Source organism: Stegodyphus dumicola, chromosome 7, assembly GCF_044657685.1.
Source record: "Stegodyphus dumicola isolate Sdum_Otavi_A_Nest chromosome 7, ASM4465768v1".
Classification (NCBI taxonomy): domain Eukaryota; kingdom Metazoa; phylum Arthropoda; class Arachnida; order Araneae; family Eresidae; genus Stegodyphus; species Stegodyphus dumicola.
The window spans coordinates 174215630-174337525 of NC_140774.1; the positions used below are offsets into that span (position 1 = coordinate 174215630).

At 33.1% G+C, this 121896-nt stretch overlaps 1 protein-coding gene across 1 annotated transcript; it reads left to right on the forward strand.

Annotated features, from left to right (window-relative positions):
* Positions 1 to 29905: 29905 nt before the first annotated feature.
* Positions 29906 to 121415, forward strand: LOC118200298 (homeobox protein Nkx-6.2-like). Its single transcript, XM_035372250.2, has 3 exons — positions 29906 to 30587; positions 110882 to 111051; positions 118454 to 121415. The coding sequence occupies exons 1-3, from the start codon at positions 30146 to 30148 to the stop codon at positions 118673 to 118675; spliced, it is 834 nt and encodes a 277-aa protein (XP_035228141.1). The 5' UTR covers positions 29906 to 30145; the 3' UTR covers positions 118676 to 121415.
* Positions 121416 to 121896: the final 481 nt, after the last annotated feature.

The following is a 121896-nucleotide window of genomic DNA, read 5'->3' on the forward strand; positions in this document are numbered from 1 at the left end:
ATGCCAAGCTCCATGTGCAATATGTATTTTCTTGAAGTTGGAAGCAATAAATGCAGTGACTTGTCAGCTGTGCAAGCAAGATATCCACCGTTGCTTCTCTTAGAAGGCAAGTACACTCCGAATAGAATTAATTGCCAGCAATATCAGTGCTAGATTATCCAACACATTCAGAAATGATTTGAAAGTAGACAATATAGAAAAGATATTCCGGTCCTGATTTAACGGATTCCCCCTATTGGATTAAGAAGAACAGTTGGTGCATATTTGTTTCTAATAGGATGACAGAAATCAGAAGTTTGACATCAACCGATCAGTGGAACTATGTACCTGGAGTACAAAATCCGGGATATCTTCCATTTCGAGGATCTTCGGCGAAAAAAACTAGCTAAGGAAAATGATGGGTGGATCCTATTTGGTTAAAATATTCAAGAGATGAATGGCCGAATTTTGAACTGATGCTAAATGAAAAAACTGTAAATTCAGAAAGGAAGAAGATTGTAGTATCTAAATTCCTCAAGAACAATAGACGACCTATCGAGAAAAGTCAAGGGCCAATAACGGCGGGGAAAATTGAAAAAGCAGAAAAGGTTATTTTGAGGTAAGTCCAAGAAGACTTTTCCCGCGGAGCAGAAGACAAACGACTTCGGTCTTTATCAACAATTACCAATTTAAAAGGATTATCAAGAAAGAAGACAAGGGTTTGTATGCGAAGAGACGAAAAAAACCTTAGACTTCTTCTAGTATTACATTTCGAGCCGTTGTTAAAACCTTAACTACGTGGAAACACCGAGAACTGGGACATGCCGGTGTACAGTATTTAATAATCAACGTTGCGAGCATATTATTGGATGTTGGAGAGTGGGAAAACAGTCAAGAAAATCATAAAGACCTGCTCTGTTTTTAGTAAAGTCATTGTCTATGGATAATTTCGTTCCAGCATTAAAAAGGTTTAGTGCGTCTATTCCCTAGAGTTGTCTATTCCGACAATGGAGCAGATTTAGCGCATACGACTAAAGAACTGAAATCAATTTACTGGTCCGGATTGAAGGATTTTCCATCGTAAGAGAATTACCTGGAAATTCAGTCCACCATCAACCCCCTGGTGGGACTTTTGGGAGCGTCTAACAGGCAGGTTGAAAACCATACTTAGGCTTTTTTTAGGAAACGCTCGTCTAGATTATAAGGACCTATGCACAATACTTTGTGACGCTGGAAACATCATTGAATAGACTTTGACATACATGTCTGAAGATGGCGATGATCTTATAGCTCAATTCTTATAATGTTCGTGCAAGGAACAAAAGAAGCAGGAGTTAAAACTAATCGATTTAAGCAAAGCTAATGAGCGTCATGGTTATAGACAAAGAATTAGAGAAAGCTCAAAAAATTATTTAGAACTGAAGATTTGAGAGAATGTGACAAGTCCACAAAGGAATACAATTTGGAAAAAGGGGATGTTATCCTTCTTGGAAACGACAACGTGGAAAGAAGCAGTTGGTGCTCAGCCAAAGTGGTTAAAAGTGTATCCTGGTAAAGACGTAAAAGTACGTGTGGCAGAAATAAACACCAAACAAGGGACCTATTTGAGACCTGTCTAGAAATTATATCCGTTAGAAGTCAATGGAAAACTGTTAAAAAAGAACGATCCCGATGTAGTGGCCAGCGACTGTAGTTCAACTCCTAATGCGAATGCTCCAAGTGACCCTGAACAGCTTGACTGATGGCTTAATTATTCAAAAATCACTATTTGAACATCCCTTGAAAAGAGACAATGAATGAACCTGTGACTTTGAAAATTGTTGAGCTTCAGTTATAAATCTCTGAATCTCGAAAGGGGCAGACTATCACAAATTTTCTCCTACCTCTGTAACTGTGACTATAACTTGAACCGACGTTTTGATTTCGATTTGTAGCCGAGTAGAAATTTTGAGAGCATGTATAGTTTGTAAAATGTCGAAAATGTGTGCTTGTAACTATAACGCTTTAAGAGTTTTCAAACTATTAGATCACTGTTGTGAATTACAATGAATTTTAGATTTAAGCAAAGAAGATATTCGCTATCTGCTAACTCGTTTACAGGAACGGACGTGTCGGCCGAAAACATCGCGGAGAAAACAACGCAAGGCAAAAAACGTCGTGGCACAAAACATCGTAGGAGAAAATAAAGCAAAGAAAAAACATCGCAGTTCTGAAACATTGTGGTACAAAATATCGTCGTCGAAAATAAAGCGGTTCAAAAACTTCGCAGTTTAAAAACATCATCGGCCAAAATATCGCGGTAAAGTGGTCCGGTCCTTGCTAGGTGTTCAAACTGACCCTCTTTCCAATGTCGTGGTAAAAAATAAAGCACCTGCAAATCATCGCATGACGATAACATCGCAGACATGCGTTCTTCAGGCTTTGATAATTGTGAAAGATACTCGCATCTGTGAGCGCAAGATTGAAAGAAGGATAATTTTTACTATCATAATTTTTTATTAACTAATAAATATTTGCCGAAAATGTAAAATGGAAACTTAGACATAGAAAATTAATGCAACTTATAGCACTTAATAGGATTTTAAACTGATGCAGTTAACTAACAAAGGTCATTAATAAATTATTTTTTAATGAAGTTTTACTGGTAATTTTTCATGAAAAGTATAATGTAAAAAAGATTCGAAAAAGGAAGATAAGTAACTACGTGCCCTTATGTATAAAAAGTTGCTAAGTTAATTATGAGATTATTTTCTTCACTTTGATTAATCTGATACTCTTATAGTGACACTTATTTCTTTTTTGTTTAAATTTCTTGTTTTGTTTTTTATTAGTTAATAAAAATTATGAAAGTAAAAATTATCCTTTTTTCCATCTTGCGATCGGAAATCATTATAAGAATATCAATTTAAAAATATTAAAGCCTGAAAAACGCATGTCTGCGATGTTATCGTTATGCGATGATTTGTAAGTATTTTATTTTTTACCACGATATTTTCGACGAGGATGTTTTTAAACTTCGAAGTTTTGAACCGCTGTATTTTTTACAACGATATTTTGTACCATGATGTTTTAGAACTGCGATGTTTTCTCTTTGCTTTATTTTCTCCCACGGTGTTTTGTGCCACGACGTTTTCGCCTTGCGTTGTTTTCTTCGCGACGTTTTCGTCTGCGATGTTTTCGGCTGTAACCGGAACGGAAGAAGAATCCTCAAGATGAGCATTCACCGTTCCATTATTGAATATTTTGGAAACAGCACCAATGTGTCTTGGTATTTATTTACTGAAATATTATTGCATGATATTAATAAGATAAATCTTTTTATATATGTGTAAGGAAACAACCAAAGTTCAGGCGACACAACAGCGGGATGATCGTAATTGCCACAGATGAAAGGAATGAGGCATCGATAATATTTTCGTCTTGTGTAACATAAATACGAGATAATTTCCTTAAAAAATATTATGCAAGGACATCTCGAAACGAAAAGACTTCTTGAACTTAGCAAAAATTAATTTCTTTTTACGAGTGTATAAATGCTTTAATCAGTTTTATTATTTTTAATGTCTGTCCTTGTCCTTTTCACTTACAGAGAGAGGCCTTACTATAGAATGTAAAATAAAATAGCTGGATTACTGTAAGCAGCATTGCCAGCAGACGTAAAGATAGCTGCTAAGCTGTAGCTTAGCATCAGAATTAATCCAGCGTAACTGAGTGCTATCAAGAATCCAGCGATTCCAAATATTTTGCATGCCCGAAATCAAAATTCCTAGGAAGATATCTGAATAAAAATCTGATGTGTACACCACATGACTTCCTTGTACGGAATATTAAATTATACGCATTTTTTCGTGCATTTTATTTAAACTTATTGGATTGAATTAAACCTACTTCGCCGACAGCGCATAAACCACAAGAGAATAAATGCATTCTTTAAAATTCACTTTATTTACCATAGCGACACTCTGGCGCTAGGTTTACTTAACAGTATTATGTTTCATTCATATGATAACTCAGAATGCACAAAATGTATATCATTTAAAGAATTATCTAATCGTTGCCACATGTTCTATTCAAATACTATAATAAAACTAGAACTATGTATAAAAGAAATTAAGCAAACAAAACAAAAAAGAAACAGTTTTTCACAGACGATTGAGTATTTCTCATTGAATTAATTCAGTTATGACTTCGCGAGAAGGCAAAAATACAAAAAAACTCAAAATATCTATATTAAAAATTACGAAGTAAATCTAAAACGCTTATTTCCTCGAAAAAATTAAAGAAAGAATTAAGCATGATTTAATTGGTAATGATAAATGAATGCGTTATCTTTGTTGTTGCGAAGCTAAGTTTCTCTAGATTGGCAACAAATCCACTAGTCTCCTGTTTCAAATGTAAACATCAATGGCCACCCTTAAAAACAGGCTTAGCGGCAATTAAACAACTTTAAAATTGCTGATAATTCTAAAAATATTGCACACATATTTACTGAAGGCATAAAATCCTTAACCGGAAGAAAAAACAACATAATTCAATCATTTTTAAAGCAAAAAATGTACAATTTACAAACATATAAGAGTAAAGAAACTGAGATGACTGAGCCGGGTAATAGAGTGGATATATATATAAATATATTTATATACGTTTGGTGTGGCCGATTGCACCCAAAATACGAGGTGCACATCTACATGTTATAGCAGTCTTATATACAAAATTTCAACGTTCTGAGGCTACTCCTTCTTGAGTTATGCGAGATACGTAAGTACGCACGAACGTACTTACATACGTTCGTAGAGACGCCACGAAAAATTCTCTTCAGAATTAATTTTAAAGCAGTTTTATAATTTTTTTGAAGGAAAAGAGTATTTTCTTCTGTCCTTACGTACAGATATCACGCAAAAAACATCGTTAAATTGCATTCGATAGCGGTCAAAATGGATATTTTCGTTGAAATATGCTGCCTGAAACTTTTCGCGATTTCAATACTTCCTTTTTACTTCGCACAAGGAAGTAAAAAATGCATGATTGTATTTTGCAATGCGTATTAATAAGAAAATTATAGAACTTTACCTCGGCTGTAGTGATTTCAATTTATTGAATATTACCCGTTTCCATCAATCTAAATTCTATTCGTCTTCATTTAACCCAGAGCAATTCCATACATCGTTTTACCAGTTTATCAAATGTATAATTAGATGCGAAAGATTTATTAAACAAAAAATAAAAATATTCTTCTGTTTAGCAGTTAGCCTTTTGGGGCAAATTTTAGCATACTCAAAGTCACCATATGAACTAACATTAACTCACCATATGAACTAACATTAATGACAGAAATATGGAGATGCTATTTAAATATAAGGGCTTTTCTATTGTGCTTGAAGAACACGCATCCTGTGGGCACACAAGACATGTATCATCTTCATATTAGCCCTTGAAATTTCATGGGAAAAGCAGAAATAGTATTAATGATTGCAATGACAGCCAAAAAATTGCCTTTGAATATTTGTGTGGGGGGGAGGGAGAGAGATTTCTCCCTTTTTCACACTGTGGCTTCCCCGACTTCACAACTAATAGCACTTGAGGCTCATTTGTCACGAGCGGCCAGAATGGATAGCTCTCTAATCAGACGCGAGCTCTAAAAAGACTCTCACAAAATGTCTATTTGGGTGCTATTGTAGTCTGTCCCGGGACGTTTAAAAACTCGCGCCACACGCCGCACCCGGGGGATGGAAGAGGGAGGCCTATTTCCCCTGTTTTTCTCACGCCGTGCGAGCCGAACAAATTAATATCGTTCCCCAGCGATACGCACTGGAGAGGGCTCTGCCGTACCGGCAATTCGATTTTCCGCTTTAATTCACCCGAGCGCGCCCGCAGGGAGTTGAGGTGTTTCATCTCTGACTGGTTTTTAGACGATGGGGATCTGGGATATCAAAATGTACGTCTGCCATTTTGATGCCGAATGTCAGATGTATCCTCACTCGCGTCAGCCTTTCCACATCAAAATGGCTGATCTGTGGCCACGTCGCTGCTCACAGATAACATTCTGACGCAAAAATGAGTGTTAAACGCCATCTTTCTGTTTTCATTTCAGTTCTAATAGACATTTAGAAGCTTCTTTTCTTCTATGAAGTTTAAGTAACGTATTCTTAAAAAATTTTAAAAAGAAAAAAAAATGTAAGATGGTATAAAGAAAATTATTATTATGAATATTTTTTTTAAAAATTATAAAGATTGACTTTGTACAAACTTAATAACAAAAGAAGATGTAGGAAAAATAAAGAAATTGCTTAAAATATCTGCAAAGACAGAAGATAAAACGCCATTCCTAATTCTACAATAAAGAAGTACCTATACAAAAGCAAATTAAAGTTTTAAAGTATGTTATTTGAATATTAAGGTACATTTAGGAAGAGAAATGCTACATTAAGTAATATTTTTGTCAGCACTGTTTCTTCACTTCAATTTTCAAGCACAGTGAGGATCAAATTTCGTGTTCGATCTTTGTTGCATGATGTATAAAATTTCTTATATTATTTATATTTTGTATTTTATGGATTATTTTATTATACTAAATCCATCATTTTTAGTTTACGTAAATTAGCTTGAAAAAGTTGTTTTAAATTTTCTGCGATTCTAAGCAGCTAAGCAAACAAAAATTTCTTCCAGTGTCTAGTGTTTAAACTGCTGAAACCAAAAAATCATTTAACAATAATTGCGTAAAATACTAAATCGGTATTTATATTTTCAAATACATTGATAAACGTAATAATTTTTAGTCTCTGCTAGCAAATATTATTTCTTCCAGCATGCGAAGAAATTTTAAAAAAAAATAAATAAATAAGAAACGTTTTCTTAAAATAGAGAAGAGTCGTAATATTTATAAGTAGGTGATCGATACTTTCACAATAGTTTTCAGTTGATTAATTTACTATTGTCTGTAGCTTTGGAATAGACACTTCAAGGTCATTTCTTTCCCTTCCCAGACCATGGCTCATAACCATGGCAACAACTGCTGAGGAAAAAGGTCGAATCCTCAAATTTGGCAAAATATCTTAATTCACCCTGTGCTATGATGATGAAGCGAATTACGAGCGTAAAAGAGGGGAGGGTCGTTACTACCTTGAAGCGCCTGTAACCCGAATATAGCATGAACAGTTGCCTACTCACGCAGCGTAATTTTCGATTTCAGTCTTTTAGTTTTAATTTATGTTATCACATCATTCGTGGCATGAATTTTCAATATTATTATTTCGAGAAAGCATGTGTAAGACTTGAAATTAATTCTGTTTCTAAACTCAGTTATGACATTTATACACTTATTCTTTTACTTAAATTTCAGAGAATATGCATATCATTCCTTTGGCTTAATGTAAAACATCGAAAATTAACTCAGAAAATGCGTATTTAAAGATAGAAAATGTGTTATGAAAACAATAGAAAAAGTGCTGAGTTGTGCATTTGACGTTGTATCGAAGATACAACTGTGCAAGTAAATGTTTCTCATCATTTAAAAAAAAGGGAGGGGAGGAGAAAAAAAAGCACTACAGACTTTTGATCACATGTTCTGTGCAGCTAAAGCACAAGTTTGTTGTATTACTTTCAAGATGTTAAGCTGAAAATTTAAAAATTAGATGTAAGTTTGTCTTCTTTACTTTTACTTTCCTCCTCATAATACTACTTTAAAATAAAATACACTTGCGAAAGAAAATATATAGTTAGTATATCTACTAATGAACTTCAAGTTAAAACCTGAACACTTCGCTTCACTGTAATAATCAATGTTATTATTAATTGAATTTTTTTAAATTCTTAAATCTTCTAGATTTTTTTTGTCTTCCTATAACGAATTCTTTTCTTTAATGAAGCGTATCTTGGCAAAGCAACCAAACTTAATTACGAAAATAATTATTTCATAAGAAGAATTCTTATTATGAAGTGAATATGAATTAAGTGGCGGGAATATGAATTAAAATGCCTTGTTAAAAAAACTCATTCAAATCGAGAAAAAGTATTAATGTTTTTCTTGAAGCAAGATACTAATTGTGTCTCTAAATTAATGCTTCAGAAAAAAGAACCGGCCTATTAATTTAATAATAATAATAAGATAAATAGATTCGAAATCAGCGAAATCTATTATTAAAATGCCCGTATAAATTTTAAAATGTACTTAGAAAATTCTTACTGTTAAAAACCAATTAAAGGTGATATAGAATCAAAAATGGCTGACGGTGTAGGTTTGACATTTCGATTCATCATGAGCAACGAACTTTTAAAAGCGCTTCTTTGTTCACTTAACATTTGACACCCAGGACCTCGTTCATTGGGGAGAGGGCCGCTTCTTTTCAATTACGTTTTCATTACTTCCAACTTTTGTTGATACCTTTTATACGAAGGAATCAATTGGAGAAGAATTACTTTTCTACAGTTCTCCAGCGCATGCTAGCAAAACCCGGAGGAATCCTTCTAGGAAAAAGAATCCTGAAATTTTTTAAATTGCATGACGGTTAATTCGTTAAAAAAAGTTCCATAATTATGTATTGTTATTTAAAACCTTATACACATAAATTTATCTTTAAATACATTCCGAGTCTTCACTACATTAAAATATGCAATTATTTTAGCTAGGATAAGATATCCTCAGTGTCTTTGTATATATTCAATGTATTTTAAATTGATAAGATTTAATATTTTCCAAGTTAAAAATTTAAAAACTTACAGCTACGAGTTTAATTAAAGTTATTTATTTAGATGATACTGCCAGGCCGGTAATATTTTCGGGCCATATTCAGAATTGAAAAAACTTAATTAAGAGAAAATCTGCAACTAAAATGGAAAAGATTCAAAGAATATTTTTGTCCGTCTTTCTCAAATAGTTTAAAATGCATTTTCAAACACTATGAAAGATAATGATGTGTTTTAAATTCATGTAAATTTTACATTACGTATTTTGTTTATTTGAAGATAATGTAAATTTTTATACCCTTACTTGAGGACTGTTAAGTTGATTTTTTTTTTTTTTTTTATTTTACTTTTATGTTCCAAGCATACACACAAAGTTTTTATTCACATGCATTCAAGTGTATTTTGCCACCAAACGGAATAGTGATTAGTGACTCTGACTGCCGTACCGAAGTGTCCGGGTTCGAATCCCGGAGAAGGCATGGATGTTTGTAAATGCACAGTGTCTGTGCGACATGGGAACACTTGGGGGAGGAACGAACTGAGCAAAGTCGTACTGTCACCTGTCCAGACGAGATAAGTCACAACAATAAAAAATAAATAAAAAAGAAATCTAAAATTTTTCAGATTTTAAATTACGGGCAAAAGAGCGTTTTTTTTTTTTTTTTTTTTTTTTTTTTTTTTTTTTTTTTACATTTACTGTGTTACATATATTTAGTAAAAATCACGTTCTTCGCTCTTAAATCATAAAATTCAGTTCAACAGCAATATCGCAAACTAGTTTTAAAATGAGCATATCTTTAGAATTCAGTACAGAGATTCACGCGCAATACACGCGCCAATACAGAGACTCACGCGCTGGAGATAAAAGTGTTTTTTCTGTACAACGTTGCCATTGATCGCTTTGAAATCCTTGAGTTTGTTAAGCAAAAATTCGTTAAAGTTCTACAGAATATGAAATCGATAATAAAATAAATTCCAAATTTCAGATTTGGGCTTCCAGATGCCCATATTCGCAATAGGACTACGTCATTCAAAATTCGATAGCTCTAGGTATCGTTGTTTTATCACAATGCTATGCAGATTCTTCATTATTTAATTTCTTCAAATATAATAGAGGACGATAATATTTTGTGGCAACAGTTGGAAAAGTGAAAAGGTCATTCAGAGTAATTCAAAGCAAAATCGCAAAATGAAAACAATAGTCACTCTGGGACAAAGTCCCTTTGGACTACCCACAAGTGTATTTTTTAGTATTCAACAAAGCATTCTTAATATCCACAATGTGATCACATCCTAAAACTTATACGAAATCGGTTTTTTTCCCAATATTTTTTTCCATGTTAGATTATTCGTTTACGACACAGCACGTAATAGCTATCTCTCTAAGAGAAGGGATGCCTTCGGATGGGAACCCTTCAGAGAAACTGTCTCGTTTTCACGTTATACATAAGAAAAACTACTGAATATGTGTGCAGCCAGTCCGTTCGTCTAGGTTCGAGCCCAGGTCGCGCTATTAGTATTTAGCGGTCGTAACCCTTTGGCCACTGGTAGGTCCAATTTTATTATTTTTACTTACTTTATATCCCTGTACACGTTTCCAAATGAATCAATACACTTTTGAAATAAATAAATCAACAAATTTACTTGGTATGGAACTTTAATGACGAAAGTGTTTTTATTTCATTTTCATCTTTATTAATTATTTTTTAATTTTTAATTAAGTTTATATTCTTCCAAAAGATGACGTAACATTTTTGCCCTTGGCGTAGTCTCGCCCACCTGGTGAATTTAATTCTCATCTTCTTCACTCTTTTCTGTCGTTACTTTCCACACCCTATTTCGGCCATTTTTGTATAACAGCTTCTAGCAGAAAGAAGTCATTCAGGTATGTTTTTCATTTCAACTTTCCGTAGTTATGAATTTCGGTCACAAACTCGCCCAATTTTAATCTTTTTTCTCTTTCTAAGACATTTTTACTATTACTCCTTTTTTAAAAGTTATAACTTTTCACACTAGAAGGTTCACCCATAAAGTTCGTGTATTTTTTGACTAATAGCAATTTCACTATTTATTTTATTACTGCCTTACCAGGCGGCCTATTTACTTTTACTGCATTAATTAAGTATTTCTCTTGTACTATTTAACAGCGGACGTATCAGGAAATGGAACAGGGAAATTGAGAATTTCAAAATTAATATTGGGACTTTTTATAATAAATAATTTTTTGGCTATCAGTCTCAATGCCTGTTCGACGAAACGAGTTCTGGAATTTAGCAGAGTTCGAATATCAATATGCATTTCCCTTGAAAAGACCATGATGATGTTCGAATTAGGCTAATTATTCCATTTACCGCTGCTTGTGGTTCTTATTATTTTTAATATGATATTTTGTTGTATTTTATCTAGTATGTAATGAGATAGCTTACACTTTATTTTACATACATATTTACTTTTAAATTCCAATCAAGTTAAGCATTCATGTTTAGCTTTTTCTTGTTTAATTTTTCATACTTTCTATGATTTTACATTTTATATTACAATTGAATCTTTACTATGTGTTTATACTTATTTGCATAGCAACGAAGTATCACTTTACTCGTAGGCTATAGCTTGAATAATTACTTTTTAATTTTATTTTCAAATTTTGCGGCTCAATGCGCAAAATTCTTGACCTCACAGATTCTTTTTGTTTAGTTCATAAGCTTTTCTTACCTTATACAAACTACTATATACTTATACAAACAAGCGAAAAAATAAACCTCAATTCAAATGGAAATAATATTGCTATATGCAGACATATATCTGTGATTTTTTATTTCAAAGAATTTTTGTCTAAAAGTATAATTTAAGTGCTTGTTAATATTTTCAAATCAGATATATCTTCAGATATTATATACATATATGTTTTAAAATATGAAAAGTGAGAAACAGAGATATCATTCGTTGTCTCTCAAATATTCTTTACACTCTCTAGAAAACTTTCTCAGAAGGGAGATGGCGCTAATGTATTACCGAAAAAAACAAGACACATTATTTCCCAAAAGGATTTTTGAAACCTTCTCTATTAAAAAAATACAGAACTTTCTATATTTATTTTTTTATTTGCATGCAATATTTATCTTTTTAATAATAAATTTTTTATAATAACAATTTTTTTAGTTCATTTTACTTTCAATTATTATTACAAAAACTAGTTCATAAAACTGTAATGATTTTACAGCAAACGTATTTGAAGTAAGAATTCAAAATGATTTCGCAGCAAAAAATTTGAACATTTACTACTAAAAGTCTTTTGCAGAACTTAATAGTCTTGTAGCGATACAGAGGGAAAAAAAAAATCCCGAAAGGATTTCTTTAATCATTCTCACTCCATTCATAAAATGTAGAAATTCTTCTATTTATTAATTTTACATGCAGCAAATATTTGTCTCAAGATTATTAAAATAATTTTTTTAGTTCATTAGTTCATTTTACTTTTAGTTATTATTATAAATGCTAATTCATGAAAATGTAATGATTTTAGAGCAAACTCATTTAAAGTAAAAAGTAAAAATGATTCGACAGCAAAAGCGTTTGAATGTTTATTTATTAAAGTCTTTTTCAGAACTTTATGTTCTTGTAGCGATATGGGAGGGGACTGAAAGTTTTCAGTTTCTATGGGTATCACTATTTCTAAAAAACAAGTATTCTTTCAGTATTTCTAAAAAACAAGTATTCTTTCAGTATTTCTAAAAAACAAGCTCAAATGGGCTTGTTTTTTACATTTACAGACACAGGAGTTTGGGCTAACGCCACATTGGACTAAAACTATTTAAGAACAACATATCTTTAAAATTTCCAATAGACAGTCTCTCGCGTTTGGGATAAAAATATTTTATTCCGTACAGTGTGCTGCCATTGCTCGCTTTGCAATCGTGGAGTTTTTTAATCGAAAACTCGTTAAAGTTAAAAAATAGGAAATAGATAATTAAACAAATTCGAATTCGAAATTCAAGATTCCGGTTTCCAGATGCTCATATTCGGATGGAGGAATACATTATTAGTCCAAAGGGATTTGAATCCCGAAGGACTATTAGTTTCGTTTTGGCATTTTGCGTCGGACTCATAAATGTCGGTTCACTTTTCAAACTGTTGCCACAAAATGTTAGAGTCCTGCATTATATTTGACGAAATTAAATAATGAAAAATCTGCATAAATGTATGTATATTTATCGTATTGTGATAAAACAACGGTACATAGAGTCATCGAATTTTGAATAACGTAATCCTCCAACGAATATGAGCATGTGGAAGACCAAATTTGAAATTTGAAATTTGTTTTATGATCGATTTCCTATTTTTTAAAACTTTGACGAATTTTTGATTAACAAACTCAAGGATTTCAAAGCGAGCAATGGCAACGTTGTGCAGAAAAAACATTTTTATCTCCAGCGCGTGAGTCTCTGTATCGGAAATTCTAAAGATATGCTCGTTTTAAAACTATTTTGCGATATTGCTGTTGCACTGGATCTTATGGTTTAAGTGCGAGGAACATGATATTTAATAAAGAAAGGTAACACACAAAATGTTAAAAAACGCCCCTTTGGACGTAATTTAAAATCTGAAACATTTCAGATTTTGTTTTTTTTAAACTTTGATGGCTCTAGGGGTCGTTGTTTTTTCACAATGCGAGAAACATTCATACATTTATGCAGATTCTTCATTATTCAATTTCTTTAAATATAATACAGGACGATAACATTTGGTGGCAACAATTTGAAAAGTGATTCGGACATTTAAAGTGATTCGACACAAAATGTCGTTTGGGCATTAATAGCTGTTCTGGCTAACGCCCATTAGAGCTAAAACAAAAAATTTCCCAAAACGTTTTACCATTCTCAGTCTATTCGGAAAATACAGAAATTTTACTTATCTGTATATTCTACATGCATACAATATTTATCTTATACTTGCGTAAAACGATTTTTTTAGTTCATTTTACTTTCAATTATTATTATAAATACTAATTCATGAAATTGTATTTATTTTACAGCACACGTATTTGAAGTAAGAATTAAAAAGGATTTGACAGCAAAAGTGTTTGAACATTCTTTTATTAAAGTCTTTTTCAGAATTTGATGTTCTTGTATCTATTAATACTAATGTAATTATAATGACAATATTTACATGTATAAATTTTTATGTAAGTATTGTCATCGAACTTGTGTCTAAAGGATCCTAAGGAAAATTTGCATTTTAGTAACTTGGTATTTTAGATTTCATAAATACTGATATAATTACATTTATGCTGTATCATCTGGATAAGTGTATCCTAAACGTAAAGAAGTTGTTGAATGAAAGTATTTGTTTCGGCCACTAGAGTCGTCTGCCTGTCTGTGAGATATTATTTCGCAATGCGCAGATCGTATGCGCAGCTCGCATTTTGTTTTTGCATTCCTGCAAACGCTAATTGTAACTCTCTCGCTTTGCTTTTTGCTGTGTTGTGTTCTAAAGCTGAAATCGCTAAAATAAAAGTTAAACTACAGTCCACTCACAAAGATGTATTCTTATGTTTATTAATTTAAATTTAAGATACCGCTACGCTGCAGTATCATTATTGGTATTTTCAATTCTAAACCGTGTCTTCAGTTTGGAATTAGTGTCAGATAGAGTTTATCAAGCAACGAAGATCACGTGAATATTTTCTCACTTCTCTCATCGATGCTCCAATCATTCTGAAAGTGTGGAATTTCAGATTTTTCTTTTTCTTTGGCCTTTTTAAACTTCATCTGAACTTATAACATATTCTTTTCTTTTAGTACCTTTTCAACTGTATATTTTAACTGTATACTGCGGGGGGGGGGGAATGGGACAGTTCTATATTTCCCGTTTTACTGTGCCGATTGACGAAATTCAACTTGCCTTTTTCATGTCTCGAAAGCGCGACTTAGGATATGTATTAGATTTATATATAGCATTGTTTTAATATGAGTATTTTGACACAAAAAATCCGACTTTTTCTGAAATAACATACCGAATTTTTTTTTTTTTTTTTTTTTTTTTTTTTTTTTTTTTTTTTCTATATTCCAATTCTACGACTCAAATTACGCCAAACTACCAAGTTTTGTAAAAATCGCACGTGTAGTTTTTTTAAAAAATTAGCTTTCAAAATTTTAGCTTTTCAATGTCAATTGAGTTTCGTATACATTTATTAATATCTCCCTTTTTTATTTGCTTCTTCCTTTCATATTTCGAAGTTCAAGTTTATTCCAAATAAAATTCATCCATTTTTATGATTTATTTTTTAAATTTGTATTTTTAAATAATTTTTATAAATTTTTCAAAAAAATTCAATTATAATCTATACAAATTTTACCACCATCTTAAAGTAGACGTATTTCTAAGTATGCCTGCAAAAAATTACAGTTTTTCAATTCAAAATTTCCGAAGATATACGTGAATTTATATATTGGCGCGTTTAGAAATTTAGCATATTTATTGAAAGCGATAAAACTTCAAATGTGGCGCAGATACTTTGCTAAAATTATTTGAAAGTAAGAATGAAGTGACTTTTTTTCCGGCCTTGCACAATGTAAAAAGGTAAGAACGAGGTGCCTTTTTTCCCACTCTCGCATAATGGAAGGGAAAAGAAAATTGGTTGTCATAATATTAAGAAGTGCGCCAAGTGAATTATTTCTGGCGCAAACCGAAAAATTTGCGCCAAGATAAATTTTTTAATTTCTCCTTAAATTTCGCACCAAATTTTACAAAATTTAATATCTAGGCATAATTTGAGTCGCAGACTCGAAATATGGAAAAAAAATTGGTATTTTATTTCAGAAAAGTCTGATTTTGTGTCAAAATCTTTGAGTAATGCTATATATAAATAAATCTAATATATATCCTAAGTCGCGCTTTGAACATATGAAAAACGCAATTTTAATTTTGTGAATCGGCCTAGTAGAACGAGAAATATAGAACTGTCCTTCCCCCGTCCACAGTGTACATATTTTAGTACTATTTTTATAGCTATTTTTGTTAAACTTTCAATACACTTATGTCTTTATCAAGAATATTGGTCGAAAAATTCTTAGTTTATTAGTCTAATATGCTATTCCTAAGTGCCGCAAGAGCCTGATAATTTTGTTGTGCTTTCGTTTCCTTAAAGCGAGATTAAGCATACATATGCTCTTAACATCTTTGCCTAAACTGCAACCTCTCTCCAAGTGTCTCTAAATTTTGAAAATTGGGTTGAATACTTAAACTTTACCCACTTATTCTGATTTCCTTGTTGCAGAAGAATACTTACATTTCTCACAATTCCCGAAATTTTATCCTCCCATTCTTGTTAATGACTAGCTTTTTATAACCATAGAGCAACCCTCAAAAATCCAAAATCTTAACACTTGGTGAATAAGTTTTAGAATGATTGTTGATACTTTCTAAGATGTTATGTGAAAATTTTATATTAATGCCAGCTTAATGGTAGCCAAAAATTAGGTTATATTCACGAAACAGGTATCTCGTAACTATTCTTTCGAGGAAAAGCCAAAAGTGCCTGTAACAGAACTGTTAAGAAGAAAAGATCTTCAATTACTACATAGCTTCTAACAATTTATTACATGTTATCAAGCATTTGATAAGTATCGATTATCATATGAAAAGGAAACATTTCAAATAAATCATATAATTTTTATCATGCTTGTGTAAATATTGCAATAGTATACAATAAATACTCTAAGACAGTAACAGCTTTAGACTGGGCAAAGTAGGACGATTGGAAAGGCGCCTACCGCAGAAAATTGCCTCTCCGAATAATTACTATTTTTTTTTTAAGAGCACCATATTTTGCGAAAAATTCTACTATGATTTTGCTATCTTTGGCTTTTACGGAAGGGGGCGGACAAACTTTCCTCCCAGAGCACCAAGTACAATAAGACTGACTCTGTTCTTATATTTGAAAATGCATTTGTTATTATTAGCATTCTGATTTTGGGAAACATCATTTATTGTGACTGGTTTAGCCCCGCCCAGCCGGTATACTGTAGTGACGCTGACTGCCGTACCGGTGGACCCAATTTCAAATCCCAGAAAAGGCGCGGATTTTTGTAAATCCTCTCGAGACGTTAGTGATAGGAAAAGAGGGGTGGCACACCCTTGAAACCCCCCCCCGGAATGTTCTCCCTCAAAACTCGAGCGGAAGCTTGACGTTTAGCTAGGTTCAGCAATACCTCAACTACCTGAGGAGGTACTACAGAGGTGCTAATCTAGCGTCTACCTGTACCTGGATGTGTCACTTACTTAGCTGCCTTAATCGGTGAAGCGGTTACAGACGCTGGCTTCTGTACCGATGGGCCTGGTCCAGAAGAAAGCAGGAATGTTTGTAAATGCATAATATCTGTGCGGTATGGGGGCACTAGTGAATCAAATCTGCCGTCGAGTTGCGCAGTTAGTGCTGTAGAATTATACCTGTACCATCCCCACTTGTACTTGTGACCTGCTTAGCTGCACTGATGGATGCAGTGGTTAACGAAGCTAACTTCCATATTGTTGGACCCGAATTCGAATCAAGGAATGGATATTTATAAGAGTGGGGCATGGTACACTTAAAATACTAGCGAAGCAGAAGCTCTCTCGAGTGCGGAAGAAAATGAAATAAATAAATTAGTTCTTTTGATCTTATAAATGCATATTTTTAGAGATGTTTTTTAAAAGTATGTGTATTCGACCGTCTGAAGCGCAACCCTGGTTGGCATTCTGCCAAAACACACAGACTCATCTAAAAGGGGCGGTATTACTTGCTGCGACGTGAAAGGTCTTCTCTTTTCCGGAAAGAGCTATGCTGGAGAGAGAGAAAGTCCCTATCTTTTCACCCTATTTTGAGAATAATTCGGTCCGAATGGCGCATGCGTGTTTACGCTCATGGTCGTGGATGAGGGGGTCGAACTATAAATGTTTTTAATTACTTAAGCTAATTGTTAAAATTTGCTTATTGGTACTACAGTGGTATATATTCATGCATTTGTGCATACATATTTTCTCTGCCGTCGTTCTTGTACAGACTATCATCCCTCAATGGATTTAATTTTCAGATGGTTTTATTTGCATTACTTTTTTATTATTATTACTCCAAATATTTCGAATAAATATGCTTCAAATCTGGGCAAAGGAACCATAAATAATCTACAGGAAATGGAAACTATATAAACAAACCATTAAGAAAAGGAGCGACAATACTATGTTTATTGCCAAAATACGCCCCAACATGTCTCGATGTTACTCAGTTACAAATCAAATATTTTCCCAAGAGTAGAAACCATGACCGAAATATAAAAACACAGAAGGAAGAAAGTTAATATTTGATGTGAAACTAACACATCCTAACTCTGCTCTCTCCTCTAAACGCACCATTTCATCTTTCTTCTTTTCGAAATGTCTGTAAAAGAAAAAAAAGAAGAAGAAAGATGCGGAGGCGGCGGGGTGATGAAAGAAAGAGTAGAAAAGTCGTTCTCCCCGTATGGGCCTATACAGCGTTCTCACAACCCCAAGTCCTATTGAAGCAATTGGAACAAATCTTCCACCCAATCGAGCCTGGATTCCATAGAAAAACAAACCCTCTCCAGAATCGAGCTGGGCCGTTAGGCTTAGGATCCAATCTCCGACATGTAATAAAGGTTGGACAAAACTTGTTACTCGGGGGAGAATTAAAAACAATAGCCCGGGTTCATCCACGCTAGCCTATCAGACCCTCGAGACCTTGACACCACCCATAAAGAAAGGCACCTCCTTTTTTTATATATATATTTCTTCTTTTTACGCCCTCTTGCACCTCATAGTAGCTGGGTGAAATTGCATTGGTCTGGGTCTTTTCATATCCTCCAGGGGGTATAGGGGCTCGATTGTTTCAAAAAGCCAGCCTGTTTCATTTTCCTTTTTTACTTCTATGCTCCTTTTTTTCCTCCTCTCTCCAGTTTTCCTGTTTTCTATTCGACCGACTTATCTCGGAAGAGCTATCGTAATAATCATATAGAGTCACGTTCGTTTATACTTCAAGCTGTGATTCTTGCCTGAAAAGAAAATGTCGTTTATGGACCAGTGAGCAGTCTTTTTTTATAGTTAAGATATACCTTGTACGGTGGTTATTAATTATTCCGGAAAGATTATCTATTCCGTGGAAATTAAAATTGAATTGAAATTTATCTGTAAGAAAAGCTTAAAATTATTTTCAAAAAAATATGTCTGAAAGCTTACAGATTTTATATTATGCACAAAGGGGCGTTTTCTAACGTTTTGTATGTTACCTTTGTTTATTAAATATCATGCTGTTCACACTTAAACCACAAAATTCAATTCAACAGCAATATCACAAAATAGTTTTAAAATGAGCATAGCTTTAGAATTTCCGATACACAATCTCGCGCCCTAGAGATAATCCCCCACCCCACCCTACTGTGTTGCCATTACTCGCTCTGAAATCGTTGAGTTTGCTAATCAAAAATTCCTTAAAGTGCTATAAAATATGAAATCGATTAATAAAACAAATTCAAAATTCGGGTTTCCAAGTGCCCATATTCGGTTGGAGGACTACGTTATTTAAAATTTGATGTGTCTAGGTGCGGTTGTTTTTTTACGTTGCGAGAAAAGTTCCGACATTCATGTAGATTCTTCATTGTTTAGTTTCTTTAAATGTAATACATGGCCATATTATTTGGTGGCAACCGTTCGAAAAGTGAACCAAAGCGGAAAGTGAAATGGCGCAAAATGGCGTTTTGAGACTAATAGCTCTTTGGGTCTAACGCCCCTTTGGGCTAGAACCTAGCAGACAAATTGCGTAATTTATATTAATTAAAAGCGGCAAGGCCGTATATATACGGCCTAGAATATTTATTGTGAAATCTGTAAAAACGTATATATACGTGATACGTGTATATTAAAATATGTCAACGAAATTAAGGCAATATATCAAAAGAAACAAATCCAGGTATGAAATACCAGGAGAGTTTTTACATTAAAATCAAAAAATGATTTGTTCTCATAGTAGTTTTGGGAAATTTGTGCTTTCTTAGCAAAAATCCTGGCCGCCCAGAGGGTTAAATATCAATCAAATACCAATTAAATATTAATCAAATAATAATTAAATATCAAAATGTTAAGAATATTATTAATACCTACTAGAATGCATGAATATTCATATCTGCTTTTACATCCACAACCATAAAATAAATCCAGATATATTAAATCTGTTAAAAATCTTTAATTTACTGATATATTAGCACAAGCAATGTACAGACTAGCAATGAGAACATCGCCTCATTAGCAGTGCGTGAAGTAACCGAACTTAAAATATAATCTAAAAATCTGAAGGGTTTCAGATTTTAAATTACGTCCACAGGGGCATTTTTTTAACGTTTTGTGTGTTACCTTTATTTATTAAATATCATACTACAATTTTCTACGTATTCAAACCATAAAATTTAGTTCAACAGCAATATCGCAAAATAATTTTAAAATGACCATATCTTTAGAATTTCCGATACACAGTCTCGCGCGCTGGAGATAAAAATGTTTTTTCTGTACAAAGTTGCCGTAAGTTTTAAAAAATATGAAATCGATAATAAAACAAATTCCAAATTTCGGCTTCCAGATGCCCATATTCGCAGGAGGATTACATTATTCAAATTTTGATGGCTCTAGGTGCCGTTGTTTTATCACAATGACAGAAACATACATAGATTCATGCAGATTCTTCATTATTTAATTTCTTTAAATATAAGACAGGCCGATAATATTTGGTAAGAACAATCTGAAAACTGAAACAATGCTTGTAGTGAATTGACGCAAAATGTGAAAACGAAATTAATAGTCTTTCTGGGTAAATTTCCCCTTTGGACTAACAAAAATTAACGGTTGTACCTATTTTGTTATTAAAATATTTTCACTGCCACCCCAACTACTACTATAGTCAGTTTCTTTAAAACAGATTCTTCAAGGCCTCCAAATTCGCGATCGTACCACGTGTCGTTATAACATTTCTCCACTTTATTTGAGTTCAAGTCAGCTTTCATTCACACGCTGTTCACGAAGCGAAACATGTTAAACGAAAAAGTAGTGAAGGGGAAATAATTTAAGCCATGCGAATCGACTACCACAGCTGTCGTTCCCATAGTTACGAGGCAAATCGGGTGGCAGAAAATGACCTTGAAGTTCCTATTTTAAAGTAGCAGACTACAATACTGGGGTTAATATGGTATTAAATTTTCTGTAAATTACAGTTAAATAAATCGTTTAACTGTAATTAAACGATCGACAACAGGCTATTAATTGTAACAATTTTTTTGTATTAAAACTTATACTCGGATTTATAATTGCGCGCCATGTTCGTTTTCCTAGCGTCCGTTTTCAAGGGTCAGCTATAAGAGTTTTGTAGAATTCCCGTGCTGAAAATGATTAAGTAATTGATTTCGTATACTAATTTTAGCTAATCAGATGTTGAAGAAAGAATTTTTCAAAAAAAAAAAAAAAATGTAAAAATATTTTCGTGACCAAAGAAGCCGTTATTTCTCATTATCGAATCATTAAATAGATCCGATTTTGTCCAGATCGACTTTTGCACACAATTCTTATGTTGATTTAGATGCATTTCATTGTTGATCAATTCTTTAACAACATGGCTGCACAACATTAAATAGAATTTCTCCCCTTTGTTAATAAATACATATATAGTGAGTTGCCAGATCTCAACACTGCTCATGCAATTGTCTCATTTGTTGAGTCTCTGTTTCCAGCCATTTTTCTATTCGTAAAGTAGAAGAGCTATAAATATAAACAGTTATTTGTTTCGAACTCCGTTTCTCGCGTAATAAAACGAAGGCCTTGCAGTGTTAACGAGTCCTTCCTCGTTATCTCTTTCACATAGGTGCTACCAGAGAATCTTTTGCGCTTAAAATCCAAATTGGGCATTCAAATGATACGGTTCAATTCGTTGATAATCGAGCTTAAGAGGAGAAGGAGGTAGTTATAATCCTTCCCTCCAAAATCTCCGCATCCCCCCTTCCATCCAATAGAACGAAAAGAAACGATTGTATAGAATATCACGACAAATAACCCAGGACATTTTCCTTTTTTTATCATTATTATTATTCTCGTTCTTTCTATTAACCGTCTCTTCACGGATAGGTGCAAATAAAAGCGCGCGGAAAAGATATGGATAAGAAAGAAAGAAGAGAGAAATAATAAAAAGGGCAAATCCACGCTTTTGGTAGCCTTTTCACTGCGATTCCTTTTTTGTGTGCTTGCGCGTCGACGCGAAAGCTAATCCCTTTTATACATGCGGCCGATGTGCCATGTATTTAAGACCTATTAAAGCCTGCTATCAGTCAAGGGTCGATGGGGATCGGACAAAAGCTTCCAAAAACTGCACCCCTGTTGGTATTTACGAGCACGTATCCTTCCATTGTGCCAACCCCCCCTCTCTGTCTTCCCTCCCTCCCGCCATGGTTGCCTTCTGTCACCCAGGGACCATTGCTAGTCAATGAATCGAAAGTTCACAAACATTGTACTTGGAGAAGATATATTGCCATGTTAGCGTTTATACACGAATGGTTATGAGGGCCCAGCGCATGAAAGGGCCCAGTCAAATGTTATTATCCGGGATTTTGATATCGGTGAGAGGTGGCCGCGGCGTTGATGTCGTTTAAATGACGTCATAATAGGTTACAAACTACCGAAGAGTGTTCCTTCAGGAAATACGTACTCTGTTCGCACTTTCATCGGATCCTTCCTATCCCCCTTTTTATTTCTATCTTCCACTGACACCCCTCGAAATTCTAAAAGATAAGTGTATATCAAAATTCACGAGCAACATATTTATTGAAAAGAAACGTTAATGAGGTCATTTTTATCGGTTTTATTAGGTTGCCATATGGCTCGCTTTTTTTTTTTTTTTTTTTGTATGGGCCAGCTCTGATCTATTTATGATTGTATGCTGTTTCAGGTAAACTCATGCGTTCTTGTATAAATGTAAATGAGCATTCATGATGTATTTTTTTTTTTTTTGAAGTGGTATTATTCTTGAAATATCAGTTGTAAAACTGATTCGGTAAGTGGGAAGGCTATGAATTTTGGCATTCAATAAGGAAACTTTGCTTTAGACAGGCTTTGATTCATTTTTAAAATTTTCAAACATGAGAAGTCAACGTAAAATTTAGCAAGAGATGAACAGAATCAATGCACTTAGTACTTTTACACTTCACTATTGTATTCACAATTCTGAAAAATTCTTGAAATAGTTTTCATGTACAATAAATCAAGCTACTGCTTCGTTCTTAAGATACTGAAAATACTTAAAATATCATTTATCAACTCAAATTAAATTAATAAATATGCGTTATGGTAATTTCAAGCGCTTTCAATAATTTCCTTGCTCTAATTGTATATTTTTATCCAGATTTGCTGCTCTTAGCAGCAACCTATGTTAACTTTCTCTGGTTAAATGTAGCTTTATATATTTTTTTCCTTCGCTAAATGAGAAAAACGCACCTTGGACGTAATATAATATCTAAAAGCTTTCAGATTGCTTTAAAAATTTTTAGTAAAAATTGAATAAAATCATCAAAAAAAAAATCTGAAACTTTCAGAGAGTAATATGCTCTGACGAGTCTTCTTTCACATTGTTTTCCACTTCTGGCCGAGTTTACGTCTGGAGAACGCCATCTCAAGCCTATAATACAGACTGCTTGTTGCCAAGAGTGAAACATGGCGAGGGTTCTTTTATGGTTTGGGCAGCCATATCGTGGTTCTCTGCTAGCCCCATGATAACTGTGTCAGGGCACATGACTGCAAAGACTTATGTGAACATTTTGGCCGATCAAGTTCATCCCATGGTACAAACTTTGTTCCCCGATGGTGATGGTGTCTTCCAAGATGACAAAGCCACTGTTCACATAGCTCACATTGTCCAGGACTGGTTTTCTGAGCATGAGGATGAGTTGTCCCATCTCCCTTGGCCACCACAGTCACCAGACCTGAATATTATCGAACCATTGGGGTCTACATTGGAACGGAAAGTGCGTTCTCGTTATCCACCGCCAACATCGTTATCTGAACTTTCCACCGTTTTGCAGGAAGAATGGTATAATATTCCCTTGGCAAACATACAGGAACTGTATTTATCCATTCCGAGAAGACTGCAAGCTGTTTTGGATGCCAACGGGTTTCCTACACCATATTAAGCAAAGAAACATGTTTTTTTAAAGGTGTTTCCATATTTTTGTCCAACCCCTGTAATTATTAACGAGTAAATTAACAAGTGCCAGTAAGATGCAAGTCAATGAACATTGAAATATCTCAATGTTAACATTTAGAAAGAATAAAGTTACTTTAAAAACCCTTTACTCATTTGTATTGTGAATTATACTCTATGTTTGTTTCAATTTAGTATATTTTATCAAGCATCATCCGTTGTAAAATATGTTGTTAAATATATCAAATGTGTCAAGTGTTCTAAAAAGTATCAAAGGTTCTAATATGTACCAAGTTTTGTAAAAGAGTCAAATTAACGAGTGTCAATCTCCATGTTAGCATGCAAAAAAATTACAGCTACTTTAAAGACAGGTAACACCTTTTACTCATTAGCATTGTGAATCATATCCTGTTTGATTCAATTAAGTATATATAATCAAGCATCATGTGTTGTAAAATGTATCAGATGTGTCATGTGCTGTAAAAAGTCTCCAATGTTCTAAAATTTACCAAGTGCTTCTGAAATATTAGCATGCAAAAGTATACAAGTTAGTCAGAAGTGTTATGCATGTCATGTCAAGAAGGATCATTATGACCAAAACAGAACAAAGTAACTCATAACTCTGTAAAGAAAAATGGCTCTGTATGCCTATGTAAAACTTTTTTATTATTATTATTTAGTACAAATAAATATCCGGAAGTCTGGGCTTAATCTGTGTAAGGCAGTCCCACGACTGTCAGGCTACGGAGCCCAATCACTTTGGCCTTCTGTTGGTTGGCTGTGAATTAGTGACCATTCTGACCATATGACCTTATACTGTAAAATGTACCTGCATACTGATGATATTCTGTAAAGCATATACGAAGGCGCTCAAATTTTGAGATACATATAAATGGTACAAGTTAAACTTCGCCGCCCAACCGGTATAGTGGTTAGCGTCACTGACTGCCGTGCCGAAGGCCCGAGTTCAAATCCCGGAGGAGGCATGGATGTTTGTAAATGTGCAGTGTTGGTGCAACATGGCGGCACTCTAAATATGAGGCCAAACGTCTTTCGAGTAGTTTGGTGGAAGCGTAGAGAAGTTGGGAGACCGTCGGACCCGTCTGTAAGCTGTAAGGTGCTCAAGGATGTTGCCAACGACAAGCGTATGTTGCACTCCTTACCATAAGGAATTTCGTGGGCTTGGGCTGATGCTATTGTCAGACAAGTGAGTGTAAGTAACAACAGTAACTTGCCCAAATCCTTAGCAGGTTTCAAAGCAGTCCCCTCCCACATCAACGCATTTTATCAGCGAATTTTCCAACGATTAAATGTTTCTGGGCATTTTTCTTTCTGGGCTTCTATTTGTTTCTGGGCATACGTTTAAAATATAGTTCTATTAATCTCATCCTTGGAGTGAAAACGATGGCCACCTAAATTTCTTTTGAGATTGAAAAATAGTCAAAAGTCATTCGTAGAAAGATCAGGAGAATAGGAAGATGTTTTGTCCTTTTGATGCGATTTTGTTCAAGAATTACGACTGTCAATCTTGACGAATGAAAAGGTGCGATATCATGATGAAGCATGAATCCGCTAATTTTCAGGTCTTGAAGAATTTCTGGAAGAGAGTTAGGGATGAATCAGTCAGCTGTAAACGTCTTCTGTCGCACTAACTTGATGGCTTTGACCCAATCCTCGCTTCAGCCAATCCTGTGTTTCTGAAGAACACGGCATGTATTATTTTTTTATTTCTCATTGTTTTATCACCATTGTAATTTTGGGCCATCTTCAAAGACTTTTATTTTCTTGGCGCGCTGGAACGTCAAGAAATGATATGTACGTTTCATTGCCAGTCATGATTTCAGAACTATTGCGGTGTCTACTAACATCAAGTAATTTTAGGACTTCTTTGCTGAATCTGACATGATGTGCGTTTTGGTGTTCTGTTAATTTACGGGGCAACAAACGACCAAACTAACTTTTTAGGTGAAGTTCGTGAATAATTTCATGTATAGCTGCGGATCCAATATTAAGCTCCTTCTGTATAATTTCATAGGTACAACAGTTATCACTGACAGCAGTTTTGACAGGTACAGCAGATATCCCCACTTATTGTTGAATGCAGTTATCACCACTTGGCATTTTTCATATGATCGACACGTTTTCTGGGACTACAACTGACAAAGATGTTCCACCCATCATCTGTGTGTTTTTCATCCAGGAGAGAATTTCGGCCTCTACGAATTTCTTTAAACCACCCAAATACATTGTTGCGAAAAGCAGCTTCAATTTCGTATGCGAACAGTAGACATTGAAGACATTCTTTATAGAAAATCATAGTGCGATAATGCTCTCGTGGCAGCTCCATTTTATTTGTTTCAAAATTTATTCTAGGACAGATAAATTGCAGTTGTTGCCATAAATTATCGTCTGTCAACACAAAATCATTCAGATTTGCATATCGAAGAAATAATTTGCTTTAAGTGCATATTGTCAGTCTCTATCTCAAAAATTTCATCGCTACCAACCTATTACCTTATGTTTATTAGTCCAAAGGGGCAATTTGCATAGGACTATTAATTTCGTTTCGCCATTTTGGATTGGTTCACTATAAGCCTTGTTTCACTTTTCAAATTGTTGCCACCAAATATTATCGCCCTGTTCCAATTTTAGTATATGTACTGCCGAAGCAAGAATGAAGTTGATACACCGCAGACTTCATTCGCTATATTAGTAAGTAAAACTTCTGCACTGATAGTAGTTGAGTTAAAATAACAAATTACATAATGATTATTCATGTAATTAATATAAAAAGCTTTGACTAATTCATCCATTTTTAAACAGTTTCCTTTTTAGTCCAAAGGGAATTTTTTTCTGAAGGACTATTATTTTCATTTTGCGATTTTGCGTCGGAACCCTATAAACGGCGTATCACTTTTCAAATCCTTGCCACCAAATACTATCGTCTTGTATTATATTTAAAGAAACTAAATAATGAAGAATCTGCAGAAATGTGTATATGTTTTTCGCACTATGATAAAACAACGGTACCTAGAGCCATCCAATTTTGGATAACGTAATCCTACTCAGAGTATGGGCATCTGGAAGCCCAAATTTGAAATTTAGAACTTGTTTTATTATCGATACATATTTTGTAAAACTTTAACGAATTTTTCATTTACAAACTGAAGAATTTCAAAGCGAGCAATGGCAATGTTGTACAGAAAAAAAACATTTTTTATCTCCAGCGCAGGAGACTGTGTATCGGAAATTCTAAGGATATGCTCATTTTAAATTTATTTTGCGATGTTGCTCTTGAACTGAATTTTATGGTTCAAGTGCGAAGAACATAATATTTAATAATAAAGGTAACACACACAAAATGTTAAAAAAAGCCCCTTTGGACGTAATTTTAAATGATTAATTAAATAATTCCAGAAGACATTTTATAAGCAAAATTTATGAAAATAATTTCATATGGATAAAGTTTCCCCTAAGCTGTCAGACTCTGAATTGCTCAATTCATATTTTTAAATTTTAATTATAATTTGAGAATTAATGTTGAATTCAGTTTATTTCAATTATGTTTTGAAATTAACAGAAAATTTTATCATTAATTTGTCTATAATAATTATTAAATTTTAATAGTCATCAATTTCTATCGAACTCAGAAGTAAGTTATTATCAAATAAAAAAAAACTAATTTAATTGCTATAATTATTCGAAATTTATAAGATTTATATCCTTAAATATAACTGATTTGTAACAACCTCTCTTTTAGCGAAGAGATATTCATTATGAGCATTGTATTATTTTTGTGTGAATTTTGAATTCATTATACTTCATCATTGTAATGAATTTTCTCTTTTCTTACCGTGTTCCTTCTTGATGTAATTGGAAGCATGGCTGGCTGATAGTCAAAAGCTTCATAATTCGAATCCCGGTAGGATATGACTGATTTCTTATCTTTTCTGTTTCCAAAACATATCTAAAATCTCGGCAAGTGGCCCTCGAATTAAAATGTGGTGAACGATAGTTCGTCACCGCATCAAGGTTTTGCAATATCATCTTTCCTCCCCAATCGCGCTTTATGTGGAAGAGTAAGGAATTTTCTCATTAGTTACCACGTATCTTCGGGATGTACTTGGAGGGGACAAAATTCGAATCCTGAGGAGGACATCGCTGGTTTTTCATGTTTCTTGCTTCAACATAATAATTCCACTAATCGTATTCTATAATTAAGATGAAAAGTTTTTACTTATAAGTAACTCCTAACATTCAAATCGTAAAACAATTGTTATTTTTGAAATAAAACAACGCTTGACATTACTAAAGACGTTTGTAATTTATATGTAAATTAATTTTCTTGATATATTTCAAAGATTAGTTTGCCGCCCAACGGGGACAGTGCTTGGTGACTCTGACTGCCACACCGAAGCGCCCGGGTTTGAATCCCAGAGAAGGCATATGTAGTGTGTATAGTGTCTATGCGGCATAAGGGCACTTTAAATATGCGGTGAGCCGTAAATCTTCTCTAGAGGTTGGTGATAGGGAAAGAGGGATGAGAGACCCTCTGACCGGTCTCCCCCCTCGGAGGTAGTCTCTCTCAAAATGGGGGGGGGGCGAATTGAGCAAGGTTCTTGCCAACGACTGGCGCGTTTGCCTCTTTGATACAATGAATGTCGTAGTGTTGTGTTGACAATTGTCAGACAACTGAGATTGATAACAGCAAAGATTAGTTTTTGTTGATAACAACAAAGATTAGTGTTGTGTTGACAATTGTCAGACAACTGAGATTGATAACTGCAAAGATTAGTTTTTGCAACTATCGTAAGATCTTTTAAAATTGGGTAAAGGAGCTGAAAATGTAGTCACATGTGCTACTTTATATTCAGTATCAAATGTTGCTCAACCTCGGTAATATCGCATTCTATTTTTTAATTATCTAAATATCAGTAAAATTAAATACATTGTACTTTTTAAACATAATATTAATTCAAACTTATATTTCACATTACATGTTCACTCATTATAAGTTACAGCAATTAACTGATTTTTGAATGTTGCATATATTTTAACTTTTCATACGAAAACTATATCTAGATAACACTTAATGAATTGTGTTGTTTCAATGCACCTATCGATATCCGTAAATAAATCTATCTGCCTATAAACATATATCTATATATAAATAATCTTTATCGAAATTTCCAGCTTTTGGGGAAAATCGTGTTTTTTTATTTATAAAATTCTTATTTCCTGCAACTGCTTTTCAAATTTCGGTTAACAATACGTTTGGCGAAAATCGAAAGAAAGAGTTATCATTTCATATACCAGGCCAAAACAAATTTTAAAGAAAAAAATTAAGAAATAAAGATAAAAAAGCCTGTAAATTGATCTTTTTTAGTTATTGTTATTATTATTATTATTATTAAATGAAGACAATTCCATTATGCGCATCGACTCGATTATAAAAGCGTTTGATCTTTAATGATGGTTCAAAGCTGACGAGTAAAATCCGAAAGAAAAGAGGGGATTACATGACCCTAATCTACCACCACGCACACATTGATTACAGTTATGAAATGGCAGCTTAACTCTCTGCTACTGCTTCATATCATTGTTTCCCTTTTAATCTATACACGTTTGCTGAATTTGTTGGAAACGAACAAAAGCAAGAAGTTTTTCAATCCTTATCTTACGGGACCATACAGGCAAGATCTACAGACAGAAAAAAGGGAGGTATAGTCACGTGATTGGGGAGCCACGCGACAACCGGAGAGGGTTTTTATTGAGTGTCCCCATGGTTCATTAGGCGCAATTTCTCCTGTCCAGAATGATAGCATAAACCGCCACTGCCACATCCCCACCCCTTGTCATTGTTCCGACACTTCGGCGAGCTACCGCGCCTTCCCATTGGACTAGAGCGAGAAACCATCATCCAATACGAGACGCGAGTGAAATCCCGCCCACATCGACTAGAGGACTCTTTACGTCGTTTTCCTCATTGCCCCGTCATTGGTATTTGGCACCTAGTTTCTTCAAGCTCTTCGCGGGCAATAGAGGAGTAAAGTTTTCGAAACTCCATAAAATTGTTTTTGCCTCCCCCCCCCCTCTTGCTCGCTTTTTTTGTTTGTTTGCTCGCTGCAGTTATGGTTCGCATCAAGAGACCAATGATCCTCCTATTCTTTTAATCGAAGATCTTTCTCACGTTCAGTTAACTCCACAAGGAACACACTCATTGCCGCACTTAAATCAGTTTTCCGGTGCGGTTGTTTAAAAGTCATGTTGGAGTTCAACACGCCAGCGACAACGGCGGCAAGTTCCATGCTGTCCATGCTTAACATCAACATGGAAGCATCCCGACAGAACTTTCTGCTGGGAAATCCGCCTCTGGCGGCTTTACATTCCATGGCGGACATGAAACCCAATGGGGTAACGCCTTATCCCAGCAGCCAGGCCCTCAAGCCTTCTCCCTTGACACCGACCTGTTCCTCGGGGACGCCCCACGGTATAAACGATATCCTGGGGCGGCCGGTGGCCACTTCGGCTCCAACGCTGGGAACTCTGAGTGCATTGCCCAGACTCAGTCTCGGGATGGGTGCAGGTATGTACTTCGGGGGCCCGAAGCTGGGTCTTGGGGATTTGCCTGGACGACCTCATATTTACTGGCCTAATGTCTTGCAGAGTCAAGCACTTTGGAGGGACAGATTTGCATCAGCGGCTGGTAAGTTTTTTTACTTGAATAGATTGATTATACGTTGGTTAGAAATGTACTTCCATCACAGTTAGAATTATGTAACTGATTATATTTACAGCATATATTTGTTTTAAAAAATACTTCATTAAATGAAGAAAATAAAAATAGGGTACAAAATTAGAATCTTTATGAATGCTGAAGCTAAACATTTTGCACTTCTTAGTTATCTTTTACTGCAGCCTATAGACGATAACTAAAACTGAACTTACTGAAATTGATTGAAATGTAGCAGCTGAACAAAATTTTTATAACAATAAATTAAATAATTCATGTTACGTAATTGAAAATTACATAATATAAATTGTGTAATGAAGAAGTTATAATTTATTTTTAAACTAAACGAAAAATAGTTGTATTTTGTGCTATACTAATAGTTTTAAAGTAAACAATTATGCTCATTTTGGCCAAAATTTACTCGCATGTTATCGGCATTAAAACAAACAAAAAGGCTCATAATTAAAATTATTAATGTAAACCTTTTAAAATATTAAAAAGTTTCAATGCCTATTAATTTTGCTCCAGTTAATGTATTCGTATTAAACAAATATTTCAGTTCGAAAAAGCAAGCAAGTTCAAGGTCTTCATTTCTATAACGTTATTTTCCTTATGTACCGCTTTTCTAAAGCGCTTTTCTAAAGAAAATTAAAGCAACTTAAATACAAATTAATACTAAAAAATATTTGGGGCTTGTACTTGGAATTACATTTGCATTCTGCCTTTGCATTTGTATTTTAAACATTCAAATTATGTTATTATTTTAACTAAATATATCCGCATCTGTACATTGTTAAATAAGCTTTTCCAAAGGGAAAGTTACTAAAAGAAATAAAATTCCATTTAATTTAAACCGAAAGATGAAAAATCGAACACCAATCTGATAATCTTCAGAATTATGTCATAGTTAATAACACAGATAATTAAACCGAATCGTTTTGTCAATGAAATCATGTGAATTAGTAGTTCACTGTTGTTAGTTTGTATGAATGATATATATCGTCCCGACTACCCGAGGCAGGGGGATATATTCATGCGTGGGTCGGATGTAAATATTTTGTATTTGCATAGAATTAGGCTTCTCATAGTTTTGCTGCAATCAGTACTTATATTCTTTAAGAATTTAAAATGTGTAGTTTACAGTTTCAGACAATATGAATTCCAGTTGTAATTGTTAAGTTACATTTTACATGTTCTTTCTAGATTTCTGCTATGTGAGTTTCAGAGACGAACTACTGACATAATCAATCTTAGAAATATAATAGCAAATAACTTTTTAATTAATTAGCTCAGTAAAGATGGATAGAATTTTTCAGCAATTAGGGAATTCCATTTATAATAATAATCTTTACGAATAACAAGTGAACTTAAGCATTAAGGGTTAAGGTATCTTCGTTCTCAACTTAATACTTAATCAACGTTCTCAACTTAATACTTCATGAGACATTTCGATACTTAAAACGTAAAATATTTTATTTAATTGAAGGAATCATTTTTCATTGCATTTAATTGTTAAGAAGATTTTAATGCAAAACCTGTAATTTAATACCTGTCATTAATGTTAATATTAATGTGCCGTAATATATTAATGCATTTATCTTATTTTCATTTCTAACAAAACACTGGCGGAAAATTCTAGAATAAACATTTAGCTTCAAAAAACACATGACTCTGGAATAATCTTCATTTCTTAGAATCTATGAAGTTCTATGCTTAGATGGCAACTATAATTTGAATGTTGATGTACCCTCCCCTTTGACCTCCCTTTTTTACTGGTATATCTCAAGGAATTAAACAAGACAATTTCAAAAATGTATAAATGTTTAAATTAATGATCATGTTGCCATTAAAAGACCTGGAAAAATTGTTTTTCAATTATTTAGTCAGCAAAGCTTTTTGCGGGCTCGGTGCTAGCCTTTTCGATGTAATACTAGATTGCCAACTAAATTCAATTATTGCTTTGCTTTCAATTCAAGCTTTGCCAGCCAATTTCAATTATTTAGTTGGCAAAGCTTTTTGCGAGCTCGGTTTTAGCACTTTAAATGCAATGGTAGTTCCTTGAAGAGCCGATACAAAGTTCATGCAATATAGTTGGAAAATCCGCTTCGATTAATGTTTGTCTTCTTTACTGGTATATGTCAAGGAATTAAGCAAGGCAATTTGAAAAATATATACATGTTCAAATTAATGCTCATGTTGCACTTAAAAGCACTGGAAATTTTTTTTTCAATTATTTAGTTGGCAAAGCTTTTTACGGGCTTGGTTCTAGCATCTTCGGAGCCATAGTGATCAACACGATTGGCTCACCATTTTACTGAAGCATATTATTAATTCAAAGCTTACTTATATTTATTAATAATCTATTAAAACTTCACGGAGCAATTAAGCATACATATTCAGAAAATTCAGCAGCAAGGTGGTTGCCAGTGTTCGTATGCTTGGAGCCAGACATGTTTCTCTCTAAATACATAACGAAATCCGTAAAACAATATTCAATCTATGTTGTTTTTAACAGCATCTTAAACCCTCCAATATATCTAAAATTACTTAGCCTAATACATATATTTTAATCTAAACTGAAAGCATTATACATTGAGCTGTTCCCAATCTTCCAATAAATACGTGTTGCTCTTCATATTTATTTGTGTAAAGATTTTGGATTTCAAGCACACCTATTGTTTTTCTTTATAAATATATATATTTAATACATATGTTATTGGCAAAAAGTGAAATTCTTCTCCATATTATATACAACGTCTAGGGAAAGTCTATAATAATTCGTGCAAATATTAGTAGCTGTAATGAGTGTGATAGAGGATAGTTTCTACCGACTTGGAACTTCTGAAAAAATTTTAAAGCAACTATATACGAGATAACAATTCCTTTTTGATTCTAAGAACTTGCATTAGAATTAAAGGTATTCCTGTCCAATGGAGGTGGCCAAGGAGTCGTCAAGTATAAAACAAAGTGCCGAAATATGATGTTGATGATGTTGCAACAAATAGGTTAATTTTAATTTCTTATTTTTTATATGAAAAAAATTAATAAGAAAGGCATAACTTTTGATTCCTGCAAGTTTCATTCTTCTTTATGAATTTTAAATACAAATTTTTTATTGGCTGTTTCATTATTTTCTCAAAATAACACTTGTATTTTTGAGGAATGAACGTCTTTTAAATAATAGCCTTATCGTGACCTGTTTTTTTATACAAGATCTTGATTAGCTTCTTTGTATGCGAAATTTCAAGTATGCAATGTTTAGTGGAGTTATTTCTACTGCAACAACAATTATATGTTTGTATGAATGTTTTCAGTATTTCTCAAGAAATAGTTGATTTCCTTAAAAGTTTATGAAAGTTAAAAACCTATGAATAAACACGTATTGAAAATATGTAGAATAGCTTTGTGTGATAGTTAAAATTCAAAATTTATCCATAAAAATTGTATACTTTTTTTTTTTTACATAAAACTTCAGTTTTATTTAGATGGATTATAAATAAAATTCCTGGCTTCCATTGTATGCGATATTCTATATTCAGGACCCTTCATTCATCAGATGTAATGTGTTATCATTTATTTTTGTATATTTAAATATTTGGAAAACATATTTTCTACTGTACTTGATTTTATTATAAATAAGGTAAATTAGCAAACCTTACTATTATTAGTTCCCATTTCAGTTCTATTATGCTTTTAGCTAAAAGAAAATACTATTTTATTTATTGTAAAAATTCGTTTGCACTGAAGGTTCTCTGTCTTACCATTTATCTTTTTCTTTCTAATTTCTATAAATTTTTTAAAATAATTATTAGAAGGCAAAGCGTATGTTAAGGTGTGTTCAGTTAAGTTCTTTATGAACCATTTTATCATTTCCTCAAACTTCCTTTGACGCACTAATGAATAGTGTTACAGTTAACAAAACTTCTCATTAATTTTTCATTTGCTTAAAAATGTTCAAAATTTCTCCAAATTTTCTCTCCGAATTGGCAGTGGTCTTCTCCCCCCCCCCCGGATTAGTTTGACTTGTGAGTATTTAAATAGTCCATCGCTCTTAAAATTAACCAGAGGAGTCTTAAAATGCTATTAACGAACTCTGTTATTTAAATTTTTAGGAGTAGAAAAGCTAGAGCAATATATATTTAGCATGACTAGCGTGCAAAACTTAGCATAGCCTTTCACATAATTGTTGTCTTCCATTAAGTTTGAAGGATATAAAGTTTAGTAATTGTTTTTGCTATCCTAAAGTGTATCCAAACTTTAGATAGGCTGGCAGCGAATTATCGCTATTATAACAACTGAAACTTGAGAAGGGAGAAAAAGACCCTTTATTTAGAACTAAATAAGAACAGATGGTACACTTGGTGCTTACAACTCAGCCAATCACTTGTGGAGCGATAATTTAAAGTAACAGTAAGTCGAATGTAAAATTTAATTCAAAGAAGCTAGTAACCAAAGGCTACTTAGATCAATTATCGCCAAGTTGGCTCAAAACATAACCGGCGTGAATATTCAACTATCGGAAATTATAAAACAAAGCCGAAGATTACAAATCTTATCTGATTTAGCAACCTAAGTAACGTAGCCTTGAGAGGCAGAATACGCTTTGTCTTATTGTAAAAACCTCACCTTAAAAATATAAGCGAACTGATTTGAATTCTGGCTGGAAAACAGAAGGAAGATGTGACAGCAATGATCCAAAACTTAAAATAACTAACATAAAGGAACTTTACAAGATACTTTGCAAAATAAAGTTATGAGGCTTTCTTTGGTCTGGCCAGGGTTAATCAATTAAAAACCCCTAGCGAACGCGAAGCGAATTATTGCTATGTCTGAAGTAACGCCAAAGTCAAAGAAAGGTTTAAATAAACTTTCTGTTTAAACAGAACTTTCTCACAGAACATAAACTCACTTTCTTGTGCTAACAAAATCAACCACAACTTGTGGTAATGTAACTAAACGAACAGTCAAATTCAAAATAAACGTGAAATAGTAGTCAAACATTGCGCCGTTTAAATATACTCAAAGCTGTCTCAGTAACTCTACCAGCTTATCAAATTTAAGTGTCGACAGCCATAACGCAAAATCGAATAATTACAACTTATCAGAGCTGGCAGGAACTAAACGTAACGTGCACGCGCAGGACAGAAACACTGTTTGTCTTACAATCCCAAAACCTCAGTTTAAATACTGCCTAACCTCATTTACATTCTGGTGAGGAGCAGAAAGGAGAAGTTACAGTAAAAGCTCAAATTATAAATACTTGGTTAATTTAAATAATAACTTTATAAAGTAATTATAAAGATCACCGATTACTAGATTGAAAATTGATGATAAGAAATTCCATAGTTAAAAATTAAAAGTAATGTTGTAATGAAAAATATAGAAAGTAATATCTTATATATGCCTCCCAGACAGGAAAGTGGTTACTGACTCTGACTGTCGTACCGAAGAATCCGGGCTTGAATCCCGGTGAAGGCATGGATGTAATTTGTCCGTCCTTCCATAGGAGGCAATGGTGTCCCACCTATTAGATGCCTCCATAATAAAGAGACCACGGCTTCCGGCATTAGTACTCGCCAACGCTTATAAACAACTAGAGCCCGCCACTGGGGGGGGGGGTGCTATAGCTACATTGAAATTTCAAAATCGGTTTATCGCTGCATTGCCCAGGCAATGATTTTTACTTTCTAAATTTGGAAATATGAAAACGCTTCTGCTTAAAAATATTCTTCATTTGAATCATTTCTTATTTTTAATAAATTTAAAGAATATTCACTGTAATTATAAATTGAATTATATACTAATTTTTGTAAATATTTAAAGCTTTTTTTTTTTTTTTTTTTCCAAAAGAATTTCTAACAAGAACTACTAACTGCATATCTAGATGTAAACTCGGTTTATATGAGCTCGCGACAGTGGATGTTCCAATTGTTCGAAACATTACTTCAAACAAATTATGATTAGGTGAATAGTTTTAAGCTTCATTATAATTATTTAGAAGAAACAATTTCTTCCTAACCATCCAAAATAATTTTCAGGAATTTATCTTCATAGATTTCGGATTTCTTTTTTAGAGCGAATATATCTAATTAATCATTAATTCACGAAGAAAAAACGTAATATCAAAAATGTCCAAACAAACATGCTCAAGTAACAACGAGAATTTACTTTCGTGGTTTGAGGTTTACTAGCGTATCCTAGTTGAGAGATTTCAAACTTCTGAAACCCTGCAACAAGAAATCTTGCAGTGATTTTCCTTTCATCAAATCGATTGGATTGCATACTTTAATTCAAATTAAATAACTAGACTATCTGCGTTAAGTTCCTTCTTAGTTTTGGTCAGTGGATCTTCTGAAATTAAAGCTCTCGTATCCTCTCTTTTCCTACCAACAGCCTCTCAAAAGAACATCCGGCTCTTCAGATTTTGCATACCTAGTGCAGAAAATGCTCTACAGTAATAAACATCTTTGTCTAATTATGGATTTGTTCACGGATCCACCAGCATGGGATTCCATCAGCCTGATATGACCACCATATTTCCAGGGATGATTGCTTCAAATGAACTGGAAAATTAAATAACCTACTGTCAGCTGAATAATTTATTAGCAGTTAAAAGCTTTTTGAAAATCAGATTTCTTCTAAAACGAGTTGTAGATTTCTTGAATTCATTTAAATGTTAATTTAGAAGTATTTCTATCTTAGGAAATGAGTTTTAAGATATAAACTTTGAAATCCCTAATGTGACTGAAGAGGAGATTTATTGTACAAATTATTTGTATGCAGTGATATGCGATAAAAAAAAACCCTTGAAATCTAATGCTGGTCCGTTAAAATATACAGGTTTTTAAAGATCTATTTTTTGAACCTTTTTCATTAACCAAAAACCGTGAATTCTTATTCGAAGCATATTCTTATTTCGTCCAAGCTACTTCTTCATGTTTTGTAAATTTAAACGGAAGCTTTCAATTGATGATATTTTTATTGCAAAAAGTGTGTGTTGTATTTTTGTATGTATCTGGGACACGCTGTTCGAAAAGAACAGGTAAAAGCTTTATTTCTTAATACTGATACTAGACATGCAACTTCTAGCACAAACTTTCTCAAAATAGGGTGCAAAATATTTTTAAAAACAGTTTCAGCATTGAAGAGAGATTTTAACTTTTTATATAGTTTGCGTAGAGTAAAAGGTCCAACTAATAAAATATTGATTACCTTGAATAAGCTAAATACAAGAAAGTTGAGTACCTTAATGGACAAAGCGTTTTCTCGATAAGATTTTTAGAGAAACTGCAAAACAAATTTACATATTTTTGGTAATTAATGAATGGGTGTTGAATATAGCGCTAAACAGTAGCCGTGCCCGTGAAACTATGAATTTATATAACATCCCCATATAAATGTGTGGAACACGTTGCGTTTAATTTATTTATTCATAATGATTTTTTATATATATAAATTGTGCTTTTTTTATTGCTCAGGGACCACACAAAAGGTAAATTTTGTGTTCTGAATTGTGTTATTAACTGAATCTTCCTGTCCCTTTCTGCCCAGCGCTGAAACTATTTTCCATCGTAACTAAAAGTGCATGTTTATGATCAGCATTTAAGGAAATAAAACATATAGCCATATTTTTTTCAAACACCTTATATAGTATTACGTAGCCTTCTTGAAACCAACGCCTTAAAACAGTTATTTTTTCATAACTGTTTCATAACTGACTGGGTTTTCATTCATTGGTTTCAGATTTTCAACAGTGTCCTTATCTTAACCTTTCAAATAAGCGGAAGAAATGCCTACTAAAGACCGAGCGGTTAAATCGTTGAACACTAGCAGTTCAGCCAAAGTTCCGATTCCAAGAAAAGAGCTTTCTGTGGTTTTCCCCCCACTGTAAAGCGAATAAGTCAGCTTCCCTTAAAAAGTTTATTACGAAGTCCGCTCTTCCATTAGGCAGATATTCTTTGCTATAATCTAAATAATTCCACTCCTTTTAAAATAAGCGGAAGATGCTTATTATGCTTGCCATAAGATAATAATAATCAAACTTCTACATTTTAAAAATATCATTAAGATAATTTGAGATCATCGTGAGATAATCATAGCAGTTATCTGTAACGTCATTTGTGATTATTATCGAAAGATTGTCTAAGATAATTCTTATGATTATCTTAGCTGTCTACTAAGATATTATCAATTATCTGTTAAGATAATTGCTAGAATCATCGTAATCTATTAAGATATTTGTTGTTATTCTCGTTAAGATGGTTCAAGATAACTATTGGGATTAATTTAATTACTAGTAAGCATGGATTCTCTTAAAATAAGTAATAAATCACAATTAAAGTAACAGTGACTAAATAACTAAAATAGGTAACTCATGTCTTAAAGCTCATTCATCTCTCATATTGTTTAAAACTAACATTTAAACAGTTCATGGGAAGCAAATCATCATAATAAAGCTCATGACATGATTAATAAGCGTTATAATTTCTAAGCGTGTTTGTATTACTGGAATCTTAAAATTTCCCAATTCATGTAAAAATTATGTTTTAATTATTTTTCAAAACAAAAGTTTTAAACTTAGGATTCCATTTTAAATTGCTTTACAAATCGTTGCCATTTTCAGTTTCAAAACAACAATGAATAATTAAATTAAACATTTTGATACTTTCTAGTGCTTTCAGGTACTAAATTTGTATTTCTGTGTGTTAACAGTTCACATAAACTTTGCGAATAAATATGAATAAAGAGCAAAAAATTAACCCCAAATTTGTTCTTTTGTACCACTCCAAGCTGAAATAATATTTACAGGTGAAAATATCCCAGGCAAATCCGCATATCTTCACAAGTTACATCCCAAAGACAAATAGTGTAGCGAATATATAAAAAAATTAATTAATTAATTCTGAAAGCTTTCAGATTTTGGATACGGCCAAAGGGGCGTTTTTTTATTAATTAAATATCATGTTCTTCGCAAGTAAATCATAAAATTCAGTTCAACAGCAGTATAGTAAAATAATTTTAAAAAAGCATATCTTTAGAACTTCCGATACTCAGTTTCGCGCGCTGGAGATAATGTTTTTTTTTTTTTTTTTTTTTTCTGTACAGTGTTGTTATTCCTCTCTTTGAAATCGTTGAGTTTGTTAATCAAAAATTCTTTAATAATATCTGACAAAATGTGAAGTAGATAATAAAACAAATCCCAAGTTTGGACTTCCAGCTATTCGAGTGGAGGACAACGTTACTCAAAATTTGATGTCTCTAGGTACCGTTGTTTTTTCACAGTGCGAGAAACATACATACATTCATGCAGACTGTTCATTATTTAATTTCTTTAAATATAATGCAGGGCTCTAATACGTGGTTGCAACAATTTGAAAAGTGAAATGCCGTTTATGGTAAACCAACGGCAAATACCAAAACGAAATTAATAGCCCTTCCGTGCAAACTGCTCTATTGGGCTAAAAAAAAAATATATGGCAAAACTTAATACTCTGTAAACGTAAACATTGATCAGCTGAGTGCGTCCATCCGACACAGATTTCTTTTCCCTTCTTTGCCTTTTCTAATATAATATAAATTATCAGTTATCCATTAAGATAATTGTTGAGGTTATCTTGCGATATCAATGCTTAACAAAAAGTGATTGAAACCAGTGAATGTTTTCTACAGTTCCCTCATATAAAAAAAAGCGAACTTTTATAATATAAATAAACCAAGATATCTATTACTTTTAGATGGTGAGAGTTATCTTGTTTTTCCTTATTTTTAGAGCTTTTGATGAATTTTGAACCTTACATCGTTTGAATGTTATGTCAGAGAGTTTTCCAATTCATTAATCACCCTATTATGAAAATAAATTCTGAATGAAGATTTATTTACTCCAAATAGTAATTTGTTAATTTATCATTATGACTTCTGAAAACACTCATCAAAAATTCAAGTCACAGAAAAATTTTCCGATTTGAAAATTTGAAAAAAAGAATAAGATTATTCGAATCTACCTGTCGTGATCACTAGTTAATTAGCAGACGTCGCTCCCGAGAGTTATGGATCATGACCAGTTTTGCGTGGCAAAATAATAAATTATTCATGAGCGAATTTTATTTTCATTTTCTGGTGGCAGAAGGCATTCGTTTTAAGTAACCCATAAAAAGAAAATAAATTGAAGTCTCTTTTGACTTTATAATTGCCTTCCTTTAGTATTTAAACTTTAAACGAGAGTGACAATGCCACAGTGTTTTCTATTTGATTTTAAAAAAATATGATCTTGCTTTCGAGTGAATAGTATCTATTCTAGACACCTAAAAAGGAAGCTAAATAGAGCAGGGATTTCTTACTTGGTTATGGTCGTAGGTAAATAAACAGTTTCATCGTTGTAGGTAAATAAACTTAAAAGTAGAATACTGTTTTTTTTACTCCTAAGGAGGGTTAGCTCAGAAGGGCTATTAGTCTCGAAACGAGATTTTGCGTTGAATCACTGTAAAAGGCTGAATCACTTTTCAAATTGTTGCCATCAGATATGATCGTCCTGTGTTATTTTAAATGAAATTGAATAAAGGAGTATGTGCATGAATGTAGGCATATTTCTAGCATTGTGAAAAAACGATGGTACCTAGAGCCATCAAATTTTGAATTACGTAATCCTCCAACCGAACATGTTCACTTGGAAACCCGAATTTTGAATTTCGAATTTGTTTTTAGTCCAAAGGGGCTTTGTCCCTGAAGGACTATTAGGGCCTAGCAGCGGCCGAGCGGTAAAGTCGCTAAACACTGGTAGTTCGACCCGAGGTTCGAATCCCGCTAACGGGCTGGCTGCATGGGCGTTTTCGTGGTTTTCCCCATGTGTAACGTGTATACGAGCCAGTTTCCCTTAGAAAGTCCTCCACGAAGGCATCCCTCCTCTTAGGCAGATAGCCCTCGATGCTTTGCCATAATCACACACACACACCCTGAAGGACTATTGTTTTCGGTTTGCGATTTTGCGTTTAAAACTTTAAAAGGCTGTTTCACGTTTCCAATCGTCGCTACCAAATGCTATCGTCCTGTATTATATTTAAAAAAATTAAATAATGAAGAATCTGCATAAATGTACGTATGGTTCTCGCATTGTGATAAAACAACAGTCAATCCAATTTTGAATGACGTAATCCTACTGCGAATATGAGCATCTGAAAGCCCAAATTTGAAATTTGGAATTTGTTTCATTATCGATTTCAAATTTTGTAAAACTTTAACGAATTTTTGATTAACAAACTCAACGATTTTAAAAAGCGAGCAATAGCAACATTCTACGGGGGAAAAAAAATAAATAAATAAAAATTTTATCTCCAGCGCGCGGAACTGTGTATCGAAAATTCTAAAGATAAAAATTTATTTATTTATTTCATTTTAAAATTATTTTGCGACATTGCTGTTGAACTAAATTTTATGGTTTAAATGCAAAGAACATGCTATTTTATTTAATAAATAAAGGTAACAAACAAAACGTTAAAAAAAAAAACTCCCCTTTGGACATAATTTAAAATCTGAAACCTTTCAGATTTTTTTCTTCTTTTTGTTTTGTTATATATTTCATGTTTTGTAAAATTTTAACGAATTTTTGATTAAGAAACTCAACGATTTCAAAGCGAGCAATCGCAACACTGTACGGAAAAAATAACAAGCGAGACTGTCGAACAGTGGTCATATTACTGTTAGTCGTCAAATATTAATTACCGAACCAGGATTTTGGCAAAATGTCGTTTGTTTGTGTCGAACGCTATATTTACATGCTTCAAGTTTGGTGGCACACTAAAAAATTATTTTCTTCTTTTCTATGCCATTTTTCATGCACTTCAAACAAGAAATAAGAAATATCTTTAAGAACACTCTTTTCAATGATAAAATATAATAAGATTGTTAAAAAATATACTGTTTATTAACTACTCGTTTTATTATGCAGTAGCTGGGAGATACGGTAAATACAGTCATTGTTAGATAGTGTATCTTTATTCTTGAAAGAAAATCTTAATCTGATCATATGGGGATATATTTCACATTAATCTCGCTTTATTTTAATTCACTCTTAAAACCAATTCATTCATCTTACGAAACATACTAGCATGCAAATATGCAACTGCCTTTTTTTGAATGCTAAAATATTGTTTAAATTCTCTTGCCGAAAAAAAAAAATTGCGCATACTAAATTGAATGGTTTTATGATCCATTTATACTTATTGATTCTAATATGTGTTCCCCATTCTACAGGGTGTTCAGCAGTTTATATCGATGTAATCTTTAGGTCAAAGAATTTCATTTGTTCTAATTTTGGGGAACGGCAACATGTATCTTGTTTGTTTACAAACAAAATGGCGTCATGCGGAGAAAAAGCAATATGCGTTCTCTAATTATGGGAAACGAAATCTCCGAAAACAGTTCAGAAGCGATTCCAGCATGAATTTAATAAGCCTTCCCCAACAGACCAATCAGTTAAGGGGACTCGTACACCTTAAAACCCATAAGATGTTCGAATAGGTAACTGTTGCAAGCATTGGGATAACTTATTTATTTTAAAAGGAATTACTACCAAATTTTTACAGCTGACTATACAATATAGTTGCTTTCTGAAATAGTCATCAGAAAGTTTGTGTTGGCACAAATATTTTTATAATTTAATCCGCTTTGTGACAACATTTTTCGTCATGTTTCCAACTTGCGCGCACGGTTTAAAACATTCTGTTTCATAATTTAATTCCATATATAATATATAGCTTTTATAACATTTGGAAACTACCGTGAACCTAAAATTCTAAAAATTTCATGTTAAATTTTTATTTTATTTGGAGTTGAGTTTATAAAATGTATTTTATTAAAAAATTTTTTAATGTTTTCGTCCATAAAATTTTTCAATATTAAAATATTCATCAGATTGTTGGTTCAGTTAGAAAATAGTGCCCATATAAAGAATTCCATCAAATTTTAAGTATGTACCATTAGCCATTTTTAAAATATCATGCGCGCAAGGTGGAAACATGGCGAAATATTTTGCCACAAAGAGGATGAAATTACAAAAACATTTGTGGCAACACAAACTTTCTGGTTACTAGTTTCCAAAGCAGCTATATTATGTAGTCAGCTGTAAAACGTTGGAAGTAATTGCTTTTAAAATAAATAAAATATCCCAATTTTTGCAACAGTCACATATTCGAAGATCATGAGGGGTTTAAGGTGTATGAGTCCCCTTAAAACATGTTTACGTAAAATAGTTTCGAGAGACCGGGCATGCGTTGCATAAAGGAGGTGCAGGTAGGCCATGCGTCAGTGATGAAAATGTTTCCTTCATTCGAGATGTATTTGCGCGCAGTTCCAGTAAATCCAGTTACCGTGTCTGCCTCCAGACAGGAACTCCCAAAACAACTGTTCATAAAGTTGTTCATGAAAGGTTGAAACTGTCTGGGTAAACATTGTGGATTTGTCATCAAATCAAACCGAGTCGTTCCTAAACAATTTTCTGTAGACATTCTTTGACATATCAGTAATGATCATCAAATTTCTTCAGAAAATCGTATTCAGGGACGAAGCAAAATTTCATTTTTCGCGAGAGATTAATCAATATAACTGCAGTATTTAGAGTCCAGAAAATCCACACTGTGTAAGGGAAATTGAGCGAGGCAACCCAAAAGTTATTGTCTGATGCTCACGAACTCATAACAACACGACTGGTATTTTCCCTTTCTCGGAGTCTTCAATTAATTCGGACGTTTACTTCGATATGCTGAGATTGTTTGCTGTTCCGCTCATTAGAAGAAATGGAACCAAACTTTTTTCCTACCATTAGGGGGTCCCCTGTCACTGGGCTACACATGTCTATGATTTCCTTGATGAAACATCCCCAGATCGTTGAATTGCTAGAGGTGGACCAATATCATGGTCACCCAGTTCTTCAAACGTTAAACCACTCGACATCTTTTATTGGGGATACCTGAAAAACAGAGTTTATGCTGCTGAGATTCGCAGCATCAAAGAATTAAAAAAATCTGATGTCTACACCACGTGACTTCCTTGCACGGAATATTAAATTATACGCATTTTCTCATTCAATTAATTCAGTTCTCACTTCACGTTTAGGTAAAAATACGTAAAAACTCGAAATATCTATATTAAAAATTGAAAGATATAAAAAAATAAAACACCAAATACAGTTAAAACAATTTTAAAACATTTTCTACAATTAAAATTACATTTTCTAAGCGGAAACAAACAATTCCGCCAGCGGGCAAGAAGGCAAATTTTTCGGTGCACAAATCTGAAAGTTTATTTTTGGTCTCACTTGGCAAAAAGACACGGAAGGCGCGTAGAGACGAATCAGTAGAGTGCGAATCAAAGTTAATTTATATCTTTTCACTTTTTTAATAATTAGAGAAATCATTTACTATCAATTCTAACCATTATCTTACCGAACAATACCATGCATCTGCTGAATTTTGTAATTGAAGAGAGGAATTATTGTTTTGAAAAAGAAGTTTAGCATTTATCTTTTATTCCATTTTTCATTTCAAATACATAAATCGCCACAAAAGTTTTAAAAAAATCTTAAAGGTTTCAGATTTTATATTACGTCCAAAGGGGCGTTTTTTTTAAAAGTTATGTGAGTTACCTTTATTTACTAAATATCATATTCTTCGCACTTAAACCATAAAATTCAGCTCAACAGCAATATCACAAAAAAAGAAACCTTGCGCATAAAATGTTCTTGCTTGAAGATGCCTCCGAGGGTAATATTAATGGAACGCTTTGAAATCGTTGAATTTGTTAAACAAAAATTAGTTAAAGTTTTACAAAATATGAAATAAATAATAAAACAAATTCCGCTTTCCAAATTTGGATTTTCAAATGCCCGTATTTGAGTGGAGGACTACGTTATTCAGAATTTGATGTCTCTAGGTACCGTTATTTTTTCACAATGCCAGAATCATACATACCTTCATGCAGATTCTTCATTATTTAATTTCTTTAAATGTAATGCAGGGCTCTAATATTTGGTGGCAACAATTTGAAAAATGATTCAGACTTTAACAGTGAACCAACGTAAAATGCGAAAGCAAAATTAATAGGTCAAATTCCCCATTTAGGCTAACAGAGGTATTGATTTTTATACATGTAGTTAAATTTATCTAAATTTAAGATAGTTCTGATGAGTTAAATTTTCTAATTTCAAAAGTTTGCCCCCTTCCCCCTAAATAAAAAATTAATGAACACTTATTGTTCAAGAAATGTTTCGATAGCTGTCTTAAAACTGATAAGTGACACTGAAAAAAAAATATGCCTTTGAATTCAACAGGATGAAATTTATGAAGAAACACTCAAAATATCTTAAACAGTGAAAACAAATCTAGAATCTTATTACTTTTTTTATTAATATAGCTTATTACTATAAATACAGCGTCGTGTCTCTTAACAGCAAATATTTTTTATTCCTTTTATTGTCGAATAAATAATTTATAGTAATTCTCGTGTTATCAAATACTATCATTGCGATGTTTCTATTTTGTAATATGTTTCTACTTCCCCAACGATATTACATTTTTCATCTTAAAAATGCATAGTTAAATAAATATAAGAATATTGAAGCAAAATATTCGAAATAAGTCTGGAAAAATAGTATAGGAACTAATGAAAAAAACTGGGAAAGCTATTTATGTATAATATCTTTTAACAAACACTGTATCTTTATCTGTACAATTCGTTTAGTAAAATTAATTCATTGGAAGCATTAGATTTTATTAACACTCATATGCGCTTAAAGATCGCATATTAATTACCAAAGTGTTTGACGCAGTTTTGCGCGTATTGAAACATGCAACCAATCGCAAGCTTTTCCAGGGTTGCAAAGATTTTATAATACGAAACAGCCATTGTCTGAAATGATTACATTTTCGAGCTTCCGCTGAGCAATATTGCGTTATTCAAAATCGGAAGTCGATACATTTATCGTATTAACACCGTTACATTAAATCATTGTTAAACTACACTCTTGTTGAATTTAGATATGTTAAACGATCTCATCCGATCTTTTGAGTTTAATTCGGTTGCACTATATCCATAAATAGTTATTAAATTTATCGAAATAATGCTAAAATTTTCGAGAAAAGATATATTTAATCCTAAATTGCTATTTGTTGTCTTACGGATGATTTTTGGTATTGATACTCACCATTGGTCATCCGTGCTATTAATAATTTATTAGCATAAAGGTCATTATCCCAGAAGGGGTATTTGTTTTGGCATTTCGCGTTTAAAAATTATTTGCGTTTTTAAAAATTATTTAAGTCTGAATCACTTTTCAAATTGTTGCCACCAAATTTAGAGCCCTGTATTATATTTAAAAATTAAATAATGAAGAGCCTGCATAAATGTATGAATGTTTCTCGCGTTGTGATACAACAATATTACCTACAGCCATCAAATTTTGAATGACGTACATCTCCACCCGAATATGGCATCTAAAAACAGAAATTTGGAATTTAGAATTTATTTTATTATCTATTTTATATTTTGTAAAACATTTATGAATTTTTAATTAAGAAAATCAACGATTTCAAAGCGAGCAATGGCAACACCATACCAAAAAAAAAAAAAAAAAATTTTTTTTTTTAAATTTCCAGCGCACAAAATTATGCATCGAGAATTCTAAAGATATGCTCTTTTTAAATTATTTTGCGATATTTCTGTTGAATTAAATTTTATGGTTTAAGTGCGAAGAACATGATATTTAATAAATAAAGATAGCAAACAAAACGTTAAAAAATGCCCGTTTGGGGCGTAATATAAAATCTGAAAGCTTTCAGATTTTATTTGTTGTTTTTAACAAATATTACGTTTTTGTATTAATTTTTGTATTGTAATGTATTTTGTGTAATTATGTTTTGTATTTTTAACTAATATTACAATTTTACGTATATTGTGAAAATTTCCTCATTTTCTTTTTTATTTCTGGCTATTTAGCATTAGAATAAATATTTTTAATATGGCGATTAAAAGCTTATAGAGACAGTAGGATTTTTTCGGTGAGATGTAGAATCAGCAACGCCTTCGCCGGGAATCGAACCGCGGACCTCTCAATTACGCGCTGAGCGTGCAGACCACTACACCACGAAGGCTCGCTAAAAAGGCGGGAGAAATACTCTATAAAGCTGAATGAGTATGATTATTACAATGGGAATATTCCCTTCAATTTGTATTTAATGCATGTTGTGGTGTGTTTCGCCATCGGGTAGGGAAGAAATTTATGTTTTTTATCCAATTTTAAGAATTTTATATATGCTTGGCTATTGAGAATGTTTATATCATTAGTTTTAACCTAGGTAATGCCAACCTTATTAGTATGAAATTTAGGTATTGATAAGTATAACATATCGAATATCGCTTGTGAGATCATTGTTTTGCTTTATGTCATCCAATTTATATTGTTAAACAAATTTGGCTGACTATACCCCTGGAACCCTAAAAACGTAGAAAATTAAATGTATTAACTGCAGGGAAATATTTATTAAATTTTTCAATGGGAATTGAAGAGATTAAAAAATTCTTAAATCCTAGGATTTATTTATTTTTTTGATTCTGGCAATATTAAAAATTAATTGCAGGTAATGATATATACAAGCCTCAATAGGTACCAAAAGTAATCCATCATAATTTATTGCATTGGCTAATACCCCTTTGAAAGGCATTCACTAAGATTGATTTCATTCGCGGTGTTACTTACGATGACTGTCTGAGAAATGCGAAAGGGAAGGGTTGAAACTTCTCCACTCTACTCTACAACCCCATAAGGACAACAGACCTGCTATTATTCTGTTATTGCGTGCTCATTAGAGGGGGGAGGGGAACTACTATCTGTGCATCACATGGAGGCTAACTTCCTACCTCCATGGTGCATCACAACCGAAGCCCGGGAGGACATTATATGGGCATACAAGGCCCTTGAAGGAAATACATGTGAATCCTGGAGTTGCTACAAGTGAACATTATATCATAAGCTTAAAAGTTCCACTGCATATATAATAGGATTTTTTATGTCAGTTTCAAAGAATCACATACACTCTTTGCCAGTTATTATTGAAACATCATACAGAATATGTGCTAGTATCAAAATAATAATTCACAGAAATATTTACGTACTATTTACAAGATTAGGATTTAGGTAACGTGAAGAAAATGTACGCGTCACATATTAAAAGTTAGGTTAGAGTGGGCAGTGTCCTTCGCAATAGACAGCTCTGAGGAGTAATATGCTGAAAATATGCTGAAAAAATACTCAAGATAATTCCATATGTATTAAAAGTTAATTACCAGCATTAACTTTTAATACATATGGAATTATCTTGAGAGCTTTCTTTAGACATTTTTCATTTTCCACTACTCGAGCTCTCCAGGTTTGAAAATTATTGTCAGTGGGTTCTGAGAGAGAGTTGGTTCTGTGTTGGTGGCATTCATGTAAGTAATGTCTCAAACTGTCTACTTTGCCACAGGAGCACTGAAATGTCAGTAACTAAGGAACCAAGAATTGCTGTTTCATACTATTTCTAATAATCTATATATATAAAGAAGAAAATCTGTGTGTTTGTTTGTTCGTTAATAACTCAGTCACTGCTATAGCTATCGTAGCCAAACTTTCGACAATTCTTTTCTGGGTCCTGGAAAAGGTCGACATCCACTTTTTTTTCAAAAAAAAAATTGCTAAAATCATAAATATTAATTAAAAACTCTAAAATCGCTAATTTTCGCCCTCATTTTTTCGAGTGGCAACAGTCTGGCAGGCTGAAGATACAAATCTGCTTTATTTCGAGAAGTGTTGCCACTGCTCGTTTTCAAATCATAGATTTGTTAATAAAAAATTTCTAAGTTTTACAATGAAATAAAAATAGCGTCGCCAAACATTAAATACATTTCTCCTGATTCCAAAAATTCGTGGGAAGCCATTTCAACTGTTCTCATCTTCGTACGACTTGAATCAGCCGAGATATTAATTAAAAACTCTGAAAACGCTAATTTTCGCACTCGTTTTTCCGAGTGGCAACAGTCTGGCACGTTAAAGATAAAAGTGCTTTATTTCGAAATGTGTTGCTACCGCTCGCTTTCAAATCGTAGAAATTGTTAATCAAAAATTTGGAATTTTTACAAAATCTGTATATATAAAGAAGAATGCCTGTGTGTTTGTTTGTTCGCGTTATTGATTTATGATGAATCTATTGCCACATTTAATCGACTAAAATTGAATATAAGTGAAATATTGGATGGAACTTGAGCTTTTACGACCATTTGATTAGAAAGACGAAAATCGTTAAAAACTGCGTATAATTGTTGCTGATATAATGAGAGAGAATTAGTTTATTTTTCTATCAAAATTTTTTATGTGGGTTCTATGTCGCATCAGACGGGAAAATGTACGACTACGAATCGTATTTTTTGCATCGTTAGATCGAAGATTAGCTTCATCGTTATTAGATATTAGAGAAGGATTACAGCGGTATCGTTCTCTCTGTTGTTAGATACATTATTCTCAATCTAATTTAACTGACATCGGATACTTCCGCTAGTATCATGTATTATTACTGGATTGTTATTCGGTTACACTGTGTCGTTACATTACGTTTTTGGTATTCCTCCTACATCAATGTAAGATTTTTGCATAATAACTTAAGAGTAAACAATCAAATCATAAAAGCATATGAGATACATATGCAACTCAAAGTACTGCAAATGCGTATATTTTGCTTTATAATGCGCATTTTCACGACAACTGATGAATGAAGCAAAAGTACTGTGAGGTTTATCTATTTATTTTTAACTAATAATTTATTTTTAGTTTTAAATTTCCTATTACTCTCTTTCACCCACGCTTTTCATGCCAGAATGTAAATAAGATAGAGAGCGCTTACTCAGATTAAGGCAGAATGAAGTGCTGTTTAAGCAAGAGTTTCAGAAGTTAGTTTTAAAGCACGTCTGCCAATTCCAGTCCACGTTGTGCTGTGATTATTAGCGAATTGTATTAGCGGCGTTCGTGTGTTCTAGCCATTAGATTTTGTTTCGCCGTTTACTACGAACCAGTGCCCTTTCTGTGCGTTAAAGTATTCTGTTGAGTCGTTAGCCTAATCTACCAAACCTTGAAATTATTAGTTGGTACATGATTCTGTTAAGCCGAAAGTGATTGGCTTATTGTAACCTAAGTTGGGTCATTTGCTAATTTTATGTTCGAATAAAAGTGTCTGATACACCTTTCTTCTGATTTGTGTTTTGTTTCATAAGGCTAGAAGATAATTCTTCAGTCGTCCTTTTAAAGTTTAACATTGTATGTTTCCATACAGACAAAGACTTTTACAGAACGTAGCAAAAACATAGATGCAAAGAGATAGTGTATAATTTTGTGACATGGTATCTTTAAAACTTGGATACACTGCAAGCATAAAGGAAACTAAAGCTCTGAAAAGTAGGAAAAAAACTCTCTAAACTCAATGAGAGTTTTATGCTGTTAATAGCATAAAGCTCTGACCATGCCTGGTTATAAATGGACGTAATAAATACACCATTCTTTCCCACGAATATAAACTTGGCACTAATCGGATTTGAGCCCCCTCGATAAAATGATAGCAAACTCCATTAGTTAAAGGATAAATCGTACTATTTATTGCAGACGTCAATTTCTTAGCCCTAATTCTTAACTTTTCTTAATCTTGCTCAGTTCTTTTTGTATTTGCCAAATATCTATTAATATGCGATGCAATATTCTGATTAAATACATAAACAATTAATAGACTTTTGTGGGACAATAAATTTGTATTTTTTTGCAACAAATAAAATCCTTGTTTTAAAACAAAATTGGTGAAAATATTTTAACGTTTAAAGAGTTTGTCTTACATTCCACGTTAAACGTATTAAATAACGGTGAAAGGAATGGCTCACATAAGGCTTAGAAATGTAATTATTTAGCTAAATAAAACTTACTTGTTCTAAAAATTAATATCAGCATTAAAATAATTACTGGATGAGGTATGTCATGATGGTATTAAAATATTTAATAGATTTTTAGCTTCTAAATTCGTAATTTAGTTTGATTAATAAATAAATAAATAATAAATAATTAATTTAGTAATAAAATTTGATTTTTAGTTTGTAATAGTGTTTTATTTATTGACAAACTTTTAAAAGAATTAAAAAAACACCCTTTTGCTCTTAATTATTTTTCGATTATCTTTTAATTATTTCTCTCGGTTATTTTTCGGTAAGTCCGTCATTGCATATGCCAAATACTGACCCTTTCGCTTCCCCTCTAACACTTTTTATGAAAACATTTTCAGGCTCTACAAAATTAACTGTAGTGAACAAACACCGTGAAGCTCTGAGTCTCAAGTCTTCGTCTGAATGTGGCTTAAATTCTTAAGCCAGCATTTGATTCGTATTATGGTCAGGTTGAACTGGCTATGGTCTTTTCGAGAAAAGACAACTGTTAATCTAAGATACCGAAAATGCGCAACTGAACAGCCAAATTATTGACCTAGAAGGCTGTACAATGGCTTTAAAATTGTAACGATAAGTACGTTAAGGTTGAATGCTTAAAAAAATTAATGTTTTAAATAAAATTAATTGATTTTAAAATTGTGCTGTATTGTAGAGACATTAGGTTTTTTTTCTGGAAGCATGAGATGAGAAAAATGCCCTCACCGAGACTCGAACCTCGGTCCTCTCGAATATGCACCGAGCGTGCTGACCATTGCACCAGGAAGGCATGCTAATAAGGCGGGGAGAAATACCTTATATACCTCCCCTTTTAAAGGGCGACTGGGGATTAGGGGACCCAATCACCAAATTCTGGACGTGGAGAATCATCATCCACCACCTTTTTTAGTTCGTTTGCCACTGTAAAGGCATTAGGCCATTTCGAAGCAGGAGCTATGAAAAATGAGCGTGCTCTCGCCGGGACTTCAATCTCTGACCTCTCGATACGTGCCGAGTGTACGGACCATTACACCACGAAGGCATGCTAAGAAGGCGGGAGAAATATTTTATAGTATAATGTAAATGGAAATGCATAAATTTCTCGAAACTCTTAATTAACCTATGAAAATAAAAGTGAAAAATTAATAAAATGAAATAATAAAACATTTTTGCCGCATCCCATATTATAAAGTAACAACTGTAGCAGGGTTAAGTAACACAATGCATTTGCTACTTATATATCTTTATTCTCATAATTTGGGGTCGGTCCCCTGCACTCTAAAGCGGAACGCATTTTATAGGGGTGTTTTCCGGTGTGTATCAATGGGATCGTAGATTGAAAAGTGGAGTGTTTTCCCACGCGATATCAACCATTTCCTTTTCATCTCTCCATGTTTGCCCGTCCCCTTCTGTTCCCCCTGCTATTATTTAAAGCAACGTTTTGTCTCTCGGGGATCACGGCGCAAGAAGGCTGCGATTCATTCGTTACCACTTTCCCCTTCTCTATTCCCCTTTTAGTTTAATTAGAAGAGCGTTAAGATTTCTCAAATTATGGCAAGTGTCTCAAATTGCGCAATCCGGTGAAATTGCTCATTCTGTAACGTCAAATTTTGCGTCACCAAATATCAGAAAATCGAAGAATTAAGAATTGTTCATCACATAGGCACGTAAATACATAGGTATAAATACGGTACATTTTTATGGAACAAGATATTAATTATTTTTGAAGATAATCGATTAAAGTGTGTGTTTTTGAATGAATGTAAAATTGTGCTTCCAAAATGATTTTTAATGTATTCAAATTATTAATCTTATAAAAAAAATCATTGTAATCTATTATAAATTCATTCAAATCAAATAGAAATTTGAGAAGATTTCAGATGTTTTCGTAAAATAATAAACGTTAGACCCGACTGTTGACGCAGGTTTACAGTGGCAGTTAGCTGAGACAGAATTCTTGAAGAAGTAAAGCTAATCATCTTTGACATTTTGCATACTTTCAAAAGATGTTCTTTCTTGGATTATAAAAGAAAAATGTGAGCGCAGTTAATTTTTAAAAAAAATCTGAAAGCTTTCATGTTTTACATTACGCCCAATGAGGTGCTTTTTTTACGTTTTCTGTGTTACCTTTATTTATTAAATATCATGTTCTTCGCACTTAAACCATACATCATTAAATTCAATTCAACAGCAACATCGCAAAATAATTTTAAAATGAGCATATCTTTAGAATTTCTGATAAGCAGTCTCGCGCGCTGCAGATAATTTTTTTTTTTTTTTTTTTTTTTTTTTTTTCCTCCTCCATACTGTGTTGTCATGGCTCGCTTTGAAATCGTTGAATTTGTTAATCAAAAATTTGTTAAAGTGTTCCAAAATAAGAAATCGATAATAAAACAAATTTTAAATCCAAATTCCGGCTTCCAGACGCCCATATCCGGGTCTAGACGTACGTTATTCAATATCTGATGGCTCTAGGTAGCGTTGTTTTTCCCAATGCGAGAAACATGCATAAATTTATTCATATTCTTCATTATTTAATTTCTTTAAATATAACACAGAGCTCTAATATTTGGTGGCAACAATTGGAAAAGTGAGCCGACATTTATGGTGAACCAGCGCAAAATGCCAAAACGAAATTAATAGCTCTTTGGGCTAATAATATAAGAAGAAATAGTCTTAAAATGATTGCATAGTGGTTGAAGCACTAAATAAATTCCTATAACAATGAAGTGGTTACTTTTACCAATTAAGAGTAATTTCTAAACTTTTTCACTGTCGCTAGATTAAAATTTTGATTTGTCAAATCTAACCACTGCAATTTTATTGGATTTTCCTCTTCGAATCACAAACCCAAGCATGGAACTGCAATAGTAAAATAATAATAATATTAATAACAATAAAATCTGAAAGCTTTCAGATTATATATTTCTCTTATGAAGATAATACTTGAATAATTGCTCACCTTCTTCCACCATTTTTTTATTTTTATGCTATTATTTATGAATTCTGATTTCTCAAGTCAAAATCTCAAGTAATCAAAGCTTTCAACTTAGCAGTTTTAAACATTTCGAAAGAATAGTTTCATGTTTAATTCGTGCTCATGTGAAAAAGTTCTTGTTTCATTAATTCATCAACCTTTTTAGTCCAAAGGGGCTTTGTCCTTGAAGGACTATTGTTTTCCTTTTGCGATTTTGCGTTGGACTATTCTTTTCGTTTTGCGATTTTGCGTTGAATCACTATAAATGTCCGTTTCACTTTTCAAACTGTTGCCACCAAATGTTAGAGTCCTGCATTATATTTCAAGAAATGAAACAATGAAAAATCTGCATAAATGTATGTATATTTCTCGCATTGTGATAAAACAACGGTACCTAAAACCATAAACTTTTGAATGGCGTAATCCTCTACCAGAACTTGGGCACCTGGACGCCCGGATTTCGAATTTGTTTTATTATCTATTTCACATTTTGTAAAACTTTAACGAATTTTTTATTAACAAATTCAACGATTTCAAAGCAATGGCAGAACTGTACGGAAAATAACATTTTTATCTGCAGCGTGCGAGACTGTCTATTGGAAATTCTAAAGATGTGGTGTTTTTAAATATTTTGTGATATTGTTGTTGAATTGAATTTTTTATGGTTTAAGTGCGAACGAAGAAAATGATATTTGATAAATAAAGGTAACAAACAAAACGTTAAAAAAACGCCCCTTTGGACGTAATTTAAAATCCGAAACCTTTCAGATTTTTATTTATTTTCTTTTTTGGAACTTATTAAATTAAAATCTTGAGATGTATCAGTTAATTTAAATATGAGGAAATTTTTGCACATTGTATTTTTCAGTCTACTATAAACCATAAATCGAGGCCCGTATTTCGAGGCCCAAATAAATAGCATTTGTCCAAATAAATACCAAGCTCAAATAAATATCAGTCGAATTTTTTTTGTATTTGTAAGAAATTTATTTCTTTATTTACTTTCCCTGCACTTTCCCTATACGCCCGAAAACGAAATTATTTTGTGGAGCTAGAGAAAAATATCCTGATATTTGCGACTTTGACTGTAACTAGAGAAATAATCGCCAAATATAAAAATTACATTAATATACGCTTATAACTTTGACTGCCATATTCATTAGATTTTGCTTCATCGCCATTCGCCTCTCACCCCCACCCTACACACACACAACTGGCAATTTAAAGTTTTTCAGACGCTATTTCTCTTTTAACAAAGAGAAAGTGGCGAAAAGGAGGAAAAACACTTCAATGCATCTTACCCCACCCCCGCCAACTGTCCTACAAACTTGTATCCTGCCACTTTAAATGCCGTCAAACACGGTTTTTATCGAAACCAGCGAAACCGTGCGGAAAGATGAGGGCCGCTGTTACGTGCGCAGAATCCGACACCGTACCGGATCCTCCCGCAGGGATCATTCCGTCATCCGGCCCCCGTATTTAAGAGTCCGGCCGCGTGCTACGCCACATGCTGGAAAATCCCCAGCGGAGGTTAAGGAGGGGAGGAGAGGGAAGATGATGGTGAAAAAGTTTTTTCTTCCAAAAGATGAGAGATGAATTAATCTTGTATGGTGTGTATAGGGACGTATGAATTTCAAGTTTCTGTTGGGGGGAAAACTGGGAACGCCGGATGATATTTTTATTGGATTCGTACGTCAATTTCAGAGGAAGTATGTGAATGCATTATTAGGACACAAAGCTGCGATACCCGACACCATCTGGGGATTCGTCTGTGGAAGATTTCAGAAAAGGCAGGGAAAGTATTTCCTGTTCCCCCCCCCATATGACATATAGTAGGCGATTCTGTATTTTGTAAGACCTTTTACAATCACACTGAGTATGTGTGAAAATATATCAATATTGAGGTTTCTTTTAAGTTTCTCATCAATATTCCGTGAGCACATAAGAGATTAATTAATCATACATACTGTAAAAAAATATATGCATTCAAAGTATCAAACGTGTTAAAGGTAAAAACTGTGAGTAAATCGAAAGTAAAAAAATTCGCACAGATGTTCACTTTTATAACTTTAAATCCCAAAATTCTATTTGACTTATGATTTCGGAAAGAAAAAATTTTGCTTCAGAAGTTCAGTCAAATAAGAATGGATGGAGGAATTAACCCCATATTTTTCGAATAAAGCTCCTCATTCATTTTTCTTGTGTTGGATATATAATTTTGATTTTTTTTAACCCCAAATGGGCGTTAGCCCAGAAGGGCTATTAGTCTCTAAACGGCATTTTGCGTCGTTTATATAAATGTGATGTATCACTTTTCCAATTGTTGCCAGCAAATATTATTGCCCTGTATTATATTTAATTAAACTGAATAATGAAGAATCTGCATGAATGTATAAATGTATGTATTCCACAATGTGGAAAACAAAGTCATCAAATTTTGAATAATATACCACCCGAACATGGGCACCTGGAAGCCCGAATTTGTTTCATTGCCTACTTAACATTTTCTAAAATTTTAACGAATTTTTGATTAAAAATACTCAGCAGTTTCAAAGTGAGCAGTGGCAACAATATAGGAAATAAAACATTTTTATCTCCAGCGCGCGAGACTGTCTATCGGAAATTCTAAAGATATGCTGTTTTTAAGTACTTTTAGCATACTGTGGCCTAAGCCCAAATGCTCTCGAAATGTGTATGTGTCTGTAAATGAAAAAAAAATACAAAATGCTTGCTTACTACACATTACCGATAAGATTTAATTAAAAAATAACACGTCATCCCCCAAAAAATCTGAAAGATTTCAGATTTTAAATTACTTCAAAGGGGCGTTTTTTTAACGTTTTGTGTGTTACTTTTATTTATTAAATATCATGCTCTTTGCACTTAAACCATAAAATTCAGTTCAGTAGCAATGTCGCAAAATTATTTTAAAATGAGCAAAGCATATCTTTAGATTTTCTGATACACAGTTCCGCGCCTGCTGGAGATAAAAAGGTTTTTTCCCCCCGCCGTAGAGTGTTGCCATTGCTAGCTTTCAAATCGTTGAGTTTGTTACTCAAAAATTCGTTAAAGTTTTACAAAATTTGAAATCGATCATAAAACAAATTAAAAATTTCAAATTTGGGCTTCCACATGCCCATATTCGTAGGAGGATGACGTCATTCAAATTTCGATGGCTCTATGTACCGTTGTTTTATCACAATGCGAGAAATAGACATACATTTATGCAGATTTTTCATTATTTTAATTTCTTCAAATATAATGCAGGACTCTAACATTTGGTGGCAACACTTTGAAAAGTGAAACGGACATTTATAGTGATTCAACGCAAAATCGCAAAACGAAAAGAATAGTCCTTCAGGGACTCCCTTTGGACTAATAAAATTTTGCATCTTCAAATCTTTGCAAAAGAGTTATACCACATTGTAAATTAATTAGCTCCATTTAGAGATTTTTTTAGTGCATGGCTTATATTTGTTTTTAATGGTAATGAAGATAATGTAAAATCGGATAAATCTTGAAGCCACTGCGACATGGAATTTGCAAAAATACATTCGGAAAGAGTGATGCATTCCGCAGAGAAAGAATGACTTTGTTTTGTTTACATTAGGCTACGCGTAGATCACGTGATCTCTGAGGACGTCTACCTTGTTTGTTTACATTAGCTGTGTATACGTCACGTGATCCCTGAGGTGGTCGGGTAGTATCTCACTGAAATATCTTCACGGGAAGCATCAAATTTCTTCAGAAGCCGCCAATTTCTTAACGAACATTTTGACAAAGAGATAACTGGCTAGTAGAATTACAATATTCTTAATTTTCAGCGGAACAATGAATTCATCTGCGCTCTTTAGAAAGTTTTTGTTTTGTTTTCATCACCTCAGACTTTTATGTTTCCTCGAATCTGCTTAAATGTATATAAATTTAGTTCAGCATTTCTGCTCGTAATGGCAACGCTAAAGTAGTCTGCACTTTTCCATTAACATAATTCTGAAATATTATACTTCCAGTTTCATTTTACTTGAAATGTCGTTGGTTGGTTTGGCTGTCATTTTTATGGCGCATAACTTTAAAGATAACATGTATAAAACGTACAGTGTATGTAATTCATGATGTGTAAGTATCCAGGGCAATTACGAAAACCGGCTTTTATAAGAAATATCTTTCATGGCAAATGTTTTTCGAAATTGATTATGCTTTTTTCTTATCATTTGCATTCTGTAACCCTTGCTTGCAGGGCACAATAACTTATTACTTGTTTACCACCACAAGTCAATAAAACATTAAGTCAGTCGATATTATTTGCTCAAAATAGGCTTATAATATAGAAGGTGATGTTCAGACAAAGAATGTTATGATGAAATCATTTCAAAACCTAATTTTATAACGAGGACACACAATATTGCTGTATAAAGAATGAGCAGTCTTGGAACGTATTTAAAAAGCTTTTAAGTTTTATCCGTAGCTAATTTGTGCTCCTAAACGAAACAAATGTAAATTTTGTAGATAAATAAAACAAAAGATAATAATGGAAATTTTGTATTTTGTATTGGAACTGGCAATGTGAAAATGGTGAGTGATTGGGGGGGGGGAAGCAAAAAATAGTAAAGACAATGTTCGCGATCAATGCTCGCATTTTGTAATGATACCTTATCATATATGTGTGTGCCTACAATTTTTATAGTCCAAAGGTGAGTATTATTCTTATATAAACTTTGTTGTTGTTCTTGACTTATCTCACTTGTCTGGCAGTAACATCAGAACAATTCCACGAAATTCATCGTGGCAAGGAGTGCAAGATTGCGCCTGTTGATTGCGCCTGCGCCTTGAGCACCATACAGGTGACAATACGACTTTGCTCAGTTCCATCCCCTCCATTTTGATGGAAAGCACCCGGGGGGACAGGTCCGAGGGTCTCCCACACCTTTTCCCTTACACCAGCCTCTCGAGAGGACTTTCCTCTCGCCACATATTTAGCGTCCCTTATGCCGCACAGACACTATACACATACAAACATCCATGCCTTCTCCGGGATTCGAATCCGGGCCCTTCGGTACAGCAGTCAGAGGTAATGAAAACTATCCCTGTTGGGTGACTTATATAAACTAATTTCAATAATAACTATATCTTTCTTCTATTTTGCAGAATCAATGCTTTATCATGCTTATCCTTAAATCGCTATGTTTGTAATCAGATAAAAAAACTCCCATGAGAAGTCTGTTTATGATGTAGAAAAAAATCTTTCTTTACTAATTCAGTATAATATTCTTCGTTATATTCTGTTTCATATAAATCTCTCTTTTATATTATTTTTTCAGCTTCCAGTGAAAATAGCTCATTCGGCAAACTTTTGTAAACTGTCAATCGAATTTAATTATTTTTATTGCTTTTCATCAGAATATATCTTTATGCCAACAAACATTTACTAGAATATTGTCTTAAGTGAATATTTTATATAAACTCTTGAAAATTACTCCATTGTCCATTTCCAGATAATGCACTAAATTTTCACTGAGTGATAAATCACTCTTTCTTTAAAACGTCTCTCTCATATCCTCTGGTTATTGGTTAACATATCAGAACCTTTTTCCTATTTCGAGTCCAGAGCACGTTTTTATTTCCAATCACCCTGGTTTCTATATTTAGCATCCAAACTAAAAGTGGGGAATGATAATTTAACACCAACTTGAATAGTCATCTGAGAGTCTTTGGCCTTCACCAGTAGCCCTTTAAGTAAGTAAGAAAGGAAGAATAAAAGCATTCCTCCCATGTTCATTTGTGGTGGTCTAGATCACCCCCCCCCAAAAAAAAAATCATGTAAGCTAGAAAATTCCGTGTCTGATCCTGGGCGAGATTTTCAGACCACTTATTTTCAACTATTCAAATCTCCTAAACTTCCTGCTGTTTATATCCCTTTCCTTACTTTCAGCTGGCCAACCAGTGGTCGAGCGGTAAAGTCGCTAAACACTGGTAGTTCGGTCCCGGGTTCAAAATCTTGGCTGTATCAGCGTTTTCGTGGATTTCCCCATGTGTAACATGTATACAAGCCATTTTCCCTTAGAAAGTCTTCCATGAAGGCATCCTTTCCCTTAGACAGATAGCCCTCGAGTGCGCTGCCATAATTAAACTAAATATACCTCATTTTTAAGCTTTTCTTGATTCTTGCGAAATCAGTACTTCTTTCCGTCCTAACGTTTCAACTATCTGTTCCCTACGATGAAAAAAAGTTACTTCCTAGAAATAAATACGAATAAGTTGAACTTATTTGACGGGAAAATGAATTTAAAATTATATTTCTATTTTTAAAAAAAAAATTTAAAAAGCTAAAAAGAAAGTCTTTTTTATAAGCATAAAGGGACTAGTAAAGAATCCTCAGTCATTAAGGAAGAGAAATTAAAAGAGTTTTACACTTTATTCTCTAGTAACACAATAATTATTAAAATTTCCTCCTGGATTGACCACATTTGTGCCATACTTTAACACTCACATCAAAAGAAATACAAATGATTATTTACGTACATTATTCCTAATTGTTATTCTATATCAGTGGCGTAGTATTTCATCTCACGATGTTTATATTTCATTAGGAATGAAAATAGAAATAAGCCACTGTCGTCAGAGGCTAAACATTCAGTCGATCATAACCTGAAAATTATTAAGGTATTTGATTTAACATGTGAAACGAAATAATGAATAAAAGCTAATCACAAAGCAAAAGGGTTAATGCATTATGAAGAATTTTCTCAAACTGACACTATAAAATGAACTCGTATTTTTGGGAAAAATAATGGCTTCAATCATATCAGTAATATTTAAAGTCGCTGCAAAGATAATTTTAGAATCTTTAATCTAATTTAATCATGGTATGAGACTTGAATTTCATTCGAATGCAACTGTACCAGTCAAATCCATTCAAAATAACTACTGGAATTAAAATTCGAGCAAATTTACAAAAGGTAATGCATTTCAAAATTTAGTTTTGCTTCTAGATTGATGTTATTTCTGTAAGAACTACATTCACCTTCTCACAAATTAATTTTCTTTACAAAAGGTACTGCACTAAAATTCTTGAGACTTATGTTTAATTAAACAGAAAACAAAAACCCTAAAGATTACTTAAAGATTCATTACCATACTGGAATTGCAATATATTTAACCGTTAGACGTTTGTTAATGTAGAATTTAAATTTCTGGTTTCTTGAAAGTGAAGTTATCTTACATATTGCTACACAAAGTGAATGCCATAAAGGGAAAAAAAAAAAATAATCGTTTGATTTGCTTTTATACTTGGGTATAGCTCGAAATAAAAGGTAAAAGTATTTTGCTGTCAACTACAAACTGTGTAATCTGTTCGTACACGCAGTAAAATAACTTGATCACAATAACTTGATAATAATATCTTCTGTAATTAGCCCTCAAACATTTGGAAAACCATTGTTTATTTTCAAAATTTCTTTCTAGTAAGCTTCGAACAGTTCTGGTCAATGTCAAACGTATCGGCGCTTTCACGAGCCCAAAGAATAAGAACCTTGGTGACAAATCATGTCCCCGGTGGTGTCGGGTGACGATGACAGAGGGTGGAGGAAGAGGCCGGCTTGTAAATAGCGGTCAGACCGAAGCTTTTGAGAGGCATGAGCTGTTCTAACTTTCTGTGGCCCGCTAGTAATCCCCTTTTCCTTCCCGCGCAACAGCTGTGGGGGGGGGGTGTATTCCGAAGGGGGAGAGACGGACACACACATTGTTAAGCAATAGAGAAAAGTGATTTGTTTAATGCATTGTAATATGCGTGCATTGTAATATGCGTGCGCTATGATTTAGTCGTTGCTCTATTTTAATAAAAATGACTTTGAGTAATTAAAATTCTATCCATTGGAATAGAATTCTGTGCAATTTCTTGCAGAAATATAAATATGTAAAGCTTTGATGAAGCATTAACTTCAGTAATATGGTGAAGATTATTTCTCTAAAGAGTATTTATTATGAAGGATCTCTATGCCTTGTAAGAGACAGAATTCGCATTTGTCTTTTGCAGTTCCTTCGTCTGAGAGCTCTAAGAGTTCTAAAAGCAAGCAATCAACATCGAGACGCTTGAATTCTATTTCCCTACCAAGCGATTTTCTTTATCAATTTAATATTTGTTTAAGAAAGTTTTTTTACTGAGATTTAGTTATCCTATAGTAGATTTGATATCAATTTCGAATAAAACTGGACAATCCACTTTCCTCATCTAATGTGGAAGTTTTTTAACAGTATTACGTGCAGCGAGAAGCTAGTAATCGAAACTGTGTTAGCTGTTAGTTTACAGGGAAATCGTTGTCCATTTTGCTTATGTGCGTGGTTATCGTGGATTCTTTGGAAATGAAAAAGCTGATTTCTTAGCTAAAGATGCTTTAAATTTACCCATCGGTATCAATATTAGCATTCCAAAGAGTTATTGGAAGTTCTCTTATTATAAGAAACTTTTATTTAAATGGACTAAAGAATATATTTCATTTTGTGGTGCTGGGAGCACCAAAAAGCTCTTTTTTTCCCCTATTTGCTATGGACTGCATTCAAATCAGTTCAAAAAAGTGTAAAAGATGTGAAACATTTAAATTTTTTCCTGTTCTACCATCGATGGTCCTATGCTTGCAAAACGATTTGGAAAAGCTTGGCGTAACTTGGCCTTATATGTTGTTGTGAAGTCTAGAGACTCCTCTGTTTTTGTTCGTTTTATTTATGCATATAATATTTAATGTTTTTATTAACTTACTTTTGTAAGCCCCGTATTGTACATTTGTGGCGCACAGAGTGATTGTACGTGTTAAAAATAAATAAATAAATAAAAGAAATATCGAAGTTTCAAGTGTATTTTACTACAGATAGTAAAAGTGATTTACATCTTATCGATTACTTTTGGTGGAAAAAAAATATGAACAGGTTGAGGAAAACTTTACTTATGTGAAGAAGGGAATCTTTAACTGTTCGATAAAGCAAACGAATTTAAGTTTGTTGAAACTGACGAAAATGGCGAAAATATTAGGAAGCTAGATCGGAATGGTAACGGACATAACAGTGCTTAAAAACTCTTCCGTTTTAAAAATTTCTGCTTTGGGTAAAGAAAAAAAATGTTGTTCATGATTTTCACTTAAAGTATAATTGATATTTCTGTCTTTTTTAATATTGAAAAGGCTTAAAACTTTAAAAAAATTAAAATTTAGTTTTGATTTAAGGATGATGTAATTTACACGATTATCATTATTTTTATCATAAAATGCCGTTTTAACTCCATGCTAAAATTTTATTCAGTCATTAACCATTATTAAAATTTGTATAAAGTAATGTTATTGCTTAATTTTTATGCTTATTAGTTAATATAAAATCCAGATAATATATGTTAAATGATAAAAGCAAGTTTGAACAAGCGTAAGTAACATTCTGCTTATTTAAAAGCACCATCGACATAAATTTCTGTTCAACAATATTAATTTACAAAATAAATGTATCCTTTTGACTGTTACAATAAAATCAGAATATTAGAAGTGCTCAACTTCTTATATTCTCTCATATTTTAATTAAATCAAACCACTTGTTATGAGCCTAACTAACTATCGCTAACTGAATATATTGCAAATTGCCGCCGAGACGGTATAGTGGTTAGGGGAACCAACTGCAATACCAAAGGGTCAGGGCTCGAATCCTGGAGAAGGCATGTTTGTATTTGTCCTTCCCCTCATAGGATGCAAAGGTACCTATTAGGTACCTCAGTAATTAAAGTGACCACCATTTCTGAACTTAGTAGTGGCCAACATCTGTGGACGGTTTGCGTCTACTATTGAAAAATATATGAGATAATTTTCTCATTTTACACGTAGATCAATGGAAAAACTGTTGAACATTAGTTATAATTAATAACAGGATTTTCCCATCTGTGTTTATGTATTATTAAAAACATACTTAAATAAAAAATATGAATGTAGATGATAATTCAGAAGTTTGTAGACATATGAAGAAGAATTTGCATTTCAGTAATTTTGCGATGGACAGTGACGACATGAGCACAAAAATTTATAAAGCGACGTTTTTAGGAATTTTTTTATGCAGAATTTTTAATGTCTTTTAATTGCCTTGTTTTCAGATTAAACTTGCATTCAAATTCCTATTAAACCAATCCAAATGTCAATTCATCTTATGTGAATAGCCATGAAATTTTCGAGACAGGGGCAAAGATTATGCTCCAAAAGAAAATTATGAGTTTGATGTGTAAATTTGAACTCTTTTATGACCGCCGACGATAATTATTGTCGATAGTTTCAATTTATCTATCATAGTTTAAATTTTGAAAGAAAGGATAATGAAGTTGGCACAAGAGCATTACCTCGCTATGATTTTCTATGACTTTAAAGTGGGCCTAAATCACGAAAAATGCCTTCAACGTCTACAATTAACATATGAAAATGAAGCTCCATTTCGTGGCCACTGTATTCAGATTCCTTAAATTCATGGAGGTAAAAAAGGCTCTCCTGATCGAAGAACACATAGGAAGACCTTTGTTAACTGTAGTCCCAGAAAATGTGTCGATCATACGAAAAATGCTAATCGACGATAATTGATGTACCAATTAAATGATAAAGAAGAAGCTTTACATTGGATCTGCAGCTATACATAAAATTATTCAAGAAGAACTGCATATGAAAAAGTGGTTGGGTCCTTGCAAATTAACAGAACGCCAAAACGCGAAGCGCCTCAGTAAATAGATCCTAAATTTACTTAATTGTCACCGCATTATGTACAAAGTCATAATTGACGATGAAGATGAAGCGTACTTACCATTTATTTTTACGTTCCAAACGGCAAGAAAGTAAAGCATAGGTCTTTGAAGATGAACCCAAATTAATAATGATGAAAAGGCAACTAGGAATGAAAAAAGCAATGTATACCGTATTCTTCAGAAGTGCAAGAATCCTCAAAAGTCATCAAGTTAGAGGAACAGAAGACAGTTACAGCTAACCGATTCGCCACTAAGTGTTGTTCAAAAATTAATTTAAGAACTGAAAATTATAGAGGACTTATGTTTTACCATGATAATGCATCTTCTCATTCAAAGGAGTAATAACTGACTTTCTTGAACAAAAAAATATTAAAGTGGTAGAACGTCCTGCTCTTTGCTACGTGTGGCTTTTGGCTATTTTTTAACATAAAACAAAATTTTAGGTAGCCGTCGTTTTCGTTTCGCAGATGAGACTGATGAAGGTACTCAAACGAATTGTTCCTTGATTCCAAGAAATAAATGGCTTGAAGCATTTAATCTTTTTAAAAATTCGCCTATGAAAATGCATTGATGTCAGCACTGAACACTAATAAGATTTGGCAAGTTTAACGTCTACGATTTTGCTGTGTCTAAAAAAATCTATGATAATAATGTTGGGTCTCATCAAGGGTGGTAAATGTACAGGTGCTTGGCAATGGTGCTATGATCTGCGACAGCCATCGTAGGCAGATTATTGAATGCTATCAATGAAGCATCTTTTCATAAAGGATAATGGCTGAATCAAAGTCTGGAAAGGTTAGGATATCCGTTGAGTTGAATGACTTGCATGCTCTCCAAACAGCCCAACTGGGCGCCTACAGGAAATAACAGGGAGGTTAAATGAAGTCCTTATTAAGTTTTTCTTATTTTTATTTTTTATTGGCTTCCTTTGCCTGAAAAACAAGAGAGGTTTAACTCATGCCTCGCTTGAGGTTGTTCGCTTCTGACTCAAGGTACTTAAGTAGGGGTTGTTCGGTTATTTGAACATGACAAAGCATACGAGAGCTTTATATCTAAGGGAGTCATTGTCTTCCTGAAGTTATTTCTGAAGAAACTACCTGAAGACTACGAAAACTTACCATGCAACCACCCCGTTCGCCTGGGTTCTAACCCAGGTCGAACTCTCTGTTTTCAGCATTCTTAACCATTCAGCCGTTGGTGAGGCTAAAGGAAGAGTGGAAGAGTCTGCTCCAGGAACCTTTAAATGCGTAATTTGTTAATGAGCATACCGCAGCACTGGGCAAACACCGTGGGACGCATTTTGGTTTGAAACTGATTCCCAGCTGAAAAATTAAATTGTGGTGGTAAGTTACCATTTTAATCATCCCAAAATCAGTTTGTGTAAATTTTTTCGACAAAAGACTTGTTACCATTGTTTGGATTTGTTATTTCTTCAAATACATATGGATTCTTATTTTGTGAGAAATAAATACCTTATTTGTCTCCCATCACATACAAATACAGTTTTCCTCAATAATGTCTAACTAACTGAATATATTCTAAATTGCCGCCCAGACGGTATAGTGGTTAGGGGAACCAACTGCAACACCAAAGGGCCAGGGCTCGAATCCCGGAGAAGGCATGGTTGTATTTGTCCTTCCCTGCAAAGGTGGCCCACCTTTTAGGTACCTGAGTAATAAAGTGACCACCACTTCTGACCTTAGTAGTGGCCTTAAATTTTGTACATGTGTGTTTGTATTAATAAGAATTTTCATGCGTACACACAAGATTTTTGCAACTAAATCAGTGTTTGTCGCATCTAAGAGACGGATGTCAAATTTCACTTTGAAAAATGAAAGTTTATTTTGAAGAAAGGTTAACAAGAGCTGGTGCCGAGTGAGATCTCGATGGTTAATATTCTGAAAGAATAATAACTTGCATTCTTTTTTATTTTTATTTAATTATTCTTCGCTCTCCCCTCCCCAAAATAGAAAAAAAAAAAAAAAAAAAGAGGTCTTGTTTAGAACTTGGCTGCCCGAATTGGTTTGTTAACCTAAATTTGTCTACATTATAAAGACTCTGAAAAGCAAGCATACGCTTGATAATTGAAATCACAAAATTATCATTTTAAATCTTTAAGGCTCGCACAGCGCATGCTCTTGCTGTGTTAAGTTGGCGTTGCTGTTTGCATCGTGATTACTTTTCACAAGTATAAGAATCTACATTAGATAATCTATAAAATTATAGGTAATCGATAAAATTGTAATGCAAATAAGTAGATAATTCACATTTAACACTAACGATACAAAAACTTGACCAACGGCATTTAATGTTAAGTAACCCGCATTCTATAAAGACTGTAACAGCGTTCTTGTTAAGGGCTTCGTACTACTTTTTGTTGAAAAAAAAATTCGCAAACATCGGTATTCAGCTTTTGCAGAAGAAGGTACTGTGATCTACGGAACTGAAAGAGTTAAACTGACTAACTTCTACTACAGTTATAAAAATGCCTTCTGCATACAGTTATTTCATTAATTAAATTAATTTTCGAATAAATATTTAATTGATTTCTGATTTACATCAGCTGATCAGCGTTAAGGTCCTGGCATTGGTTAGAGGATTTTGGTTTCCAGTGAAAGTCACAATGAGAAATATAAACGTATTTTAGCACTGTTCTGGTTTTTTTCACTCACGAAATCAAAGCTCTGAAATTAATTCCTTTGTTTTGCAAATTAAGTATTATCTGCTTAAATATGCTTAATCTTTTCTGCAATTATAAATGAGGTATTTTCAATTTAATTCATGATTTTTGCATACGATTTTAATATCAGACCTTAGATAATATAATTCTTATATTTTTCCGTATTTTCTAATCTCAGAATATAATAAATTTTAAGCGACAGTAGCATGAACACGAGAATGGATAAAATTCTATCTCATAATTTTTGTAATTAGAAAGCAATTGCATAAAATGGTAAAAAATTATTTTTAGATACTTTTCGAGGGGAAACAAATCCACGTTACATAAGCCGGTAACTAGAAAAACATGCACTTTTCATTGTATATAATTCTAATACATATATACGGAACTCATATTTTATATGTGTAAAGCCAAAAAAATTTCTTTTTATTTCCTTCTTTGTTTGCAATAGATCAATATACAGAAGATGTTGACAAAATTTTAAAGGATTTGGAGTGATTAATTAATGTTAAAATATAAAGAGTATTTTCTTAAATATTCGTTCTCACGGCTTTTTTTTTTTTTTTTTTTTTTTTTTTTTTTTTTTTTTTTTTTTCCTGGACTATAAGTTCCTGTCGTGATTTCCATGAAAAAAGAGCTTTTCATAAAAGTTTCAGGGATTTTGATTTCCATTCATCTTCCACTGTTTTCTGGCGATCATCAATCGTGGTGGGTTTGGGCCTCTTTTCAAGAAACCAAAGGTACAAGATTAGAAGATAAAATGTCAGAGCACCTTGCAGAAATACATTGAAAAGCCATATATGCAATACCTGTATCAGTTATTGTTTTTTCAAAGAATGCAATGGTACTTTTCAAAATATGACTTGTTACTTTCTTAATAAAATTTTACTCTTTGAATGTTATTGGGCTAAAGAAATGGATTTTTTTCTGTAAATATCGGAGTAAACTGTTCTCTTGAAAGTATCTTCAGATGATTTTAACAGTTTTTTCCACTTTTCGTTTCTTAAAAAACATTAGCCATTGTAAGATAATCCTGCAACTTGTTATCCTGCAACAGTATTATATGAGTATCTCGTAACTGAAGTACGAGATACTCATATAATACTGAACTACATTTTAACATCTAATATGTTTTGAAAAAGTACTAGTAAAATATAAAATTTATAAATTTTTCAATGCTGACTTGATCATTCATTCATAGGCAACTGAATCTGGCCTTCCAAAAGGCATCCAATTAGAAATCATTTCATAAATCAGACATAAAATACCTATTGCAAAGGATATTAAATTTTGATGCCGAGACAAGTTTCAGTGTTGAATTTAAGGAAGGCCAGTAAATTTTCAAATTTCTTCCAAGTCTTTCTGTTGGGAAAAATAAACTAATTTCGATTCATGTGAGATATTTAAGAACACACTGAAAATATTTAATTATATTATTTTGCTTTCGCATTTCCACTCTAAAAGCAAAATCTAAAGATTATATGTAAGATACACTACATAGACTACAAAATGAAAAGTAGAAAATGAATCATTCAGTAACACTATAAGGTATTTCTCCCACTTCCCTAGCGTGTCTTCGTGGTGTAAAGGTAGCACGCTGGGCCGGTATTCCAGAGGTCCGTGTTTCGATGCCCGGCGAAGGCGGTTGCATATTTTTCATCTTTTCTGCTTCCAATTAACCTAATGACTCTACAACACAATACGTTAAAACTCTAAATTTTGTCAAAAAGCCTGTTCTATTAATTTCCTTATCACTGCCCGTAAGAATCTCTGACAAGTAAAACTATCTTGGTAACATTGAATTTTTTAAAGAAAATGCGTTTGGAATCAGAGATGTATAGATACATTTTTATTTTATTTTATTTTATTTTATTTTTTTCAGTAGAAGGAATATCCACTTGTCAACAAAAAATCAAGGAACAAGTAATTCACTAGATGGAGATTTCAGTGGAAATGAAATAGAAATATGGAAAACTCTCACACAAGTATAAGTCATACAGAATGACTTATGTTACAGAGAAGGACATTTGTATTCCCGCAAAAATAGTAAGAATGATTATCGGAAAACATTCGAGTAATGAGATGTGGAGCAAATAACCTTTTTTCAAAAATAAATGATAAGAAGAACATTTTTAATAAGAAATGTGGCTTCCTCTAGCATGAAAGCAGGCTTGACTTTTTCTATTCTGTGGATTAAACTGTCAGATACTTTAATCAGAAGCAAAAACTACACATGTCATAACCCTCATTACAGCTCTTTTAAGGATCTTGGAAGACAAAGTAGATGAGTACCTACCTCTCTTCCGATGTGGTTTCCACGTGCTGGTTCGGATTAAAGTCTAAAGAGTTAGCCAGTTTATTCACTGACTATCTTACTCGTGAAAGTACTAATCGACTATAAGTGCCTTATCAGGACGGACGTTATCGTTCATTAAGACCAAGGAATAGCGGATTGCGGCAGCATATGGTTTTACACAAGGATCGAGAATATCGCTTCTTTATTTCTAAGCTGTAATAAATCTCGCGAGAAACTCAAGCAGGCCAGTGTTATTGCCGCCTACGTAAGTGTCTTGTTCAAGAAAATTTGATTGGTTATAATCCTGTTTCTTGCTCTCTCTAGATCAAAACACGAGTCAATCATAAGAAGTATCCAAGTTCTTCTGTAAAAAGTAATAAACACTTTTCTTTTCGTGATGTTCTTTGCTACTATTCTTGACCATCTCATTCTTTGGGCTATATATGAAGGAAAGAGCTGAATATAAGTAGTCAGTCCGTGTATAAAGTTTTTCCTCACAGCAAAAACAGACATGCTGTGGCTGCAAAATGATCAACAAGCTGACATCCCGTCGTGCTTCCTCACTCTTTCAGCTTCTAATCCAGCTAAGAAGCTGTCCTCAGAATGATCTGTTACTGATGGACGGCCTGGAACTAACCGTCTTTGCGTTTCACATTCCCTGCCAAAATGTACAGTCGGTCGCATTTCAATTTGTGGCAGTTCCATTCCATCCAGGCCAGTTGTTTACTATCTTAGAAAAATGATCAACAAATGGCTGCAAACAAAAATGGCATCCAGGCCAGTTGCTTACTATCTTAGAAAAATGATCAACAAATGGCTGCATACAAAAATGGCTGCAAAATAATCAACAAGCTGACATACCGTCGTGCTTCCTCACTCTTTCAGCTTCTAATCGAGCCAAGAAGCTGTCCTCAGAAGGATCTGTTACTGATGGACGGCCTGGAACTAACCGTCTTTGCGTTGCACATTCCCTACCAAAATGTACAGTCGGTCGCATTTAGATTCCTTAGCAAATCAATTTGTGGCAGTTCCATTCCATCCAGGCCAGTTGTTTACTATCTTAGAAAAATGATCAACAAATGGCTGCAAACAAAAATGGCATCCAGGCCAGTTGCTTACTATCTTAGAAAAATGATCAACAAATGGCTGCAAACAAAAATGGCTGCAAAATGATCAACAAGCTGACATACCGTCGTGCTTCCTCACTCTTTCAGCTTCTAATCGAGCCAAGAAGCTGTCCTCAGAAGGATCTGTTACTGATGGACAGCCTGGAACTAACCGTCTTTGCGTTGCACATTCTCTACCAAAATGTACAGGCGGTCGCATTTAGATTCCTTAGCAAATCAATTTGTGATAGTTCCATTCCATCCAGGCCAGTTGCTCACTATCTTAATCGAGCAAATATTTTACCTGAAACATCACTTACATTTCACTAAAATTTTTCAAAAGCACAAATACATTTCCAAAATTAGTCTATGCGCATGCCTGAAACATATCACAGATCCATGTTTTCAGATTTAAATACCAACTTCTCCTCAATGAGTGATAGTGATTTCTCGTTGGTGCATTTTTTTGCTGCTTTGATCATCTACCTTTTCTTTAAATAATATTTCAGATCCTTGTCGTTTGTTTTTGCAATACTATAAGGGATAAAGTTGTTTTTTCTTTACTTTTCGAGATGCAATATATTATATGAAACTTATTTTCTAAATATAAAAGACATAAGCGAGAAAAAAAGGAGATAGCTGTCGTAATATTCAACAAATGATTTTAAGGTATGATTCAGCATTTAAAAGGCAGTAATCATTAACGCTTTTCCTTAATAAAATATGCGTTAGAAAAGAATAAATATTAAAAAATGAAAACTTAAAAATATTCTGTAGTCGTAATTTTCGTGAAAATTTGAATTGCTTTAATAAACTGGTTTGGAAAATTTGTATTTTTCTTTTCTATCATAAAAGACAAATATTTGCTATTTGTGGCTTTTTTTAAGCTTAATGAGTTATGCAAATCACTTCGGGCAATCTGCTTAAAAAGTGGGATGTCTTCGTAGAATTTCCTAAGAAAATTTGGCTTGTTTTCACTTACACACGAATGGGAAAACCACTCGAAAGTAAATACAGCTAGCTGATTGACTGAGATTCGAAACTAGGTTAAACTGCTGGTGCTTAACAATCTTATCCACTTTCTTATTAGCAGTTCTATCATTTGAGCGCATCGCAGGAAGACATGTCTCTAAACTCGAGTTTAATTATGAGCTGTCAAAGTTTAAAAAGTACTTCATAAAGATACGCATGATTTTCATGCAAATTTTAAAAAACTGAAAAAAAAAGTCCTTGGTTGAAATATCATGCTGTTATTTGAAATGGCGTCGTGGCGTATTGAGAATACGGTACACTAGGGCTATCTGCCTAAGGGGAGGGATGCCTTCGTGGAGGATTTTCTAAGGGAAACTGGCTCGTATACACGTTACACATGGGGAAAACCACAAAAACGCCCATGCAGGCAGCCCGTTCGCGGGATTCGAACCTCGAACCGAACTACCAGTGTTCAGCGATTTCTCCGCTCGGTCGCTGGTGGGCGTTATTTGAAATGAATTAAACTGTTTGAAAGAATGCATGGGTTCCAATGAATGAACAAAGCTTTTACTAAATGTTCATGCTTATTTTTTTTAAAAAAAATCCATAACTTTGTTTATTCTGTAAAGGTTGGTGAGTCTTTTTTCTAGGCACTGTATTGGAAATTTCATTATTATTTTACTTAATTATCAGAAGTAACGTGAATCTGAAATAAGAGCTATAAAATTTTGATAAATAAAAGATTCAGGGAATTTCTGAGAACTCTTTTGGGAACTTCTTAGAATTTATTTCTTGTTTTATAGCAGCAAGTTTAATACAGAATAATCCTTAGAAGCTTTGGGCTACAAATTTTTTATAATCAACTCTGAGATGATCTCACTCAGTTTTTCGTTTTAAAACCTCATATTGTGCCTATCAGAATGATCTCAACTCGGCCAGCGTATGAACACATCTTTTCATAAAGTTTGCTGAAAAAATTTCATTTTTTTTCGTTAACATCAGCTTTCCAAACTGTTGCCGAATTTAGAATCGGAATTTATTTATCGTTTGGTTTTAAATGTACTGGTAGAACCAGTAATGAGACTAATTATCATGTAAGTTAAACTTTTTATCACCGAACACAATTTCGATCGAATGATGTGTTTAGATAAGGTAACTGGGAAGAGGATATTACATACGAATGATTCATGTGGAGCTGTAATAAAAGATAATTTAATGCCAGATTTGGCGTTTGCGCATTTAAATCTTGCAGATAATTCTTTTCAGAAGTCAAATTCAAGTCCCGATACATATGTAAGAATGATAATATATTTACGATTGTTTCCTTCGTAATACTTGGTCAACCTCGTTAGGTAAAGATTTCATTGGATCCGATTTTCTTTTCAAGATTATTTTTTATTCCTATTATTTAAAAGAAATCATAAATTCTAAACTTTACTTTCCATCTTATTCAGAAATTTATCTAATTGATTTCCTGAAAAGCTCCCATATGTTCAGTATATTACAACCTATTTCTCTTCAAAAAAAATTTTTTTTTCCCCTCAAGATTAGTGATTTAATAAACTTAGCTGCGATAAAAACATCGCATGTGGCAGTTACAAGCATTTACTTTTAGTTGAGAATGTTATATTTTTCATGTCAATTTGAAAATTTATCGATTAAAAAAAAATTCTTTCAGAATAAGTATGAAACTGTTTTTCACAAATCCCTGCTAAAAATCAAATAAATGCTTTTACATGTTTTGAGTTTAAACTTCCTTTGTTAAAGTAGTCGTTCTATGCAAAAAATGATGTACGGTACTAAAACTAAATGTGAAAGTTTATATTTTACTCCATTTATATAAATTGAATCTACCGTGGGATGCTTTGTTATATACATTAAGAAAACTGACATTTACTTTTTTGGTTGTTTCTATGTGAATAGACAATGCTTACTTCTGTGTGATAAGCGATAAATGATAAAAATGCATTCGATTTAGCTATAAGTGGATAGAGTAAAAAAAAGAAAAATAAATGATTTTTTTTTAATATGAAGGCTTTTAGATTTTATATTACGCCCAAAGGGGTGTTTTTTAACGTTCTGTGTACTACCTTTATTTTTCACTCTCAAATCATAAAATTCCTTTCAACAGCAATATCACAAAATATTTAAAAAGAGCATATCTTTAGAATTTCTGATACACAGTCTCACGCGCTAAAGATACATTTTTTTGTTCCCGTGGAGTGTTGCTACTGCTCGCTTTGAAATCGTTGAGTTTAATGATCAGAAATTCGTTAAAATTTTACAAAATATGAAATAGCTAATGAAACATATTTCAAATTTGGGCTTCTGGATGCCCATATTCGAGTAGAGAACTATGTTATTCAAAATTTAATGCCTCTAGGTACCGTAGTTTTTTCAAAATACATACATTCACGCATATTCTTCATTATTTAATTTCTTTAAATATAATGCAGGGCTCTCATATTTGGTGGCAACAATTTGAAAAGTCAAACGCCGTTTTATAGTGACGACGCAAAATGCCAAAACGAAATTAATAGCCCTTTTGGGCAAATTGCTCCTTTTGGGCTAAAACGTATTTGATTCGTTGCAGGATTGATTTACAGTCGTTTAATGTCGTTGGATTATTAGATGCAGGTAAGAATACTAAGTATTAAACTTTAGATAATATTTGTTCGTGATGTTTAGACTACGACTAAATTACGTGACATAAAAACAGATAGTGCTCAGTATCGTTAAATTTGAAGTTTATATCCTTCGCCATAGTCGCCGAAATAGCCGCCATTTTTATGCATGTGCTTTGAAAGAGGAAAAAACGAAACAGAAATTGCAGTCTTCTGTTTTAGTTGTGAGTTATGAAGTAGCATCAGCGCACAATCGTAGTACTTCATAATAATGAATAAATCTTTATGAGCAAAAAAAAAATAATTAATTTCAGGGAATTCTATGTTTTTTAATTACAAATTTAGGTTTTCAAAAGGATATTAGACTGAAATTACTGTGTCTTTATAATGAAAAGGAGATCAGAATTGTTTTAAATGGAAGGACAAACTAAGTTCTTTCAAAACATGAATTTTCTATAGAACTAAACTTAAAATTCTGAAGTAATTTCTGTTGCTTGATAAAATAATTTTTTTGCATATAACTAAAATAAAAATATTGGTTGTTTCGTATACTAATTCTATCATCAAATCAGAAAATTTTTCTTGTCTTTTAGCTTACCTAATCTGAAATATATTTCTCGATTTGATTGAGTTGAACAATTAAAAATATACAGTAAAATTTTCAGAGTAATTTTTATTAAGACAAGCGCATATAATAAATAATAATTCTTCATTGATTATTCATAATTGATATGTCACTATTTATCATTTATTTAGCTGAATAATTTGTTATGCATGATTCGAAGAAAGATCGTTGCGATTAGTAAACACTTAAGACGCATTCGACATAACCCACTCTTCAACTTCGCAGGCAATCTCGAAGTAAATTCATGGAAGAATTTTTTGCAGTTCTGCAGATGGCTTCCTGCCAAATGGACAGAGCGACTGAAGATACTTTTCCAAGTGATTAATAGAACACGGCATCCTGCAAGAAAGTAAAGCCTATTGGAAACACAGCTCATACAGTCATTATTTAACTGGTCAGTAGAGCCAACTGTGAGCATTAAAAACATTTACTTCATTCCGTCGTTCCACCGCGAATTTCTTCCAAAGTAAGGAAACGATTGTTTCAGCTAATGTAGGTTAATACCTCTTTAATTAAATCAGCTAAGAAATACAAAGAGTGTCTTAAAATTCTGTTCAAATTTAAGCTTTATTTATTTCGTGTATGGAGTACTAAGATTAGAGATTTTTCTATTGTTTGCAACAATGTAGTTAAATATTAATTTTTAATCCTTGTGAGAAATTTTCTCCCTTGTTATCAGTTTGTTATCCTACCGTAGTTATTAGAAAAAACAGAAAATTATAAAATAATTTTATCTGAAGTAAAGTTTGTTCAAAATGTGTCAATATTTTCATTACTTTAAATGACATACAGTGGATGGACAAAAATATGGAAACACCTTGTGAAATGCATGTTTGAAAAGAAAGATTGATTTTAATGAAATATGTAGGTGGCGCTGGCATTTTTGACTACTGACGCCAGCTATACAACTTCGTAAATGTGCTAAACAGTTCAGTTGTTGTCGGAGTACTGTTATGTGAGGTTGTCATTGCATTATGTCAGAGTTAACAGACTTCGAACGTGAGCAAATTGTTGGAGCACGTATGGTAGGTGCTTCCGTAAGCAAGGTAGCCGAGGTGTTTAGTGTTTCAAGAGGTACTGTATCGAAGATTTATTCCGCATATTTGAAAAGCGTAAAAACATCATCTGCTAAATCACAGCACGAACGAAAGTGTGTCCTGAGTGATCGTGACAGACGATTATTAAGGGCAATTGTGACGAAAAATAAGACCACAGCTGCAAAAGTTACTGCTGAAATGAATGTTGTGTTACCGAACCCTGTGAGTACCAAAACAATTAGAAGGGAGCTTCATAAACAGGGAATTGCTGGCCGTGCTGCAATTGAGAAGCCACTCATCGGTGATGCTAATGCCCGTAACAGGAAAAAGTGGTGTTTAAGTCATAAAGCCTGGACTATAGAGCAGTGGAAGCGAGTAATATGGTCTGACGAGTCTTCTTTCACATTGTTTCCCACTTCTGGCCAAGTTTACGTCTGGAGAACGCCATCTCAAGCCTATAATACAGACTGCTTGTTGCCAAGAGTGAAACATGGCGGGGGTTCTGTTATGGTTTGGGCAGCCATATCGTGGTTCTCTGCTAGCCCCATGATAATTGTGTCAGGGCACATGACTGCCAAGACTTTTGTGAACAAGTTCATCCCATGGCACAAACTTTGTTCCCCGATGGTGATGGTGTCTTCCAAGACGACAAAGCCCCTGTTCACACAGCTCACATTGTCCAGGACTGGTTTTCTGAGCACGAGGATGAGTTGTCCCATCTCCCCTGACCACCACAGTCACCAGACCTGAATATTATCGAACCTTTGTGGTCTACATTGGAACGGAAAGTGCGTTCTCGTTATCCACCGCCAACATCGTTATCTGAACTTGCCACCGTTTTGCAGGAAGAATGGTATAACATTCCCTTGGCAAACATACAGGAACTGTATTTATCCATTTCGAGAAGACTGCAAGCTGTTTTGGATGCCAACGGGTTTCCTACACCATATTAAGCAAAGAAACATGTTTTTTTAAAGGTGTTTCCATATTTTTGTCCAACCCTTGTATTTCCAAGAAAATGATGCAGAATATTTTTGCTGTTTGAAGGAGAAGGATCCTTCCCAGAATCCACTTTTACTTTTTCTACAAAATGACGCCAATATTGTTTAATTTTGCCTAATTTGGAAATACAGTTTGACGCTTTTCTCCTCCAGGTATTTGATTAGAGTTCTCATTTACTATAATTATTTCACCAGATTGTTATTAACGTCGATCATTCCTTATATTCATCCTTGTATGCATGTATCCCCTCTATATTTGTATATATATATGTTCCAGGTTGCAATTATTAATATTATTAAGGAATCGCCGTGCTTTGATTCCAATTCAATTTTAATTGTTTTAATTTATTTTAATCCTGCAGCTATAGCGCAGGACTAGGTTTTATGAAAATTAAAAAGGACATGTCGTAACTAAATTGAAGAATTATAGTTTCTTCATTATGAAGGACTTAACCAATTTCTTCTCCAGGAAAGGAATTGACAAATGGAGTACAATTAAATTTAATGAATCTTTAAATACGTAACCGAAACGGAAAATAATACTAAAATAAAACTAAAAGACTTGGTATTAATCTCCTCTGTTTAAAGCTTCAAACAGAACTTGTTAAGGGAAAAGTGTTTTGAAGCCTTAAAACAAAATGATTAATGGATTAATGAGTTTCGAAAACATGTTTCGTTCCTCTCAATCATTTGAGACTCAAAAACCGCTTTATAAGAATAAAATCTTCACTTTAAAATAACATTTTAGTGTTTCTCAAATGTTCAGATTTTTTCCCTACATGTATTCGCATGAAAGCAAACTATTAATTACTTCCTTCTACGAAGTAAAAAGGAAGTATTGTAATCGCGAAAAGTTTCAGGCAGCATATTTCAACGAAAATATCCATTTTGACCGCTATCGAATGAAACTTAACGATGTTTTTGCGGGATATCTGTACGTAATGACAGAATAAAAGACTCGTTTCCTCCAAAAAAATTATAAAACAGCTTTAAAATGAATTCTGAAGAGAATTTTTCGTGGCGTCTGTTCGAATGTATGTACGTACGTATCTCGCATAACTCAAAAACGAGTAGCCTCAGAACATTGAAATTTTGTATATAGGACTGCTATAACATGTAGATGTGTATTTTGGTTGCAATCGGCCGCACCAAACGTATGTAAATATATTTATATATATATCCACTCTGTTACCTGGGTCAGTGATCTCAGTTTCTTTACTCTTATATGTTTGTAAATTGTACATTTTTTGCTTTAAAAATGATTTAATTATGTTGTTTTTATCTTCCGGTTAAGTTTTTTATGCCTTTAGTAAATCTGTACGCAATATTTTTAGAATTATCAACAATTTTAAAGTTGTTTAAGTGCCGCTAAGCCTTTTTTTTTTTTATGGCTGCCATTGATTGTTTACATTTGAAACAGCGGACTAGTGGATTTGTTGCCAATCTAGAGAAACTTAGCTTTGTAACAACAAAAATAACGCCTTCATTTATTATTGCCAATTAAATCATGCTTAATCCTTTCTGGAATTTTTTCGAGGAAATAAGTGTTTAAGATTTACTTCGTAATTTTTAATATAGATATTTTGAGTTTTTATGTATTTTTGCCTTCTGGCGAACTGAGAACTGAATTAATTGAATGAGAAATACTCAATCGTCTTTGAAAAACTGTTTCTTTTTTGTTTTGTTTGCTTAATTTCTTTTATACATCATTCTAGCTTTATTATAGTATTTGAATAGAATATGTAGCAACGATTAGATAATTCTATTCTTTAAATGATATAAATTTTGTGCATTATGAATTACAATATGAACGAAATATAATACTGTTAAGTGAATCTAGCGCCAGAGTGTCGCTATTTTAAACAAATACTAGAGTGAATTTTAAAGAATGCATTTATTCTATTGTGGTTTACGCGCTGTCGGCGAAGTAGATTTAATTCAATCCAATAAGTTTAAATGGAATACAAGAAAAAATGCGTATAATTTAATATTCCGTATAAGGAAATCATGTGGTGCACACATCAGATTTTTTTTATTTTGCAACAGCCCCTTTATTCTTCGTTTCAATTTGGGTATTTCCCCTTCACAGCTGATTTGGAGCTTGAAATTTCCTGAACCGAAACCTTTCTCTTAAACTAAGTTTCCATACTGGAATAACTATGTACTCTTCTTCTTTACTTGCAAGCTGCGTCGTTGCTGTTGTTTACCTCTCTCTCTTTCAAATATTGTATGTCTTAAGATGCAAATTTAAAAAAAAAAAAAAAAAAAAAAAAAAAAAAAAAAAAAAAAAGGATCAGCTTATCTATCTAATTAGCTGTGATAAAGAAAAGAAAAACGCTAGATTTTTGTGTTACTGCATTGCTCTTAAAGTATGAACACCCACCAGCGGCTGAGCGGTAAAGTCGGTGAACACTGGTAGTTCGGTCCGAGGTTCGAATCCCGCGAACGGGCTGGCTGCATGGGCGTTTTAGTGGTTTTATCTATGTGTAACGTGTATACGAGCCAGTTTCCCTTAGAAAGTCCTCCACGAAGGCATCCCTCCCCTTAGGCAGATAGCCTTAGTGTGCTTTGCCATAATTAAATAAACCAAACCAAAACCAAACCTTAAAGTACGAACTAATGGGTTATTTGATATCTTCTAAAGCTGTGTTCCTTGTATAGGCAGCAGGGCTGTAAAAAAAAAAAGTATTCGGAAACATAAACTAGATATGAAACTGTCAAAAATGACTTAGAAATAAAGCTACAGTGACCTTTTTCCTCATCTTCCAATAAAACTTTGTTCAACAATAATATTTATACTCGAGTAATATATTTACATTAGCGGGCTCCGGCCAAAGCAAAATTTATAAGTTCTGTGTACCTAAAAAGATAATGTATGAAAACATTTCAATATGAATAAAATCAGTTCATTCTTTCCAAGCAACAACCTGTTCGTAAATAAGTTTTTTGTTACCAAATCAGGAAACAAAAACTTTTGACACTTCAAGTTAACACGTATGACGTCATGATTTAAATTTAATGTAATATAACAACGTTTTCTCAATATCAATAAAAGAATTAACGTGGTAATAACATACCGTGTCAATTGTCTTAATCTGAAACAAACAAGTTGCCAGCAGTAGCTATTTATTTAAAATGCATTAAATTTCCGACATACAAGACATTACATGCAGTCGGCGTGCTTTCTTCGACGTCAGAATATGACCTTATATGATAATAATATGTTTAATGTTTGGCAATGCTATTTTTATTTCAATTTTGTAAAACTTACAAATTTTTGATTGGCGACACTTTTCGAAATAAAGTGTTTTCTCTCCAGCACGCGTGACCGTTGCCACTCGGAAAAATGAGTGCAAAATTTAGCATTTTTAGAGTTTTTAATTAATATCTCGGCTAACTGAAGTTGTTCGAAATGGCTTTGCAGGAATTTTTGGAATCCGGGGGGGGGGGTTACTTCTCTGGAAACTCAATTCCCCGCCGTTCCGGAGGATACAGACAGACAGAAACACACACACAGATTTTAATAGTATAGGTTAGCTCATTATGTTTTTAAACTTAGGAACAATGATAAAAAATGGTTTCCATGTTGCGATCAGAATATATATCAAATAGTCTTTGAATAAAATATTAAAACTATTAATTAGTTGTGTTATATACTCATTTATTTTGATGCGAGCATCTGTATTCATTCATTCACAACCTTTCGCGATGATTTCGATATGTTTAGCTGAATAACACGATATTTCATATGTAAAGGGTACATTTTAATTAGAATTTTAATTTTTTATTTTTAAAATTTAATTTTGTTTTAATAAGCAAACCATTGTATTTTACACTTAATTTGTTGTTTATTATGGCTTTATTGGGAAATCTATTCATTTACATCAGGTCACTCGTCAAAAAACAAAACATTAAACTCAAAATTGACATTATCAAAATATTAAAAACAGTTAAAAATTACAACACTAAAATTCACTTAATGACACTTAATTTATTATAAATAGAATAGTTTTATTGCAATTAAAATTGTATCCCCGTCTCATATTTTTAATAAAGTTTTAATAAGGTTAATTTGAGAAATTTGATTCATAATTAACTGTAGAAGTATAATTCGTATTTCCTTTCGTTTCTATAATTTAAAACCTAAATTGTTTTAATTTTAGCAGAAAATCTGAATTATTATTATTTCGTCGGAATATCTAAATTTTTTTTATTTTTAATCGGAAATTAGATTTTATTTGAATTACGTAAAGCAATTTAATGCAAATAATGTAAAAAAATTATATTAAATGTAATAAAGTTTTTGATTAAAACATAAAATTATTTAGTTCTTTACAATCCAATATTTATGTACACTTTAGGGCAGCTGTTTAATGGTAGTTGTTACTTTCAGACAAAGAAAACGCTTCCAAAACGTTAGAAAAAAGTTGACTTCGTTAAACCTAGTACTTTAACTTTCAGATCTCCGTAACATGTATCGTCAATGGTCAGGCTGTGGGGTAGGAATCAGCGGGAAAAGGATGGACACCTGAACAAACAGGACACACGTGCATTTTCCATTCGGACTCGTCTCATAAAGGGGAGACTCAGACGGTGGGGTAAAGTTCATCGACAGTTTTCCCGAGACATGCCCGAGCAGTATATCAAGTTGAACTACCACTGAATGGAACAGAAGAATAAGAAGTGGGAAGGGGTGTCGTGGAGAATCTGTCCCTCCCAACTCTGGATTGCTGTTTTCTTGAAATAGTTGAAATGCATATCAGTTACTGTCAATGAACTGGTCGAAATTTAGGCTAAGTTATTCTTTGTGAAGTAGTAACTTGGATTATGGGTGTAGGATCGCAGAAAATGGCAAGATTCCAGGCAACTTATTTTCGCAAGGTTATTTAAAAACTGCGTTATATATAAAAAAAAAAAAAAAAAAAATTATTTATAGAAAGAAAAAAGAGTACTTTTATTCATGCTCTCATCAAGAAAATTACTCTCTTAAAGACAATCAATAATCTTGCACCCATTTCATTTTTTCTTTCTATATTCAGACTAACTTCATTCTGAATTTCGTTTCCAAGTTATTTTCTCTTCTGCTGATGAAATTCGTTTTTCACTTTTTTAAAGACTCAATTTCAGTTTTTAGGGAACTTCTTACATTCCTTGACAAAAATATTTAACATCCCCTCCTTCCCAAATGGCCGGCTTTAGCTATTATAAGCGTTGGCCACTATTAAGTATCTACGGTACGACAGTCAGCGTCACTAACCACGTCTGGGCAGCTGATAAGGTATCCGACTACGTTCTGAACGTCAATTTTGATGAAATTTTTCCAAAAAAAATTATTACTTTAATTTAAAGCTTATATTTTTAGCTTCCAAAAACTATTTTTGTTTTGTCTCTCCGTTGATTATTAGCAGAGTTATGGCTGTTTTTGTCCTACACCATGAACCCGAAATTGCTGTTTAAAAGGCCGGAAGTTGCTGTTTAAATGGTCGGAAGTTGATGTTTAAGGGACACAGACTGCTCTAAACAAGAATCATTTGAATACTGTTGGCGATATTCAAAAGATGATTTTGAAATATATATATTATTATTATGTGCTTGGAAGCAAGATTACTTTCGAAATTTCAGTATCATATTTGGCAACATTTCCATTTGTGTTTACATTCTGATTTGATTACACTCTGATTTAGCGTGCTTGCTGTTATTCAGTATTATTTTTTATCTCATTCTGCTTTGTTATTTTAACATTGTGATAAAAATATTTTCACTTTATTATTGTAAACGTCGTAATGGGTCGGCGTGGAACTTTTCGTTCGAAAAAACGGCGATTTGATGGAAACAGATATACTGTGAAAGCTTCTACCAGTGAATCGAAATTAGGAAACAATAAAACATTTTCTGAAAATTATAATGAAGTTAATAATGGAGCTGGTAATAGAATATTCGATGTTGAAATTCTAAAATCTGTATTTTCTGCATTATCCCGTCCAGTGTGTTTCGAAACTCAAAACAATAATGAGAGTTTTAATAACGTATCATACCAAAAGTATCATAGCAGAACAAGTGTTTGTTGAATTGACAACATTGTGTCTTGATTCCTACTATATAGGAGTAATACAATCTAATAATGGATTTTGGGGTATGTTAAAAATATTGGGAAACTTAATATGAAACATGGACGTTATACTGTCAAGGAATATAACTGTATTGATAAAACTGTATCGATTCAAAACGGGATTTTTTACATTCCGCAAAAATCACAAGAAAAAAATTAAGAGCTTCTTTAAAGAAAAAAAATCTTCTAAAATAGAATTAACAGAAGGTGCAATATAAAAAACAGGGCACTTTTAGCTATGTAATATATCGATTTCTAATATATTTTCTAAAAATAAAACTTTAAATTTGTTTTTTGAAAAACTTGTTTTTGTCAACATTTCTACTACGAAAAACACCGTAACTTAAAGTATTACTATAGCAATTTTATGATACTTCCCACACATATTCTATAGAATATTGGGAATTAAATGGACTAAAAGTTTAGGTTTATATACATATTTATTATATATTTTATTATATATATATATATGCATATTTATTTATATATATATATTTGCGGACATATTATATATATATATTTGCAGACAATTTTGTAAATGAAGAGAGAAAAATTTCTCGAAAAAAAGCTAGTGTATGTACTCAAACAGGTATATTTAATAGACATTTTGCTTTATGACTTAGATTTTAGGCCATTTTATTCCTTATGCTTTGATAAATATAAGTGAAAAAATAAAAGTAAAATATTGATAAATAATTTTTAGGGAACTAATCTCGTGATACTGAAATTTGAATACATTTTTTATCCAAAATGTGAGAAAAAAATAAAAATTACATTTTAATAATATGCTTATAAACTGTTTTTAGGTAGAATTATGCTAATTAACACCAAAAATAAATTTATTTGTACTTTTTCAAAATTAGGGTATCGAATGTGGTCGGATACCTTACTTATGCAACCAACACGTCTGGGCAGCTGATTTAAATTATAACATTTATACAGTTAAAATTTAGTGTTAAAGAACATAAATAAGGAAAGGAGAAAAAATAATTTCAGCTAACTATTGTTAACTCCTTAATCATTCTTTTAATTTTATTTCTGCTAACATTTTTCTAGATTTCCTTGAAACCTAATCCATCCATCAAAATCCTTCAACTTGATTTAATACTTTCCCAATCCAGTGTTCTTCTCAAAGGTTTATTTCTAAAAGGTTATTTCATAATTTTATTTTTTTAAGTTAAGTTCTTTCTTTCTTAAGTTATTTCATAATTTTCATCCCTTTAATTTATTTTTTCTCAATAGCTAGCGCTGTGATTATTACTTCTTTTTTTCACTTATTAATTTATATATTTCCATTCTGCACTTCAGAATAGTTCTGTCCTTTGAAAAAGAGAGTCTCTGCGGCTGCTTCATTAAAATGCATATATTTTTTCTATAAAAACAATGCCGAAGATTTAAAATTATTTTTTCAAATCTGTTTCACAGACACAGCAAATGTGGCATACTGATGACTTAAAATATAATGTCTGGATTATTAGATTATAACGTTATTATTTAATGTAATTTAAATAAGATTATCATAGCAATATTATTTAATCGAGCTCGTAGAGTCATTATATTTCTTTTGAAGCAAGAGACATGAAAAATGAGCAGTGCCCTCGCCGGGACACGAACCTGAACCTCTCGATACGCTCCGAAACTTCAGAAACAAAGTTCCAAAACTTTCTTTATTTATAGAAAAACACCTTAAGTTGCTGAATATTTAATTATAAATTTTATGCCTATTGTTTTAAGTAAAGTGGGGTTTTTGCTCCGTTCTTGTTTCATCATAATACAGCAGAATGTTGATCTCGATTGCTCAGTATAACCATATAAGCTTAATTCATATTAGAAACCAATTTTGTTATTTTTTATTATTAGCAAAAAGGGCCTTACTCTAGAATGTCTATTAGTCTCGAAACGATATTTTGGGTCGAATTACTTTAAATGTCCGAATCACTTTTCAAATTGTTGCCACCAAATGTTATCACCTTGTATTATGTTTAAAGAAACGAAATAATGAAGAATGTACATGAATGTATGCATGCTTCTCTAAATGTGAAAAAACAATGGTACCTAGAGTCATCAAATTTTAAATAACATAGTCCTCCACCCGAACATGAGCTCCTGGAAGCCTGATTTCGGAATTTGGAATTTATTTTATTGTCTATTTCATATTTTGTAAAACTTTAATGAATTTTTGATTAAGATATGTTGTTTTTAAACATTTTTAGCCCAACGTGGCCTTAAGCCAAATGCTCTCAAAACATGTATGTGTCCGTAAATGGAAAAAAAAAAAAAGCCTGATTTGGCGTAATACAAAATCCGAAAGCTTTCAGGTTTTTTTTAAATTTTTATTATAGCTGTTGTTACTTTACCTTCAAAATACATTGCCTTCATTGCTACTAAGTGAAGTGCAGTTATAAAAATAGCAACCTTGCTGTCTCGCAGCCAATAACATAGCGCTACATTCTAACTATCCCACGTGTATCAAATACTCGCGAACCCAGTGCGCCTCGAACAGGAAATCGATGTCACTGGTCTGATGATTTGCAGCTTGTTCGCACGATCTAACTACATTTAAGAAAAATAAGGCTTGAAAACATATACTACTAACTGGCTTTTCTGTTAAAACGACTCACTGAATTTTACAGTACTGTGATACTTCATTGTTATTCAGGGGCTCTACTGCCTAAGCAGTACTTTCCAGAGCAATTGCAGAGTTTCCTAAAGAGCATTAGAATGAACGCGTATAAGAAATGTATCCCTCGTAGAAAGTCTTGGATGGTGAAAAGAAGAGGTGCTTTGCCTCTGTAGCAACTAGAATCGTAACGCGTCTAGTGCCATCTATACAGTCCACTAGGTTGGGTTCATTGGATTATGGCAAAGCACTCGAGAACTATCTGCCTAAGAGAATGGATGCCTTCGTTGAGAATTTTCTAAGGGAAACTAGTTCATTTATATACTAAGAATCCACTAGGAGAAAGCCGAAGCAGGCGGCTTTTACAAAGTATACATTATATCGCTTTTTTATATATAATATATTTAAAAGTTTATCAAGCAAAGCAGTAAATATTTAAAAGAATATATTGCGATAGCTATACCTTCTTTCAATATCTATTGCTATATATTTCTTTTTACAGGATAACAATTATACACAAAACACTGTATGTCATAAGAGACCTATAAGTATTTTCCAATAAAAAATTACTCCTGTAGCTATAATAAGTTAGAAGCCTAATTATTGCATGCCTAATTATTGCATGCATATTGGTATCAATATGCATGCAATAATTAGGCTTATCTTTCGCTGCTGTATCTTTTACTGTTTTTCAACAGTTTCTATTTAGTTACCAATCTTCTACAGTTATGAGCTATTAGGTTACCACTCAGTTACGTTTATGTTGGATAATCGGAATTCTACTGCTCTTTTCATATGGATATGTCAGAATAAGATTGATGTCATTCATTAGCAAATTTTTCCCAAGCTTTCGAACGATAGTATACCAAATTGACACGAGATAAGGGGAACAGTATGTGTGCGGGAGAAATGCTTGAGCGAGTAAATAATTCTGCTAAGATGGTACTTTGTATTCAATGCAGGGATGCACAAGAATGTTGTTCTAGGGTTTCAAGAAAAGGGGGCATTATTTTGAGGTAAGAATGCACTTGCAACCCGAATGAACTCACGGAATTAAAAGTTAGATATTTTCTCTTTCTGCAATCATTTGAAGCCGTGATTCTGAAGAGAACAACGAAGGCAAGGATGAAACACAGAAAGGAAAGGAGGCCAAATATGTCATGCCAGTCTAGAAATAATGTGTGAGTGGATTATAAAAAGGTGGAATGAAATTAAATCCGCTATAATTCAAAAGTCATTAAAAATGCAGTATATCATACAATCTAAATAGAATGGAAGATTATTACTCATTTATGGATTAGAATAGCAGTGATGGTGGCGATGAAACATAATTCGATGATGTGCCCGAAGATATAACGCAAGACGGATATGACGAACTTTTCATGTTATCAGATAAGGACATTTTTTCCAAGTTCGTAATGAATGTCATTTCTTTTAAGCAAACAACATTTAAATACATGTAGAAATACAATTTTTGTATGCTTATCTTTTCATTATATTTAAATCTATCATTTCTATAACCGGTTTATAACGCTCACCGTAAATTTTAAGCTTATATTTTGCGCCTGAGTATATGGTACATTATTTTAGAGAAGATCGGATTGTGACTGAAATTTTTACAAACTTAAAACAAAAATTTAACTGAAATTGCCATAAAGAATTAATTTTACGCCACTATTCTACGCAATTCTACGCCATTTCAGATATACAAATTAGTAGAATTAAAACATGAATGTTACTGAAAGTGTTTCGTTAAAACATTTCGACCATGCATCGAAACTGTGTGTCTTGAAGTCAAGGCATTAGCAAGATTCTAAGAAAACAACAGTGTTTTGTTAAGTAACAAAAGAATTAAAGAAATTTATCAACATTTCTTTACAATATTTTACATTAATTGATTTATTTAATATTAATTGTCTCAATGCTTATTTACATGCATGAAAAAGATAACGCATAAAAAATTTTACAGGCATAAAAAAAAAGATGGAAAAATTGATAAGATGGCTCATGCGAGCCGAGCACAATCTGAAAACAGCTGACGAGTCATATTTTTTTTTTGGGGGGGGACAAAATGAAAACTTTTTATCGATAAAATAAAGAATACTTTGATTAAATTTTAAGTTATTAAATTATTAGTATTAATATATGAATTATTATTAATTATTTTTTTATTTTAAATTATTATTAATTATAATTGCCTATTAAATATTTATCAAAATATACATAAACAGCAATAATAATAACACAAAGGGAAAAAATTATAAATTATACTTATATTTATTTTCTGTCTGAAATATAAAATTTGGTACCTGCAAGACATTTTTGTTGGTTACACTTTGTAATTCAAAATCAGTAGACGGAGGAAACACATCAAGGTGACTAAATAATTTAGCTGTTAGTTTGAGTTACATTAAAATGGTATTCATAGGTGAAAAACGTAATGATTGAGAGGTTACATCTTCGCTTCATCGTTTTTACGTCTTAGTCGAAGGGTACACGCTCCCCTTATTTGCCATCATACTTCTTTCTGTAAGGCTATTATCGGGTTGTGTTATTGTACTCTTCACATTTATTTCAAATAATTTTATTACTTTTAATCAACTATTAAATAACTTCCCGTAAATTAAACTAAAGATAAACAAATTATGAAAACTTTCTAAGTTTTCAGAGAAAACGTTTCAAGAGGCATAAAAATTGAGAATGTACAATAGCAACTTAGACCTTTTCCTCTTATTTATTAAATTTTTCTCCGATATATAAGTAAAAATATGTGTGTTTGTACGAAAGTAATTATAAACTTCTTCATTTATTATTACGACTTGATACTTGACGGCATTTTTCGATTCTGAAAGTTTATATCTTTGGTAGATTCATCTTTATCATGGATTGTAGATGCCCATTCGCAAATCGCCTTCTTTTCTCATTAATTTTCATTTGTGGAAAAAAAAATTGTTTACATATAAATGTATTTCAAAACAAAATGATTATTCTTCGTGCAAAAACTCGCAACTAAGCAAATTTATTTTTTAGTAAGTATGAAAAGTTAATCAAAATCTTTGAATATGATTTATTTCACATTGTAAATTAATTAGCTCTATTTATAGATTTTTTCTGATGCATTATTCATATTCGTCTTAAATGGTAATGAAAATAATGTAAACATGAACTTATAATAACTAAAGTCTTAAAACCTTTGCCGCAAGGTATTTGCAATAAATGCATTCGTGGGCTGCATGAAATAGCTTCGGGTGCCGCCAATCTGAAACCACCGGCTTACAGTCCTTAGAAAATTCCTGTTCCTTTAGCTCAAATTACAATAAAAAAGGTCAACGAATGATTTTTGTTTCTTGCTAAAATGTGGATTTCTTAAATTTTGAAATACTGTTTTTTGAAACTCAGCCTTTTTATGTGGGTATTAAACATCTTAAACTCTTTAACGGAACTACAATTTATTCGGTATATCTAACATTTACCTATAGGCTATGACTCACATCCTGTAGCATCATTCTACATTGAATAAAAACGTGTGGGAAGAAACAGCAGATAAAAAAGTGTCGTCGAAACGAAGTAAAAACTGTTTGAACCGCTTCGCATAAAGCATATATGTCTTGGTCTTTTGAAGATTTCATTCTCTATAAAATTATAACCTAAGATGATTGAATATTTCCTCGTAGGAAGAGATGTAGGTTATTTTAATATAGAAAGCACAAGAGGGATATAACCCTAAAAATAAAGATACCTTCGTAGAGGATTTTCTAAGGGAAAATAGCCCTAATCACGTTATGCATGGCGAAACTACGAGAAACATTCGAGCTATAATCCTGTTCGTCTGGTTTCGAACAGAGGTTGAATTACCATTATTCAGCTATTCTAATCACTCGACCACATAGGGCGTTTCTTGGTAAGAAGAGATAGTAGATTCCAGAAATATACTGTGGATCATTTTGAGTATAATAGTTCCTAAGAATTCAATTCAGCTTACGTCATAACTTTGTTGCTACGTTAATTTTTGCGATTACTTTCACGAATTTTAAGACATTTTCTGTGATTTCGCAAACATCAAATTGTAATAAAATGTAAATGTAATTACTATATTTTGGCAAATGTGAATTAAAGGATTATAAAACGTAAAATCAAATGAATTACTTACTTAGTAGAATTCTAATCATCAATTTGGTTTTCAGATTTATTCCTGTTACTTTTATATTTATGTATGTTGTTTTTCATATTTAAATAATTTTGATTTTGCCTTCATTTGAAAAAATCTTGTCTGAGAATCTAAATAAGAACCATGGACTTTGAACCGTCCCTACAATATCCCATATCATGGTATATTCCAAGTCCAATTCTATCGACGATTTCTGCATATGCACAAAAGGTCGTTTCTCTAAATAGCATGAAGTTGCTATCTATCAGTATCCGTAAACAATGAAGACTACAACTCTACAACGAGACTCTACAACGAAGAAGGAAACCTGAATATGTAAAATGTAAGGTATCAAAATGGCATCCACTTAAATAGAATCTTTATTAATATTTAAAAAATTGATAATTTTGTCATAATTCGAATGCTTTAAAAATGCATGTATTCATTAAAAAAATCACAGTGTAAGGTCTAAGAAAGCCAGCCTCCATTGAACGAACCACTCTTAAAGTGGAAAGTACTTCTTAGAACGTACTGCCTTAATTGATATAATAGTTAGCACTCCCGGCTACTGCCAGGAGTCTCGAATCCAGAAGAAGACTTCAATGTTTATAATTTGTTTAGAGTGTTTGCGCAGCATGAGGCATTCAAAATACTGAAAACTGAAAGTCCTCTCGAGTAGTTTTTCAGTAGGAGACCCTCGGGACTGCTCCTGGGGTGTTGTCGCTGTCCCCAGGAACGGTCTGGTGCATCTTGGGCAGTGTTCTCGGTAATGAGACTTCTAAATGGTCGAGGGTCTTCCTAGGTATTGGCATTTTCCTATGAATTCTTTAAGTTTTAAGTGTTTGGCCATTTCAAACAACAGTTACAACTTAATAAAACGTAAACAAAAGATGTACCTGAGCACCATTTCTCTAAGGCTGCTATCACACGTCGGTTTGTTTCGGAAGAACAACTGTTTGGAACAATTTTTCTGCTTTGTCACAACAGCCAATCAACATAGATCGCTTTGGTGTTAAAGAAGGGAAAACTGGTTCCCCATTACAAACAAGCTGATAGCATTCGAAGCTGATAGCTGATTGGTTGAAAACGAACAACCTGCAATTTTTTTGGAAAGGAAGCAAAAAGTCGCGCGTCTTTCTTCCAATAGTAAACCAGGCAGAAAAATTGTCCCAAACAGTTGTTCGTGTGAAACAAACGCCGTGTGATATGGGCCTAAGACAACCGACTCCATTGAAGACTGGAATCGTTGGAGACACTAGATGGTAGAGATTTCACTGGTCATAATGCAAAGCAATTCTAGTTATGGGCTGATTTGCATTAGTACATTTGTGCTGAGTCATTTTTGGAATGTAAGTCTTCTGCCTCAAAACTTCCGATAAATTTGTTAATGGTACATCCAAAATAAAATTTCGTGTTTTACCCTGCAAGTGTTGTCTTTTCCTTTCCGCGATAAATCCCCAATTAGGACATTTAAAACTTGAGACGAAACGTTTCGAGATGTATCTTAAGATTTGTTTAAGCTGCTTAAAAATCACCATGCGCTACATACTTTTGCAACAGCTGATGTTTTGTGAATAGGCAATATCAATGTCTGTTACCAAATTATTAAATAAACTCATTTACAGATAATCATTGTTATTTTGTATTCAATTAATTTCAACGTGTCATAGTCAGTAATCTTCTAAAGGTATGCCTGCTATAATAAATCAAGATCTCGCCAATTACTTTAAGCTGATCCAAGCAAAAATGTTGCCATGGGAACGATTACCATCCTACCATCGCATCCCGCGTATCATTGCAAGGCAGTGAATGATTCCGTTTCCGCGAAAGCGAATGGTGTGTTTTCTTTTATCTAGCTGTGCTCGTCAGGAGAAAATAAGCAACGGCGCGGCTTAAAGCTGATTGATCGATGCGTTCTTATGGAACGATGAAAGAGATTGTTTCCAGATTCTTTGCGTAACTCCGGCATCTATCATTCGACAATCCGTGTTTTCTTTCGAAGACTGATTTCTGTTTGCGTTAGGCAGAATACCTTGTTATTTAGTTCCATCTTCAATTAAGAATTTTTAAGAAAATCTTTTTTGTTTTTTTCACTTTTCCTTCCTTTCCATTCAATTTCCTTGAAATAAAAGTTCCTTTAGCTGTTCATACAAGGATATTGTTAGTGATACTTTGTTACATATTTGATTTTTAAGCACAATAGTCATCAATACAAATGGATGAAGTTCTAATTGGAAATCGTCCAGCTACATGTGGCTGTTATAACTAGAGGCACTTTCATAAATTATACATGCCGTAATTACCTTTGTAGTTAAATAGTGTAATTAACCTTTATACTATACACTGACTACCAATAAGTATTTGGACACCTATACAAATGATGATATCTGCGGTCCCAAGTTACGCCACGGACTCCGCCGGTATATATCGTGTAGGAAACAGCATCGGCTTTAGTCGCATGCAAGATGCCTCGCACTTCGGAGCTCTCTGATTTCGAGAAAGGTATAATTATCGGGTATCACAAATGTGGCCGATCCTTAAGGGACATATCTAGCGATATGAAGTACCCAATATCGACACTGGCCTATGTGATTAAGAAGTGGAAGGTGAGCGGTGATTGTCGGAATGTGCCCCGAGTCGGCAGACCAACGAAACTGGGGGATAGAGACCGACGAGTGCTGTTCAGAGAAATTCGGAAGAACCGCACCCAACCGATAGCCCTCATCCGCGAGGCATCCGGGAGTATTGTTTCAATGAATACCATCCATAAGGAAGCAGATATGCTTGGTTTTCATGGTCGTGCTGCTGCCCATAAGCCTTTGATCACAAAGTCCAACCGTGCTGCTCGGTTAATGTGGTGCAAAGCACATCGAAATTGGACCGTAGATCAGTGGAAACGGGTTCTTTGGAGTGACGAATCAAGGTTCACTCTTTACCTTTCGGATGACAGAGTCTGGGTCTGGCGTCTACCTGGAGAACGTCTCCTGCCAGAATGCAGTGTTCCAACAGTTAAGTTCGGCGGAGGTGGAATTATGGTCTGAGGGTGTTTCTCCTGGTATAGGCTGGGACCCTTGGTCCCCATTCATGGTAAGCTCAACTCCGATGCCTACTGCACTATTTTGGACGACAATGTGCTTCCTACGTTGTGGCAGTCCTACGTTTTACGGGTTGGACCCCTGTTACTTTCAGGACGGCAATGCCAGTTGTCATGTTTCGACATTAACCAAGGCTTGGTATGGCGCCAATGGAGTTCATCGAATGGACTGGCCTGCCCAGAGTCCAGACCCGAACCCTATCGAGAACCTCTGGGACGAGTTGCATCGCCGAATTCAGGGGTGCACTACCCGTGCAAAATCGGTCAAGGAATTTCTATGTCTTCTCCAAGCCGAGTGGAAGAAAATACCACTAGCTGTCATACAAAGACTTGTGGAAAGTATACTCCGGAGGGTCCACGCTGTAATTACCTCTCGTGGAGGCTCTACCAACTATTGATTTTGAATAAAGTTAGTTTTTCATTTTTATCACAGGTGTCCAAATACTTATTGGTAGTCAGTGTAGTAATCAAACTACTTCCTCTCATACTGCAATTTGATTTTTAAAATAAAACCTATATTATATTTTACAATGGCCTGGTGGCTAGCGCGTCGCAAAGCAGCACAGAAGGCCTTGTTTTCGGTCAAATATGGTATATACGGGAATTTCCCAGGTCTGTCTATAAAAAATATTATACTTTGAGCACTAAAGTATGAGGTTTTACTTGAACTGGTAATTAGTCCAATAATCCCAACAAACGTAAAGCGAATTATCGATATGTCTGAAATGACTACAAAGTTAAGGGTTTAATCAACCTTTTTATTTAAGCAGAATTTAGGACATAAATGTACGCTATTGTGTTAACGATATCAACCACAGCTCGTAGTGTTGTAATTAACGGAATAGTCAAATTCAAATTAAAACGTGGATCAGTAGTCAAAGACTACACAATTTAAATCTTACTCTAAGCTGGCTCAGTAGCTCTACCGGTGTATTAAATTCAAATGTCGGCAGCGATATAACGCAAAGTCGAATAATTGCAACTTATCAGAGCTGGCAGGAACTAAAAGTAGCGTGCACGCGCATGCTAGAAACATGCTGTGTCTTACAATCCAAAAATCTCAGGTTAAATACTAGCTAACTCATTTACATTCTGGTGAGGAAACGGAAAAGAGAAGTTGTAATAAAGATCCAAATCACAAAAGCCTGGTTAATTTAAATAATAACTTTACGAAAATATAATTAACGTTTCATTAATTAGAAGTTTTAACCTCCAGAGTGTCATATAAGCTGTTACAACATGCGCTGGAACTATTTTCATAAAATTTCCTACTTTATTCTGAGAAACTCTGTTATTTAAAATACATGTCTAAGATAAATATATAAAAAATATAGCCTATATTAGCCCATATTTGCCTGTATAACAACAAAATTAAGTATCCCAACCAAGGGTTCCAAATAAATGATGTTATACTATACTTAACTCTATAGGAAAGTCCAATGTACGTCTCAATAGTTAAATTTTGAGAGATTTAGGGCACATGTTTTCAGACATTTGTCTCCATACCAGGATCAGCATTAATGTAGCCTAGTTCAGCGTTTACTACTCAAAATGTCTTAATCTCTCTCTCGCTGGACTTTAATCTTGCTAGTAATGTCAGTATTAAAAATATTATTCAGTTTAAAATACGTATCTATTTCTCTGTTCCAAATCTATGTTAGTCTAACTTCAAAAATAAATTTTACTTTTTCGGACTGATTATAAGTATTGTGAATTTACTGTGTACTATGTTAGCTCCCAAAGTCGTTTTTGCTATTTGCGAAAATTGGTTTGTCTCATGCTTTCGGAGATTGCATCAGCAGAGAATGGACATATAATAAACATGAAATAATGAATGAATAGTCACAACTCCTTTAATATGAAGGGGTTTAAATTAAGAATACATTTATTAAAAAGTTCTGCACTTAATATTAATACACATTTACAGAGTTAACACAAGAAGAAATAATACTTTATCTCTCTAGGGGAAAAAATCACTACATTTTTTATATTAAATTCATCACACTATAGTGTTTTAAGAACTGTAATCTCATAGCAACAAAAATACGACACCGATAGTAATCTTTCCGGTACTGCTATCAAAATGTAAACAAACAGTATGGCGGTGCAGCCTCGAGCTCAAGCAACGTGAAGGCGTTTCTAAGCGTAGAGGAAATGATGTCATCGGAAGCCATATCCAATCGCAAAGAGGGATTTTATCCTATGTGCGTGGCGCGGTACAGTATGCTTATATGCGTCCCGGCGTTTAAGCAAAGGAACGAAAGACAACAAAGTATTGGCAGGATGAAATGCGGTTTAAAATTTGGGTGTCACAATACAAAAAATTACCGAATTTTCAGTAATAAATTTAAGTTGTTATTATTTAATACAATTATTTTCCTTAAATTTAAGAATTTCTTTCAGCTCTATTTAATAAGAATTTTTCATCATCAATTGCAGGTTCATCATTTTCAAGCGTACATTAATTATTCTAATTATTCTTTGATTCTTTTATATTACTTTTTGAACAAGAAATAGATGTGAAACAGCATTTCAGATTTTGCTAATGATATTACTTTATTCTTTTATAACAACATTGTATAATATTGTGACAGTTCTTTACGAATTAAAATTTGGGTTAATTTGTAGTTTCCATCAGAATATATAATATGCAACATAAACAAATTAGAAGATTTGCTTTTCAAATTAATTTTAATTCTGGGGAAAAGAAAGACCCAAAAAATTTCAAATTCAGCTTAACTCTTATTCCAATGAAGAAAGAGACTTCGTGCAGAAAATGTTTTTAATCTATTATCGATTGTTTGTAATTAATATTTATCATAGCGATGGCAGCGGTAAAGAGAAAACTTCCAATTAGCAATATAACTGAAGTCTGTAACTACTGTTTGCCCGAAAGTTCAAATACAAATATTCGTTGGTATCAAAAATATAAAATATCGTACATGATTGGTCAAGAATTCTTCTACAACCAGGCGTTCATACAATTCGAAATATAAAGAAGTGGAAATAATTTTATGTCGGTAGAATAATCTGTTTATAAAGGAAATGAATATTTAATTCCTTTAAGCTTTATGAGAATGGGTGTGAAAATGTGCAGAAACCCCCATTTTCAAATGAATTCAGGGAACTGAACAAAAATAAAAAAAAAACTATATCGAAGCATTTAAAAGAGAAAGTAAACTGCGTTTGAAAGACAACATTTTGAGAGCATAATTTAAGTGAGCGTGCAAAGCTTAAAATTTTGCCGATTTTTTCTTTAGTTTTTCTTATATATATAGTTTTTTTTTTTTTTTTTTTTTTCCTTCCAGCAACTATTTTCTTATTTGGGATATTTTACTAGAATTATGCTAGATTTTATTTTTTGAAAAACGTCGTATTTCGAATATAATACATTTCCAGTACAAAACTTTGGAGTAAACTTTTAAAATTCTCTAACATTTAGTGCTTTAAACGAAATAATTTTCGATTTTATATTTGAAGAGATTTTTAAATTTTAACGAAAGAAAGCCCTGTTTGAATTCTAAATATTCTCACAATCTGCAAACTATTACGACTAATTTCTTTTGTGAAGTTCCAAAACCCTGTGACAGCATATTAGAAAGATGAATAAAAATAAATAAATGGAGTAATTAAAATTAAATAAAATTGCAAACAGCTGAATAAATATATTAATAATGTAAATTACTTGTTAATATGTAAATAATAAAGTAAAATAAAGGTATCGTGAAAATTATGTGAATTAATAAAACAAAGGAAAAGTTTGCAAATTAACCATAGCAAGATATGGTACCGAGAATATAAGAAAAGCAAATATTTTAAGCAGTACTCTTTGCAATTAAATGAACTCGTTCTTTTATTTTGGCTTCTTAACCATGTCTTGGATGGGTACAACACTGGCAGTTCGGTCCGAGGTTGGAATCTTGCGAACGGGCTGACTGCATGGGCGTTTTCGTGGTTTTTCCCATGTGTAACATGTATACGAGCCATTTTCCCTTAGTGTGTGTGTGTGTGTGTGAATATGGCAAAGCCTCGAGGGCTATCTGCCTAAGATGAGGGATGCCTTCGTGGAGGGCTTTCTAAGGGAAACTGGCTCGTATACACGTTACACTTGGGGAAAACCACGAAAACACCCACGCAGCCAGCCCGTTCGCGGGATTCGAACCTCGGACCGAACTACCAGCGTTCAGCGACGTTACCGCTCGGCCGCTGGTGGGCCCACCCAATTTCCCTTAGAAAGTCCTCCACGAAGGCCTTCCCTTTGGCAGATAGCCCTAGTGTGCTTTGCCGTAATTAAATAAACCAAACCAAACCAAACCTCGGATGGGTACTGCCCATAAACATTCCACTTCCTAAATAGATAGCATGTCAACAGGAATTGCCCCCCCCCCTCCCGTGAAGTGCTGAAGATTTCCTTCGCATTTCGCTGGGAAAGAGCAGAATACATCCAGAAACTGGTATCAAAAACAATTTTGCTAGGTATTAAAAAAATGCTGAATCAATGATAAAATTTTCAACCTTTCAGCCAAAAGGGGCGAACTATTAAGTTTCGAAACGGCATTTTGCATTAAATCACTTAAATGCGATGTACCAATTTTCAAATTGTTGCCACCAAATATTATCGCAGTGTTATATTTAAAGAAGCTAGTAATGAAGAATTTGCATGCATGTAGGAATGTTTCTCGCATTGTGAAAAAACAATGGTAACTAGACTCATCAAATTTTAAGTAACTGAGTTCTCCATCAGAACATGGGCACCTGGAATTCCGAATTTGGAATCTTGAATTTTATTTTATTATCTATTTCACATTTGCAATGAATTGATGATTAAAAAACTCAACAATTTCAAGCCGAGCAGTGGCAACAGTGTACGGAATAAAACATTTTTATCTTCAGTGGGCAAAACTATCTGTCGGAAATTCTCATGATATTAATAAAATCTATAAACTTAATGGAACTGCCATTTTCATAATGAATTCCACACAGTAGATTAACTTAAAAATATCTCACTTAAAATCTATCTACTTGGCTTAATCTCAGCTTACCTAATACCAGTTTGACATCATAATTCTTACCTGATTAAGAGACGAAACACCTCCGTATTTATTAATTATTGTTAATTGATAGAGGGTTGGTTTGTTGCCCTTGAAAAGTCAACCAATTTCCGATCAATGACGATAATTACTTGGTTTGTTGATTACTTTTTCATTTTTAAAAAGTTTCCGTTTTCAATTTTTTCATGATTGATGTTTCATTTAAAAAAATTCAAGTTTCATTTTTAAATGCTTATAAGTTACTTAACTAAAATTCTACTAACTTTCTCAAAGGAGACAATACACTCAATAATCCATTAATAAATAAATTATTATTTTGCAGCTTTTGCGCAAGTATTAGGTAATTTATTAGTTAATATATTTACTGCAATCTTTGATATATATATGTATTAATTCTCGGTTTGAAAATGTAATAAATTTGCAGTAAATTCGAACTGGACAATAATAATAAGCCAATATAGTAAGTCACTCCCCTGATTTGTTATCTGTTTCTTTCTTTCTTTATTTTATTTATTTCTATTTTGTGAAAAAATGTGTGGCTTTTACAGGAGTAAATACGGTAATTAGTAAACTTAATTCTTCAAGACGTAGTTGTGTATTTATTTTACTGAATTGCTTTCGGTAAACATTGTTTCAATTGGCAATACTTCCTACTTTGCTGGGGAATGAAATAGAAATTTTTGCTTATTGAAAACAGCAAATACGTCCTAAAGAAGTTAAACTTATAAAGTATTTCTCCGCCTTCTTAGCATGCCTTCGTGGTGTAGTGGTCAGCACGCTCGACGCGAATTCGAGAGGTCCGTGTTTCGAGTCCCGTGAAGGACATTGCTCATTTTTCATCTCTCCTGCTTTCAAAACGTACCTAATGTCTCTACAGTGGCGCCCGAACTAAAGGGTGGTGAATGAGGATTTTTCGCCATCAGGATTTGGCGATTGGGAAAACCCCAGTCGCCCTTTAAAAAGGAGAGTATATAAGGTATTTCTGCCGCCTCCTTAGCATGCCATTGTGGTGTAGTGGCCAGCACGCTCGACGCGAATTTCAGAGGTCCGTGGTTCGAGTCCAGCGAGGGCATCATTTTTTACATCTTCTGCTTCCAAAAAAAAATCCTAATGTCTCTACAAACTGCAGTGCAAGAGTTAGTCATGATTAAATATTAAGTACGACTAATTCTTTATGCTCCAATTCTATTTCACATTAAATATTCTACAATTTAAAATAATTAATTTAAATCTACTTGACATCATGAATTTCTAAATTAATATTTATTAAATCACATAACTTATCCATGCTGTTTGCAAGAACTCAATCGTATTGACGCATTCACTCGGAAAATGTAAATAAAAAAAAAAACTCACAATTTTCTCTTCCGGAAATTAAAAGAAAAAAGAAGAAAACAATTCTTTTCCAATTTAGTGTAACTCACTCTTTTATCGCGAAGTGAGCTCTTTATGGATCCGCTTTTATAGGAATTAAATATTGGACGGGTACTTTAAGGCGCAATGAAAAATTTATCTTCCTAATTAGCAGTCTGCTTGAATATATCAGACCAGGAGAAGATGAAGTAGCGCATTTTATCCGCAATCCGCGCTCTTGCCTAGAGACAATTTGTCTTCCGAGATAAAAGGGGCAGCTAAAATTGCGCGTGCCGCCTTTAATATCCTTGCCTTCCTTAATAATCATGTTTCGCTGATAGCTATGGCTTAGCTGATAGCGCGCTTTCTTTATTTCGCCGGAGAGTGTAAGAGGCGACCTTTCCAGAATAATTTGTATCGTTTGCCAGCGCCATCTGTTGATTAGAAGGGAAATAAAAAGTTTGCTAAATGATAACGGATAAAATTCTTCCATCGAATAATCGAGCGAAATCGTTCAAGATTAATGGAAGCCCTGCGTTAATGACAGGTCAATAAAATTTAATTCAATAAGAAGCAATTGATGATAACTTTCGTCAACTGATGTATTCATAAAATAAAAACTGTCGGTTAATTGTGTATGAAGAATTTTGGGGTAATATATTATACAAGAATTGTACACATGAATAACAATTCGGTTAATGAATTCTAACGGATCATAAATACTTCGATCATGAATTTTAGACTGTAATCTCAGTATCATGTAAATTTCATTCTTTGATTTTTTTTTTTTTTTTTTTTTTTTTTTTTTTTTTTTTTAGTCCAAAGGGATTTGAATCCCGAAGGACTATTAGTTTCGTTTTGGCATTTTGCGTCGGACTCATAAATGTCGGTTCACTTTTCAAACTGTTGCCACAAAATGTTAGAGTCCTGCATTATATTTGAAGAAATTAAATAATGAAAAATCTGCATAAATGTATGTATATTTATCGTATTGTGATAAAACAACGGTACATAGAGTCATCAGACCAAATTTGAAATTTGAAATTTGTTTTATGATCGATTTCCTATTTTTTAAAACTTTGACGAATTTTTGATTAACAAACTCAAGGATTTATTTCAAAGCGAGCAATGGCAACGTTGTGCAGAAAAAACATTTTTATCTCCAGCGCGTGAGTCTCTGTATCGGAAATTCTACAGATATGCTCGTTTTAAAACTATTTTGCGATATTGCTGTTGCACTGGATCTTATGGTTTAAGTGCGAGGAACATGATATTTAATAAAGAAAGGTAACACACAAAATGTTAAAAAAAGCCCCTTTGGACGTAATTTAAAATCTGAAACATTTCAGATTTTTTTTTTTTTTTTTTAAATATTATAAGTTTTAAATGAGTTTTCAGCTCATGAAAAATTCCTCTCAATCATGCGAGCTCTAATTCATAAATCAAGCTTGCCGCTAATCATACATGAATTTAGTTACATAAGATCATTTGAAAAACAAATGTTAATTAAAATTAGCACTGAATGATATTTTCCCATATTTATACTAAAGCAAGCGAAAGTAAATAAATATGAAAAATAAATACAAAATGGGAAAGTTTTCAGATTTTATATCACGCCCAGACGGAAGGGTGTTTTTTTTTTTATTATTATTACAGTTTCCTGTGTTACCTTTATTTATTAAATATTATGTTGGTCGCACTTAAACCATAAAGTTCAATTCAATAGCAATGTCACAAAATATTTAAAAAAAACCACATCTATAGAATTCCCGATACACAGTGTCGCGCATTGGAGATTAATATTTTTTTTTTTTTTTTCGTACTGTGTTGCCAATGCTCATTTTGAAATCGTTCAGTTTCTTAATCAAAAACTCATAAATGCTGTAGAAAATACGCAATATATAATAAAACAAATTCCAAATTTGGGCTTCCTGATGCCCATATTCGAGTGGAGGATTACGTTATTCAAAATTTGATGTCTCTAGGTACTGTTGTTTTTTCACAGTGGCGAGAAACATACATACATTCATGCAGATTCTTCATTGTTTAGTTTCTTTAAATATAATGTAGAGCTCTAATATCTGGTGGCAACACTTTGAAAAGTGAAACGACGTTTATAGTGAACCAACGCAAATAACGCTTTTTGGTCTAAGAACTAATGTTTTCTTTTTAGAAAGACACAGGTATTATATGAATATTTCTGGGTTATTCCACTTAATTCGCTCAAACAAATTATTACAAGTGAATTTTAAATATGATTTGTAAAAAAATTGCATTACCTGAAAACGGTAGTTATTAAGCAAAAATGAAAAAGCAATAATAATTTCTTTTTGTTTTAATCAACAATATGGTCATAGAAAACTTTCTGTATTAATCTTACGCCATTTCGAGAATATTTTTGTCCATTAGTTACATAACATTAAAGCTATTTTTCGTCGGTCTTGATATCAATATTATACAAATGCTAGATCTCACCGTCAGAATTGTCTTTAGATAGATACTTCTATTTTTCATGCATTACACAGCATACTGGTCTCACGGGCCTTTCCACACTATGAGTTATTTAAATAATAAAACTCACACAGTTTATTCAAATGAATTAAAGGAAATAAACCAATCAATGACTTTAAATCTTATAAATATTTATACCATTTTTTATTGTTTGTTGAAATGCTTGGTTGAATAGAGCAAGTTTTATATTTACCACCTTATATTTACCTCTGCTGCATGAATATTTTAAGCGGATGGTATTTGGGACAGAGCTTGAGAATTTTTTTATGCACTCTCTATAATCTGTTACTTTAGAATTCACTTCAAGGCCATTTCTCCCCCTCCCTTCTCTCAAAGCATGACTGATAACCTTGGAAAAGGCTGCTGCGGGGGGGGGCAGAGAGTTAGAATCCTCTAATACGCTAAAATTTCCTAATTGTGGTGGTGAAGTGGTCCTAATTGTGGTGGCACACACGTTACGATCATAAATAAGGGATGGAGCACTACAATCTTGGACTGCATATTTTACCTATCCTAAGTTTGTTGTTATAATTGTGAGACATATGAAAGTCCGGTGAGAATCAGACTGCAAGTGCCTTGAAATTGTCGTACCAGTGGCTGAAGAGAGCTGACGAGACAGGTCTGAGGCTGTGCTCCGCCTGTTTCTTTTGGCTGTAACTGCCAAATACCGGTCCTCATTCGGCGTTGTAACTCTGGGGCGACCTGTGCTGTAACGTCTACTCACATTACTATCATCTTGGAATCGTTGGCAAAGCCTGGAGATGACACTCTGGGCAATTCCAAGTTCGTCTGATACTTCCAGTTGGGTACGCCCACATTCCAGACGGCCGATAATTCTACCAAGTGAAATATCATCCAAATGCGTCCTTTGTGTCATAACTATTCGGTTATTGCACTGAAATGCTTACAAAGCGCCTGCAAACAATTTTACTTCTTTGCCTGTATTCCTTATATATCACTCTCTTACACTCTCGTCATTCTGACGTACCATCGGTTTCATCTGGTTACTTCCTGAAATTTTCATATGATTCTTGAAGATGTGTGTAGTGATTTTACAGGTGATAAATTTATTTTAGAGTTCGATTTCCGCGTGACTCCGAATTATCCTTAATTTATGGACATGAGTGTAAAATACAGCGGGATACACTCATCTCTTCAAAATGGAACCTCAACAAATGCTTTTTTATGAGAAGCTGCGGTTTACATGGAATAATCCAAAATGTTGCCTAGTCTGATAAAATCTTAACAAGTCACAGACGTGGCATTATTTTTTAGCACTTAAATGAGAAAGCTATGGGTTATATAAAGTAGATATCCGAGTTCTAGATTATAATTGTTAAAGACAATTTAGTTACAAGCTACGCAATACATGAGAATACATGAAATCTAAGCCAAATAGCGTTTCGTCTGCAGGATATAAACTAAATCACTATATTTTAAAGTTTTAATGCCCTTTTTCTTTCTTTCTTTTTATTTTTTTCTTTCTTTCTTTCTTTCTTTTTTTTTTTTTTTTTTTTTTTTTTTTTTCTTTTTTTTCTGATTTTTCAATTTTACTTCACAGAACCACATTGGTTAAACGCTATTCTAAGGCATTATGTCTTAATTAAAAGAGTTCGAACTTAATTAATTCCGACTGTAATGTTACTAAATACTATGATTCATGCTCCAGTGTTAATTGCATTCACAGAATATTCTTTTAAAATTGAGCTCACAAAGTGTTTTTGGTTCTTAATAATTCTCATGGCATAATTCTTAATAACTCTTAATACACTTCAGAATTTTCTTGTATAATTCTTATTAACTCTTAATAAACTTAATAATTCTCATAGCACAGTTATTTTAATAAATGAAAACGGATTTTTCGCATTATTACACCCATAAATAACAGTTATCACTGCGTGAAATATGCAGAATACGAATTAATGAAAACTTAATTTCTCAATTAAAAACTTAATACTAAACAATTTTAGGGTTCAAATAATTCGGTAAGTAAGTTTATATTTCGAAAACGATTTAAAAATAAAACTTCTATAGTTAAATCACACGGACTATTCTTTATTTCCTTAATGTTAAACGAACTTGTCGAAATAATATTGTCCCCAAAAATTCTTGCCGGAAACTCATTTTTAATAATTAAATATTATTCTGTGGATTCTTGTACTATTTTAAAGCGCTTATTTTTGATGCATGTATATTAACGAAATAATAATTGCATCGAAAAGTAAATTTGCATGCAACATAAATTCAATTTTTTTTTGCCAGATTTTATGAAATATAATTTGTTAAGATGTATATATATGAGTGAACTGGCCCCCTCTCAACACTCACTCAGAACGGTGTTTGTAACCAAATTAAAAATTTGACTAGAAGTTTCCAGAAATTAAATTTTATAACCCGACTATAAAATATAAAAATTAAATTACAATCTGCAGCTTACGCAGTTGCATAATAATGCGATTATAAGCATTTGTTTAGGAAAGAATTGTGATCTTCCGTTGTCGTGATCTTTATTCGTCTTAAAAATTTGTAGCTGAAAGGAAATATTTCAGATCCAGAGATTTATAAATAAAAAGCTGTATTATAAAGAAACTCTTTTTGCATTTAGCTTAAAAAATAAATTTGTGTAATATTCGATATTTTTATTAATAGTCATTGCCATTTTTCAGTGTTAAAATAATTGGAACTTTTAATTCAGATTCACTGTCATATATCAATATGCTATATATCTTCTGCATATTTAAAAAGTTAAAATATATGTAATGTAATTCTATAAAAATATTTAATGTTTTTAGTTAGATATATCATGAATTAAATGCATTTTTATTTAAATCAATCGGTTTAAAAAGTTTTAAAAAATGATATTTTTAAGAGCTGCATCTGTTGCTTTTAAATAGCTTAGTTTTTTTTTTTTTTTTTTTTAGTCCAAAGGGGCTTTGTCCCTGAAGGACTATTGTTTTCGTTTTGCGATTTTGCGTCGGACTCATAAACGTCGGTTCACTTTTCAAACTGTTGCCACAAAATGTTAGAGTCCTGCATTATATTTGAAGAAATTAAATAATGAAAAATCTGCATAAATGATTGTCTATTTCTCGCATTGTGATAAAACAATGGTACATAGAGCCATCGAATTTTGAATGACGAAATCCTACTGCGAATATGGGCATCTGAAATCCCAAATTTGGAATTTGTTTTATTATAGATTTTATATTTTGTAAAACTTTAACGAATTTTTGATTTACAAACTCAATGCTTTAAAAGCGAGAAATGGCAACGTTATATAGAAAAAAAAAAATACTTTTATCTCCAGCTCGCGAGACTGTGTATATCGGAAATTCTAAAGATATGCTTAATTTAACATTATTTTGCAATATTGCTCTTGAACTGAATTTTATGGTTTAAGTGCAAAGAACATGATATTTAATAAATAAAGGTAACACTTAAAACGTTAAAAAAACGCCCCTTTGGACGTAATTTAAAATCTGAAACATTTCAGATTTTTAGTCCAAAGGGATTTGAATCCCGAAGGACTATTAGTTTCGTTTTGGCATTTTGCGTCGGACTCATAAATGTCGGTTCACTTTTCAAACTGTTGCCACAAAATGTTGAGTCCTGCATTATATTTGAAGAAATTAAATAATGAAAAATCTGCATAAATGTATGTATATTTCTCGTATTGTGATAAAACAACGGTACATAGAGTCATCGAATTTTAAATAACGTAATCCTCCAACGAATATGAGCATGTGGAAGACCAAATTTGAAATTTGAAATTTGTTTTATGATCGATTTCCTATTTTTTAAAACTTTGACGAATTTTTGATTAACAAACTCAAGGATTTCAAAGCGAGCAATGGCAACGTTGTGCAGAAAAAACATTTTTATCTCCAGCGCGTGAGTCTCTGTATCGGAAATTCTAAAGATATGCTCGTTTTAAAACTATTTTGCGATATTGCTGTTGCACTGGATCTTATGGTTTAAGGGCGAGGAACATGATATTTAATAAAGAAAGGTAACACACAAAATGTTAAAAAAAGCCCCTTTGGACGTAATTTAAAATCTGAAACATTTCAGATTTTTTTTTTTTTTTTTTTTTTTTTTTTTTTTTTTTTTTATCAGTAACAGATAGATTAAGCACGGAAAAATTATATCTTACGTTTTCCCGAATTATAAGAGATTTGAATGAAACGTGAAACAAACAGTGAACCACGCAAAAGATTTACAGTGAAACAGTCTGAGTCTAATATTCCATTTGGATTAAAAATCTGCATATATATATATATATATATGTAATAATAAAATTCCATATTCAAGAATATACTTAAAATTCTAACTGTATCTTCTTTTCATTTTTAATGGCGACGTTCTCTTATTTGAAAGTACGTGTAATTAAATTCACAGCCCCGTAGTCAAGTTGTTTTTCCCGCCTTTTCTACACGTACAGTTTTAGAATGTTCTGGAGATATTTAAAGCCAACTGGAATGGCTGACGAGGCTGACGTCATTTCTTGGAAGCTCCGCCTTTCCAGAGGCTATAAAAGGACTCGCAAAAGGAATATCGCGGCTTTTTCTTAAATGTCACAATGCAGTAAACTTCATACAAAAAGTTATTAGTAATTCTTTTTATTTACTCCGGATATCTGATTTTGTAACTGCTATTTCTCCCGAATAATAATAAATGGATCCTGTTTTTTTTTTAAAACTTATCGTCTGATAATTTAAGCTACAACTACATCTATATTTCTTCAACGATCTATTTATTCTGGACAAAAGCTGACACATCACACATATAATATATATATATATTTGAATGGTTACAGTTAGAAGTTTTTGAAAGATAGAAGTTTTAATCATGTTTTAAACTGCAATAATGCGAAATAGAATCTGTCTTTTCCAGCCAATAGTGAATAGTGAATGTTTTTTGAATAGGTCTTATTTGCATTTTTCAAATGACTATTAGTCACCAAATATTTAAAATGTTTTCAATTACAATTTATTTAGTGAAGACAATTTATTACTTGAAAGTTTTGCTTTCATATAAGCCCACCAGTAACTGACTTTATAAAATTGCTATGCGGAATAGTGAATTTAAGTTATACTTCTGAGAAAAAAAAAGAGAGAGAGAGAGAAATAGAAGTAAAGAATTGTATATTTTAGTGTTTTAAGTCAAACCTTTGAAGTGTAGCTGAAAAATTAAATAAATTTAAACTTCTTTCAACGAAATAGATAGAAAATAAGTTGTCATCAAAGTGATGCATATTTAAAACAAAACACTTTTCTATAGGAATATCCGGCTTTATTCGTACTTTTCAAATGACTACTAGTCACCAATACTTGAAATGTTTTCAGTTATACTTTATTAAGTGAAAACAATTTCCTAATTGAATGTTTTACTTTCATATAAGACCACTAATAACTGGGCTAAAAAAATTGCCGAACATTACATTGAGTAGAGGTTAAAATCCCAACGCACCTAGTGGACGAACGAGTCTTTAATGCGTAATGTGAGCACAATAAAATATTCCTTAGAAAATCCTCCACATTCCCCTTTAGAGAAATTACTTTTTCGTTCTTTACGTCATAATAATTATTAAAAACTAATTAAAAAGATAGTAATATAACTAATTAGAAAGATGTATGTATAAAAATACCTCTAATTGAAATAAAGAATGCATTTGGCGTGATCGAATTTTCTGTTCTTTAAGTCATTTGATTTAATACTAGCAAGAAGTTAATTAATTTGATTGTTTTAACTATTAGTTTTTTTCCCTTACCTATGACTAACATTATTAATCTTCTTATGTTTCCATGCTTCTGCTTTATGAATGGCTGTTGTCAGAAAACGGAGAAGAGGGGAATCCTCTTGAGTGCCATATATAGATTAACCAAGGTCAAGGTCAGAGATTTAATCCTATGTTGCCAAATAAGTCTATCGTGGAATTTTTCATCTCTCGTTTTAAGACCATATTTTTTCCCCCGTTTAAAAAGGGATTATGCAGAAAATAGCCAATATTAACTAGAATGAACTCTTTAACTTCAAATTTAGTTTCGTTACTTTCGTGATTCACAGCCGGTGGACCAGACATTAAGTAATTGATCTCTCTTAAACAGGCCCACATTTCAAACTAAATTTTATAATTAAAGTATTGTAACTTAAATTTTGATAATCAAAATTGTAACCAGTTTTTAATCTAATACTTTTTTATGTGTGCATATTTAATATACACAGCCTATAGGTTGTGCAAATGGTAGAATATGTATTTTTTTTTTTTTTTTAACAGTTTAGTGGAGTATCTCTTTAAATGCCTGAATCACTTTTCAAATCGCTGCCACGAAATATTATAGACCCGTATTACTTTTAAAAGAAATTAAATAATGAAGAATCTGCATGAATGTACGTATGTTTCTCGCACTGCGGAAAAGAAAAAAAAAAAAAAAAAAAACGCCAGGCGCATTTTCCCTCCTTGCCTCGATGAATTTCGTGGGCTTCCTCTGATATCAGACAAACGAGATTAGTTACAACAGAAACAACTGTAGTGACATTAGGTATTTTGGAAGCAAGAGACTTGAAAAATGAAGCACATCCTTAATATAACTGTATGCCTAACATGTACAATAATAGTGAAAAGTATTCCGCTTAGTCTCAGCAGTCTCCACCATGCACCTTCTTTCCATGTTCTGGTCCTTATTTCAATGTTCCTCGTTTCGTGGCCAATTACCGGAAGACACAGTACTAAGCGCTGTTCGTTGATGGCGAAAAGAAAGAAAGCATTCACCACCTCTTAGTTTGGGCGCTACTGTAGAGACCTTAGGTATTTTTTGGAAGCAGGAAAAGTGAAAAATATTTAACACCTTCGCCGGGAATCGAATCACGGACCTCTGGAATACGTGCCCAGCGTGTTGACCACTACACTACGAAGGCGTGCTAAGAGAAATACCTTACAGAACAACAAATGTAATTTGTGATTTCAACATTTTATTACTTGCAGACAATTAAATCAACACTAACTAAATGTAGACCATACAAAAGAAGAAATTTGCGGCTTACTTTTGTATCGTTGCGAAAACTGCAATGTTTTGCTGCTGGAATGGTGCTGCCATCAGTGGTAAGGTAAAATTTCTCTCTCTCTCCCTCTTTTTTTACTAGTTAGGGAAAAACGTTTTATATGTTAGGTTTCTCCAGACCGATCCGTCTCTTCAGTGCAGAGGAAATTTTGAAAAATTATTCATTTCGAAAGCTGACAGTAGTACCTCCATACAAGCGATTATTTTGCATTTGACTTGAGCAGCTGTGTTTGACGTGATCTAATGATTACGTATCGCACAAAAGTCCCTTGCAGTTCATAATTAAGAAGCAAATTTATGGGTTTTGGTTTAGTTTGGTTTATGTGATTCCGGCAAAGTCTTGAGCGCATCTGCCTAAGGGAAGGGATGCCTTCGTGAAGGCACTTCTTTCTAAGAAAAACTTGTTCGTATACACGTTACACATGGGAAACACGCCAAAAACGCCCTTGCAGCCAGCCCGTTCGCGGATCCGAACCTCAGATCAAACTACCAGTGTTCAGCGACTTTGCCGCTCTGCTGCTGCTGTGCCGGAAAATGTATGAGAACTCGAATAATCGACAAATTTTGTACAACATCTCAGTCGAGGAATTAAAGCTACAAAATAAATTGTCTAGGAAGTTCTATCGAGAGGTCTTTATTTTCAGGCATACCAGCTTCGGACTCCATAATAGGACGGGCGAGAGTGAATTTTGGAATGACGTGATCCGGGCTGCTCTTGTAGCTTACATTCAGCTTAATTAACTTATTTTAATCAACAATGAAATGCGTTTTTAAGTCGCACTTCAATTGTTACTTAAAAATAAAAAAAAATAAAAAAATTAAAAATTGGACGAAACTTTTGTGTCTACCTGTATCCACAAATGTTACTTTATACTTTTTCTGCATTTATGATTTCCTGCTTTTATACTTTGCACTTTTCGTAGCTTTTGTATCTTAATGTGTTACTCTATACTTTTCCATCATTTTCGAAAGAGTAAAAAAAAAAAACTCCACATTTGCAAGTTTCAAATGAAGGTTTTTAATTGTATGCGTTGTACAGTTTTCGTTTTGTAAAATCTTTTAAACAAATTTTTACTGTTTAAATGAATTTTAATAATTTCGAATGCTTGTCCAATTAGTGGGTCTTACATATTTTGAATGAAAAAAATAATTAATATGAAAGTCATTTACGCTATTCGTATTAATTGGAAGTGTCTTGGAAGTATTAACAGTGAAACAAATACGTTAAAATAATTAATATTTTAATTCGTGTTATTCTTATCTGTTATTATTTGTTGCAGCGGTACAGAACGCAGTGGACAAAGATGGTAAAAAGAAACACACGAGGCCGACATTCTCTGGTCACCAGATATACGTGCTGGAGAAGACTTTCGAACAGACCAAGTACCTGGCAGGTCCAGAGAGAGCGAAACTGGCTTATGCTCTAGGAATGTCAGAAAGTCAAGTCAAGGTAAAGATATATTTCTTCTTTACTGCTTTCTGTTTGAAAATAGTGTGAAACTAGTATGCAAGGTTCGTATTAGCTCATATATCTTTCTGCATTATGCAAACAGAAAGAAAAAAAACTTCTAGAAGAAAAAGAAAGAAAAACTGGGTTAAAAAAAAAAAAAAAAAAACTGGTGTTGCGAAATGCCGAGCTATTGTGAAAGGGTTGCCAGAAAATGGCAAGGAAAGCACAGAGTGTTCACAGTTGGCGCGAAATCTCCCAATCGACGTTAGATTATAAAAATGGCGATATGCCATAGACGGAGCGAGAACATTCTAAAACACATTCTTAGCGGTTTTCTCGCGAATATTCTCGAAGTTAGGTTTAAGTTATATATGTCCTGCCTGTTGTGGGACAGAGTAGTAGTAGTGTGTCTCGGGTTTAGGGATTAGCTTGAGAGCGATCGACCGAGTTGAAATCTGTATTTTAGTGCTTTGCCGTGAAGCACTTCTTCATCGTTACATCCTGAAAGGGTTACAACCGAAAACATCGCGGAAAGAACATCGCGGACGAAAACGTCGCGGAGAAAACAACGCAAGCCGAAAACGTCGTGCTACAAAACATCGTGGGAGAAAACATCGCAAAGAGAAAACATTGCAGTCCTAAAACATCGTGGTACAAAACATCGTCGTCGAAAATAAAGCAGTTCAAAAACTTCGCAGTTTAAAAACATCGTCGTCGAAAATATCGCGGTAAAAAATAAAGTATCTACAAATCATCGGATGACGATAACATCGCAGACATGCTTTTTTTCAGGCTTTTAATAACTGTTAATGGATATTCCCATAATGATTTGTGAGCGCAAGATGGAAAGAAGGATAATTTTTACTTTCATATTTTTTATTAACTAATAAATTTTTGCTGAGAAAATACGAAGGAAACTCAAGCATAGAAAATTAATGCAACTTATAGCACTCAATAGAATTTTAAACCGACATAGTTAACTAACAAAGGCCATATGTAAATAATTTTTATAAAGTTTTTACTGGTAATTTTTTATGAAAAGTATAATCTATAAGTTGCATTTAATTTTCTATGCTTAAGTTTCCTTCTTACTTTTTCAACAAAAATTTATTAGTCAATAAAAAACTGTGAAAGTAAAAATTATCCTTCTTTACATCTTGCGCTCACAAATCCTTATGGGAACCATATCTCCATTTACAGTTATTAAAGCCTGAAAAAAAAAAGCATATCTGGGATGTTATCGTCATGCGATGATTTGTAGGTACTTTATTTTTTATCACGATGTTTTCGACGACGATGTTTTTAAACTGCGAAGTTTTTGAACTGCTTTATTTTCGACGACGATGTTTTGTACCACGATGTTTTAAGACTGCGATGTTTTCTCTTTGCGATGTTTTCTCCCACGATGTTTTGTAGCACGACGTTTTCACCTTGCGTTGTTTTCTCCGCGACGTTTTCGTCCGCTATGTTTTTGCCACGATGTTATCGGCGGACACCCCTGAAAGCTGTGTTGCTGATTTTTTCAGCGTATTTGTTGTGCGTGTGTTGGGTGCGTACGCTGGTGAAAGAAACTGCGTTTTGATCCTTCGTCAAGCGTTATCATGAATTATTCCAAATCCACGAACCCGTAGAATGCAACGATAGTTATTAAAAAAAAAAAAAAAAGGATTTCTATTTGCGGAAGGAAAAGTGAAACTGTAAGGCATTATCATGTAAAGAAACGAAATAGATGAAAACGAAAAGAAAAGAGCTTAACTATGTTAGGTTCATTTTAATTTTCTAACCTTTTATTTTTAAGTTAAATTACTTTTCTATCAAGCATCATTTCGTTTCCTTAGCAGAATGTAAATTTCCAGCGTGCGCGATATTCGAATTAGGTAATATGAAGAAAGTACTTAAAGGAACGCTTTGGAGGGTGAAATCAGAGCATGTTCTGGCGGCTTGAAGGCCACGTTGTTAACTTTGATCCTCTAGCGATTAGGATTCTGCGGCGTTGAGTTATTCTTGCCATTAAGCTTGTTTACGCCAACTTCAGGCTTGTTTACGCCAGCTTGAGCGGTAGTTAAACTCTGAAGCCGTTAGGCTATACTTAAACATCATCCATTATCTTTGATTTTAAGCCAAAAGTGTTGGCTTCTGTAAGCATGAGCTGGTCTCGTCTGTTATACTTCGTGTGCATTGATAAAGGGTCCTTTACACCCTTTCCGTGTCTCTATGGTATTTAGAAGACACAGTGAAAATTCACTAGTTGTTTTTTAGAGGTCACTAGTTGGGTTTTGGAGATCTGATCGATCTGCATGAATTATTTTATGATTTTTTTCAATATGCAACGTGAATATAAGCGAGTTTCTTCAAGGGAGTCCTCCATGAAGGCATCCCTTTGGCCGATAATACTCACGTGCTTTTCTGTCATTAAATCAAACAGCTAATAACCATCCATTGGATGAAAGAAAACGAAGTCGATTCCTCTTTGATTTCTTTATAATGTTAGCCTCGCTATTCATTAGATTATTAGTGTCTGTATATGATTATGGAAAAGCACTCGAGGACTATCTGCGTAAGGGGAAGGATGCCTTTGTGGAGGACTTTTTGAGGAAAACTGGCTCGTATACATTTGATTATCGGTATTAAGCGCCAAAGATTTCTAGCTTTGCAAAACATTTATTGATGATTATTTGCTTGGTGTTATCATTTTTGAAACAAAGAACTCAACAAATCTAACAAAATATTTTTTTTTCGAAAGAATTGCATTAAAACAAAATTAAAAAGGTAAATGGAAAAATTACACGAAAAGGAAATAAAAAGGTGCATGTATTATAGGCAATCTGGTACATGGATAACTTTTGATTTAAATTACATCAAGCAAAAACAAATAAAAAATTAAAATAAATGCAAGAAAGTAAAAATAGTTTAAACTCATCTGTATCAAGTTGTAGATACGTTAGGTATTTTTCGACGCAGGAAAGATGAAAAATGAGCAACCGCCTTCGCCGGGAATCGAACCGCGGACCTCTGGAAAAGGGGCTCAGCATGCAGACCACCACACCACAAAGGCATGCCAAAAAGGCGGAAGAAATACCTTATATACTTCTCCTTTTTAGACAGCGACTGGGGATTTTTAGGGGACTCAGTCGCCAAATCCTGGGTGTGGAGATTCATCATCCACCACCCTTTTAGTTCGGGCGCCACTGTAGAGACATTAGGTAATTTTTGAAAGCAGAAAAGATGAAAAATGAGCAACCGCCTTCGCCGGGAATCGAACCGCGGACCTCTGGAATACGCGCCCAGCGTGCAGACCACCACACCACGAAGGCATGCCAGTGAAAATGTTATTATTTTGTCCTGAAATAAAAATCTTCATAAATATTTAAATTCTGTAACATAAAAACATTAAACAGAAGTTCAATTTTATAAAAAATAAAATAAGAATAAACTGCATTTAAAAAAACATAAGAATTTTTAACTGAATTTGGAGGAGAGAAAACACTTAAGACGTTATATTTATGTATTGCGTCAGATTCCATGTAATGATGTCAGATACCATGTAATGATGTCAGATATATGTCTGATGTTAGCAATTCTGATAATAATTTACTGTACTGGCAATTGCATCTGCGCAATTTTAACTAAAAGAAGAAAAGAAAAAAAGGAAAGAAATATTTTACGTTACAGAGTGATAGGAATTTTACGAGAGGGAGAATTGGGATTTGACGAGAGGAGAAAGACGAAACTAGAAAAAAACTCACGGAAAAACAAATTCTGCATTTGTAGAGTTATACTAAGCATGACAACATAAATTTACATAATAATTAATTAAATAAAATTATACAAAATGGTGACCAGCATAGAGGCATATGATGAAAGTACCTGAACAAGTTTATACCTAATCTAGTTACTCCACATTCTCAGAAATAATATTACAGCAAAGAAGAAAGAAAGAAAAACAATACCATTGGAGTCAAATGTTCTATTCCAAACCCGGGGTGAGTTTTCGTATCAGATTATTTTCTCTAAGCAGCGAAAGAAAGCTTTCCCCATTATGGGAAAAACAATCTGCATAAAAATCAACCTTATCGTTTCTGTGAAAGTTGCCCTATTTACATACTGCGGGTCGAAAGAGTTTAATGTTCCGCACGGAACTGAGTCTCGTTATTTGAATCTTTTATGTACGATCGCGTATAAATTTCACCGTTTCTACCGCTTTTTTCCCAATACATAGGAATATGGATATGGCGATAAAAGTTTAGATTCAATTTCATATGCATAGAATCACGCGAATAGTATACAAAGAAATCTTAGTCTTAATCTCTTTCATATCCGTATATTTACCTATTTCAAAAATTAAATTTTGAAAAATAATATGTATTAAATAAGTGATTTAGATATACATGTTTATTAAATCAAAGCATAAAAGTTAAGAGGTATGTTATATCAGTAACAAGAATTTATTGGATCAGATGAAGGAAATATCAAAACGTGCTAAATAACGCAAAATAAATGCTGATAAGTAATTTTAAAAAGTCTGAAAGATTTCAGATTTTAACGGTCGTCCAAAAGAGTTTGTTAAGGTTTTTTACGCTCTCGCTGAGGTCGCGGTCTACCAGTTTGCTGTTGCACTCAGGCCTGATAAACCCCTCCTTTTTTGTCTTTTTAGCTTTAATATGAAGCATCATTTTCTTCGGACTTACGCCATATGCAATTCAACAGCAAAATTATAATAATTGTAAAAGCAACAGAGCAGCGTTAAGTATTGGCGTACATTTTTATGTATATTATTTTTTCAGTCTTTCATCAGTTCATCATATCAATGATCAGTTTTTTTAGATGGCATGCAAAACTTTGTTTTTTGTTTTATTATTATTAATGTTTGTGCGTCTTAATTTTATTTATTAAATATCACATTCTTCGCACTTACGCCACAACAGCGAAATCACAAAGTATTAAAAACAGTGTATCTATAGAATTTCCGATGCACAATCTCCCGCGCTGGAGATAAAAATGTTTTATTCCGTACAGTGCTGCCAAAGGTCGCTTTGAAATTTTTGAGTTTGTTAGTCAAAAATTCATTCAAGTTTTACAAAACCTGAAATAAAAATAAAACAAATTCGAAATTCAAAATTCTGGGCTGCATTTGCACATGTTAGGGCAGAGGTTTTTCCTAATGCGAGGAACATACATGCATAAATGAAGATTCTTCGTAATTTAATTCCTTTAAAAATAATGCAGGGGAATAATATTTGGTGGCAACAATTTGAAAAGTGATACACCATTTATAAGGAACCGACGAAAGATCCCATTTCGAGATTAAACCTCGTGTTTTGAGCTGCAAAAATCAGTGTTCATATAAAAGTTTTGGGAAATTCCTTTTATATTACAAAATAAAACAAACCTGTATGTTTTTATTCTTCTGTAACCTAACAAACTAATTATTTACTTCCGGATCTCGGCCCACCAGCGGCCGAGCGGTAAAGTCGCTGAACACTGGTAGTTCGGTCCGAGGTTCGAATCCCGCGAACGGGCTGGCTGCATGGGTGTTTTCGTGGTTTTCCCAATGTGTAACGTGTATACGAGCCAGTTTCCCTTAGAAAGTCCTCCACGAAGGCATCCCTTCCCTTAGGCAGATAGCCCTAATGTGCTTTGCCATAATTAAATACACATACTTCCGGATCTCATGTATAGTAAACTTCCGATATTTCATGCCAGTCAATAGATATTCTTGTGAAGTCGAAAAATGTAAATAATTGAAAACACGCCCGTAAAATTGTAATTAATTCAAGGGTATAGTAAAAGGATAATTGCTCAATGGTTTTAAAGCAGCGATACATTAAGTGCTGTTTAACGTGAATTTTCATTAAAATAATAAGGAATCCTACAATGATTTACCTTTTCTTCTTCAGAAAAATGTCTGTTACATTGCTTTTCACAAGAACCTTCGTTCGTAACGCAAATGCTGTGCAAAAGTTTAAAGTTATTACGTAAATTCTAACTCGAATTATTCAGCCATACGGTTTCAGCTGGTTTATATATATAAATATCCAATTATGGCAACATTTTGTATTTTATCATGATCTTAGCCCTGTTCTATTGGCTCCTCTTGCATCATTCAATCAATATTCTCTTATTTTGATAAAATCATATCTCTTAATCGTAAAATATATATAGTATGTCGTACCGTATTGTACATCGTATCGTATATATACCGTAAAATTTCTTCATGCACACCTCTGTGCGTTTATCTTCACATACAGGGTGATTAAAAAGTATGTATCATAAAAATAACTGAAACGGCACGTCGGAGTAATATACAACGATGTTGAGGTGTAGATAAAAGAGTTCTGCTGGCGTAAATAATCATTCTCTGTGAGAATTTCGAGCGATATGCATCACTACACGAACACAGACCCTTTAGCATGCATTTTATTTCTGGGGCTGCGGCTGTGTCTGGGAGGGGGCGGTGTTGGAAGCCAAAAATCTTCAAAAAATGGTGATTTGAGATTTTCAGATTTTCAAATTGCCTACACTAAAAATTTCTAAAAATACCATACCATTTCTAAAAATACCAATTAAGTTCTTTATGAAAATTAGAATTGTAAAAAACATAATTTTAATTTATCATCGAATGCTTTGATAAATGAGGAGTTTTACATAAAAATGTGTTTTTCTCCAAATATGTTTTTTTTTTTTTAATACTGGAAGTACCTTTTCTCAGAAACTACTGCTCACAGGTATGTACATTTTTAATGGCTTATTTGTTATGTTTTCTAATATTTACTGAAATGAGCTTTTTGTGATAAACTAAGAAAAAAAAATGACCCCCCCCCCATTTTTTTTTTTTTTTTTTCCGACAAAAGTGCTAAACTTTACTATGCTTAATATAATATTCTATAAACTTCTCTAAGAGTTAAAATGTTTCAACCGCTCATTTCAGTATAATCGGATAGGTGTACTTTAATTACACAAAAAATTTCAAACGTGTATCTACAGCAGATTTTGAGAAAAGGTACATCGAAAATGGCCAATTTAATGTTGTCTGTATAGGAGATTCCGATTCCCCTTAAGTGACAAATAAAAGTTTTCATAATCTTTACCAAACGATTTCTATCACGTCAAATTTTGCAACATTTTCTCCTGTGCAAGAGGAATTATCTTTTTTAGAATATACTGAAATTCGCTTGTACATACGAATCACAATATTTTTGCCATAAGGAAAACACTGCCTATCACTATGCTGTATAAACAGTATAAATCCAGTGATGAATCTTGAATAGCTCTTAAATTTGGCTTAGAAGAAGACCATTTTATTATGTGTTGAACCCGTTTGTTCTGTTCAATGTACATATTCTTTGTTTTTTATTTTTATCTTAAATGAAATTTGATTGTTAAAAATCTGCATTTTTTTCAGGTATGGTTCCAAAACAGACGAACAAAGTGGCGGAAGAAGCACGCAGCTGAGATGGCAACGGCGAAGAAAAAACACGATTCCGAAGCCGAACAGTTACGTCATGAGGACTGCTCTGATCACGATGACCTCGACTGCCGTGACAACAAGCGACTGAAAAGAGAAAATGAACTTTCTCATCATCGGCAACAAGACGAATCCTCGGATAGTATGCCGTCTACTTAGTTCTTTCCGACCGTAGAGTGAATCTAGTAGGCCATGGTTCCGATGGATTCGCCGCAACACGGCTTGACTCAATGTTCCTTCAGCAAGCACGCTATCTCCATCAATATTTAAGGAGTTTGAAGACGGCTAAGAGTTTCGAATCAAGAGGTGGAAGAGCCTCTCTGAGAAAGGGTAGTTGTCCTGGTGCAGTTCAAGTCATTAAGATTAGAAATAAATTCCTACACTATATATGTGACTCGAAGATTGCTCTATTCACTTCTCAGATACCATTTACGAGATTTTTAATGATCAATAACTGTTTTAAATAAAGAAAGAATGGAATGACAGTAAGTGTCAGGCAAGCATTTCTATTCTGCGTGTTTCGTGTGAAATTAAAAATGGGGTGGGTAAAGAGAGACAGAATCATTATTTGATTACTTTTCTTATGTCTGCCGATAATTTGATGTATTAATCACAGATACAGTAAGAACTGCGAAGGACTTTCCGATACCTTGTTAATCTTGATGGGTAAAATTTTAAATGCCTTGTGTGTTTTAGGTCCTCGCAAAAAACTTCCTCAAAAATATTGTTCGTGATATAATTGTTATAAGGTTTTGATTGAAGAAATGCACTGCGTGAAAATAAAAGGCATTTTAAAAATTGTTGCAAAATAATAAATGTTTTAATTTAATTTTACCAAAGTAAGATCCCTTCAATAATTTATTATTGATTAAAATAAAAGCGCCTTAAACTTCTATCTAAAATTGTAAATAGCATACATATTTTAACTGAATTCTCTTGTTAGTCCAAAAGGCCGTAAGACCAAAAGGGTTATTTGTCTCGAAACGACATTTTGCGTCGAAACACTAAAAGAGTTGATGCCACTAAATCTTATCACCCTGTATTATATTTAAAGAAATTAAATAATGAAGAACCTGCATGAATGTATGTATATTTCTAGCATTGTGAAAAAACAGTATCTAAAGCCATTAAATTTTGAATAACATAGTCTTCCACCCGAATATGGGCATTTGGAAGCCCGAATTTGGAAATTTTTTTTCCTATTTTGTGAAACTTTAACGAATTTTTGATTAAAAAACTAAACGATTTCAAAGCGAACAGTGGCAACATTGTAGGAGATAAAAAATTTTTATCTCCAGCTCGCGAGACTGTCTAACGGAAATTCTAAAGATGCTGTTTTTAAATATTTTTAACCCAAAAGAACGTTAACCCAAATGCTCTCGAAATGTCTATGTGTGTGCAAATGAGAAAAAAAAAAAAAAAAAAAAAAAGCTTATTTGAGTGTGATATATAATATTATTTTTTTTTTTAAAATTTTGAGCTATTCCTCCCTTTAAATACCGTAAAACAAAAAAAGATTAAGTTAGGTTTTTAATAGTCAATAATTACTAAACAAATTTGCTTGTAAGAAGAGTTTTCTTCATTGAGCATGGTAATTTAATTCTTTAAAGTATTCAAGCGCTTAAAATAATATTAGAATAGTATATTAATCGCGTACTTGTAAGAAACTAATTTAGATTTAATACAGATTCATAGACGCATCTTCAATTTCTTAAGCCATCTGAAGAACATGCTTGCCTGATACAATACTGTCGTTAACTGAACTTAGTTTTAAAATTTTCTCGTAGTGCTGATGTTGCGGAAGAAATGTGTGTGGTAAATAAAATAATGAATGAACTTTCTATCACAAGATCTTGGACTTTGCGATCTTCGGTTTTCTATAATTCGAAGAAATATTGTATTAAGGTATCAAGAAGATCAGATTTGATTTGCAAAAACTTCTACTTTTACAGAAACATCTCAGCTACTTTTTTAGTCATTAAAAGTTTACATTTGAAGCGAGTTAGCGTGCATGCTATGCAGTAGGTGGAGCCGTGATATGAAGTGCAATAGCGTCGAACTCAATGTACATAGTAATTTTCAGAAAAAAAATAAAAAAATAAAGTAAGAAGGAAGTCAAAGGAAGAATTCCAAATACTTTGCAAGTTCAAGAAATTCTCAGACTGTGCTACAACGAACATTACCAGCTGAAATCTCTAACTGTAAACTTTGCAAATGGCGGTGACGCAAGAAGATATTTTAACAGTGGCATCATCCTAAAAGCAATGGAAATTCATTGATGAAATTCACTGTTGCGAAATAAATTAGTATACGTAATAATGCTATGGAAACTATGAAGTTTAAATTAAAAGGTTTTCATGAGAAAATGCTTTGTGTAATGTACTGTTTCTTTTTGTGAAATTTAGTTTATTTATTTTCATAAAATACAAGAAATTAACTAAAAAGTCTAAACATGTAAATACAAATTTTTATCAGCATTCGATTAATACAAAAAAAATATATTCTTGGATTTAATAAATTATAGTGATAGTGAGTCTACAGAAAATGCTAATAAATACATTATAATACATTAAAATGTATTATAAGGGAAAATGTATCAGCAGAACACGTTGTGTTTCATGCCAGACTATGTAGTCTAAAATATAAGCTGAGGACTTAATTTATGAAAAGACATCTGTCAATAATTTTGAAATTACATTAGTATCAACTGTTAAATTGAGTTTTCAATCTGTTCTAGATTACTTCTTACTCTGAGAAGTATTTAACAGCACCAAATAAAAATATGAACCCATGTGTAAATATATTATGTCTCTGTATAATATAATTAATACATTTACGCATCGTAATACTTATATAATTAAATATACATTTAAATGTAAATAAAAAGTACATTTTGACATTAAAAATGAGCAGTTACGATTCTCTTTGTTTGGTTTTTTCTTTTAACGGAACTCTTTCCACAAAATTACAGATTCAGTTAATTACAACAACTGCCGCTAGACGGTATAGTGGATAAGGAAGCCAACTGCGATACCAAAGGTTGGTCAGGAGCCCTCTTGTTCCAACAGCGTTGTCACCTGTACTATAATGAAGCTATTTATAAAATAAATACTCTTCAGCAGTTCTTTTCTGTTCTTCGAAACGTATGTAAACTAATAATTGAACTAAGTTCGTTATATCGGTACTTTCATCCAACTGCAATGCAAAATACTCAATGTGTTTTATTTTTTGAATAAGTGTCTCTCTTGGAATTTTCCACTTGAAGTAACAAACCTTTCATTACTTGTTACTATTTTTGAACTGGTTAGATTTTCACGACCTTCTCGATGGGGGTTTGGCCCACAGAGTTTCAGTGACGGGGACTGACGGAGTAAGGCAAG

Bases quoted from the DNA above. Each gene is read 5' to 3' on its own strand.
- LOC118200298 (XM_035372250.2), top strand. From the start codon at position 30,146: ATGTTGGAGTTCAACACGCCAGCGACAACGGCGGCAAGTTCCATGCTG. The intron at 30,588-110,881 runs GTAAGTTTTTTT...TATTTGTTGCAG, and splicing joins CAGATTTGCATCAGCGGCTG to CGGTACAGAACGCAGTGGAC. The intron at 111,052-118,453 runs GTAAAGATATAT...CATTTTTTTCAG, and splicing joins TGTCAGAAAGTCAAGTCAAG to GTATGGTTCCAAAACAGACG.